Raw genomic sequence first — 144179 nt, forward strand, 5'->3', positions numbered from 1 at the left:
CAGAGTTCGTGGAGTTGCATAAAAATTCTGTGAAATTCCGTGGAGTTACACTCCGTTACTACAGTGGAATGTAATGTGAGGTTACGTCGTTGTTAACGGTCGTTCCTCTAATGGGAGAAACACACTAACACTAGACCACATTTCCTCTGCCGATCACCTGCTCTACTCCATTAAATTTTGAGGACACTATCATGGTTCGACAAGCAGATTGATAACGGCAGGCGTAAATGCCGTACAGGGAACCCATATACAGTTTAACTTCTGTGCTTCCGATATTCACCGCCAGATTTTACTAATACAAAATGGCTGCCCCTTTGATTATTATTATTATTCTGACCGCAGCATGGAGTTCATTGTTCTCATTCTGCAACCAATGATTCGGAGTGCAGTTTTGGTTGTTATGAAACTATAAGCTGATTTGCCATTTTCAGGTAAAAATGCTTACAATAAAGTTTGTATTATGCAGTAACAGCGATTACAAATAAGAACTGTTGCAGAGGAACTTGTTGGAAGGGACATTAGCGAAATTGTGAAAGTAGAGAAGCCAGGTCTAAGATCACTAGACTTAAAAGGGTGTGGTGAAGGGCTGTGCTCTAGTATACCGAGAGTAGTTGTGAAGGGTAAGTTCGCTCTTTGGTGTGTGAAGTGGAGTTGGGAATGGGGTACAAGTACAGGCACCACTAGTTTCAAAAGGGTGCAGTCAATGTTACCACTCCAGGCAAGGCATCATCTCGGTCCCTTATTGAAGGAAGACAGTAAGCACCTCACTTTATCTTTCACCTATATTCGGATTTGGGGGACGGTCGGTGTTGGGGCTCCAAATGTCAAACGAGGCTTTTGGAACCCAGGACTATAGGGGAGATAGTGCTGGGACTCCCTACTTTCTAGAGAAGATGCTGTGGGGCTCCGGCTAGTTAGAGGGCTGGCCATAGTGACATAGGGTTAGCGGCAGCACTGGTAACCTCTGCTACTCTAGGCGGGAAGCGGAGCTTGTTACCGAACTTCGTGCATCCAAGCTGAGCACAGAGTGGGGAAAACTTTGCAAGCTCCACCAGCGGAGCGGAGTTCACCGCCCACCCCTAATTCTTACATACTGCTGAGATTCAATATTAGGAAGGGATGCCCTAAACACGCCCCTTCCTAATACCAAATCGGTATTTACTTGCAATTCAAAATTGTGATTCAATAACCTGTTAACTAATCACAAATTGGAATTCATACATACCAAAATGCATGATACATATGGCCCTAAGTTGCATGGGCATGCCCAGACATGGGTCCCATGCTCACTGCATCACTAGAATCAAGCTGTACCCAGCTGATGAGGGCATAACTAGAGCAAAACAGGTCCTGGGTTAATTGTGTTCTGGTTTAGGAAGGACCTGGCTTGGCAGTACGGGCTGGACTGTTCCCATGAGGAACAGACTCAAGACTGATTTGCATATGGCTGGTCCAAACGGAGGTGGCATGGTGAGCAAAAGAATGATGGGTCAGAGAGCTACCCCAAACTATTGTCAGTGGTTAGACTTATTGCAAGCACTCTCTCATCACCTTTTGTGTGTTTCATGTGGCTCCCTAAGTGACATGGGTACACCCAAATGTGGGTTCCATGCTCACAGTGTCACTGAAACTAAGCTGTTCCCTGCTGATGAACCCATGATTAGGGCAAAACCAGACCTGGAAAGGTTTTGTTCTGTTGGACAGGCCACACGAAGGGCTTGCTCCCTCCCCGCACGACAGGGCCCAAGCTCCGGCCCGCCAGGCGTGACCCACGAAAAGCACCTGCACCCCGTCTCCCGACGGAACTTCTGCCCTCGGACCTCCATGCATCACGGGCCCCAGCCCCACCGGCTTCCCCGGCCGGGTCAAGCCGCCATCTTAGGCCCTGCACCACGAGGCCGCGTGGCCTCCCCCCGACCCTAACCCTGGGCCTGGCCGGCCCCGACATCCCGGCACCACCATCCACCCAGGAGGTGAGCGGACCACTTGGCAGGTCAATGGGAGAACGAAGCGTCAAGAGCTCTTCCCCCGCCAGGTGCCGATCGCCTCCAGCTCCCCCAGGCGCTGGCTCCACCCCCTGCTGGGTGTCTGGACACCTTCATCCCGGACCCTCCGACCTCCAAGTGCGAGGGCCCGGACATCAAAGGGCGCCTGCCCTATAACTGGAGCAGCTCCGGAGCAGGATGGCAGTTGTATCCTGGAGTCGAGAGACACCGAGAGAACTCAGCCTTGACGGACTACTGGCGTTGCCGTAGCCCTATCTTGCGAACTATCGTCCTGCCTGCTGGCGCTGCCGCGGCCTTCTGCAACATCCATCCTCGTCGGGACCTGCTGGCGCTGCCGCGGCCCGTTGTAACGACCATCCTCACCGGGACCTGCTGGCACTGCCGCGGACCGTACATCGACCATCTTCACTGGGACCTGCTGGCGCTGCCGCGGACCGTGTATCGACCATCTCTACCGGGACCTGCTGGCGCTGCCGCGGCCCGTACCAGCTACACCACCAAGCTCGAGGATTGTGAGCTAACCATCATCTCATCCGAACTACCTGACTGGTAAACAGACTGTCCCGCTACCCCTTCCCTATCCTAAGAGACCTAAATCGAGGGGACCCCTGAGTCCAGACCTCCTTGTACTATTTCATCGTACCTTAAGAAGTGCATATAAAGAACGCTAAATCTTATCCTTGTGTGGTGTCTGTCTGTGGGGGGGAAGTTACTTGTCTGTACGATCGCTGGAGACGGCTCTCCCCGGAGACCTCTCCCCCTGACCTCGGCCGACCCTCCCGGTCCGTCTAACATTGGTGGCCAGCGGCGCGATCCGAATCAACGCGTAATCGTACAGAGAGTAGCTCACCCCACGACAAAACCACGATGTCAGCCAAAGATAGCGGTTCCACTGAGAAATTCCAAATGGATAAGTTAGAAGAATACAGCCACCGCGAACTGAAACAATTCTGCATGGAACTAGGCATTGCTACCACCGGCCTGAGTACCAAAGATGATTTGAAGCACGCCCTTGAGTCGTGGACAGAAACTGGGATCGCCGGGCCCTCCGACCGAAACAGTGTCGCACCAGAGGGGAACGCCACGGCTCCCGAGGAGCGGGGAACGGGCCTCTCGGAGGAGGAGATCCAGGAAAGAGAAAGAACCAGATTACACGAGTTGGAAATGGCACGGCTCAAGATGGACGGTGAACTCAAGTTAGCCGAGCAGAAACTAAATCTAGAGCATATGCGGCTCCGAGAAGAACGAGAAGAAAAGCAGAGACAGAGAGAGCTTGAGGAAAAAAGAATAACACTCGAACACGAGCGCAAACTGGCGGAAATAGAACTTCGGAAACAGAATAAAGAACCGGGGGTGCCTGAGCGACCGCACACCCCAGGGGCAACCGAGAGAAAAGTACACATCCCCAAGGATGTTGTCCGCGAGTACGTCCGAGAAGACGACATACAACAGTGGTTCAAAGCCTACGAGATCGCCATGACCTCCCACCGGATCGACCGGAGTGATTGGGGAGCCGGACTATGGGGGAGGTTCGTCAACGAAGGTCGCGATGCCCTGCTACAGCTCCCAGATCACCAAATGTCGTCCTACGACCACATGAAGGCTGCCCTCCTCACCCGCTACGGCCTCACACCCGAGATGTACCGCCAGAGGTTCAGAGATTGCACCCGGATCCCGGGCACAACTTGGGTGGAGTACGTTAACTATTTCAGCCGTGCCTTCGAGGGTTGGATCAAGGGGAGCCATGTCACGACCTACGAGCAACTCTTTAACCTTATGGTATGGGAGCACCTGTCGAACAACTGTTTCGTCGAGCTCAGGCAGCACCTCCTCGACAGCAAGCTGACTGACCCCCGGTAGCTCGCCGCCGAAGCTGACCGATGGGAAAGCACCCGAGTGGGCCGGAGAGGGCCACACGAGCAGAACCGAAGCAACCAAGGCCAGCACCGTCCTCGGGGAGGAGGAGGAGGCCAGGGGCGAGGGAGAGACGCCTTGCCGGCAACACCCGTGGCCAGCACCCCGCCTCCGGCCGGCCGGGGCAACCCCCCGATGCGTCCTGGGTTCCGAGCCAACGTCACGTGCCACCGATGCCAGCGAGTCGGCCACTACGCCAATGACCCGAGCTGCCCGCAGAACCAAACACCCAAGCCCCGCCAGGTAGCTGCCGCCGCCCTGGGGGAAGAGCGATTATCGGAGGAACAGGAAGAGTATGAGCCGGCCCAGCAAGAGTGGGAACCGGCCGCCATGGTCCTGGCGTGCCTAGGGGGAAGAGACATCGTCCCGCGGGCTCCCCTACCCGCTAACACCAGGAAATACGGTCAGTGGGTGACCATTAATGGACATCGGGCCGAGGCCTTGCGTGACACAGGCGCCAGTGTGACGGCCGTCCGCTGTCACCTGGTGAAGCCCGAGCAGATCCTGCCGAATATTCTCTGCCCCGTCCGCTCAGCCGACAATTCTGAAAGTATGTGTCAAATGGCCTGCGTCCCATTCGAATGGGGAGGGGTCTCCGGCCTGTTGAAGGTGACGGTCCGGGACGATGCCCCCGTGGACTGCCTCCTGGGGAATGACCTCGAAAGTTCCCCGTGGGCCACCGTCGAGAGAAGAGAGCACCTGGGGATGCTGGGCCTCCCGGACTGGGCCTGCATAACCACCCGGTCCATGGCCGCCCATGCCGTCCCCCGATCAGAAGAACCGGAATGGCCAGCACCTCCGCCCCCGGTCGCCCCAGTAGAAGGCAACGACGAGGCCAGCCCCCCAGAACCAACGACCGAAGGGGACGCGCAACCCCAGGACTTTCCCGGCCTGGCTCAGTGGCGTCAAGAAGGGGGGCCCACCCAAGAACAGTTCCGCCAGGAACAAAAGACCTGCCCCTCCCTCGAGGGACTCCGCCAACAAGCCAGCGCCCAGAACGCAGGGGACTCCACCGGATCTCACTGGGTCTACTGGGATAACGACCTGCTATACAGCGAACAAAGAATCGCAGAGCTAGGGGCCGGTCGAGTGCTGGTGGTACCTCTCCGCTTCAGAGACTTCCTACTCAACCTGGCCCACGATGTCCCCCTGGCTGGACACCTGGGCCAGGACAAAACTTACAGTCGCCTAGGGACCCACTTTTTCTGGCCGAAAATGAGGAACGACGTCCTGAACCACTGCCGGTCCTGCCCCACATGCCAAGCCAGCGGGAAGAGTGGTCGGAAGCTGAAAGCCCCTCTGCAACCCTTCCCTGTGGTCACCACCCCGTTCGAAAGGGTAGGAATAGACATTGTGGGGCCTCTGGACCCCCGCACGGCACAAGGACACAGGTTCATCCTGGTACTGGTGGACCATGCCACCCGCTACCCCGAGGCGGTGCCCCTACGGACCGTGACAGCTCCGGTGGTTGGCCGGGCCCTAATGGGGATCTTCTCCCGGGTGGGCTTCCCCCGAGAAGTCGTCAGCGACCGAGGCACAAACTTTATCTCCAAATACATGAGGTCCCTCTGGCAACAATGTGGGGTCACCTACAGGTTCACGACCCCCTATCACCCCCAAGGGAACGGACTAGTGGAGCGTTTTAACCGCACTCTCAAGGGGATGATTGGGGGATTGGAAAAGCCCCTCCGTCGCCAGTGGGATGTACTACTCCCGTGCCTCCTCTTCGCCTACCGAGAAGTCCCCCAGAAGTCCCTCGGCTTTAGCCCTTTCGAACTCCTGTACGGGCACCCTGTGCGAGGGCCCCTCAGCCTAGTCAAGGAAGGTTGGGAGATGGCCCCCCTAAAGACCCCTCCAGACGTCTTCAAATACCTCCTGGCCCTACGCAATCAGACCCGGCGCTTCAGAGAGATGGCCAAGGCGAACCTCGAGGCCAGCCAGGAGGACATGAAGAGATGGTATGATCACAATGCCTCCTCCGTTGAGTTCGAGCCTGGTCAACAAGTGTGGGTGATGTCCCCCACCGAACCATGTGCCTTGCAAGATAAGTGGACGGGGCCCTTCAAAGTGGTCGAGCGCAAAAGCCCCGTCACTTACCTCATCGACATGGGGACCTCCCGAAACCCCCTTCGGGTCCTCCACACCAACCGACTCAAACCACACTTTGTGCGCTCAGAACTCAGCCTCCTGATGGCTACGGACAGTGGGGCAGAGGAAGACTCCGAACCCCTCCCGGATCTCCTGAAGACTCAGGAGAATGACGGCTCCGTGGACGGGGTCCGGCTCTCTGACGCCCTCACCTCGGAGCAACGCCAGGGCTGCCGAAACCTCCTGCTGCGGTTCGCTGCACTGTTCTCCCTCACCCCCGGGGTCACCCCTTGGTGTTTGCACGACGTGGACACCGGGGACAGTCCCCCTATTCGACACCGGGCCTACCGCGTACCAGATCGGGTACGGGCCTGCATACAGGAGGAAGTGGCCAAAATGCTCACGATCGGGGTCATCGAGCCCTCGGACAGTCCCTGGGCCAGCCCGGTTGTATTGGTTCCCAAAGCCGCTGCCCCCGGCACCACACCTGAACTGAGATTCTGCGTCGACTACCGGGGCTTGAACGCTGTCACCCGGACCGACGCTCATCCGATCCCCCGAGCGGACGAACTGATCGACCGGCTGGGGGCCGCCCGCTACCTCAGTATCTTCGACCTAACAGCGGGCTACTGGCAGATCGGTCTCACACCCCGGGCTCAGGAACGGTCAGCCTTCTCTACCCCCGATGGCCACTACCAATTCAAGGTCATGCCCTTCGGCATGAAGAATGCCCCCGCCACGTTTCAACGCCTTGTGAACCAGGTCTTGGCGGGGCTCAAAGAGTTCAGCGCTGCCTACCTGGACGATATCGCTGTATACAGCCGCCACTGGTCCGACCACCTCCTCCACCTCCAAGAGGTCCTACAGGCCCTCCAGCGGGCCGGCCTCACAATTAAGGCCGGCAAATGCCAAATTGGCCAAGGGTCCGTGACCTACCTTGGGCACCAAGTGGGAAGCGGGCTGGTGGCCCCGCTGCAACTTAAGATTGCTGCCATCCAGTCCTGGCAGCCCCCCGTCACCCAGACCGAGGTCCGAGCCTTCTTGGGGCTCACCGGCTACTACCGGCGGTTCGTGAAGGACTACGGCAGCATCGTGGGGCCCCTCACGGGTCTCACGTCCAAGAACCAACCAAAGCGGATTAACTGGACCCCCGATTGTCAAGCGGCCTTCGAGAAGCTGAAGGCCGCCCTGTGCACCGCCCCTGTGCTCCAGGCCCCCGATTACAGTCGGGAATTCGTGGTACAGACAGACGCCTCCGACCACGGCATCGGGGCCGTTCTTTCTCAATTAAACCCCGAGGGTCATGACCAGCCGGTGGCCTTCATCAGTCGACGTCTCCTGGCCCGAGAACAGCGCTGGAGCACCATCGAGAGGGAGGCCTTCGCAGTGGTATGGGCCCTCAAAAAGCTCCGGCCCTATCTCTTCGGTACCCACTTCCGGGTACAAACCGACCATCGACCCCTGCAGTGGCTGATGCAGATGCGGGGGGAGAACCCAAAACTATTGCGCTGGTCCATTTCCCTGCAGGGAATGGACTTCACCGTGGAGCACCGACCGGGCCAAGACCACGCCAACGCGGATGGCCTGTCACGATTTTTCCGCCTCGACGAGGAGAGTCCCCAAGAAGATGGGTGACTCTCCCCGCCTTCAGCTGGGGGGGACGCATGTTGGACAGGCCACACGAAGGGCTTGCTCCCTCCCCGCACGACAGGGCCCAAGCTCCGGCCCGCCAGGCGTGACCCACGAAAAGCACCTGCACCCCGTCTCCCGACGGAACTTCTGCCCTCGGACCTCCATGCATCACGGGCCCCAGCCCCACCGGCTTCCCCGGCCGGGTCAAGCCGCCATCTTGGGCCCTGCACCACGAGGCCGCGTGGCCTCCCCCCGACCCTAACCCTGGGCCTGGCCGGCCCCGACATCCCGGCACCACCATCCACCCAGGAGGTGAGCGGACCACTTGGCAGGTCAATGGGAGAACGAAGCGTCAAGAGCTCTTCCCCCGCCAGGTGCCGATCGCCTCCAGCTCCCCCAGGCGCTGGCTCCACCCCCTGCTGGGTGTCTGGACACCTTCATCCCGGACCCTCCGACCTCCAAGTGCGAGGGCCCGGACATCAAAGGGCGCCTGCCCTATAACTGGAGCAGCTCCGGAGCAGGATGGCAGTTGTATCCTGGAGTCGAGAGACACCGAGAGAACTCAGCCTTGACGGACTACTGGCGCTGCCGTAGCCCTATCTTGCGAACTATCGTCCTGCCTGCTGGCGCTGCCGCGGCCTTCTGCAACATCCATCCTCGTCGGGACCTGCTGGCGCTGCCGCGGCCCGTTGTAACGACCATCCTCACCGGGACCTGCTGGCGCTGCCGCGGACCGTACATCGACCATCTTCACTGGGACCTGCTGGCGCTGCCGCGGACCGTGTATCGACCATCTCTACCGGGACCTGCTGGCGCTGCCGCGGCCCGTACCAGCTACACCACCAAGCTCGAGGATTGTGAGCTAACCATCATCTCATCCGAACTACCTGACTGGTAAACAGACTGTCCCGCTACCCCTTCCCTATCCTAAGAGACCTAAATCGAGGGGACCCCTGAGTCCAGACCTCCTTGTACTATTTCATCGTACCTTAAGAAGTGCATATAAAGAACGCTAAATCTTATCCTTGTGTGGTGTCTGTCTGTGGGGGGGAAGTTACTTGTCTGTACGATCGCTGGAGACGGCTCTCCCCGGAGACCTCTCCCCCTGACCTCGGCCGACCCTCCCGGTCCGTCTAACATGTTCCAGTTCCTGGAGGACCTAGTTTGGTAGCTCTGGCTGGACTGTTCCCATGAGGAGCAGGGTCTAGACTGATTTGCAAATGGCTGGATCTAAACTGAGGTGGCATGGTGAGCAAAGGAACGACGGGTTGGAGTGCTACCCCGAGCTATTGCCAATGGTTAGACTTATTGCAATTAGCCTCCTATCACCGCTTGTGTGTTACATTTTTTAGCAAAAGCAGCCTTGTACTTATGTATTGCACATTTTATGTCTGCTACCTTTACAAGGGGAAAACAACATATAAACATATATTTTCCCTAAGCCCATTGGCATTGACTTGTCAATATGGACAACTTCTTCTTCAATTAAAGGATAAGATGACCAGCAGGAACATTGAAGAGCTTTTGTGATTTACCAGCATTCTCACTTTACTACAGGCATATGCTTTATTATACCCTTGCAAATGCTAGAGAGCACTTCAAGGGTATGTGAAATTTATTATGGGCAAAAACAGCAGAATGCGGACAGAAAAATTCCCAACACATAGAATTGTAAGCAAATTTGAAGCGAGTTGCAAATGTTTAGAGTCTACTCAGCAGTGGTGTTGGGCCTGGCCTTCTCTGCAAGGTCATCCTAAACTTTTTGCCGTCACTCCCTTCCTTTACTGCAAGTGTTTTTGTTGACTTTTAGTACTATATGTACTTTACCACTGCTAACCTGTGCTAAGGTGCTTTCTCACAAAATTGGTATAACTGACTTACATTTGGTTGGTTTATATATTTTACTTGTAGGTCCCTAGTAAATGGTACTACCTGTACCCAGGCCTTGTAAATTAAATGTTACTAGAGGGCAGGAACACTCATTGTGCCACTAACTAAAGTAGCCTTTTAAAATATACCTCAGGCCTGCCGTTGCAACTTGTAGTGCAGTTTCAAAATCCATTTTGACCTGGCCAAATAAACCTTTCACCTGGCCTAAACCTTTCTTTATAATACTTATACTTCACCCCTAAGGTAGGCCTTAAAGGATCACAAGACAGGGTGCATTGTATTTAAAAAATAGGTCATGTGTAGTTAAGTCTTCCATTCCCTGGTAGAGAAACACTTCCAAAGTTGTTTTTCGCTACTTTAAGTCCTATATCTCCCATTGTCTAACACTTTGTTACCTTTTTACATTAATAAGTGCTAACTTTGGATTTGGAGCAGACAGAGATATTCTATTTAGACTCAAATAAAATGCAATTTGAAATCCTCTTTAATGATAAAGTTGGATTTTAAGTCACAATAACACTTTTAGAACACTGGCCTTTTCTTTCCCTAACTATTTGTGCCTCTGTCAGTATCCTGGGTCACATGACTGTGAATGGCTCTGCTATTGGGGTTTGTTTATTCCTGCCAGAGAGTGACACAAAAAGGGCTTAGGTGTGGACAGGATGGGCCATCCCACCAGGATGGCTAGGGATGGAGCTGTACCCTGTCCCACTTGCACTTCAAATGGCTTGATTGCATGTTACACAAAGGAAACTGACACTAGCCTTTTGTTAACCCAGACTTCTTGGAGCACTGATAGGGAAAGGGAATAACTTCCCAATACTACATGTGGGGTATGGCAGGATATCTCTCCTCAAACATACGGTGGCACTAGGTAAAAATATTGGGCCTCCTGAGCCACTCTTTAGCACACTCCTGGACCTGTGAACATTACATTAAAAGGACTTACCTGTCACTTGAGGACTGCCTGCTGATACCAGACTACTGCCCTTATGCCTGGGGACTGCTTTCTCTCTGAAATGGAAGACTGGACCTGCTCCTTTCATCCCAGGCTAACCTGAATGACTCCAGGGTTCAGCTGGCTCACCTCCTGTCTGATCGATAGGAACACAGCAAGCTCCAGAGGCCCTTCTTCAATGGCCCAGTTAAACGGCTGCACTTGGCCTGCAACTGGACCTTTCTGAGCCCTGATGGCCACTGATGGGTTGAGTTCCTAATCTCCTAGAACTGACTCATAAGGTCCAGAACCTGTGGATGACATCAGTAGAGCTCCCTTCTGAGAAGAAAGGATAAATCCTGAAGTTTTGGGCTCTTCACTGCCACAAACGGGCCAGCTTGCACTGATACTCTGCCATCCACGATGACCACCAATTTGAAAGTCTGGTAAACCCGACTTTTCAGGCAACAGCAACCGACAGCAATGACAAGCAAAGTGAGATCTGCACTCTGTGCTACAGCGATGACCATCCACGACACAAAGCCTGCTCTTCAAGGTGCAGTGACAACCATCAACTGCACTTTCCCTGCTCCTTGGGGCTTCTCCACCTCAAACAGAACTCTTTGGAGCAGACTTTGAGAAGCTGGACTAACCTGGTCCCTGTTTCCGGCCAACACTCCATCACAGTTGGCCTGAACATGTGACTTTACCCCAGCCTAGTATGACCATATTACCGTGAGTGGTGCTTTTAGGCTCAATAGTTACATAAAACTTTGAGATTGCAAATCTCCAGTTCTACTGAATTGATTGTTGTCATTCTGGTCTAATGATATTTATTAAAATTTACTCTAGTTGTCTACATTGGTCTGGGATTTGTATTGGGTTGTGTTTTCACTTTATTACTGTTTGCGTGCTACATAAATACTTTACTCATTGCCTCTAAGTTAAGCCTGACTGCTTCGTGTCAAGATACCAGAGGGTTAAGCACATGTTAATTAGGTGAGTTTTGTGGTTCAACATTGCAAGAATTAGCCTTCCACCCCCCTCAGCCAATATCCTTAAAAAAGGCTCAAAATGAATGTTTTAGCAGTACAGCTCACCTTCCCTGGTGCATCGTATGTCCAAACACTAACAAGGAGTGTGAAATATGTGTCAGAATCGGACTCCTCATTCAGTTAAAATAGCCTGGGAACACGGTGAGAAGGAATGAGGTAGTTATCATGGAAGATGATGTATCACTGGTTGCAAAGGTGTCATAGGCATGTTTCTGATGAAGGGCAAATTCACAGTGACTTGCACTAAAGTGCTATAAAGTGAGGTCAATTGGGCTTTCCCCATCAAATCCAGTTAGGAATCAGTATGGACCACATCAAACACTGTTAGGCAGGTCACAGTATTGTATAAGGAAGAAGAGTATTATGTGATATTTGAAATCAGGAAAAAGGTTATCATTGGGATAATAAAGTTCCAGGATAGGAATTTTTTCTTTGTTGTAACATGCAAGGAGTCTGAATTTACTGGAATACATGTGGACCCCATAGGTTTCATGTCAGTATAAAAGAGAGTGAGTGGGGGATCTTGTTACCTGCCTGCTTGCTGTGTCCTGTGTCTTTTGGCCGCCTGCAACGCCGCATCTGCTATCTTCCAAACCCCTGGTGGGACGAGGGTCCCAGGGGCTACGCGGCCATTACATCACTGCTTACGTTGCTCCACACACTCTGGGGAGGACCACAACCTCCAGAGTGCACTGCTCCAGCTCGCAGCTGCCGTGAGTGAGGGGGAGGCATGGCCAACACGCCTATAGCGCAGCCTCTCTCCCCGCGGTGTGGGGGATTTTGTTACCTGCCTGCTTGCTGTGTCCTGTGTCTTTTGGCCGCCTGCAACGCCGCATCTGCTATCTTCCAAACCCCTGGTGGGACGAGGGTCCCAGGGGCTACGTGACCATTACAGCGCTGCCTACTTTGCTCCACGCACTCTGGGGAGGACCACAACCTCCAGAGTGCACTGCTCCAGCCCGCAGCTGCCGCGAGTGAGGGGGAGGCGTGGCCAACGCGCTTATAGCGCAGCCTCTCCCACCGCTACATGGGACGCGCGCGGTATGCAGCTTGGACGAAGCCCGTACCAAGGGTGGGCCCGTCTGAGCCCATTTGAGTCTGGAGGAGGCTGGGCTGGCCCACCCCCCTTCGCAGTTTAAGACTTTGAGCCCTGGACTCTGATCGAACTGTAAGGTTATTGTTTGTTTTTATGTTATATTTTTTCTGACTTATCTTCCAGGGCGAGATGGTGGTGTTATGAGGTGGTGTTATATATTGAGCACTGATCATGACCACTAAACGTAAGGCTACAAGTCTGAGGGTGGGGGGGTAGCGGGAACACTGGATGCGTTTCTATCAAGGGCGGAATCTGTTTTAACGCACAAAATACAGATCACAGAAAAAAGGCTCTCTTTAGGGACGTATGCAGGGCAAAAAAGATTATCCCTGGGGGCTATAACTCTGGCCAAATCTCCCGCGGGTGCCCCACAAGCTAAATTTGGATGCACTAGCTGCCAGTCCAGTTGGGAGACCAGTTGATGGCCTTACTTGTAAACCAGGGGCTCTGGAGGTGGACATTTAGGCATTGCGGAACTTATCCAAAGCCCAAGGCTGAGTTTTCCTAGGGACTCACTGGCTACCTCATCTGAGGAGAAATCTGATTTGCCCGCATCCCCTGTCTTATCCCAAGTTTATACTTCAACCACGTCCCGTGTAGCCCAATGCGACCATGCCACCAGACCCAAAAGAGTTGTTAGGGAAAGGGAAAGTGTGGCATGCTCTTCCAAACCCAGGATGGGAGCTAATGGTGAGGGAGGGAACGGAGAACCGCCTGCAAAACGTACAAGGTGTGGCTACGAGGAATACGGCCAAAGCTAAGTTTAAAAATCAACCCCCAGGGACATGTGAGAGTCTCTCCCCGAAATTCAATGGTGGCACGCCTCTTATTCTAAACCCGACCCCCATACTATGGTGGATCACGGAGGCAAACCCGAGCACTGGAAATGCTTGGAGACTTTAATATCTGTTCTCCTAGCGCCTTTTTAAAGTAAATTAAGGGCGATTGAAGAAAAATTGTCATATCTTTTAGAATCAAGCAATCTCCCAGTTAATTCGGAGGCATGTGGGTGTCACTGTGCAACGCGAGGGGGAGTTAAAGCACCCGCGGCCCCGTTGTTGCTGGAGGCCATTGGCCGTGTGGGGGATTTCAACAGGGAAGTGGCCCATGGGGTAGGCAAGGAGCCTACCAGTAATGTGTGCTTTGTTATGTCCCGACCATCATGCTTGACATCTGGTTCGGGGGGGGGAAACATCGCACAGTTGAGTCCGGGAGGCCAGGGGGTAGGTGGCATGGTGAATCCCTCTTGTCCAGCTAAACAGATCCTGCCTAGGCCCGTGGGTCCCTTGGGACCATTATCCATTGATCAGGCTAAGCCCACCACGAAACCCAGTAATCACCATAGAGATGGTCCCATTATGCTGAATGTTGTGACCACTAAGCCCTCTGGGGATGTCTTAGATCTGCTCCCGGCTGAATGTCCCTATGTTTTGGTTCTGGCTGGTGCTCCCCCGCTCAGATCAGACCAAACTGAATCTTGGATCCAACTGCGTAATAAAACCGTAGATTGGTTATCCAGACATAAAGGCTTTAGGGTATCCATGAGCAATAACATCCGTATGGTGCGCAGAGTTGGGTGGGTGGGACGGTCACTAAAGAATATCGAGGGGGATTGTGTGGTGATTAATTTTTTTAATCCTTCGATTTTCCAGATGATTTTAAGGGCACAGGATCCGTGCCCCATGTTTGCCACCTTCATCCAGGCCTTGCCACTGGGATATTTTTACAAGCCCCCACTGAGTACTTTGACGCGGATAGTTCCCTCCATCTCTTTGTCAAATAGGTTCCAGGTACTCTCTGGACTAGATGCCCAAGACTGACTACCCGTTAGCAGTATAGCATCAGCAACATTAGACAATCTGGTGGAAACCCCGGATGATGAAACATACGCTCCCACGGTCAGTCCACCGAATTCAATTACATCTTCTCCTTTGAACCACCAGCCCCCTCCACCTGGTATAGCAAACTCTAGCTCTACCTTGACACTAAGTGATGGAGGCAGTATGACAGTTTTATCATCGAATATCGCGGGTCTAAGGGCTAAAGGGGGTGATGTCAGTTGGGAACTTTTCCTTACTACACATTATATCATAGCCCTTCAGGAAATATGGGAGGCTAACGAAACCTATTATCTGGATGGGTTTTTATCTTTTTGTAAATGTGCTATACCGTCCAGGATGGGTAGAGCAAGGGGGGGCCTACTACTGTTGATCAACCTTAAGTTGTTATACAAAGCAAAGTTGATTGAATCATGTTCTCCCAATATTTTGGCAGTAGAACTGACAGGGAAGAATCTGCAAACTCTTCTAGTGGTAAACTTTTATAACTTGTTCACTAGAAGTGATGAGCTAGAGCAACTGAGAGCTCTTACTGCTTTTTGGACAATTATGCTGACAGCACTGAAACTCACTATAACATATTAGTCCTGGGAGATTTTAATGTTCACGTTTGCCCTACCAATTGTTTAGTAAGGGTGGAAGAGGAGTATGGCCCCCAGGGGTTAACTCATTTTGAACACACCTCTTCTGGCACCTTTTTACAAAGTTTTTTATCAACCCATAACCTGATCTGCCCTGCCCAGTCGGATAGGATGCCTCCTGTACCTACATATGTTGGTCATGGCCGGCAAAGTATAATTGACTATATTTTTGTCTCCTCTACATTGTTGTCGTCACTAGGCACATTAAGTGCAACAAATAATTGTTTTAGTGATCACAACCCGTTGATACTGGACCTTAATATTTGTACTTTAAACAAAGGAAGATCCAGGACCCAACTTGCCAATGCTAATATTGCACCCACAGAACAAGCGTGCAGAATAAGGTGGGAAATGATCACCCCTGACAGCTTTATTGACAATCTAATCACTAATTGTGCACAGGAGTTTGGGATTTGCTCAGATCACGGTTCCCACCCACTAACAGTCCTTGATGCCTTTGACCGCATCACAAAGCAGGTTGCTTTAAACTTAACTGTGTCCCGCAGACCAAGGCCCCCAAAATTTAAAAAATGGTTTGATGAAATCTGTATGAGTACCCATAAGGAACACATGCAGGAACTTAAGCGAAACCCAGGGTAGCCTTACGGGTTAAGAATGCAAGGAGGGCATACAAACTTGCAGTGGGTAGGCGGAAAAGGCAACTAAGGGAGATGGTGTGGGAGGAGCTCAGTCAGGCCAGTGTTCTGGCCAATAGTACTAGATTCTGGTCTGTTGTAAATAGCCCAATGTTTGATGAATCACCAAACTCCAGTAAAGACTGTTTAGTTCCTGCTGAGAAGTGGGAGCTTCCGGTGCATTTACTTTAGTGTGCGGGATGGAACTCCATCTTTTCTTAAATTAGGAGTGGGAGGAGTGAGATAGGGGACGCATCAGATCTGACAGAAGCAAGGCAGACACGCTGTGCTCATCAGAAAGATTGCCCGAGTTGAAGACCACTATGACGTTCATCTGCCAAAGGATGGAGTCGACCTTGGGACGAGAGTCTTATTCCATGGACATTGCTTATTTTTATGATTTAAAGTATTAAAAAAGTATCTGATGAAAGAAACGTGAGCACGTATTAAGGATTTGAACCATGAGAAAGCAGAATGAACAATAAAGTGACTAAAATGTACATGAAGTCACCATGGTGTGACAGTGCCACACCCAAAGCCCACCAATCATTTGCTTAGATTTTAGAAATGTTTCAGTTTATGTGGGACGGACATGTAAGTTTGAGGGTATAACTGGGGTGCCTTTAGGGGTGTGGTTTAGAGAGAGGGAGAGAGACTTTCGGGGTGGAATAGAAGACGGGTCAATGCGTCACTGTTCGTCGGTTTGCATAGAGGCCTTGCTGTGTTTCCTGTCCCTGTCCTACCTTTGGGTCCTGTAATCGTTGTTCCTTGATTCTATTTCAGGGAACCCCCACCATCTCCTTGGCCGAGAGGGGGTGGTTTTCCACAAATCAATATGTTTGTATTCTGTCTCTGATACATACATGCAAATTGTTTGCAAATGTTTTTTATTCCTGTAACTTTTGTCTCTCCACCTGTCCACTCCTTTATAGATACATTGCAAGTATTATTGTAGATGAAACTATTGTCTCTTTATCTATCCCCTCAGTGGGGTGTATTCCGTTTTTGCATATGAATTTGCTGGAACTTCTTTCCCTTAATCTATCCACTCCTTCATGCATAATGTCATTGATTTAAGAGATGAGTTTGTATTTAATTTTATGTTGCTGAAGTGTATCTCTCCCTTTGTGAGTTTCATTATTTACATTTGTGACTGTATGCAAATGAGCAATCTGCATTACATTGAGATACATTTTCATAACTTTACAGAGTGTCTGTGGTTATTAAGTTAATCACAAGGTTAATTTAGATAGGATAATCATTATTATCAACTATTCAACTAATTGGTCCATCAACCAAGTAGATGGAAAAGTTGATTAAGTAAACTAGTAGGCATCTTGAAAACGTTATACATGGTGTACAGAAAAGAAAACATTGAACGTAAACAAATTGACCCCAGCACATCAGGCATCAGGGATTCTGGGTGAATGTGTATGGGCCATTGAAATTGTATGGATTGAGTATCGATCCCTGATCAGGTATTGACCTTGCACTGGATCAGTTTCAACTAGGCAAAGTCTGTGATATATCCGCTGAAACCATGTCCGACAACGCACACTTTAGAATACCCCATGGAATGGAGACAGATCCTGTGAAGTACCTGGGGGTGGGGCTACACAGGGATCCTGAACTAATGATGTGTGAAAACTACGGTAAGGCAATAGTAAAACTAGAGCTAGAGGATCAAGTGATGAGATTGATCAGGATGCCACTATCCTTGGCGGACAGGATGGCAGTCATGAAAATTATCATTTTGCCACGATTCCTCTACTTATTTAGTAATATACCCATAGTGCTACCCAAATCCTTCTCTAAACGTTACGCACACACCTCATAATGCTAACACGGGCAGGCAAGCAACCTCACATTGGGTGGGATATTATAACCTTGCCATATGATCAGGGCGGCTTTGGAGCGCTAGATATACACCTATATTACTTCTGCGCCCAAGCGCAATTCACACAATACTGGTACCATACTCACGCATACACGGCCTACCTGGCAGTTAAGGAGGGGGATGCACACACCACTCCATTACATTCTGCCCCCAACGCACTGATGCACCATGCACAGAAATTAACACGATACACTGTACAATGTCGGCTTGGTTGGCTTTAAGAGTGAGAGCCCACAAACTTACATTGTATGACCCTGTGTTCCCAATTGGTCATCATCCTTCCCTGTCAGTAACTCAAGAGAAGGGGGCAGTCACATTATTTAATCAGGTAGGGCTGAAGACCATGAGTGACATGCACTCACAGGGAAAATTCATAGACCCAACTGATCTGACCTATATCCAAAATATAACACCACTCTTTACATTCATATATTTTTGCCTCAGATCATCCATTAGGGAACTATACCCTTCATTCCTGTACGAACCCCCACACTAAATGCTCTACAAATATTACTTACTAGTTCTACACGCTGACGCCTGGTTACTAGGCTATAGAATGCAGCTCAGAGGATCAGGCCGCCTTTCCTGAGCCAACCGTTCAAACAATGGAGCACAGCACTAAACACACCCTTATTGCGGAAGGAATGGAGTTTTTGCTGCACATTGACAGGGATGCTAATGCAATTGGAACCTACTTATCATTCACTTCAAATACTTACAACAAATGTCTTACACACCTTCTAGACTATTCGGATATGGGTTGAGAGTTGAAACAAACTGTATAAGATTTGAAATGTCAGGTGAAGACTTCCTGCATTTGGCATGGAGTTGCGACCAGGTTCAGAGGTTCTGGACATGGGTGGTTCAGGATGAACCATGAAGTCATATTCGCTAGACTGTACCCCTCCATGCGCGTGCACAGAATTATTAAAAAGCTGAATCCCCAAGGGTGCAAGTTTATAGCAGTAGCCTTATTGTTAGCCAAACACAACATGAAGTGGGCAAAGCCCTCATTACCCAGACATAAACACTGGTTGCAGGACATGATATATTATAAAAACAATCAGGAGATCTATGCAGAGGAATTGCCTGTATCCTCACACCCAAGATACATATGGGCACCCTGAATGGAACAGTTACAAGAGAATCCTGATGTAGACCCTGGCAATGTATCATTGGTAGTTTTGGCTGGGAGAGGTGGAGCATTGAACTTGTGGTAAAGCATATGACATTTTTTGTAATAGGATGGTATTGTGTGTAATGGACATTAGACTGCTGATGGCATGTTGTTTTTGAGCTTTTCTAAATGCTAAAAATCATAAAAGAAATTATTAAAAAAAGAACGGTGGGTTAGAGAGCTACCCCGAGCTATTGCTAGTGGTTAGACTTATTGTAAGCAGCCTCCCATCACCTTTTGTGTGTTTCATGTACTGCCCTAAGAGCAGTATGTATCATTATTGGAAATACTGATTACCTAATTGCGATTGTCTATGTATCGCAATCAGGTAATTGCTAATGCTAACTTATGAAACTCCATGAGTGTCATTTAGCGATTCCTAGTGGGTTGCAAATCGAACTACCACATGAATATTAATGAGTTAGGTTGCAATTTGTGACCCATTAGGATTCGCTAAAATCATGGGGATGGTGGCCTGCTGGGGTCAGCAGACCACGAAGTCCATGATTGCTTTTAAACAAAGCAGTCATTGTTTTTGAATGCAGCCCGTTTTCCTTAAAGGAAGTTGGTGGTAAAATGCAAATGTTTTGCAACCGCATTTCGGTCCCAAAATATTTTTACTAGGGGCAGGCAGAGTTCGTGGAGTTGCATAAAAATTCTGTGAAATTCCGTGGAGTTACACTCCGTTACTACAGTGGAATGTAATGTGAGGTTACGTCGTTGTTAACGGTCGTTCCTCTAATGGGAGAAACACACTAACACTAGACCACATTTCCTCTGCCGATCACCTGCTCTACTCCATTAAATTTTGAGGACACTATCATGGTTCGACAAGCAGATTGATAACGGCAGGCGTAAATGCCGTACAGGGAACCCATATACAGTTTAACTTCTGTGCTTCCGATATTCACCGCCAGATTTTACTAATACAAAATGGCTGCCCCTTTGATTATTATTATTATTCTGACCGCAGCATGGAGTTCATTGTTCTCATTCTGCAACCAATGATTCGGAATGCAGTTTTGGTTGTTATGAAACTATAAGCTGATTTGCCATTTTCAGGTAAAAATGCTTACAATAAAGTTTGTATTATGCAGTAACAGCGATTACAAATAAGAACTGTTGCAGAGGAACTTGTTGGAAGGGACATTAGCGAAATTGTGAAAGTAGAGAAGCCAGGTCTAAGATCACTAGACTTAAAAGGGTGTGGTGAAGGGCTGTGCTCTAGTATACCGAGAGTAGTTGTGAAGGGTAAGTTCGCTCTTTGGTGTGTGAAGTGGAGTTGGGAATGGGGTACAAGTACAGGCACCACTAGTTTCAAAAGGGTGCAGTCAATGTTACCACTCCAGGCAAGGCATCATCTCGGTCCCTTATTGAAGGAAGACAGTAAGCACCTCACTTTATCTTTCACCTATATTCGGATTTGGGGGACGGTCGGTGTTGGGGCTCCAAATGTCAAACGAGGCTTTTGGAACCCAGGACTATAGGGGAGATAGTGCTGGGACTCCCTACTTTCTAGAGAAGATGCTGTGGGGCTCCGGCTAGTTAGAGGGCTGGCCATAGTGACATAGGGTTAGCGGCAGCACTGGTAACCTCTGCTACTCTAGGCGGGAAGCGGAGCTTGTTACCGAACTTCGTGCATCCAAGCTGAGCACAGAGTGGGGAAAACTTTGCAAGCTCCACCAGCGGAGCGGAGTTCACCGCCCACCCCTAATTCTTACATACTGCTGAGATTCAATATTAGGAAGGGATGCCCTAAACACGCCCCTTCCTAATACCAAATCGGTATTTACTTGCAATTCAAAATTGTGATTCAATAACCTGTTAACTAATCACAAATTGGAATTCATACATACCAAAATGCATGATACATATGGCCCTAAGTGGCATGGGCTTGCCCAGACATGGGTCCCATGCTCACTGCATCACTAGAATCAAGCTGTACCCAGCTGATGAGGGCATAACTAGAGCAAAACAGGTCCTGGGTTAATTGTGTTCTGGTTTAGGAAGGACCTGGCTTGGCAGTACGGGCTGGACTGTTCCCATGAGGAACAGACTCAAGACTGATTTGCATATGGCTGGTCCAAACGGAGGTGGCATGGTGAGCAAAAGAATGATGGGTCAGAGAGCTACCCCAAACTATTGTCAGTGGTTAGACTTATTGCAAGCACTCTCTCATCACCTTTTGTGTGTTTCATGTGGCTCCCTAAGTGACATGGGTACACCCAAATGTGGGTTCCATGCTCACAGTGTCACTGAAACTAAGCTGTTCCCTGCTGATGAACCCATGATTAGGGCAAAACCAGACCTGGAAAGGTTTTGTTCTGTTGGACAGGCCACACGAAGGGCTTGCTCCCTCCCCGCACGACAGGGCCCAAGCTCCGGCCCGCCAGGCGTGACCCATGAAAAGCACCTGCACCCCGTCTCCCGACGGAACTTCTGCCCTCGGACCTCCATGCATCACGGGCCCCAGCCCCACCGGCTTCCCCGGCCGGGTCAAGCCGCCATCTTGGGCCCTGCACCACGAGGCCGCGTGGCCTCCCCCCGACCCTAACCCTGGGCCTGGCCGGCCCCGACATCCCGGCACCACCATCCACCCAGGAGGTGAGCGGACCACTTGGCAGGTCAATGGGAGAACGAAGCGTCAAGAGCTCTTCCCCCGCCAGGTGCCGATCGCCTCCAGCTCCCCCAGGCGCTGGCTCCACCCCCTGCTGGGTGTCTGGACACCTTCATCCCGGACCCTCCGACCTCCAAGTGCGAGGGCCCGGACATCAAAGGGCGCCTGCCCTATAACTGGAGCAGCTCCGGAGCAGGATGGCAGTTGTATCCTGGAGTCGAGAGACACCGAGAGAACTCAGCCTTGACGGACTACTGGCGCTGCCGTAGCCCTATCTTGCGAACTATCGTCCTGCCTGCTGGCGCTGCCGCGGCCTTCTGCAACATCCATCCTCGTCGGGACCTGCTGGCGCTGCCGCGGCCCGTTGTAACGACCATCCTCACCGGGACCTGCTGGCGCTGCCGCGGACCGTACATCGACCATCTTCACTGGGACCTGCTGGCGCTGCCGCGGACCGTGTATCGACCATCTCTACCGGGACCTGCTGGCGCTGCCGCGGCCCGTACCAGCTACACCACCAAGCTCGAGGATTGTGAGCTAACCATCATCTCATCCGAACTACCTGACTGGTAAACAGACTGTCCCGCTACCCCTTCCCTATCCTAAGAGACCTAAATCGAGGGGACCCCTGAGTCCAGACCTCCTTGTACTATTTCATCGTACCTTAAGAAGTGCATATAAAGAACGCTAAATCTTATCCTTGTGTGGTGTCTGTCTGTGGGGGGGAAGTTACTTGTCTGTACGATCGCTGGAGACGGCTCTCCCCGGAGACCTCTCCCCCTGACCTCGGCCGACCCTCCCGGTCCGTCTAACATTGGTGGCCAGCGGCGCGATCCGAATCAACGCGTAATCGTACAGAGAGTAGCTCACCCCACGACAAAACCACGATGTCAGCCAAAGATAGCGGTTCCACTGAGAAATTCCAAATGGATAAGTTAGAAGAATACAGCCACCGCGAACTGAAACAATTCTGCATGGAACTAGGCATTGCTACCACCGGCCTGAGTACCAAAGATGATTTGAAGCACGCCCTTGAGTCGTGGACAGAAACTGGGATCGCCGGGCCCTCCGACCGAAACAGTGTCGCACCAGAGGGGAACGCCACGGCTCCCGAGGAGCGGGGAACGGGCCTCTCGCAGGAGGAGATCCAGGAAAGAGAAAGAACCAGATTACACGAGTTGGAAATGGCACGGCTCAAGATGGACGGTGAACTCAAGTTAGCCGAGCAGAAACTAAATCTAGAGCATATGCGGCTCCGAGAAGAACGAGAAGAAAAGCAGAGACAGAGAGAGCTTGAGGAAAAAAGAATAACACTCGAACACGAGCGCAAACTGGCGGAAATAGAACTTCGGAAACAGAATAAAGAACCGGGGGTGCCTGAGCGACCGCACACCCCAGGGGCAACCGAGAGAAAAGTACACATCCCCAAGGATGTTGTCCGCGAGTACGTCCGAGAAGACGACATACAACAGTGGTTCAAAGCCTACGAGATCGCCATGACCTCCCACCGGATCGACCGGAGTGATTGGGGAGCCGGACTATGGGGGAGGTTCGTCAACGAAGGTCGCGATGCCCAGCTACAGCTCCCAGATCACCAAATGTCGTCCTACGACCACATGAAGGCTGCCCTCCTCACCCGCTACGGCCTCACACCCGAGATGTACCGCCAGAGGTTCAGAGATTGCACCCGGATCCCGGGCACAACTTGGGTGGAGTACGTTAACTATTTCAGCCGTGCCTTCGAGGGTTGGATCAAGGGGAGCCATGTCACGACCTACGAGCAACTCTTTAACCTTATGGTATGGGAGCACCTGTCGAACAACTGTTTCGTCGAGCTCAGGCAGCACCTCCTCGACAGCAAGCTGACTGACCCCCGGCAGCTCGCCGCCGAAGCTGACCGATGGGAAAGCACCCGAGTGGGCCGGAGAGGGCCACACGAGCAGAACCGAAGCAACCAAGGCCAGCACCGTCCTCGGGGAGGAGGCCAGGGGCGAGGGAGAGACGCCTTGCCGGCAACACCCGTGGCCAGCACCCCGCCTCCGGCCGGCCGGGGCAACCCCCCGATGCGTCCTGGGTTCCGAGCCAACGTCACGTGCCACCGATGCCAGCGAGTCGGCCACTACGCCAATGACCCGAGCTGCCCGCAGAACCAAACACCCAAGCCCCGCCAGGTAGCTGCCGCCGCCCTGGGGGAAGAGCGATTATCGGACGAACAGGAAGAGTATGAGCCGGCCCAGCAAGAGTGGGAACCGGCCGCCATGGTCCTGGCGTGCCTAGGGGGAAGAGACATGGTCCCGCGGGCTCCCCTACCCGCTAACACCAGGAAATACGGTCAGTGGGTGACCATTAATGGACATCGGGCCGAGGCCTTGCGTGACACAGGCGCCAGTGTGACGGCCGTCCGCTGTCACCTGGTGAAGCCCGAGCAGATCCTGCCGAACATTCTCTGCCCCTTCCGCTCAGCCGACAATTCTGAAAGTATGTGTCAAATGGCCTGCGTCCCATTCGAATGGGGAGGGGTCTCCGGCCTGTTGAAGGTGACGGTCCGGGACGATGCCCCCGTGGACTGCCTCCTGGGGAATGACCTCGAAAGTTCCCCGTGGGCCACCGTCGAGAGAAGAGAGCACCTGGGGATGCTGGGCCTCCCGGACTGGGCCTGCATAACCACCCGGTCCATGGCCGCCCATGCCGTCCCCCGATCAGAAGAACCGGAATGGCCAGCACCTCCGCCCCCGGTCGCCCCAGTAGAAGACAACGACGAGGCCAGCCCCCCAGAACCAACGACCGAAGGGGACGCGCAACCCCAGGACTTTCCCGGCCTGGCTCAGTGGCGTCAAGAAGGGGGGCCCACCCAAGAACAGTTCCGCCAGGAACAAAAGACCTGCCCCTCCCTCGAGGGACTCCGCCAACAAGCCAGCGCCCAGAACGCAGGGGACTCCACCGGATCTCACTGGGTCTACTGGGATAACGACCTGCTATACAGCGAACAAAGAATCGCAGAGCTAGGGGCCGGTCGAGTGCTGGTGGTACCTCTCCGCTTCAGAGACTTCCTACTCAACCTGGCCCACGATGTCCCCCTGGCTGGACACCTGGGCCAGGACAAAACTTACAGTCGCCTAGGGACCCACTTTTTCTGGCCGAAAATGAGGAACGACGTCCTGAACCACTGCCGGTCCTGCCCCACATGCCAAGCCAGCGGGAAGAGTGGTCGGAAGCTGAAAGCCCCTCTGCAACCCTTCCCTGTGGTCACCACCCCGTTCGAAAGGGTAGGAATAGACATTGTGGGGCCTCTGGACCCCCGCACGGCACAAGGACACAGGTTCATCCTGGTACTGGTGGACCATGCCACCCGCTACCCCGAGGCAGTGCCCCTACGGACCGTGACAGCTCCGGTGGTTGGCCGGGCCCTAATGGGGATCTTCTCCCGGGTGGGCTTCCCCCGAGAAGTCGTCAGCGACCGAGGCACGAACTTTATCTCCAAATACATGAGGTCCCTCTGGCAACAATGCGGGGTCACCTACAGGTTCACGACCCCCTATCACCCCCAAGGGAACGGACTAGTGGAGCGTTTTAACCGCACTCTCAAGGGGATGATTGGGGGATTGGAAGAGCCCCTCCGTCGCCAGTGGGATGTACTACTCCCGTGCCTCCTCTTCGCCTACCGAGAAGTCCCCCAGAAGTCCCTCGGCTTTAGCCCTTTCGAACTCCTGTACGGGCACCCTGTGCGAGGGCCCCTCAGCCTAGTCAAGGAAGGTTGGGAGATGGCCCCCCTAAAGACCCCTCCAGACGTCTTCAAATACCTCCTGGCCCTACGCAATCAGACCCGGCGCTTCAGAGAGATGGCCAAGGCGAACCTCGAGGCCAGCCAGGAGGACATTAAGAGATGGTATGATCACAATGCCTCCTCCGTTGAGTTCGAGCCTGGTCAACAAGTGTGGGTGATGTCCCCCACCGAACCATGTGCCTTGCAAGATAAGTGGACGGGGCCCTTCAAAGTGGTGGAGCGCAAAAGCCCCGTCACTTACCTCATCGACATGGGGACCTCCCGAAACCCCCTTCGGGTCCTCCACACCAACTGACTCAAACCACACTTTGTGCGCTCAGAACTCAGCCTCCTGATGGCTACGGACAGTGGGGCAGAGGAAGACTCCGAACCCCTCCCGGATCTCCTGAAGACTCAGGAGAATGACGGCTCCGTGGACGGGGTCCGGCTCTCTGACGCCCTCACCTCGGAGCAACGCCAGGGCTGCCGAAACCTCCTGCTGCGGTTCGCTGCACTGTTCTCCCTCACCCCCGGGGTCACCCCTTGGTGTTTGCACGACGTGGACACCGGGGACAGTCCCCCTATTCGACACCGGGCCTACCGCGTACCAGATCGGGTACGGGCCTGCATACAGGAGGAAGTGGCCAAAATGCTCACAATCGGGGTCATCGAGCCCTCGGACAGTCCCTGGGCCAGCCCGGTTGTATTGGTTCCCAAAGCCGCTGCCCCCGGCACCACACCTGAACTGAGATTCTGCGTCGACTACCGGGGCTTGAACGCTGTCACCCGGACCGACGCTCATCCGATCCCCCGAGCGGACGAACTGATCGACCGGCTGGGGGCCGCCCGCTACCTCAGTATCTTCGACCTAACAGCGGGCTACTGGCAGATCGGTCTCACACCCCGGGCTCAGGAACGGTCAGCCTTCTCTACCCCCGATGGCCACTACCAATTCAAGGTCATGCCCTTCGGCATGAAGAATGCCCCCGCCACGTTTCAACGCCTTGTGAACCAGGTCTTGGCGGGGCTCGAAGAGTTCAGCGCTGCCTACCTGGACGATATCGCTGTATACAGCCGCCACTGGTCCGACCACCTCCTCCACCTCCAAGAGGTCCTACAGGCCCTCCAGCGGGCCGGCCTCACAATTAAGGCCGGCAAATGCCAAATTGGCCAAGGGTCCGTGACCTACCTTGGGCACCAAGTGGGAAGCGGGCTGGTGGCCCCGCTGCAACTTAAGATTGCTGCCATCCAGTCCTGGCAGCCCCCCGTCACCCAGACCGAGGTCCGAGCCTTCTTGGGGCTCACCGGCTACTACCGGCGGTTCGTGAAGGACTACGGCAGCATCGTGGGGCCCCTCACGGGTCTCACGTCCAAGAACCAACCAAAGCGGATTAAGTGGACCCCCGATTGTCAAGCGGCCTTCGAGAAGCTGAAGGCCGCCCTGTGCACCGCCCCTGTGCTCCAGGCCCCCGATTACAGTCGGGAATTCGTGGTACAGACAGACGCCTCCGACCACGGCATCGGGGCCGTTCTTTCTCAATTAAACCCCGAGGGTCATGACCAGCCGGTGGCCTTCATCAGTCGACGTCTCCTGGCCCGAGAACAGCGCTGGAGCACCATCGAGAGGGAGGCCTTCGCAGTGGTATGGGCCCTCAAAAAGCTCCGGCCCTATCTCTTCGGTACCCACTTCCGGGTACAAACCGACCATCGACCCCTGCAGTGGCTGATGCAGATGCGGGGGGAGAACCCAAAACTATTGCGCTGGTCCATTTCCCTGCAGGGAATGGACTTCACCGTGGAGCACCGACCGGGCCAAGACCACGCCAACGCGGATGGCCTGTCACGATTTTTCCGCCTCGACGAGGAGAGTCCCCAAGAAGATGGATGACTCTCCCCGCCTTCAGCTGGGGGGGACGCATGTTGGACAGGCCACACGAAGGGCTTGCTCCCTCCCCGCACGACAGGGCCCAAGCTCCGGCCCGCCAGGCGTGACCCACGAAAAGCACCTGCACCCCGTCTCCCGACGGAACTTCTGCCCTCGGACCTCCATGCATCACGGGCCCCAGCCCCACCGGCTTCCCCGGCCGGGTCAAGCCGCCATCTTGGGCCCTGCACCACGAGGCCGCGTGGCCTCCCCCCGACCCTAACCCTGGGCCTGGCCGGCCCCGACATCCCGGCACCACCATCCACCCAGGAGGTGAGCGGACCACTTGGCAGGTCAATGGGAGAACGAAGCGTCAAGAGCTCTTCCCCCGCCAGGTGCCGATCGCCTCCAGCTCCCCCAGGCGCTGGCTCCACCCCCTGCTGGGTGTCTGGACACCTTCATCCCGGACCCTCCGACCTCCAAGTGCGAGGGCCCGGACATCAAAGGGCGCCTGCCCTATAACTGGAGCAGCTCCGGAGCAGGATGGCAGTTGTATCCTGGAGTCGAGAGACACCGAGAGAACTCAGCCTTGACGGACTACTGGCGCTGCCGTAGCCCTATCTTGCGAACTATCGTCCTGCCTGCTGGCGCTGCCGCGGCCTTCTGCAACATCCATCCTCGTCGGGACCTGCTGGCGCTGCCGCGGCCCGTTGTAACGACCATCCTCACCGGGACCTGCTGGCGCTGCCGCGGAACGTACATCGACCATCTTCACTGGGACCTGCTGGCGCTGCCGCGGACCGTGTATCGACCATCTCTACCGGGACCTGCTGGCGCTGCCGCGGCCCGTACCAGCTACACCACCAAGCTCGAGGATTGTGAGCTAACCATCATCTCATCCGAACTACCTGACTGGTAAACAGACTGTCCCGCTACCCCTTCCCTATCCTAAGAGACCTAAATCGAGGGGACCCCTGAGTCCAGACCTCCTTGTACTATTTCATCGTACCTTAAGAAGTGCATATAAAGAACGCTAAATCTTATCCTTGTGTGGTGTCTGTCTGTGGGGGGGAAGTTACTTGTCTGTACGATCGCTGGAGACGGCTCTCCCCGGAGACCTCTCCCCCTGACCTCGGCCGACCCTCCCGGTCCGTCTAACATGTTCCAGTTCCTGGAGGACCTAGTTTGGTAGCTCTGGCTGGACTGTTCCCATGAGGAGCAGGGTCTAGACTGATTTGCAAATGGCTGGATCTAAACTGAGGTGGCATGGTGAGCAAAGGAACGACGGGTTGGAGTGCTACCCCGAGCTATTGCCAATGGTTAGACTTATTGCAATTAGCCTCCTATCACCGCTTGTGTGTTACATTTTTTAGCAAAAGCAGCCTTGTACTTATGTATTGCACATTTTATGTCTGCTACCTTTACAAGGGGAAAACAACATATAAACATATATTTTCCCTAAGCCCATTGGCATTGACTTGTCAATATGGACAACTTCTTCTTCAATTAAAGGATAAGATGACCAGCAGGAACATTGAAGAGCTTTTGTGATTTACCAGCATTCTCACTTTACTACAGGCATATGCTTTATTATACCCTTGCAAATGCTACAGAGCACTTCAAGGGTATGTGAAATTTATTATGGGCAAAAACAGCAGAATGCGGACAGAAAAATTCCCAACACATAGAATTGTAAGCAAATTTGAAGCGAGTTGCAAATGTTTAGAGTCTACTCAGCAGTGGTGTTGGGCCTGGCCTTCTCTGCAAGGTCATCCTAAACTTTTTGCCGTCACTCCCTTCCTTTACTGCAAGTGTTTTTGTTGACTTTTAGTACTATATGTACTTTACCACTGCTAACCTGTGCTAAGGTGCTTTCTCACAAAATTGGTATAACTGACTTACATTTGGTTGGTTTATATATTTTACTTGTAGGTCCCTAGTAAATGGTACTACCTGTACCCAGGCCTTGTAAATTAAATGTTACTAGAGGGCAGGAACACTCATTGTGCCACTAACTAAAGTAGCCTTTTAAAATATACCTCAGGCCTGCCGTTGCAACTTGTAGTGCAGTTTCAAAATCCATTTTGACCTGGCCAAATAAACCTTTCACCTGGCCTAAACCTTTCTTTATAATACTTATACTTCACCCCTAAGGTAGGCCTTAAAGGATCACAAGACAGGGTGCATTGTATTTAAAAAATAGGTCATGTGTAGTTAAGTCTTCCATTCCCTGGTAGAGAAACACTTCCAAAGTTGTTTTTCGCTACTTTAAGTCCTATATCTCCCATTGTCTAACACTTTGTTACCTTTTTACATTAATAAGTGCTAACTTTGGATTTGGAGCAGACAGAGATATTCTATTTAGACTCAAATAAAATGCAATTTGAAATCCTCTTTAATGATAAAGTTGGATTTTAAGTCACAATAACACTTTTAGAACACTGGCCTTTTCTTTCCCTAACTATTTGTGCCTCTGTCAGTATCCTGGGTCACATGACTGTGAATGGCTCTGCTATTGGGGTTTGTTTATTCCTGCCAGAGAGTGACACAAAAAGGGCTTAGGTGTGGACAGGATGGGCCATCCCACCAGGATGGCTAGGGATGGAGCTGTACCCTGTCCCACTTGCACTTCAAATGGCTTGATTGCATGTTACACAAAGGAAACTGACACTAGCCTTTTGTTAACCCAGACTTCTTGGAGCACTGATAGGGAAAGGGAATAACTTCCCAATACTACATGTGGGGTATGGCAGGATATCTCTCCTCAAACATACGGTGGCACTAGGTAAAAATATTGGGCCTCCTGAGCCACTCTTTAGCACACTCCTGGACCTGTGAACATTACATTAAAAGGACTTACCTGTCACTTGAGGACTGCCTGCTGATACCAGACTACTGCCCTTATGCCTGGGGACTGCTTTCTCTCTGAAATGGAAGACTGGACCTGCTCCTTTCATCCCAGGCTAACCTGAATGACTCCAGGGTTCAGCTGGCTCACCTCCTGTCTGATCGATAGGAACACAGCAAGCTCCAGAGGCCCTTCTTCAATGGCCCAGTTGAACGGCTGCACTTGGCCTGCAACTGGACCTTTCTGAGCCCTGATGGCCACTGATGGGTTGAGTTCCTAATCTCCTAGAACTGACTCATAAGGTCCAGAACCTGTGGATGACATCAGTAGAGCTCCCTTCTGAGAAGAAAGGATAAATCCTGAAGTTTTGGGCTCTTCACTGCCACAAACGGGCCAGCTTGCACTGATACTCTGCCATCCACGATGACCACCAATTTGAAAGTCTGGTAAACCCGACTTTTCAGGCAACAGCAACCGACAGCAATGACAAGCAAAGTGAGATCTGCACTCTGTGCTACAGCGATGACCATCCACGACACAAAGCCTGCTCTTCAAGGTGCAGTGACAACCATCAACTGCACTTTCCCTGCTCCTTGGGGCTTCTCCACCTCAAACAGAACTCTTTGGAGCAGACTTTGAGAAGCTGGACTAACCTGGTCCCTGTTTCCGGCCAACACTCCATCACAGTTGGCCTGAACATGTGACTTTACCCCAGCCTAGTATGACCATATTACCGTGAGTGGTGCTTTTAGGCTCAATAGTTACATAAAACTTTGAGATTGCAAATCTCCAGTTCTACTGAATTGATTGTTGTCATTCTGGTCTAATGATATTTATTAAAATTTACTCTAGTTGTCTACATTGGTTTGGGATTTGTATTGGGTTGTGTTTTCACTTTATTACTGTTTGCGTGCTACATAAATACTTTACTCATTGCCTCTAAGTTAAGCCTGACTGCTTCGTGTCAAGATACCAGAGGGTTAAGCACATGTTAATTAGGTGAGTTTTGTGGTTCAACATTGCAAGAATTAGCCTTCCACCCCCCTCAGCCAATATCCTTAAAAAAGGCTCAAAATGAATGTTTTAGCAGTACAGCTCACCTTCCCTGGTGCATCGTATGTCCAAACACTAACAAGGAGTGTGAAATATGTGTCAGAATCGGACTCCTCATTCAGTTAAAATAGCCTGGGAACACGGTGAGAAGGAATGAGGTAGTTATCATGGAAGATGATGTATCACTGGTTGCAAAGGTGTCATAGGCATGTTTCTGATGAAGGGCAAATTCACAGTGACTTGCACTAAAGTGCTATAAAGTGAGGTCAATTGGGCTTTCCCCATCAAATCCAGTTAGGAATCAGTATGGACCACATCAAACACTGTTAGGCAGGTCACAGTATTGTATAAGGAAGAAGAGTATTATGTGATATTTGAAATCAGGAAAAAGGTTATCATTGGGATAATAAAGTTCCAGGATAGGAATTTTTTCTTTGTTGTAACATGCAAGGAGTCTGAATTTACTGGAATACATGTGGACCCCATAGGTTTCATGTCAGTATAAAAGAGAGTGAGTGGGGGATCTTGTTACCTGCCTGCTTGCTGTGTCCTGTGTCTTTTGGCCGCCTGCAACGCCGCATCTGCTATCTTCCAAACCCCTGGTGGGACGAGGGTCCCAGGGGCTACGCGGCCATTACATCACTGCTTACGTTGCTCCACACACTCTGGGGAGGACCACAACCTCCAGAGTGCACTGCTCCAGCTCGCAGCTGCCGTGAGTGAGGGGGAGGCATGGCCAACACGCCTATAGCGCAGCCTCTCCCCCCGCGGTGTGGGGGATTTTGTTACCTGCCTGCTTGCTGTGTCCTGTGTCTTTTGGCCGCCTGCAACGCCGCATCTGCTATCTTCCAAACCCCTGGTGGGACGAGGGTCCCAGGGGCTACGTGACCATTACAGCACTGCCTACTTTGCTCCACGCACTCTGGGGAGGACCACAACCTCCAGAGTTCACTGCTCCAGCCCGCAGCTGCCGCGAGTGAGGGGGAGGCGTGGCCAACGCCTCTCCCACCGCTACATGGGACGCGCGCGGTATGCAGCTTGGACGAAGCCCGTACCAAGGGCGGGCCCGTCTGAGCCCATTTGAGTCTGGAGGAGGCTGGGCTGGCCCACCCCCCTTCGCAGTTTAAGACTTTGAGCCCTGGACTCTGATCGAACTGTAAGGTTATTGTTTGTTTTTATGTTATATTTTTTCTGACTTATCTTCCAGGGCGAGAAGGTGGTGTTATGAGGTGGTGTTATATATTGAGCACTGATCATGACCACTAAACGTAAGGCTACAAGTCTGAGGGTGGGGGGGTAGCGGGAACACTGGATGCGTTTCTATCAAGGGCGGAATCTGTTTTAACGCACAAAATACAGATCACAGAAAAAAGGCTCTCTTTAGGGACGTATGCAGGGCAAAAAAGATTATCCCTGGGGGCTATAACTCTGGCCAAATCTCCCGCGGGTGCCCCACAAGCTAAATTTGGATGCACTAGCTGCCAGTCCAGTTGGGAGACCAGTTGATGGCCTAACTTGTAAACCAGGGGCTCTGGAGGTGGACATTTAGGCATTGCGGAACTTATCCAAAGCCCAAGGCTGAGTTTTCCTAGGGACTCACTGGCTACCTCATCTGAGGAGAAATCTGATTTGCCCGCATCCCCTGTCTTATCCCAAGTTTATACTTCAACCACGTCCCGTGTAGCCCAATGCGACCATGCCACCAGACCCTAAAGAGTTCTTAGGGAAAGGGAAAGTGTGGCATGCTCTTCCAAACCCAGGATGGGAGCTAATGGTGAGGGAGGGAAAGGAGAACCGCCTGCAAAACGTACAAGGTGTTGCTACGAGGAATACGGCCAAAGCTAAGTTTAAAAATCAACCCCCAGGGACATGTGAGAGTCTCTCCCCGAAATTCAATGGTGGCACGCCTCTTATTCTAAACCCGACCCCCCATACTATGGTGGATCACGGAGGCAAACCCGAGCACTGGAAACGCTTGGAGACTTTAATATCTGTTCTCCTAGCACCTTTTTAAAGTAAATTAAGGGCGATTGAAGAAAAATTGTCATATCTTTTAGGATCAAGCAATCTCCCAGTTAATTCGGAGGCATGTGGGTGTCAACCCCGGATGATGAAACATACGCTCCCACGGTCAGTCCACCGAATTCAATTACATCTTCTCCTTTGAACCACCAGCCCCCTCCACCTGGTATAGCAAACTCTAGCTCTACCTTGACACTAAGTGATGGAGGCAGTATGACAGTTTTATCATCGAATATCGTGGGTCTAAGGGCTAAAGGGGGTGATGTCAGTTGGGAACTTTTCCTTACTACACATTATATCATAGCCCTTCAGGAAATATGGGAGGCTAACGAAACCTATTATCTGGATGGGTTTTTATCTTTTTGTAAATGTGCTATACCGTCCAGGATGGGTAGAGCAAGGGGGGGCCTACTACTGTTGATCAACCTTAAGTTGTTATACAAAGCAAAGTTGATTGAATCATGTTCTCCCAATATTTTGGCAGTAGAACTGACAGGGAAGAATCTGCAAACTCTTCTAGTGGTAAACTTTTATAACTTGTTCACTAGAAGTGATGAGCTAGAGCAACTGAGGGCTCTTACTGCTTTTTGGACAATTATGCTGACAGCACTGAAACTCACTATAACAAATTAGTCCTGGGAGATTTTAATGTTCACGTTTGCCCTACCAATTGTTTAGTAAGGGTGGAAGAGGAGTATGGCCCCCAGGGGTTAACTCATTTTGAACACACCTCTTCCGGCACCTTTTTACAAAGTTTTTTATCAACCCATAACCTGATCTGCCCTGCCCAGTCGGATAGGATGCCTCCTGTACCTACATATGTTGGTCATGGCCGGCAAAGTATAATTGACTATATTTTTGTCTCCTCTTCATTGTTGTCGTCACTAGGCACATTAAGTGCAACAAATAATTGTTTTAGTGATCACAACCCGTTGATACTGGACCTTAATATTTGTGCTGTAAACAAAGGAAGATCCAGGACCCAACTTGCCAATGCTAATATTGCACCCACAGAACAAGCGTGCAGAATAAGGTGGGAAATTATCACCCCTGACAGCTTTATTGACAATCTAATCACTAATTGTGCACAGGAGTTTGGGATTTGCTCAGATCACGGTTCCCACCCACTAACAGTCCTTGATGCCTTTGACCGCATCACAAAGCAGGTTGCTTTAAACTTAACTGTTTCCCGCAGACCAAGGCCCCCAAAATTAAAAAAATGGTTTGATGAAATCTGTATGAGTACCCATAAGGAACACATGCAGGAACTTAAGCAAAACCCAGGGTAGCCTTACGGGTTAAGAATGCAAGGAGGGCATACAAACTTGCAGTGGCAAGGCGGAAAAGGCAACTAAGGGAGATGGTGTGGGAGGAGCTCAGTCAGGCCAGTGTTCTGGCCAATAGTACTAGATTCTGGTCTGTTGTAAATAGCCCAATGTTTGATGAATCACCAAACTCCAGTAAAGACTGTTTAGTTCCTGCTGAGAAGTGGGTGCAACACTTCGGGAAAGTGTATAGTGATGTCATCACCGGAACACCCGCAGGGACAGTAGGTAGTGATTGTGTATCACATCCCTTAGTCTTTACTATGGATGAAGTAACTAAGGCTATTACATCAACTTCAGGGAGGAAAGCCCCAGACCCAGACGGAATACCGGCTGATCTCTATAAAGCAGATCCTAAGTTTTTGGCCAAGATTTTAACCCATGTTTTTAATGCAGCCACCATGTCTGGTTTTCCCCTGTCTTGGGCCAAGGCGGTTATTATCCCGATCTTCAAGAAGGGAGCAAGAGATGATCCGGCCTTTTATAGGCCCATTTCGCTCCTTGACTCCACGGCCAAAATCTTGGGGAAAGTCGTCCTCGCACGCCTAACAGAGTGGCTTGATCAAGTAAGTATAGTTTCCGACCTCCAATATGGCTTTAGGCAAGGGAAAGGTACACTGGGCCAATGCCTCAATCTCCACTTGGTGATAGGGAAGTATGCAGTCGCTAAGCACGAGGATCTCCATCTGGCCTTTATGGACCTAACCTCTGCTTTTGACCTTGTTAACAGATCAAAACTCTGGGCGACCCATAGGGTTAGATGCTGACTTGATCTCCTTTCTGGCGGCCATCCCCGAAAATTCAACAGTGGCAGTGTGCTTTAACGAAGATGGTACCTTAACTGATTCTTGGCCAGTTAAAAGAGGGGTACGGCAGGGGTGCATCTTGGCCCCCTTGCTGTTCACACTCTATATTAATAAGTTAGGGAACTCCCTGATTTCTTACTGTAAAGATATCCCTAGAGTTGGCACCAAAATGATTCCCACACTTTTGTATGCCGACGATGCGGTATTGGTGGCAAGGACTGCAAGGGGGCTGCAAACGCTTTTAAATTGTTTTAGAGATTTTCTGGAGTCATTGGACTTAATCACCAATTTTAAAAAGTCACATGCTATGTCCATAGGTTCAAGGAGGGCAATGGAGGTCAAATTCAATTGCAATGATCCAGAATTAGTAAAAGTCCCCGCTTTTCCATATTTAGGGGTTCTTTTTGATGAACGGCGCACATGGTGCACGCAGCGTACACACAAAAAGAATGTATTAGCCAGAGCTTCGGGGGCTATTTTAGACTTTGCGAAAAGAATTGGATCAAAACCACTCCCCGCGCTTATGAAGATTTACAATGCCAAGTGTCTCCCTATGGCAACATGCGGGAGTGACATCTGGGGATACAAAGATGCCAGAGAAATTCATGGGGCCGAAAACTCTTTTCTGCATAGATTGCTGTCGGTCTTGGCTTCCACGCCAATTTTTAACATACACGAGGAACTAGGAGTAGGTTTTATTTCCGACCAGATTGCGGTTGCCCCTTTATTGTGTTGGCTGAGAATTTGGGCACAACCCACACCAAATCTTAACCAATTGATTATCCAAGATTGCCTCTACTTAGATAAGGTGTTAGATATCCCATGGATTAGATATATTAAGGACCGGATGGAAACCCTTGGCTGCTCTGATTTTTTTTTTAGACCTATAGCACTGGGCAAACCAGCCATAAGGGACCTCAAGCAGCAGTTCTTAGTTAGACGTATTTCACTAAGGGAGGAGAATGAATTGAAAAAACCCATGGTGAGAAGTTTTGTCACACTGAGCCTGGGTAGACAGTTGCAACCATACTTAACCTATATAAACAAACCATACCATCTGTTTGTTCTAATAAGATTTAGGCATAATATGGTGCCATGGCTCCTAGCGTTTCCCAAAGGGTATTTCAAAGAAGGAACATTAAATCCTTGCCCCTGTGATAACTTCTCTGACCAGAACGCCATTTGCAATACTTTTCTGTGCATATTATAATTCACTACGCAGAAAATGTATTATTCCTCTACTTAGAGGCTGTAACTTTGAACAAGTTATGCCGGCGATGGCATACTTGCATATGCTAGCGTCACCTATGGTCTGTTTCGGGGTAGCAAGTTTTCTAACAGGAGCAATCAGGTACAGGAATAGGTTACCATTGAACCACTCTGTGGACTCTGTCTTGAACTATGTTACTTAAAATGTCTTCTTATATGTGACACTGGATAAGAGCAAAATGGGCTAATTTTATCTTATTTATTTAACTCCCAGGCCGAATTTTTTATGTGTTGGTGGGTTGCATTCTTATTCCCCCCGCTGTGGATTTTTGGGGTGTCTTTTTCTTCGCATGAAGTGTCGTGTAACCCTATGAAGTGCATCTTAACCCATTGTGGATAATGACCCTGAGTAGATCAAGACGCTACGAAGAGTAAAAATTGTTTTATTGTTCTTTTTAAAAATGTAATGTCTATCATACTGTCACAAGATGGGGGAATTTAACTGATTTTACATCTATGTATTTTATGTTTGTAGATTCGATCTGGCCTGTTTTGTTATTTGCACTTTGATGGTTTTAATCAACCGAATAAAGTTAACTCTGACTGACTGACTGACTGAGTGCTTTTGCCAAACAGAGTGGAACCGGTGAGTACCTTGGTAGGGCCATCACCTTTACCATATTTGGCCTGAGATTAAGCTGCAATTAAGTTTTGCTAAACCTATTCTCAAGGGCACTTGCTCCTAAAGACGAGACAGATGGGCTTTTAACTTATTTTTTGCAGCATTCTTTTTAAAGAGTTATAAACCATATATTCTGCAATTAGTAGATTTGTTTTCATTATGACATCCTTGTGTTCACATAGGGCCGGTATTGATAACTGCAGAATGGTGTTGACTGTGCTGTAGTTCACAGGTTTAGTCTAGAAATCAGAAATCCTGCATCTGCCACAGTTTCTCAGAATAGAGTGGGGAAATTATTTATAGAGACAGATTGCAATTTATGAGAATAATACTTAATCTGCTCCCCTTTATTCACTTAGTCTGCAAGCTATTGAGTTTGGGCCATGGTCAACTTCAGGCTAAATATGACAACTCCTACAATTTGGGAAGGTTAGGAATTGTCTTCATAAACTCCAGGAGTTACAAAACACCAGACAGCGGTCTTTAATGTGAGGCGAAATGGGACCAGCCCTGTCATGTCTCGTCTCGATGTGAAGTAAAGTACTAGTGCATTATGCATAAATCTATCTCTTGCTAAGGTTATAGTTCTTAAACGAGAACATTCTCTTTCCTCCAAAACAGGAAACTGATGGGTCCTCTAGTACAGTAATTCATTGATCATTTATCTGTCATTGGTGAATGGGGAGTTCCTCTTAGATAACCATTTGCCAGACAAATAAAGATGTGAATATTCATTCTCGAAAAGTATAAGTAATCTCAGAAAACTTCACTGTTTACTTAACCTTTGGTCTGATCTAGTTTCAAGCATCTTACTTTATTTTTCAACGTCTGTGTATTCAGCATTTTCGTGGTTACATCTTAATGAACAAGCATATCATTCACATTCTTATACCCGGGTTTCTGGGAGTAAGACCAGGATTTTGTCTATAAAGCAACTTCTCGTACAGACATTGTCTATTCAGCCCCAGAGCATGATTACGTCATTATGCTAGCAGACAGTGGTGTGCCAGATTGCGTGATGCTCCACAGAAACATAATACCTATTGAACAAGAAGAGGAAAGGAAGGGGTAAGGAACACAGGGGGGAGGGTGCAGGGGTGGCTGGCCTCCGTATTTTGTGCCAGATGGGCGAGTATGACTGTTCGGAGTGTTTTCTGAGCTGTAAACTCTGTACTATTCTGTTTCGTCAGGGGTATGCCCTGAATCCTCCATGCGTGACCGTAGGTAGGTTTGCAGAGGTTCCCATATGTCTCTAGGGCAGGCCTGGGTGGGCTTAAGGTCCCAGTAGGCTGATAGCTGTCTCTGGCAGAACGCCGCATCTCTGAGCCATTCCTTCCTGTGTGGGACCCGGCGTCCACCCCAGTAGCTCGCTATGCATCTTTTTGCAAGCAGCGGGAGCATGGCCGCCAATTTCCTGCCACCCGTTGGCAGGTACTTCACATCCCCAAGAAGGCTGTCAAGGAGGATCATTCTATTCGCAGGTCAAGCATCTCATAGATTGCCTCAAAAATGGTCTCCCAGTATTGTTGAATGCTGGGACATTCCCAGGCGAGGTGGAGGAGGATCACATCAGGAGATCTGCACCACCGGCAGCGTGCCGCATCCAACAGACCTCAGGTCCACTGCTCCGGCATGATTGATATGCCAAGCGAGGCCTCCCATTCGTGCTGAGCTCTCGGGGTACAGAGGGGCACTGTGCGCTGCAAGTCAGTGTATAATTGCATGATCAACTTGTGTGGGGAGGGTTTTTTTTGAAAAACGCTTGAGTGTGTGGAATGTGGGTGGCGCCGCAAGAAAGGAGGTGAGGTAAGCGCGCAGTGGCGCTCGCAGCTGATGATAGGTCATCTGTTCAGTGAATCTCCATGAAGTTCCCCTCCCGAAACGCGTCTCCCACTTTGTTAAGTTGGAATTTTCTCAGACGAACGCAGGACCCTTCTTCCGCTGGGAAGGGCAACGCAGGATTTCGGGGCCTGGGGGACAGAGGGGGATATTACTCTTACAGCTGCTCTCTGCGTGCATCTCACCGCATCCACTCTGGGGTTCAGCCGAGGCAGCACTCAATAGATAGCCATATGTAACGGGTGCGGTGCTACTTGGTCATGTTCAAGCGCAGTGTGCCCCATTAACTGTGTGGGGAACACCCAGTGGAATCCAAACTGCGCCTGAGTGCAGCAATAATATAAATCAAAGTCAGGCGCACCCAGGCCACCCTGCTCAAAGGGGAATGTAAGGACTTCTCAGGAAATTCTGGGCTGTTTCCCAGCCCATGCCAATGTGATCATATTAAAGATTAATCTTTGCCTGAAACTGTTGGTAAGTGGGAGGGGAAGACTGGTGAAAAGGTAAAGGAACTTAGGTAAGATCACCATTTTTTGCAATGGCCAGCCGTCCCGTCATAGATAGCAAAAGTCCCTTCCAACCCTTTAAGCGATTCTCGAGCCAGTCCATCAGTCGACCATAGTCGGAGCACCATAGTTTCTCGATATTCTGACTTAACTAGATACATAGGTACTTCACGGGGCTCTCAGTCCACTGCAGCAGGAACTCTGATTGGAATTTTTTTTTTTTTTTTTTTTTTTAAACCTTTATTCTTTGAAATCAGTGACACAGCTATTCAGCCGACAACCCGGAGGTACGGCAGCTTTAAAAACACAACACATGCTAGCGTCAACATTCCACTGACAGGAGAATCAAAGGTTCTATTTTAAATGAACACAAACCCAAACCTAAACACAAGCAAGACGATAAGTACTGTAAGCACCAGAAGGGGTTCCCATCAGGGGGAGCGAGCCCCATTTCGTCCAACAGACACAGGTCTATAGTAAGGGAAAGGAGGGGAAGTCAGGGACTCAAGAAGACAAACACATACCAGCAAGGAGTTCAAAGCCGGAAAGAAAGCTAAGGGGAGAGCTGCTCCTCAGGCGGGTCCGGGTCTGGGGGCAGGCATATGCCCCCTCTGTACTGGTTCCATCGACCCCATACAGAGTGCCATTTCCGAGGGCGGCCTCGAGCACAATACACTGTCTTCTCCCTAAACATGCTCCAATCCATGTTTTCCATCCATGCTGTCAATGTAGGAGGCCCATTAGAGCCCCACAGACGAGCGATGTCGCGCTTGGCTACCATGTTCCGCAGGGTCACCCACTGAGTCTGTGCCGCGTCGTGGTCAGTAGGACCCCAAACATTCAGGAGACAACACCGCGCCTCAGGCTGCATGACGATGCCCGTCACCTCCCCCATCACCTCGTGGATTCGCCTCCAAAACTCCATAATCGCACCGCATTCCCAAATAATATGTAGGAAGGTGCCCACCATACCACAGCCTCTCTTACATAAGCCCTCCTCAGAAAAACCCATATGGACCAGCCTGGACCACGTCACGTAGACCCTATGGAGTATTTTAAGCTGCACCAACCGCAGGCGCGCGGGGATCGCGACCTCTTTGGGAGAAGAAACTGCGTACTGCCAATCCTCATCATCTAGTTCAAGGCCATCTCTGGTCCATTGATCACGCAACCCTAGAAGAAGATCCGCCCAAACATTAATACGTTTCTTATAAATGAGCGAGATCGTACTCTCTGGCATATGGCCATCCAGGATCCGGTCCTCTAACGGAGAGGACTCAGGCACCTTCTCCCCTTCTACAAGGACTGACCGCAGGGCATGGCACACTTGAGCGTATCGGAAGAACTCCGTGCTCCCCAGCTCATATTCCTTCTGCAGCTCCTCGAATGACTTTATCCTACCCTTAACCAAAAGGTCTCCAACCCTGGATATACCGATCAGGTCCCATTTCTCAAACCCCATTGTATGCCAAAGCTTTCCCAGAATATCGGAGTCAAACAGAGGGGTGGCGAGGGTAAGCTTACCCTTCCAGCCCAGTGAATCCGTCGCAACCTTCCATACATGCACGGCCACCCTGGTGGGCCCCGTAAGGGTTAAGTCCAACGACTTCGAATACAACGCTCTGGGGTAGTTACCCCCACGTAGCAACCATCGGTCCATGGCGAAGCCGGGGCTCAGCGCTGGACCATACACACCATGGTTAATCGCGCTCAACTGGGTGGCCCAGTAATAGCGTCGAATGTCTGGAAGCGCGATACCACCGTCGTACCACGGAAGCGTCAACTTAGCAATCGCGCTATACACGGACGCCCTTCCCACAATAGCGCACGCTGGTGGCTTTCGACCTCACGGAAATAACTGGCCGGGACCCAGTCAAGGGTATTCTGCAGGGCATAGAGGAAACGGGGAAGAGACATCATTTTGAACAGAGCGGCACGGCCAAGGAGGGAAAGCGGCAACCGCCGCCAGCCCGCCACGTCCCGCCGCAGACGTGCCAAGGGAGGGAGCAAGTTCCTCTCGTATCGTAAAATGGGGTCGGTGGAAATATAGATCCCCAAATACAAAAAGCCCTGCTGGGCTATCTGGATCGAGCAGTTGCGCGGGACAGGCGGGACCTCTCCACACAGGACATACAAGTATGACTTCCCCCAATTAATGACAAGACCAGAGTTCCTACCGAAAGAAGTCAAGACGTCACAAACCACTATCAGAGATTTCTTAGGCGAGGTGAGGTATAGCAGGATATCGTCGGCGTAAAGTGAAATACGGTCTTCGTGGTCAGGCGACCAACGAATCCCACGTATATCCGGGTGCCATCGTATCCACGCCGCCAGCGGCTCGAGAGCAAGGGCGAACAACAACGGCGACAGGGGACAACCCTGCCGGGTGCCTTTCCCGAGCTCGAACAGTGCCGACGCCCGCCCGTTCACCATGACGCTAGCAAGAGGCCCCTCATAGAGCAGCCTCACCCAGCCCACAAATCCAGGCCCAAAGCCGAACTTGGCTAGCACAGCCCACAGGTATGCCCACTCCACCGTATCGAAGGCCATCGTGGCATCTAGAGACGCCACAATAGCCGGCTCTCGCATCGTGCCCGTCCTAGCAATCACTCCATGGAGGCGTCTAAGATTCAGTGCAGTGTTACGGTGCGGGATAAAGCCCGACTGATCCGGGTGGATCAAGTCGCCAAGCACCCGGACCAGGCGGTTAGCAAGGATCTTAGCAAGGATTTTCGGCTCGGCGTTGAGAAGTGATATCGGCCGATAGGAGCCACACTTGTCCCGGGGCTTACCGTCTTTATGTATTACCACAATCGTCGCCAGCCGTTGATCGAGCGGAAGAAACCCATTCGCCCGCGCCTCCACGAACATGGCGCGCAGGTGAGGAGCCAACTTATCCGGACGAAGCTTATACAGCGGAATCGGCAAACCATTTGGGCCCGAAGCCTTACCGGAGCGCAACGCGCGGATAGCACACGCCACTTCGTCGACAGTTAAATCTCCATCGAGGTCATCCCTATCAATGGCAGAAAGGCAGGGCAGAGCGATATCACGCAGGAGGTCACACGAGTCCTCAGTCGGCCTATCCGAGACCGAGGTGTATACCGTACGAAAATAGTCCGAGAAACACTGAACTATACCGTCAGGGTCAGTGACAACCTCTCCCCCATCCGTCGACAACTCCGGCACCACTCGATTGACACGCTCTTTTTTATCCAACCACGCCAGCAATTTCCCGGCCTTATCACCAACATCATACAATCGACCCTGCTGCTCCCTATTGAGGGTCTTGGCAGCGTTCGTCACCAGATCCCTATATTCCAATTGCTTCAAGCTCAAATTATGCAGTGTGGGCGGTGCAACATCCTCTTCCAAGGCCACTTCTAAAGCCGCTATCTCGTCCTCTACTTGCGTCACCTCGGCGTCTCTCCGCCGCTTGGCGGCCACTACCAAGGAAAGGGCCTCCCCTCTCAATACAGTCTTAAAAGCTTCCCACAAGGACACCGCAGATTCAACTGAACCCTGATTATCTTGAAAATAGTGGTCAACTGTCTTCAGCAACGCACTGCGCAGCTTGGGGTCACGAAAGTACCAGGGGTTAATGGGAGCCACCCTGCCCCCCACCACCCGGCCAATATCCAGACGGGCCCACACCGGTGAATGATCAGATATGCCCCGTGCCAGATGCCTAGCCTCAGATACCAAAGAGGCGTGCGCAGCCAGAGTGAGCAAGTAATCAATCCGAGAGAGACTCCCGTGGGCCCCGGAATGAAAGGTATATTGTCTCTGAGTGGGGTGCCGTAGCCTCCAACAGTCTACCAGACCAAAAGTATCTATAAAGTCGGGAAGCCACCTCTGAGCACCCCCGGTGTCTCTGGGCGGGTACCTATCGAGCATTCCAGAACCAACCGCATTGAAGTCTCCTCCCACCACCAGCATCCCTTCGGGGAGTTCCAACAAGGCCTTGCCCAGATCAGCAAACGTGGAGGCCTGCAGGGCAGGAGGGATATAAACAGAAACCAACACCAACGTTCTGCCCTCCCACCTCCCCGCCACAACCACAAAGCGCCCCCTGTCATCGGCAATGGTGGAGTCAACCTCAAATGGTAGGGAAGCTCTAACAAGTATACCCGCACCCCTGGAGCCCGAGGAGAACCCCGAGTGAGCAATGAATTTATAACCCTTTCTGTTAAGTGCATAACACATGTTCCCTATAAGGTGGGTCTCCTGCAGGAGGACCACATCTGGCGAGGTCCGTTTCAAGAATTGCAGGACTATCCCCCGTTTGATACGATCCCCTAAGCCATTAACATTCCAGCTAATTATGTTTAAGCCCCTATCCCCCATCCCCGAACACAAAGAGACCTCCACCCCCCCCGGAGAACCACGATCGGACAATACTGACAACCATTGCTACGCCTTGCAAGAGAAAAACCACCCCCAACAACAACCCCAACATCCCGAATCCCCCCCCCTCCCTGCACCCCTGCATCAGCTTACAAAGCCCCCCCAACTTGCAGTGTGCCTGTCGCCCTATCAAAAAACAAATCTACAAAAAGTACCCCAAGGGAGGAAAGAGCTCCTATCTTCCCCCCGCCGCCCTCCCGTTACTGCAGGAAGGTGCGAGTCACTGTCCGGGGCTGAGTCAAAACATGCCGACACCGGAGGTATCACATCTGTCCATCCCGGTCGCCTTCCGCTCCATCCACGCTGTCCCGGCCGGGCTGTCGCCGAGGGAGCGCATCCAACCAGTCCCCTGCCATGTCCGGTGATTTGAAGAAGAAAGTCCGATCCTCATACACCACACGTAGCCTGGCGGGGAAAAGCATGGCATACTTCAGGTCCATATCCCTAAGCCGCCGCTTCACCCCCAGGAAACTTTGCCTCTGTTTCTGCACCATCTGGGTGAAGTCAGGATAAAAGCTCACAGAGGCGTTCTGAAAAGGCACCGGGCCTGTCACCCTCGATGCTTGCAGGATAGCGTCTCGATCCCGAAAATTAAAAATCCGGGCGACAATCGGCCTCGGGGGGGCTCCCACCTTAGGCCGTCCTCCAGGCACTCGGTGAGCCCGCTCCACCACAAAAAACTTGCCGAGGCCCTTAGGCGCAAGATGATTCACCACCAAATCCTCGACGAGTAGATCCACGGAGAGCTCCTCTGAAGTTTCCGGGACCCCAATAAGGCGCACATTGTTGCGCCGGGCCCGACCTTCAAAGTCTTCGAGCCGGCGGGCGGAGAGGTCATTTGCGGTTCGTAACTTACGAACCTCAGCCTGGAGTTCCGAGACATCGTCCGCGAGGCCAGTGGTCTTGAGGTCCAGGGACTTGACCCGCTCATTGGTTTTGCCCAGGTCCGCGCGAATCAGGTTGACATCAATCAAAATCATGTCCACCTTGTGCGCCAGGGTCTCGAACTGTCGCCCAATCGAAGATTGCATCCCATCTATCGCCCCCTTGATATCCTGCAATGATAACTCCGAGGTTGGGGATGGATCGGCCTTCTGTGCTTCCAGCGACTGTCCCGATCCACCAGGCGACCCCTTCTGCTGGGCATAACGATCCATATTGTTGGATTGGGTATAGCCTCCCCGCCTGGTAGTCTTAGACTTCGACCTGTCTGCCTCCGATTTGGTCGACATCCCGAACAGCAGGACGGTCAGTTGCCAAAGGACGTCCCTCACTCAGCTGGAGGAAACAGGGTCAACTAGGACTTCAACAGCTAGTCAGGACCGAGTGGAGGTCTTCCAGACAACAGAGGATCTGCGTGAAGCATTCCCAACCCAGAGCGAACAAAGGGCGAGAAAGTGAAAGTGCAGCGGCATCCGTCCGTCAGTTCACACCTCCCAAGGCCGCTGTTGTTCAATTAGTGGCCGGGCATCCTGCCAACGCAAGCCCCTGGCATCCTTCGGAGGTAGGCCGCAATCTTCCGCCATGCACAACTTCGGTCCCCGGTGGGCGATCTTTGCCCGGACAACGTCAATCGCCCCAGCTGTGACTCATTTGCAGGATTCCGTGCATGAAAATCAGGATTTAGGACAGGATAATTGCAGGAGGGCGCGAGGGTAGCGGGAGCTCAGGGCTCACGCGGCCATCTTGGTCAAGCGCTAGGCTCCTCCTCTCTGATTGGAATTTTGCTGTGACCTCCGCCTGCAGGAAAATGACACACTTTACCCAGTTTATAAGTATTCTCGAAAGCCCGCCAAACCTGAGGAATTCCCTAATCAGGGGATCCAAGTTTCCACCGTGACATCATCCGCGTATAAAGAGACAAGTATCACCCGAGGAGTAAATGCCAGTCCATGGTGTGCGTGGTGCTGTCGTATGCAGGCCATGGATGTGGAAAAAAGTAGGTGCGACAAAGGGCACCCGACGGGTGCCGCGGGAGACAGGAAATGGAGAAGATATCATGCCGTTAACCCTGATCCGCACTGATGGGTGGGAGTACTAGACGTCAAAGAGTTTATTAAATGGAGCGCTGAGTCCTATATGGGCAAGATGTGCAAATTTATTAAACTCTAACAAATCAAATGCTTTGGTAACATTTAGAAAAATCGCCACCACTTTCAGTGTTGGGTCAACCTCCTACATTGTGGCAAAGAGTGTGCGTGAATTATGCATGGTGGCTCTACCTGAAAGTACTCCCTTGATTGACCAGTCTGCCATAAAAAGGTGTGGCCAACTAGAACAGTATGTAGATGGTGGACCAATGGTATGCCCTATTTGAAGTGTATAACACCACCTAAGTGTAGGGAAGGAGGCACGTCCTTCTGTTATTATATTCCCTCACACACCCTAGTGGTGTGATGCTTCATCATCGGGACACCCCGACGCCTAGAAGTCAGGGTGGGCTTGACCGTTATTTCAGGGAGAGCTTACTGAGATGATATTTGGTCAGGGGGTTAAAGATTAAAAATCAATGCCAGACCCCAGTTTCCCTTTATTCTTGGGTCTGGCACTGATAGTAAAAACAAGAACTAGGGTTTTTTAGGAATATTATGGTCCTAGGACCCTATTGCCAACATGTTTCTGTACTTTGCTGCCCCATAAAGGGTGCACAGACTTTCTTCCAGGCGTAGGCCCCCTGGGAAATTAGGATAGTAACCCACGGGAGGGTGTACTCCCTTATAGAGTTCCTCTCGGCCCCTCACCAAACAAGGAATCCTCCCTTGTAAGGTATTTGAATTATTATCTGCTATAAGCTTAGCCAGTATCTTATTGTCCACATTGATCATGGACAGTGGCAGGTAAGAGTCGCACCTCAGAGGGTCTTTATCTGGTTTCAGAATCATGATAATGAGTGCCTCTCGAAGCGAAGGGGGACCTCTCCTTGTTCCATGGATTCTTCATACATATTTATGAGATGTGGGGCTAGTAGCGTTGCATATTCCTTGTAGAATGTGACTGATAGGCCTCAAGGCCTGGGGTTTTGTCACCTGGCAAAGCCTGAATGGTTCTGACCACCTATTTCTCCGTGAACGGCTCATCCAGATATGATCTATGGCCTTACTCCAGTCACAATAGCTGTACTCCTCTAGTTTGGGGGTTGCTGTCCCTTGTTGGGTACTGTATAAGGAGAAATAGAAGGAGACCATCTCAGACTGAATAGCTGCCTGACCTACCGCCAGGTTATTCTCAGAGGTGCGTAGCTCTGAGATGTAGTCACTGGCCCAGGGCTACCTGAGGAGGCCCACCAGTGACTTCCCAGAACAAAATCCATGGTAGGCTTCAGGTGTGGCTGCCTCCTCGAAGTTAACTATTTTATTTCTGGTTTGATGCAGCGAGTCTCCATTTTTAGTGTTAAAAAAAGTCTTGTTCTTTTTCAAGTCACTTAAGGTCCTCCCGGAGTGAACGAAGAACTCCGGTCTGCCTAGTGATGCATTCTCCCCATAAGACGGTTTTGAATGCTTCCCATATAGTCAAGGTGGAGTCGACTGTGCCCTCGTTGAGTGTGAAGTACTCAATTGTTGCCTGTTGTAGGAAGGTAGGATCCTACTGCATGGTTACCACTACTTTTTGCCTGGTACTAACTGTGTTTTTGACTAGTCTGACTGGGATCCTGCTAATCAGGACCCCAGACTATCTGATTTCTCCTTAAACTGTTGTGTTATGTATTTAGGTACACCCAGATTGGATACTGGGGTACCCTTGTCAGTCCCTAGTATATGGTACCCATGTACCCAGGGCATAGGTACCCCAGAGGTCTCCCCTGGCATGCAGCACATATTATGCCACCCATGAGAGACCATTCAAAATGGAACGACAGGCCTGCCATTGCAACCTGTGTAAGTTGGTGAATGCACCACTTACTGAAGGTATAGGTTTACTATATCTCAGGGTCACTGCACTTAAAACCTATAAGTCATCCCTATAGCAGGCCTTTACCATCCTGAGGGAAGGGTGCTTGGTTCTAAGTGAGATTGTCCCCTGCAGTCTACGGAGTCCATTCTCCTAGGTTGTCAGTGAAACAGCCATATACTATATAGAGGGGCAGCGCGGAATCGCTTGATGACCATCTCAAAAATGGCTGCATTAATCCTAGGATGTTTGGTATCAAAAATATTGGAATCATACCCCCACACCCTAAACAGTGTGGGAGGTATGATTCCAAGCACTGGAAGAGACCTCCGTTAGGCTCTCAGTGTTCCCGGGTCCAGTCTTCTAGTCCCGAACAGCACAAAATGATTGCTGCCGACCAGAGACACATTTCTGTCCTCCTGCTGCTGAGCCAAGCTCGAGCAGGGGAAGGCAGAACAATAGGCATCCTGTCACAGGGAGGTGTGACCACCTCCCAGGCAGGATTTAGTGTATTAGGGCTGGGTGGGTGTGCTTGCCAACGCCTGAAAGACTGCATGAGGGGCACATTTGGTGTCCCTGTGCATAGTCCAGTTCAAACCAGTCCTAGGAGCCATTGACTCCTGCTCTGGCGCAAAACTGGAGAAAGGACATGTCCAGACCCTCCCCTGGGAAGGTCCCCTGAATCTTCCCAACCCTTTTCTTAGGGTACTTAAGGGCTTACCTGGGTGTAGGTCCCTAGATTCATCATGGGATAAGATTCAAAACTGATAACACTGCACTTCTACCAAATGGGCACTTTGGACTTTGCTGGACTTCGTTTGGGCTTGACTTCATGTCCCTTCCAGTCTACTGCATCGTCTGTGCCTGTGCATCATACAGGAACCTTCCAAGGACTGTGAAGCATCAAAGACAACCAAAGTAATCACAGGCACCGCAACGAAGATGACTGGTCTACAGATCCCGTGCTCCTCCGGACTCCGTGGGCTCTGCAACACAGATGATGGTTTTCCTCTGCTTCCGAGGCGTGCTCTACCTTCTTACCAAGTTTGAGGCCAGGAGTCCTTGTGGGAGCTGCAATAACCGAACCCCTGTGTACCCCGTTCCTTTGCAGTTGCAAAGGCTTGTTAACATCTTTGCAAGAAAATCTTCATGCTCCAAGTAACCCCAACCTCAAGCATCTCCAGTGACAAGAATCTTCGGCCACACCGCATTGTGTGCATCGTGGCCTCCATCTTTTGGTGAGCTGCTTAAGGTCTTCTTGTGACTCGTGTGCCATTAGCCTGTGGGTCCATTTGAGGGTCTCTTTTGTTTTCCTTGGACTCCCTTGATTGCTCGGGGCCTGCCCTAACTCCCTTGCTTGAGTCTCCTGGACCTTGGTAATCCCAGCCATGCACCTTCTTGACTTCCTGCCTGGGTTGCATTTGCCAAGGTTTGTTGATGCTCCTGCCAGACACCGACCCCTCAGCACTCGACGTCCTTCTGGGGACAGCTCGTATCCGGGTCCTGGTCATCCTCAACATTGCCTGGTCCTCGCAACTGCGGAGGCAAAGTCTCCGTTCTCACCTCACTTCACTCTAGGAGGCTCTCTTATTTATTGCTCTCCAGGTCTGTCGGAAGCGTTTCTTAAATCATGTGGGGATGCTATGGCTGAACGCGCTTTGCGTTTTTCCCGCTATCTGGTTTTGGGAGACGTTAATCTTCATCTCGATCAATCTCACGCATGAGACACGGTTGAGTTTCTTAGCTCCCTGGAGCTGGCACATCTTTCTCAATGGGTTTCCCACCCCACTCATCAGGCGGGCCATATTTTAGATCTCGTGTGCGCTAACTTCCCGATTCCGGTGGCAAAGCCCTCTCCCGTCTCCTGGTCAGACTATTTCTTCATATGCTTTTCTTGGGAAATTACTCAGCCTGTTAGGAAGGCTGTTGACTTTTGCCCATCAACTTTCAGTAAGATAGATCCTACTCAGTTCTCTAGCTCTTTGGCTGCATCTCGGCCCTCTCTTCAGGTAGATCTTGAGGGAAACCTATCTAGGTTCACTGATGGATTTCTGATTCAGTGTCCGCGCTTTCAACACCTCGCCGGCTTAAGTTTGCCAGAGAGTCTCCCTCCAAACCTTGGTTCTCTGACCAATTTTGTGGAGTCATCAGGTCTGTTGCACCCGGCCCAATCAGGGTTTCGTGCCTTGTTTAGCACTGAGTCTGCCCTGCTTGAGGTGACGGAGGCAATCCGTGAGTGTCTGGACGCCGGTGAGAGAGCAGCATTGGTTATGCTGGATCTCTCGGCGGCGTTTGACACGGTGCCACACTCTTTGCTTCTGGATCGCCTCTCTGAGATTGGGATTTCCGGCACAGTTTGGCGATGGATTAAATCTTTCTTGGAAGATCGTTCACAGCAGATCTGGCTCCCCCCTTGTGTCTCGGCATCGCAGCGTGTAGCTACAGGCGTCCCGCAGGGGTCATCTCTTAGCCCCCTTCTTTTTAACATATATGTTACTCCGCTGATTTATTTAGCGGAGTCACTTGGGGCTAAGGTGATGGCCTATGCGGATGACACTCAGCTCCTGTTTTCTAGGGGTAAGGATAATGATTCAGTCTCGATGGCTCAACACTGTCTCTCTTCAGTCTTCAGCTGGCTTGCCCGGGCACAGCTCAAATGTAATGAAGAGAAATCAGAGGTCCTCTTGTATGGTGTCTTTCCAGACAACTTTCGAGAGAGACTTTAGCCCCCTCGCTTTCCCTTGCCCAAAGCAATGGATACTGCTGTAAAAAATCTAGGGGTCTGGTATAATGAGAATCTGTCCTTCTCTACCCAGGTTAAAAAGCTGGTCGGATCTTGCTTTGGCATTTTGAAAGCTTTTAGGAAATTCTTACCCCTCCTTCCAAGTTCGTCTAAAGAAACGGTTGTTCATGCCCTGATTCTGTCTCGGCTGGATTATGCCAATGCTCTTTATGTTGGAATTTCTGGCTACCTCCTTAACAAATGACAGGTCATCCAAAATTCGGCCGTCAGACTCCTGCTGGGTATATCTCGCAGGTGTAGTGTGCGGGCTCATTTGCGCTCTTTGCACTGGCTCCCGGTGGAGTCTCGCATAAGATTCAAAACTTTGGCCATTGCCCATAGGGCCCTGTATGGCCTAGGCCCTCTCTATCTTCGGAAGAGGCTTGCTTTTTATGTTCCCCTGAGATAGCTGCGGTCTTCCTCCCAATTTCTGATGCTGACACCTAGATTTACACGCCAGAGGTTAGGTGGGAGCTCCTTTGTGCGTAAGGCCGCTCTGGCCTGGAATGCTCTTCCCTTGGCGCTTCGTTGCACTCAAGATCCTGTGATTTTAAAAAAAAGTTAAAATCCCTTCTCTTTGAATAATGTTTTAGCCTGTGGCTCCTTTTCTTAGTTCGCGCCAGGACAATCTGTTGAGTATCTGTGCGCGTTTGTCTTAACATAACATAACATAACCGTCAACTTACTTGAAGCACCCGACATTGGAGGGCATCTGTCTTTCAAGTCTCCTGGTCACTTCCGAGTGACATTGGCTCTGTCCCATCTGCTTTCAGGTACTCCTCTTCCAGAATCCACGTTTGGATTCCTCCAGACACTTTCTCCTCTTCCAGCAGCGGCACTTTCCTGAAGTCCTCCATTGGGTTCGACTGAGGTTTCTGACGCCACTTCACACTATGCACCCAACCCCCTGGGATACGGAACTTGGGTACCACGGTATCCATGGGTGGGGTGGCTCTCCAAACTTCTGTCTTCCATGGGGTTTCTTCAGGGTCCACTGGGAAGGGTCCTTAATCTTTAAAATTTCAACTGCAACTTGCACATAGACTTGTACGGAACATGAGGTCATGTTCACACACTGCACACGTTCTCCGTGGGATCCCTATCTACTTACCTTGGGTAGTTCTGTGGGTTCCCAGCAATTCTACGTCCTCTCGACGTTGTCGTGACTCGAGTCGTGGTTCTTATACCACTTTCTAAGTATATGGTTTGGTCCACCCCTGGGACCCACTGTGTATTAGTGCTATTTACTGTGAGTTCTTTGCTTAAGTATTGTGTGCTTTGTGTCTACCTCCATGTAGGAGATACTGTAACGTACTAGATAGTGTTATATAATAAATACATATTTTTATAAATACTTTATGTGGTTTTCTTTCATTTAATCTATACTATAAGATTACATTCTCGTAAAACAAGCTGCTTTACACTCCTTCAAGACTAAGACTGAAGGCTGCTCTCCATAGCTACCACTTAGATAGCTTTCTAAGGTTGTCTGAGACCTCTTAAATCACCATAAGGATTGTCCAGACTGGTGCAGGGTGGCCACTTACATTAGTGGACATCATGTACCAGTCCATCCTCTCACACCTGTCTAATGGTTTCCCGAAACAGTTGGTCGTGCCTTCAACTCAGTGCCCTGGCTCAGGTATGTCCAGTGTGATCAGCACTGGAGAGTGATCAGAAAGTGTCCAGGGCAGGTGTGCTACCACAGCGACCCAGTCCATTGCATCGCAGGAAGCCAATCAATAGTCAATCCTTGACCAGGAAGGCCTGGCAGAAGACACACACGTGCCGTGCACTATTGGGATTTTTGCTCCTCCAAATGTCTACCAGAAAGCCGCCCGCTATTATGGATGGAATTGCGCTGCAGCTCTAGGATGGGGACAGCGGGAGTCACCTGATAAATCTTTTCTAGGGTCGAGCACTACATTGTAATCTACTCCCCACAGTATTGCGCCCGAACCTAGAGAGTCAGAAAGTTTCTAAATCTCTTCAAAGAGATCAGGTTCATCAATATTGAAACCATATATTGAGATCAGCCTGATAGGCTGCCCCCCATGAGCCCGCTATCATCACATATCTTCTTTGTTTGTGGCATATGACGCCAGTGTAATCCTTTCCTAATGAGTATGGCCAGCCCATGAACATAGTTCGAGTAGCATGCTACATGCCTATCACCTATCCACCCTGCTTGTAAGCACTTGTGTGTGTGCTCTGTGAGGGGAAGCTCTTGCAGGAAGCAGATGTCTGCCCCATGGAGATCTAGATGTGAGCCAACTATTCTCACTTTAATCTTGTAATTCAGGCTATGTACATTCCATGTAATGCACTTCAATCTAGTCATCTCATTCTATCTTGCATCTGGCCATTCAGCGTCAAGTGCTTCCATGCTGTCGGAAGTGCCCCCTGCAACGCAGTGAATAGGGCAGGGCCGGTCAGGGAAGAGGAAAGGGAAGGAATGGAGGGACTACACATTTAGAATGCAACAGTAAAAGCATCCCCCATGAAACCCGCCCTTCACCCACTCCAGCCCCCCAAACAGGCTGAATATTGTCCCCCCAATATGCTGCAATACCAACTAAAGTCTTTGATCAAACAGAGAACGAGAATCATCCCTGGGGGAGAGCCGCTAGGTGCCTGGCGCTTCCCATCTGGTAGTATCTGGGTGGTTGGACAGATCTTGTAGAGTGAGGCAGGTCACCTCAGTGCTTTCCAAGCAGCATCAGCCAGCATAAACTATTGTTCAAATGGGAAATAAAGGGGGAATAGTTACTGTCCTGCAGATCGCCTCTTGTTGTCATGGAGAGGCTGGCATCTGCTACAACTGCACTGTTACGGTTCCTCTAGCAGCTCTGACTTCTCTCAATAGGCATGCGATAATCAATCTAGCGTGCGTGCCTGGTGGTGGACTGGGGCCCATTGATCTGTGCGCTCTTTCTATGATGCACATGGGTGACAGCGAGTTCCCAAAGCGAGCCCACGGCATTTCTTCTATGTAGTCTTCCACTTGCGCCATTGCGGTGGACTCCGGCACCCCCACGATTCGCAGGTTGTTGTGGCGAGACCTGGCTTCCAAATCCTCATTCTTGTTTCTGATCACCTCCAGGACCTTTTCCTTACTGAGTTTTAACTGAGTCGACTCGCACTCGTCCTCCAACGTGGTGGTGCATTGTTCAACTTGCTCAATACGTTCTTCATGGTTCATCGCCTTCTCTTTGAGGTGGTCAAATCTGTCTACGATAGAGTCAATTTTATTATCGATAGCTGTAAGAGACTGTTTGAGGTCCCTGATGTTTCTCGAATGTCCTGTTCAGGGGGCGTATGCTTACCGGTTCTGTCTTGCTGGCTGTCCTCCATGGCCATGGGACCCCTAGGGGGCTTGCATTGCTCAAAGACCAGTTTCGATTGCCTGGTGTCAGCTTTCCCCATTGTACTGGTTTGCTTATATCCGCAGCGGGCCATGTTCCCTGTTTTTCTGAGGCTACCGATCTTCGGGCGAAGCTGGCCGTTAATCACCTGAATGCCCCAATCTGGAGAGCTGCCTGGTGGTCTGGATAGTGTCTTCTCTGGCTCCTAGTGAGTCCCACAGGGCATAGACCACGAGGCCCCTGCACAGCTCGCGGGGGCAGCAGGGACTCACCTACTCTAAAAGATCTCAGTCTCTAAATGTTATCTATCCACTGGGTGTATCCTAATATGCCTGGTTCTCTTCTTGGTTTCATTGTGAAGCAGCCAGAGTGGTTGTCTCACTGTACTGTGTCACCGTCACCGCCACTATAGGTGAGAGCCTGTGTAGTAATCCGTGGGTGTCCCGGTGCCGTTTCTTTCCCAATTACATCCAATTTAGCAAACCCTGCTCTCATCAGTCCTGGTGGGCCAGCCGGTCTCCCTTTGTGATGGCTGTCGCACTCCGCCGTGTTACCCTTGGAGCCCAACCACCACAAGTGCCGGAGGCCCTGTCCGCACGGCCCTCTTGTTGTCTTCATCGGTCAGCCGCACAGTGCGCTAGGCATGCAATCGCTGCAAGTCAGCTGGGCTGCCCAGTGCATATGATTGCAGCCCAGCGGTGGCCCCCCACAGTACTCCTACCCTCTGCCACGGACTGCCGCGGTCGTCTGCGGCTCTTACAGGCCTATCCTGCGGGGCTAACAACCTACCTCCGCTGGCAGCCTCAGGTGCTCCTCCGCTCTACAATGTAGATCTTGGTCGGACCCCAGAACGACAGCCCAGTCACAGCCCTCTGCTCCTCCAGGGTGTGCACTCCAGCTCTCGTCCGCAACGAGCGCAGGCCCTCGCCACCTTTACGTGCGGGTTGTGCCACCGCGTTTCCGATCTTGGTTTGGCCACGTCCCTCTCCGGTGCAGCAAGGCCAGTTTCCGTCCCGGCCCTTTTTTGTTTTTTTAGCACTGCTTCTCCCACAGGTGGCATAATTTGGATCTCCATTGTCATCTGGGTGCCCCCTGCTTAATTACATGTGTCAATGCCAGCTGCAGATGCCTTATAATTGTCAGATTTGCTGTCCTGCCCACAGCCTCACAAAATTGCGGCCATCTTGCTGCCGTGCTAGCTAGCACCCCTTCAAGCATCTTACTTAAATGTACATCATATGAATGCCACCCTTTTTCATTATCATCACTGTCTGTCATGACTGAAGAAGCTTTGCAGTACCAACTAATCAGAGGTGTTATGTCATGATTTAAAGTTGCTCTTCCCCCTAGGGAAAGAGTCTAGATCCTCAGCTATGTCCTACTTGAAAAGAAGAGCTGTACGGCCCTTATTGGAGAGGACTGTTCACTGATCTTGTAGACCAGATGTAGGCCCAGCTGACTGAGACATGAATGGAAGACACTTCCATGTGAAAGGATGTCCAGGGTAGCCACAAGTACCTGCAGCCAAATGGACTATGACCAAATCCGAGGAGTCTCGAAAACATCTGCATCATGAGATCTTTCAGAATGTGCCCCAGATACTGAACGATTGCACCTGCTGGCGAACCTACACAGCCAACTCAACCTGTTGTGTTAACATCAAACTCACTGGCTATTAGTGTGCACCTGTACAATTGACCTAATTGTGCACAGGAGCATAGCCGGAGGAAGGTCAATCAACCTGGTATCGATTTTGAAGAAGCAGTGCCACCCATTCCTGTTTCCAAAAGGAGCTCCAAGAGTTTCCCCATTTCACATTAGATACCTGGGTGTTTACTGTTGGTTGAAGCTGGTCAGGTTGAGCTTGTTACCATTGGAATAATAGCCCTGTGGTTTATGATATCCTAACTATTACTGTTGAAAGCACCATTTGTACTGAGTGCCCGGGCTTAGCCCATTATCCCATGCCACTGTTGCAGGAACCTGGATCACCAGTTTTGATGTTACTTTGAAAACTTCAATTTTTCAAACCATAAGCAGCCTCATTTTATGGTTTGGATTCCAATATCACTTTTTAGGTAGCGCTCCGTTGAGTTAAGGGTAAACATATTTAGCATTGAAGATAAACTGTAGCAGTTTATGAGTGGATTATACTTGATACATATGAGGGTAGTTCTCAGGGGTTACTCGAGGACATAAGAACTGATCTGTTATGTGCAAACAATGCAAATAGTGTTACAGTTGTCACCGTATACTTTTGGCTTTTGTTACTATAATTTTTCCAAGCACTATATTAACATTTGGGGCCATAATATCCCCAAAACATGTTTTAAATCTACTGTCACCTATTTGAGTCACTCATGACAACCCTCTCAATGAAATGTGCATACTTGAATTACTACTGTGTCAAAGGGAGTGAGCATGGCCTGGCCTGCTCAGTGCACTAGCACAATGAGACACAGCTTGTGTCCACCCCTTCCCCTTATTATGGCAGTGCATACCCTAGTGAACTTAAAAGTCAACTCATTGTTTAAATAACAATAGCAAGTGTCTTACAATACTTACCTACATTGCCATGGAAGTCCACATTCTGTTTCAATAAGTTGTAAGAGGCTCCCCAAAACTGATTCACAATTTTCTATGTAAACCCTAATTAACTGTGATTATCTGAACTGGCAGGTGCCTCTTCTGAACTTGGACTTTCTGGACTTAAGGTACTCTAACGCCAAGTACCTCCGGCAGTGGGGCAGCTGCCCTGAACAGGGTTGGTTCGAATCTCTCTGTGGATGACCTTAGGGCACCTATTCTCTACATTTTAGAAATCATTTCTAGATACGAGTAATTCAGGCAAAGGTAGGACTAGTTCTTCCAGTGTAACAGGCAGGGCTGCTTCTAGCTGTTGGGAGTCAAAGTCTTCCTCCTGCTTCCTACGGACTCGTTCTGAAGTGCCATTAGGCCTCTTGGTAGGCTTTTTTTTAAAGAAGGTCCAGTATATAATTGTTAGGTTATCTAAGTACAATCACTAAAAAGTTCTCTTGGTCTAACTTACCACGTTTTTCTACAGTCTGACGTAGTTCCTGCTTTAAGAGCATGTCCGGTGCTACTTAGATTATCCCAGAACTATTTTCAAATTAAAATCCTGAATGGCTTCAGGCCTCCTTGGGCAATTCTTTTGCCATCCAGATTCACCTACTGCTAAACAGTTCAGCTGAGCCTACTTGAAAGGCATTTCAGCTTCTGGTGGCCTTTCCACATAATGCTCCACAGAGCAGTGGAGATAGAGTCTGGAAGGAATGCCTTTGTGAAAGCTGATGGCACAGGTATTCACTAGCACATCTGAGGGCAGCAAGCCTTTTCACCCCTGCCTTTCTTACTGGGCATTGTGAGTGTTCCACATCAAATGCCAGGATTCTAACAGTGTAAGCAGTAAGAGGCATGAACAGATGGGAAGTCATTTGGTCAAACATGTGAATGCCTAGATATCCTGGTAAGCTGGCCCAGTTATACAACATTCAATATCTCATGAGTACCAAAACAACACCAGCTATCTAATGACTTACTACATCTTTTATCTTTTGATCTTTTCAGGCCAATATGAGATTCTAATTCTTTTATTTCTAGCCTTATGAAACAGGAGTACTGCAACACAACTGTTAGAAGTCGAGAAAGCGCTCTAAGATGCATGACATATTTTATGAAGTGTGGAAAAAATATAATGCTCTACAATTTCAAACTTTCCCAAATGGAAAATGTAGGGTGCCCTATTAATTTAATGCTGCCTTACAATAAGCTAGTGATATCTTTCTATTTTCCAGTGGAAGTTTGAGGCCCTAAGAAACAGTCCTATCAATGCTACAATAGCATGGGCTGAATTTCAAGAAAAAGGCATTCAGTTGTTGCACAGAATGTGTGTTTGGCAGTGTTTCAACAGACATCTTTCAACAGGATATGTCTAGAACCCACAAGTCCGAAACAAAGAAATATAGTGAAAAATACACTAAGCAGATCAATTTCTTACACCTCTCTCTCTTTCTCTCTTATTTCTGTTTAACTTACTCCCTCTTTGAGCTTTTCTTTTTATTTTTGCATCTCTTTCCTTACATCTTCTATTTGAATACTGGTACATTCTTACCATTTCTTCCTGTACTGCATGACACTGTTGGTGGAGAAAATAAGGGAGTTACTAAGGCCACAGAAGCCCACCACGTTACATGTTATATTGATCTGTATAGCTCCCTAATCACCCGAGAGGGTATCCAGGCAATTGGCCAGGTGAATAGGTTTGTGATCCCCAAGGTTTTTAAATGAAGAGCCAGGTCCCCCGCTTCTTGAGGAACTCAAGAAGTGAGGAGGAGGCTCTGATGTGTTGAAGGAGATTGCTCCATGTCCATGTCTTGGGTGCAAAGTAGGTGAATGAGCATCCTTCAGTTTATCTCTTGTGTATACAGGAATGTGCTTGAGTGAGAGCGAGACAGAGAGTAGGTGTCGGGTGGGTTGATGATAAGCAGCTGTTCAGGTATTCTGGTCCTGTGTTGAGTATGGGATTTGTATGTGTGCATGAGAAGTTTGAATTGGCTGCACTTATACCATGTCCATGACCTATGGATTTAAGAGAATATTTTGAGCCAGTGATGGGAGAGCGGAAGCTATAAAACTACATTTCTCTCAAATCGAAAGCATTGTCTTCCCAACCGCTTGAACTGAACCCAGGTGTGGATAAAAATCATCAAGGTAGATCTGGTTTTGATGAGTCTTAGTTTTCTGGACTATTGAAAGGGAATTAAGCCCATCTTAAAAAGTAAGCAATATGTTCCACGAGCTGACAATGCAATTCTTTTCTCTAATGCTCTACATCATTTTAGAAAGAATGTTTTTACAAATCAATGATAATGCATTTTTTGCACAAAATGCACTGAAGAGGTGATTATTGAGTCATGCATTTATTTTAAAGTATACATTGCAACTGTATTCATTTTAACAATTTCAAATCTTAATACCAAGATAGATGAGGATTGCACAGTTTTAAGGCTGTTTAATTGAAGAGAGGCATGTTGAATGCCTATGTGGTACAACATGCATTGATAGATGAAGGCTTTTATTTTCTGGATCACTTGTCACGTTCCCTTCCTAGAAATTGCCTGAGTTACTTTCCCTGCTTTTGTCCCTTGTCTTTACCCTGGCACTTTCCATCATATCCCTGTCCTTGGCTCGCTTCATGACCCTGTCCTTCTTTTCCATGTTCTTGACCCTTTCCCTTGTCCTCTGCATGGCCCTTTCCTACTTTGTCTCCATAGCCTTGCGTCTGGTCAGCTTTTCCCCGACCATATCCCTGGTCTTTCCCCTGGTCTTTTCCATGTCCATATCCCTCGTCTTTTCCCTGGTCGTATCCTTCACCTTTTCCCTGACCATGTCCCTGTGCTACTCCTTGGCATGTTCCTTGAACTCCTTCTTGCCCATGTTCCTGGCCATGACGTTGGCCTGCTCCATGGTCTTTTTCTTTGCCAGGACTGATTCCTTGTCCTTCTTGATGATCATGACCCCTGTCTTGTTCTTTGTCTTGTCCTTGGTCTTGCTTTTGTCTGAGGAGGTCTTTTCGAACTCCGCACGTTCCTTCACTTTCTTTTCCCTATTGAGAAAAGAAAGAAAATAAGAGGGAGAGATGGTCAGTTTGTGGTTCACTAAAACTAATCAAATCTGTTTAGTGTAAAGCCCAGTTATTTAACAAATAGAAGCATCCACAATGGACATGCAGAATGCACAATCATCATGTTTATCAGGTGATCAGTGAAGCAATGACATGCACAATACAGAACCTTTAAAGAACAAGCATGTGTCTCATTTGAACCACCCCAATTTCTGCACATTTCGGCAGCTCTAGTGCAAGGATTCTCAGATCTTTAGTGAAAATTATATTCTCCTACTTTGGGGCTCCCTCTCCTGTAGCAAAACTGTAATTTGTGAGATCTCTTGGTATAATTCGGCACCCTCAAATGGCATCTTGTGATGGCACAGTAATGCAACTGCCCCTACTTGTCTTAATGTAGTACTGGCCCTGGATTTGGGAAGGGTAACAGCATGTAAAAGAATACAATTTTCATACATCTAGATGCAGCTTATGAACAGTTAAATGACATGAAAGGTTTTTCTTTTAGTTTTTCATGTTTTTTAATTTCATATTCCCATAAACAGGTTACACCGTTTTGAGCACAGCAACTATTTTCCAAGTTTTGCAACACCAAAAATGTTGGCATTGATGACACAATTTATGCCATTGTCAATGAGATCAGAAATCACATACGGTAACATAGATCTCAGCAGATCATTTATAGAAGCTGTGTCCTCAACGCTGCGCCTATTCTGCTCACAAGGGTGCAGAAGGGAGAAGTCGCTCTGACAACACTTATTAAATATTTGAAAGAGCTGTAAATGGTTGCATCTACTCCTCTGTTACTTACTAATTTTAATTTATCTAGAAGCTAAGTTTCTCCTGTTTATGTATTTCCGCTGGAAGAATATTATGAATGTTACTTAATAGTACTGAAAGTGCAAAGTGTGACAGATATTAAAAACAATTCTTAAAACTCAGTTGAGGATATTATTATTAACATTGGAGTAAACATGTAATTTTTGGTAATTCATTAAGGTTTCCAGGAGTACATGTGTGAGGCTAGACAGGCCGCTAACCAAGCAGAGCTCACAAGCCTTCAGCGTGTGCAGAATGCGGCCGCCCGTATGCTGATTGGTTTGCCTAAGTTTTGCTCGGCTAGGCGTTCTATTTCCGATCTACATTGGTTGCCCGTCAGGCAGAGAATAAAATTCAAAGTGCTGTGCCTGACTTTTAAGATTCTGAAGTTTGCCTCCCCTCCCATTCTAGCCCAGACCATCTCCCCCTACACCCCTGCTAGAGCACTTCGCTCAGCGGGTCAATTTCTAGCTGAGGTTCCTCGCTTTAAAAGAGCCAGAATGGGCGGCCGCTCGTTTGGTGTTCTGGCGGCTGGCCTCTGGAATACACTGCCTGTCAGTATTCGGTCTATGTCAAATCTCCTTCTCTTCAGGAAAGCCGTGAAAACATTTTTGTTTCCCGTGGCTTAGTGGTCATGACTGGTTCGTGTTATCAGTTGTTGTGTTGCTTGTCCTTTACAGCGCCGGGACGCCGCTTGGCTGGGGCATCTGTGCGCTTTATAAATACAAAATAACATAACATAACATAACATAACAAGTATTGGCACAAGATAGTTGTGATTTCTTGTTTACTAATATGAGAAAGTAGTTCTGCATTCATACATATGCATAGTATACAATCGCACACAGGCAACTGTCTTACATGAAAGCATCTTCACTTTCAAAAGGTTTTTGAGCCCATTGTGAACATATTTCTCCTTTGTGAGAAGCCCCTATGCCTACATTCCCAGCCGTTTGTAGAAGTATTCCTCTCTTCCAATACCCATCCAGTGGCGACTTGTAGGTTACGATGGTGGGGGGGTGAGGGCAGGGAGGGTTAGAAAAAAAAGACTTACCTGCTCATCGCCCGTCACCAGCCGCAGCCTCTTCTTCATCCTTGTTGTTCTGCTGGCTCCCGGCAGCCCCTAGGCTCCCCAAATGCAATCATAATGCTGCTGTCACCATGGCAGCAGCCTCGCGACTGGTATGAGCGCTGTGGTTCTGTGCTCAGACAGGGACTGACAGCCTGTGCATGTTCTCCACCCAGGCTGTGCATTACAGCCTGGGGAAGAACATGCGAAGTGCGCATGACTGTTTGGCCAGTCCAAGACGGCCAGGCAAACATTCATGTGTACTTAAGGTGCAGAAACCAGGGGGCGTGACCTGACCAGCGACTGCGATGACCGTTTGGAGCTGAAGCTCCATGGAACCCCTGCATATCGCGCATGAAAAGCGGCATCAAAACCAGGCAAATGCCTGAAAACAGCAGTGGACCGCAAGTTGGAACAATCGGAGCACCACATGATCCCATTTGCACCCCACAGAGTTGCTCCGAAGCCTGCTTGACGACCGAAGCGACCGCAAGCAGTCACTGATGCAGCAGGCTCTTCCCAGGGCGTAACATCGACCGGACTGCCACATTCAGAATCGGGCTGCTGGAGCATGCAGTGATCGGTAAGCATGCAGACCTCCCCCTCTCTGATTCAAGAGCCGCGGTGCACCAGCAGACGAGAGGCCGCCTGCTGCGCACCGAGGTGTAAGAGCTGCGGGGGATAGGAGAGCAACCACATCCTCCGGTGCACTGGGCAAGGGCAACCCCCCAGACACCAACGCCCTGCTGCTGGAGCTAATGTCTGGCTTCAAGGTGGTAGACAATCGATTTGACCCCCTGGACAAATTACTTGATGGTCTGGGTGAGCGCATAGACCGCCACGAGGCCTGGATTAGATGTGGCAGATGGGCGCATATCAGACCTTGAGGACGGCATAGCTCAGGCAACAAAACGGATGGAGCGGCTGGAGAGAGTCATGAAGACAGTTGGCACTAAAAATGAAGATTTGGAAGCCAGAAGTTGCAGAAACAACGTGCACATAATGGGTGTTCCCGAATTCACCAACACGGGAAGGCTCGATCAGTTCACCGAAAGACTGCTGGCAGAGTTGTTCGGAGCCGAGCAATTCCCATCTAGGTTCGTAGTAGAGTGAGCGCATAGAAGACTGGGGCCGAGACCCAATCCTGACGTCAATGGGAAAACAAGGGTGTTCGACAATCCTACGGATGTTCAGAACTTTTGCAAGCAGTATTCCAGGGAAAATGTTTTGAACTGCGGAGCCTTTCCTGGCGTAGCATCACAGGGTGCCCAATCAGGCGCAAGCACAGATCTTTTCTCAGTCAGCTGAGTTCTGATTCAATTGAACTGAGACCCTATTCCAGCGATGAAGCTGTAAGCACTGTACTGTACCAGAGCTGTACATTGATATATTGTTGAAATGTTGGACATTAACGTATAAGCTCGGATGAGGACACCGTTGGGCTGGATTTATAAAGAGAACGGATGCGTGGGGGGACCACGTGGCTTTGCCATCCCCCCAGTGGTTTCACAATGACATTCGGTTGGGGTTGTTCACCGCGTTGGCACAGTATGAATGAACAGTTTAATCTACAAGGTAAAGGGAGTGAACCTGGCACACAGCTAATAGGTTTGGGTGGGGTAAAGTAGGAGTTAGAATGTTGAACGGTATTGTTCTGTTTTGTATGGTCGCAACAGCACATTGCGCTAAAGGCTCGCAGACACAACACTATTTACTAACGCATCATCATTGACACATTGGGTAGACACCCGTCGCTGCATGACAGTAACCCTGTTGACGTGGAACAGAATGGGTCTTAAAAATCAGAAAAAGGGTAGGCAGGTGCTCCAATATGTGCAACAGCACAAAGCTGACATTGTTTACTTGCAGGAAACACACCTCTCACCAGCCCACCTGCCTAGATTTGCAACCTCCTGGGGACCCCACTGCTTTTTCTCGAGTTATAGTTCTTACTCTCGTGGAATGGCAATTGTGATAAATAAAACATTGCCTTTTGTACATACCTCCACAGTTACTGATACAGAGGGACGCTTTATCTGGTAGTGGGAAGACTGGTGGTTAATGAGGCCCTTCTAGCTAAAGCTTACTCCCCGAACACAGATGACCCGGCCTTTTACACACGCTTACAGTCTCAGATAGACTCCATAGATGCCGACTACACCTTCCTGGGAGGAGACCTAAATATCCTACTAGACCCCAAACTTGACAGTACTGCTATGTCCCCAGTTAACAAACCTCGGTCACTCACGCTGCTAAAAGAAATGTGCCATACCTATGCACTGACGGACGTCTGGAGGCATTTGAATCCCTGAGGCACAGATTACACACATTATGCGCAGCAATATAATACGTGGATGAGACTGAACTATTGGCTGCTATCCTATTCAGCTATACCATGGGTCCAATCGGCCACACATTTACCTCGCGCCCTGTCCGTCCACTCTCCAGTGCTCCTAACAATACAAGTCCCGGGAGAGGAAGGCTTTGAAAGACAGTGGCGATTCCCCCCCATGGCGCTGCGAGACACTGTATTCAAGGCTGAACAGCGCACCGCGGTTGTGGATTACTTTGTCTACAACACAGGATCAGTCTCATCACAGGTGGTACTGTGGGACACCTTTAAGGCGTGCATCAGAGGGGTCTGCATTTCTACCCTGTTGGAAATGGCCCTTTTTGCAGGGTCATCCCTAAGCTTTTTGCCTCCCTCCTGGCTTTATGACTGTGGGCACTTTACCACTGCTGATCAGTGCTAAAGTGCATATGCTCTCCCTTTGTAAATATGACTATGTGAATTGGCATATCCCTGATTGGCTTATTCAGTTTACCTGTTAGTCCCTAGTAGCGTGGCCGGTGTGTGCCCAGGGCTGGTAAACCGAATGCTGCTGGTGGGCCTGCAGCACTGGTTTGTGCCACCCACAGAAGCAGCTTGTAAAGTGTGTCTCAGACCTGCCACTGCAGTGTCTGCGTGCAGTCCAGAACTGCCATCTTGGCTGTGAAGTGCACCCACTTCCCAGCCCCTAAACCTTCCCTTGGCATCCTGTAAGCCCCCCTTATGATAGGGCGCATTGTATGTGTAAGGCAGGACATGCCCTGATGTATGTAGCATGTCCTAATAGTGAATTACACCCCATTTCGTTTTTCACTACTGTAAGGCTACCTGTTCTCCATAGGCCAGAATGGGAGGTCTGGGCTATTACATTCTATAGTCCTAACTGACCCACAGAACATGGTAGAAAAACGAATCTAGTATGCCTGAGCTCAGAAAATTAAAATACATCTTTTAGTGAAGGTTATTTTTATATTCTGTGTTTGAAACTACCACTTTTAGAGTATAGGTACTTTCTTGCCTAAGCCTTCCAGTTGCTCTGCTATTATGTGTATTGGCTGTCTGGTTTTGGAGGGACAGGGCAGGCTGAGTCAGACCTGGGTTGAATAGAGCGACCTGCCTAGGTGTGAGGGGAGGGGTAGCTCCTGCACTTGAATAGGACTGTGCCTGGCAAGGTGAATGCTGGCTCCACCTCCCACTGTGCGTCTGAGGCAGACCCCCTCTTTCTGAAAGGAAGGATGCAGCCTGATCAACAAAGTGCTCCAGGGCTGAGCAGAACTGGTTCTGGCTGGGTTCAGAGACTTGGGACCCCTAAGAACAAAGACTTTGGGGGTATAAATATTTGTGCACAAACCCCTGCAATTTGTATTGCTCCTGGATAACAAGAAGAACCTCTGTCCGTGTGGCTACAGGAATCTGCAAGAGAAGGACTGTCCTTGTGCCTTGTGTGCTGTTTCTGGGACTGGCCTGCAGCTGTTACTACTGGACTTCAAGAAGAGGAAAGGAACTTTGATTGGACTTTTATTTCTTTTGCTACAGCAACTACCCAAGGGCTAGGAGAGAGCTAGCCTCCTGCTGGAGTCTCAGGCACATCAGACTCCACCACCAGCCTCCTGTTTCCTCCCAGCGAGGATTACTATCTGCAGGTGAGGCTCCTGGGTGTTCCAGGACCTCTATTTCTACTGCTGAGAAGAGAGCGCTGAAAATCGTCGCTAACCTCCGTTAGCGAGCCGCTGCAGCTGGTGAGCGTGAGAAAAATCGCCGCTCCGCTGTCGCCGAGCGCTCGCTAACCCTGAAGATCGTCGCAGCACCTGTCTGCGGGCCTGAAAACGCCCGCTATCCGAAGATCGTCGCAGCACCTGTCTGCGGGCCTGAAAACGCCCGCTATCTGAAATCATCGCAACAGGATCATCGCAGCGCGGACGCCGAGCGTTCGCCATTTTCCCCGCATCGAATCCGGATCGTCGCTCCCTCGCGGAGCGCCATCTTTGTCAACGCAGCAAGATCGCACACGCAACAGGCTCGGTGCATCATCCTCCCTTCGCGGCAAGGATTTCATCGCATCACCGGCTTAGCGCGAGGAAGTTTGTCGCTTTGTCCTGCCCGCAACCCAGCGCATCCTCCCCCCTCGCGGTAAGGATTCAACGCATCGCTGGTTAGCGTGAGGAAATTTCTCGCTACAACTCCTTAGCGACATTTTTGTTGCTTTGCTCCAGGAACCAGATACTTTGTGAGTAAAAGGGTCGCAGAGACCACTGCCTTGAACTAAACATCATTTTGTGCATCCTGAACTATTTTTCCTTGCAGCATTTCTAAAGTAATTATATTTTTATAGTATTGTGGCTTTTTACTGTTATTGGTCTTGTGATTAAGTCTATATAAAAATACCTATTTTTCATAACTACTTGAGTGGTGTCCATTTGTAGTGTTCCTCATTATATTACTGTGTATGGTCATAAATGCTTCACACACTGCCTCTGAGATAAGCCTAGCTGCTCGTGCTACGTTACCACAGGGTTGAGCAGGGGTTGTCAAAGGGTGTAGGCTGCTTACTCTGACTTAGGAAGAAGGGTCCCTACTTGGACAGTGGCCAGCCATTGCCAACTAGAGACCCCCATTTCTAACATTGGTGGTCAGTGGTGAGGATCTGGACTTGCATTTATGATTGCATACAGTAATTATAGTGTACACTACTAGTGAGTGCAGACCATAACACAACCACGTACGTTTTTGAGATTTTTGATTCTATTTTTGATCGTTATTGCCAGTTATTGCTACAATGGGTCTTGCTGATATGAGACCTACCTTTTACATAGATGACCTGTTGGCATACAGTCTAGAGGAGCTAAGGGGGTTCTGTGAGGAGAGAGGTTTAGCAGTGAGTAGGAAGGAGACTCAGCTATCCTTGCAGACATCCCTGAGGCTTTGGCAACAAGAAAGATGGAGATTCTTGGAGTCCCAGTACACCTACCAAGAGGGTAGCTGGTCTGAGGGTGGCTCTGGAGAATTTGAAGAGGATGGAGAAAGTGTTATGGAATATCTCAGAGATGGGGAGTCCCTTGCTGAGTTTAGTGCCTATGGTGGTGACCGATTCCCTTTATGGTCCCCAGAGGAGTTGGTGGACAGGTGGGAGGGTCCCATAGGTAGAGAGTCCCTTGCTAGGTCTAGTGCCCAGAGTAGTGCCCAATCCCCTTCATGGTCCCCAGAGGAGTTGGACAGACAGAGGGAGAGGGAGAACCAGCAGGAATTAGAGAGGCTCCAAATGGAGGTTGCCCAGCTGGAGGCACACCTAGCGCAGATATCAGTAAAGGAAAAGTTAGCTCTGGAGGGTAGGTTATCCCCTGAGCGCAGTTTTAATTGTCTGGATTCACCAGTGAGGGTGGGGTCCAGTGGTGGCAGCAAAATTGATTTATGTAATGATGACAGTGTAGTACACCCACCCAGAGATGTGGCACCTGACTCGAAGAAGGGGGTTGATCTACACCAGGGGATTCAAGGATATGAGGTAGCTCCATTGGTGTGCAGTGTCCCTGAGGTGGATTGGGGAACTAGCGCAGGGGCCCATAGTCCTAGTGAGGGGAAGGACGCCCTACCGACTCTAGATGTGAGGTGCAGGGAGAGGGGTTCCCCCGTGGTAGAAGTCCTGGTGTATGAGTGTGAGAACCGCCCAGAAGAGTGTGGGTTGAGTGATAGAGACAGTCATGTAATGTCTCGCCCATTTCAGGAGAGTGGTGTGGGGTACGTATGTGAGGCACTGGATTGTGAGGTGAAGGTTAGCACCTGCGTGGAACTGTGTAATCCAATTATGGGAGAGCATATTGTGAGTTCCTATTTTCCCGAGCTAAGCCAACACCTGTTAGAGCGCAAGTTCTCTGGTCATAGGAAGCTTGCACAGGAGGCAGACCTCTGGGTGAGTACCAGAGGCTCTGTAGAGGCATTAGGGAATGACCCTAATAGGAGTGGTTCAGAGGTCTTCCAACCCAGAGTGGTGGGAGAGGTCCGGAGTGATGCAGCTAGGTCCCCTTGTTGTGAGGAGGTTGTAGGGCCTCACATCCTGTCTCGTGGGAGCAGGAGTGAGACTGGGATAGGTCCCGAAGTGCCCCCACCTCAGTCTCCAGTACTGGATGGTTCCATGAGGGAACGCCAGGTGGGGAATCTAGTCTGTCCGGATGGACCGTCAGTTGTGGGGAATATCCCTGTGTTAGGTGAGCTGGGAGTGCCTGTAGTCAGGCCTCCATCAGTTCTTGTGTCTGGCAGTGCCACTCCTAGGGGAGGGTGCAGAAGTCCAGCTTGAGGGGTGAGAGGGGGAAGGAGCCCCCAGTGGGAGAACCAGTGGGTCAGGGGCCAGTCAGAAGGACTGAGCACCAGAGGAGTGACCATGGTGACACCATTTCTGTCCTGGGAGATCTTCGCGCCCTGTCAGGTGGGCAGGGACCAGGAGATCTGCGCCAGGCAGACTGTCACGCAACACCGGAGTTATGTGTTACCCTCGGGGAGGGTGTTAGTACTCCCCAAGAAGTCCTGGTTTGCCGGGCAATTGCTCAACCGCAGGGGATGGTCCCTGGGTTGGAAGGCCAGGTACAGGCGATTCCTGACCTGGAGGGAAGGACATCGATGGGTGGTGTCCTGCCCGTGGGGTTGATGTTGTGTGCACCCCTTGAAGTCCTGGTCGGCCAGGCAGTTGTTCTGCCGCAGGGGTCGGTCCCTGAGTTGGCAAGTCAGGTCCAGGTGTTGTCTGACCTGGAGGGAGGGACAACTGTAAGCAGTGTCCCAACCAATTTTTTTTCTAAAAGCACCACTCCAGGTGGGAGAGTGCAGTATGCTGGAAGGGGGTGCAGAGGGAGGGAGTCCTCGCCTCTGACCCCGGTGCCACCTGAGGGGTTTTCCAGGTTGGTAGATCGGTTGCAGGATCAAGGCCCTGATCTGGTGGAGGGGTATGTTTACCTCAAGGTGGGCCTGTGTGCTCCCCAGGAAGTCCTGGTGTGCCAGGCAGACTGTTGCACAACTCTAGAGGAGTGTGTTTTCCTTGGGGGGAATTGGAATACTCCCCCAGAAGTCCTGGGTTGCCAGGCACAGGCCCAGCCTAAGGGTACAGACCCTGGGTTGGAGGGCCAGGTTCAGGGTGTCCCCCCTGACCTGGAGGAAGGGGCCACTGCTAACAGTGCCCCTCCCGGTTTGTGTTATGGGGGCACCTCTCCAGGTGGGAGGGTGCAGGGCCCCAGTAAGGGGGGCAGGGAGAGGGCAGCCTCCCCCCTGATCTCCGCCCAGTCTAAGGGTACAGACCCTAGGCTGGTATGCCAGTTGCAGGATAGAACCCCTGAACTGGTGGGTGACTTGTGCAGGACACCCGCCACAGGTGCCCTGACAAGTCTGGAAGGGGGTACCGCTCCAGGTGGGAGGGTACCAAGCCCCAAGGAGGAGGACCGGGTGTGGGAAAGCCCACCCCAGTCTCTCACCCAGCTGCTGGATACAGGTCCAGGGCTGGTGGGTTCGAGTCAGGGTGATATGCCTGACCTGACAGGAGGGAGAGTGGACAAAAGGTGCCGGGCACCTGGGGCTACTGTCCCCCGTTCTCTGATGCCACAGAGGTTTGAGAGCCCTGAGAGGTATAGGGCCTGGGTCTTGTCGCTGACTACTGTCCGTGGGAACTGTGGCTTGCAGTATCTCTGTTGGAACACACCTGTGATCAAGCTAGGGTTAGGTGCTGCACAGGTGGTGTCCACAGGTGAGGGGAAGAGTTCCCCATTGGTTGTTTTAGTGGGCCCTGAGAGTGTGGACAGAGGGCTCCACCAGGATTCAGATTGGCGTAGAACTGGAATATGCCCCTGCAGTCGCGGGCCAGTTCCGTGTTCTATCGCCCAAAGCAGGGAATCCCATCAAGGTGGTGATTGGTCTCCCCTGCGTTTTGGCTGGAAGGGGGTTGTGTTGGAAATGGCCCTTTTTGCAGGGTCATCCCTAAGCTTTTTGCCTCCCTCCTGGATTTTTCCTAACCTGTTTTTGTTGGCTTTATGACTCTGGGCACTTTACCACTGCTGATCAGTGCTAAAGTGCATATGCTCTCCCTTTGTAAATATGACTATGTGAATTGGTATATCCCTGATTGGCTTATTCAGTTTACCTGTTAGTCCCTAGTAGCGTGGCCGGTGTGTGCCCAGGGCTGGTAAACCGAATGCTGCTGGTGGGCCTGCAGCACTGGTTTGTGCCACCCACAGAAGCAGCTTGTAAAGTGTGTCTCAGACCTGCCACTGCAGTGTCTGCGTGCAGTCCAGAACTGCCATCTTGGCTGTGAAGTGCACCCACTTCCCAGCCCCTAAACCTTCCCTTGGCATCCTGTAAGCCCCCCTTATAATAGGGCGCATTGTATGTGTAAGGTAGGACATGCCCTGATGTATGTAGCATGTCCTAGTAGTGAATTACACCCCATTTCGTTTTTCACTACTGTAAGGCTACCTGTTCTCCATAGGCCAGAATGGGAGGTCTGGGCTATTACATTCTATAGTCCTAACTGACCCACAGAACATGGTAGAAAAACGAATCTAGTATGCCTGAGCTCAGAAAATTAAAATACATCTTTTAGTGAAGGTTATTTTTATATTCTGTGTTTGAAACTACCACTTTTAGAGTATAGGTACTTTCTTGCCTAAGCCTTCCAGTTGCTCTGCTATTATGTGTATTGGCTGTCTGGTTTTGGAGGGACAGGGCAGGCTGAGTCAGACCTGGGTTGAATAGAGAGACCTGCCTAGGTGTGAGGGGAGGGGTAGCTCCTGCACTTGAATAGGACTGTGCCTGGCAAGGTGAATGCTGGCTCCACCTCCCACTGTGCGTCTGAGGCAGGCCCCCTCTTTCTGAAAGGAAGGATGCAGCCTGATCAACAAAGTGCTCCAGGGCTGGGCAGAACTGGTTCTGGCTGGGTTCAGAGACTTGGGACCCCTAAGAACAAAGTCTTTGGGGGTATAAATATTTGTGCACAAACCCCTGCAATTTGTATTGCTCCTGGATAACAAGAAGAACCTCTGTCCGTGTGGCTACAGGAATCTGCAAGAGAAGGACTGTCCTTGTGCCTTGTGTGCTGTTTCTGGGACTGGCCTGCAGCTGTTACTACTGGACTTCAAGAAGAGGAAAGGAACTTTGATTGGACTTTTATTTCTTTTGCTACAGCAACTACCCAAGGGCTAGGAGAGAGCTAGCCTCCTGCTGGAGTCTCAGGCACATCAGACTCCACCACCAGCCTCCTGTTTCCTCCCAGCGAGGATTACTATCTGCAGGTGAGGCTCCTGGGTGTTCCAGGACCTCTATTTCTACTGCTGAGAAGAGATAGCTGAAAATCGTCGCTAACCTCCGTTAGCGAGCCGCTGCAGCTGGTGAGCGTGAGAAAAATCGCCGCTCCGCTGTCGCCGAGCGCTCGCTAACCCCGAAGATCGTCGCAGCACCTGTCTGCGGGCCTGAAAACGCCCGCTATCCGAAGATCGTCGCAGCACCTGTCTGCGGGCCTGAAAACGCCCGCTATCTGAAATCATCGCAACAGGATCATCGCAGCGCGGACGCCGAGCGTTCGCCATTTTCCCCGCATCGAATCCGGACCGTCGCTCCCTCGCGGAGCGCCATCTTTGTCAACGCAGCAAGATCGCACACGCAACAGGCTCGGTGCATCATCCTCCCTTCGCGGCAAGGATTTCATCGCATCACCGGCTTAGCGTGAGGAAGTTTGTCGCTTTGTCCTGCCCGCAACCCAGCGCATCATCCCCCCTCGCGGTAAGGATTCAACGCATCGCTGGTTAGCGTGAGGAAATTTCTCGCTACAACTCCTTAGCGACATTTTTGTTGCTTTGCTCCAGGAACCAGATACTTTGTGAGTAAAAGGGTCGCAGAGACCACTGCCTTGAACTAAACATCATTTTGTGCATCCTGAACTATTTTTCCTTGCAGCATTTCTAAAGTAATTATATTTTTATAGTATTGTGGCTTTTTACTGTTATTGGTCTTGTGATTAAGTCTATATAAAAATACCTATTTTTCATAACTACTTGAGTGGTGTCCATTTGTAGTGTTCCTCATTATATTACTGTGTATGGTCATAAATGCTTCACACACTGCCTCTGAGATAAGCCTAGCTGCTCGTGCTACGTTACCACAGGGTTGAGCAGGGGTTGTCAAAGGGTGTAGGCTGCTTACTCTGACTTAGGAAGAAGGGTCCCTACTTGGACAGTGGCCAGCCATTGCCAACTAGAGACCCCCATTTCTAACATACCCCCACTGGAGTTTTGAGAGATATACGACACAGTCTTGCAAAATTAGAGGGTGAGCTTACTAAACTAGACAGGGAAAATAAGGCGGGAGGATGGAGACGGCCCTACATATTTGAGCCGCAGAGCGGACCTGCTTGCAGAACATGCTGAAGCTGCAGAGCGGGAAGCCCACTACTTTGCGCGACTACTCTGTCCAGATTGCAGCCAGAGCTGCATCACCAAGTTGCAGAGACAAGATGGCACGGCGGCCACTGGTACTTCAGCCATAGGGCAAGCACTACTGCAATACTACACTGACCTTTACCCACCTCCTGGAGGTATATGCGGAGGTGCTGGATGAGGGAAATCTACCCCCCTCGTTCAGAGAGTCGGTAAATATCCTTATACCGAAACCAGGAAAGGATCCGGAAATATTTGGCTCATACCGCCCGCTCTCATTGCTAAACTTCGATTACAAAATATTAGCCAAGATGCTGGCCACTCGGCTGGTCCTACTTATGGAGGAGATTATAGCACCAGCTCAGATCGGATTTTTAAAACATAAGTCCACAGCTCTAAACTTGAAAACCTTCTTCTGGGTAGTCAACAGAATAGACCCAAGTGTTCTGGCGGCCGCCGCCTTTTTGGATGCTCAAAAAGCATGTGATTCGGTGGAGTGGCCCTTTTTGCACGCAGTACTGGACAAAATGGGCAGGCCGAAGGGCTGCACTGCATTGATAAAACTGCTGTATGTTGCACCTTCAGCCCTTATCTGATTTAACAGCAGGATCACGGAGCCTTTCCCTATATCTCAAGAGAAGGGTTGCCCATTATCCCCATTATTGTTCATAATCGCAATGGACCCTTTGATCCGTTATCTGCAAAAAGACCATATGCATAGAGGTCTTCAGTTTAAGCACGGCCCGCTGCTGGTAACCTTATATCCTGATGATGTGGTGCTGTACGTTAGATTGCCAGCCACTAATCTCCCACCAATACTGGTGGAAATTGAAAGGTTTGGGACTTTGTCTGGGCTCCACATCAATTGGGAAAAGTCAGAGATATTCCCATTGATGGAAGTACATGACAGGGTATGTGGAGAGTTCCCAATCCGGTGGTGGGAGACAGAGAACAAATACTTAGGCATACACCTCCACAGGGAAAAGGAGCAGATACTGAGACTGAATTATGGCCCAGCGATGGACAAACTACAAACACAGGTGGAGCGTTGGATTCAACTGCCACAGTCCATGGCGGGGCACATAGCCATTATCAAGATGGTGGTTCTACCCCGTCTGCTCTAACTTTTCCAAAACATCCCCATTCCACTTACGAATGCATTCTTCATGCAGATATGTACGTTATTAATAAAACTAGTGTGGGGTGGGAAACAACCCAGAGTAAGCTGGAACACATTGATTTTGCCATACGAAAGGGGAGGACTTGGTGGCACAGTGTGCTACTCCTGGCTCTGGTACCACCCTGTCACACGTGTGCCATATGCGAAGCCAGAGAGGGACTTGGCTGTCCCTCTCTGGACATTAAACCCACTGTTGCCAACTGGGTGTCACGGGACTGCCACGACATTAAAACACTGTACACTACGTGCTGTGCATGGACGTGGCTACTTAGAAAAATTGAAGAGACGACGCTGTAATCCCCAGCGCTATCAATAATTGCCAACCCATGGCTCTCCCCTACATTAGACACGCTAACTAGACGTACCCTTTAGCGATTGGGTATATGTACCATTGGTGACTTGTTCCCTGATGGACATGCATTCTCCTGCACAGAAGACCCCCGTTTTTCAACAGCTTCGTTCATGGACCACTTCATCCTGGCCCATATACAGGGAGCGCTTAGAGATGCTATACCCACTTATCCCATCGAACCTAAGAAACTCACACCACCTACACTAGTAATTACAGACAGCAGTGGAGCGCACAACACGTCCCGATTATACAAAGCCTGTTTGGCGCTCATGCCACAGCATGACACCAAAGTAAGGGACGCTTGGGCAATTAATTTGGGGCAACCACTCACTAACAAAATTTGGAAAAGTTGCTGCAAACAAACGAAGCTAGTCTCCTGCAACCATAGAAATAAACTGATTAATTTTAAGATCCTAAGAAGGGCCTACATCACGCCACGGCAGATGGTCCACATAGACAATACTAGATTTGGACACTGTCCCAAATGCATCTTACACGCGGCTTCATTCGCACACATGACATGGACGTGCACCATAATAGCTTCATACTGGCATGACCTATTAAGGGAGGAGCAACAGACGACTGAGCTACTTCTGGCCAGGTCCCCATTAATAGCCTTACTAGGTTATGTAGACGAGATACCCAAGAGTATACACAGATTCATAGCAATGGCAATGCTACTGGCTAAGCGTGAAATAGTCATGCGATGGGGCAGTGACCAGAAACCCACGGTCAAAAGCTGGGTTAAGAGCATGATGCACTGTGACACCACAAGCGAGCTATTCGCAGAACTCCAGCCCCCGACATCTCGCCCAAAAGACATATGGTAACCACTGAGGAAATACCTATGGCAACAGGATGGCCACACCACACAAGCAAGTTAGGAGCAAAAAGTCGCACTACACTGCGCAATAAGGTACATAACCACCACATGTAATATGTGTCATAGTGCTGAACAACGAGGAATATGGTTGGGGTTGAGACATACTACAGAGGGCGGGGAACACAACAGGAATGTCAAAAGTGCAGCATGTGTAAGATATTCACTGATGTCGTTATGTTGTGCACACTTGTTGAGCCAAAAGAGGCAAATGGTTACAAAGGCGATAAATACTGTGCAGTTGTGACTTAAATATTTTGAAAATGACAATAAACACATTTTTTTTAAAGTGCAGTAACCACTCCTCCTTCCTCAACATCACGGGAACCCAGCCCCTCCCTGCTCTAAACTGGCTAAAAAATACTAAAAATAAAATGATAATAATTTCTGTTATGATCATTTTATTTTTCCTTTTGCACGGCTCCGAGAGCAGCGGGGGGGATGCTCCTCCCCCTTAGCGGAGGAGCCGCCACTGTTCCCATCCTGCAATGGATTTACTACTGCTCTTGTAAATCTCTGACCTTTTTCTAGGGTAGAAGTTGGCTGAGGAAATGTTTGTGGATAGCCACAATGAAATACATTTTAGAATGCTCCCAATCTTTGAGGGCCTTCCCACATCTCATTCTCAGTAAAAGATTTACTTGCTTGGAAAAGTTTGCATTCAGTTATTTTGTTCCTGTTTGCGAATCACGAACATGGCTTTACACGTAAAATTACTGCTCAATGTTTAAGATGCACTCTCATATGCAAATAGCAATGGCCGTCGTTTAGAGGTCGCCAAGGGTCACTACTACACCTGGGTTGATCCTTGCAACCCCTGACACTGCCTTTGCGACACCTGGCTTGAGAGACCACAAAGGCAGTGGCAGGAGATTGAAAACTGGGATCATATCAGCCCCTTTTCCTTTTTGATGCTCGTTCAAACCTGGGATGCTTTGATAAATGTATTTGTTTCCTAAGTGTCTATAGAAGGTATTGTTAGGGGGCACCCAAGGGGGCTACAGATAAAACCGGTGGTGCCCCCTACAACACTCAATCACAAGTAGTGCATGCATGTGTATATTATATTTATATTAATTTATAGTTTAATAAAAAAAGATACGAACGATTTCTAAAGAAGGTACTAGATACATATATATATACACACACACCCCTCCCTCCCCCCAAAGATTAAAGATTGGCTATAGTTAGGAAATATTTCTTTATGTTTGGTGTGCAAACACAACTAAAACTACACAGACTTTAGAAAATATACAGTTATAGTTACGTTTTTAATTCATCAGTTAAGCATCACTTTAAAAGTAATATGTCATATGTTTAACGCGCATTTATACTTATGCACCACCTTAAAATTCAGATAACCCGCTCACCTCTGTGCACCGTCTTTTCACCTCAGTCTCCACACTATATTAACTACCGGCACATGTTAAACTTTAAAGTACATGTCCACCTTTTTAAATATACTGCACCCTGTCCACTGTGTTGTTCAGGGCCTACCCTTGGGGTGACTTATATGTAATCAAAATGAAAAGGAAGGTTTGGGGCTGGCAAAAGGTTTATTTAGTTATGTCAAAATGGCAGTTTAAAACAGCACACACAGGCTGCAATGGCAGGTCTGAGACATGTTTAAAAGGTCTACTTAAGTGGGGAGCACTATAAATGCTGTAGGCCCACTAATAACACTTAATGTACAGGCCCAGGGTACATGCAGTGCCACTTTCCTGGGGACGTAGAAGAAGATACATGTGCCAATTGGATGAAAGCCAATTATGCCATGTTTAAAGGAGAAAGCACAAGCGGTTTACCACTAGTTACCAGTGCTAAAGTGTGCAGAGTCCGAATATCCATCCCAAATGGGTTATGAAAACAGGAGGGGAATGCAAAATGTTTCACGGTGACCCTGCAGGAAGGGCTACGTTAACAACGCCATTCTACTGTCTGCTTTTCCACTGTATTCTACTCCACTCTATTTCACTCCGCTCTGCGCCATTCCAATCTACACCACTCCAGTGTACACCACTCCACTGAACCCCACTTCACTCTATGCCAATGCATTATACGCTATTCCTGTGTATGCAACTACACTCTAAGCCACTATTCTTTATGCTAGTCCAATGTACACCACTCCACTTTACCCAACTCTGCATGCTACTGCACTCCATGCTGTTCCAATCTACTACACACCACTCTATACCATTCCACTCTATGCTATTCCACTCTATTCTACGACACTCTACATCACAAAAATGTTCACCACTCCACTGTACACTACAGCAATATATATCACTCAACTGCATGCCAATCCACTCCACTCCACGCTAGTTCACTATATGGTACTCTACTGTACATTACTATGATCTATGCCACACCAGTTTATACCACTCCACTCCATGCTTTTCCGTTCTACTACACTACGCTCTACACCACTTCACTCTACTTTATTCCATTGTATATGACTCCACTCTATGCACTGCACTGTACACCACTCCACTCTATGTTATTCCAATGAATGCCATTCCACTCTACGCCAATCCACTGTTCACTATTTCACGGTATGCCACTCCACTGTACGCTACTACAGTGTCCACCACACCAGTATAGAACATTTCACTCCTACCCACACCACTATTGTATTGTACGCCACTTCAGTCTACACCACTAGACTCTACGCTATTCCACTGCATGCCACTCCGTTTTACACCACTCTAGTGTGTGCCAGTCCACTATAGGCTATTCTATTGTATGCAACTACATTCTCCAACACTCCACTATACGCCTCTCAACTTTACCCGATTTAACTGAATACCACTCCACTCTATGCTACTCCAGTCAACACTATTACACTCCACGCAGCTCCAGTCTACGCTACTCCACTGTGTGTTTTGTTTAAAATTTTCACTTGCACGAACATCTTGATATGGGGTGAGCAATACTAGTTGATTTGGGAAGATCAATACTAGTGATTGGGGAATAAGCAATATAGGCTAATGAGAGATGAGCAATACAGGTTGGAGTACTGGCAATATGCACACATGGTGGGTGAGAAATACTGGCTGATTGGGAATAAACAATATTGGGTGGCATATTGACAATACTGGTGGAAGGTAGTTATGTAATACTGGCTGATGGGGATGAAAAATACGGGCTTAACCATTGGCAATACTTGCAGATGGTGAATGAGCAATACTGGCAGCTAGGATAAACAATGCTGGCTGGAGTATTCGGAATGCTGGTGGATGTTAGATACGTAATACAGGCTCGTGGGGGGGATGAGCAATACTAGCTGGAATATTGCAATTCTGGAGGATGTAGTTTTAGCCACATTGCCTGATGGTGGATGAGCAAGAGTGACTAGCCTTGACTAGTGGATGAATAATGACTGCTGATGGGGAGTGGCAATACTAGCTGATGGAATATAACAAAACTAGATGCTTGAGAATTGAAAATACCTTCTGATGACCAATATTATCTGATGATGTCTGCACAGCACTGTCTATTGAGGGATGAGAATTATTGGGTATGATGGAAAAGCACTAATGGCAGATATTGGCTAAGCAAACCTGGCTGATGGGGTGAACAATACTGGCTGTTGAAGTAGCAGCACTAATGGCTAGTGGAGTAATGGGAATATTGGTAAATTGGGGATGAGCATAAAGGCCATGGAGGATTGGCAACTAGAGGCTGACCAGCATGGGCTGATGTGGCGTTTTGTTAGAAATATGCTTATTTGGGAATCTACTTCATAATGCTGACAGGAAATCTCTCTCCAAATAAACAAACGGTAGGCACTTTATTTTTCACACTCTGGTACACTGGGCATTGAGCTTTAAAGGCTGTGCTGTAGGAAAATGTGTTAACAATACTAAGTGGGCTTTTTAATCAAAATGACAATTTCGGATTGCTTCATCCTAGAGATGCTTCTTTGCCAGCAAGTGTTGGCTCAGTGGGCTCATCCACAGCTCTTAGTATGAGCACTTGTTTTGTAAGCAAGAAGGGTCACTATAATTTAAATTTGTCTTAAATGAAGAGCATTTGCTTTTCTTTTCTCTATTTTCATCCCTGCGTATACAGAGTCAAAGATACAGATGGGATAAACAGAGAATAAGGACAGCTCCTTTATTTATTTATTTATTTATTTATTTTGGCGATTTTTAGAGCGCGCAAATACCCTTGGGTGTCTCGGCGCTGTAGATGCAGAACTCTCATGTGGGGGGGGTAGGAAGGTTTAGGCAGGGAACAACCAGGTTTTTAGTTTCTTTCTGAAATTCAGAAGGGTCGGGGCACACTTGATGTGTAGAGGGAGTGTGTTCCACAAAATGGCTGTGGCCACTGAGAAGCGTTTGTCGCCCCAGTTGGCCCTTCTTGTACGGGGGACCATGAGTAAATGTGCTGAGGATGACCGCAAGGTTCTTGTGTGTTCAAGCGGTCGGAAGGCTCTTCTTAAGAATAGGGGTCCGTGATCATGGATAGCCTTATATGCTATGCATAATGCTTTAAATTTGATCCGGCTCCTCACCGGTAGCCAGTGCAGCTGTCGGATGTAGGGGGAGACCGATGCAAACTTAGGGATAGATAGCAGTATCCTGGCAGCTGCATTCTGCACTTTATCTCATGTTCGTGGTCAATACTTTCCTGCCCTCCAATGCTGTGCAAGCTTGTCACAGGGCTCTTGTCAGGACCCAATGGACTCTCCCATTTGGCTACATCCAGACTACTGAACGCTTTGTTATGCGGTATGGGTAGTAGTGAAAATGAAACCTGTCAGACAGAATCGAAGGAAGAGCTGGACCCAGCCTCACTTACACCTCAATGGGCTGTGTCCTGTCCCCACACAAAGGGCAGCATACTGTTCTATTGTGAATATGGAGCCAGGGCAGGAAGAGAGGCATGGAGGGTATTTGTGCACGTCAAAGGCGTCTCTTTGAAGTCTTCCCCACTTCAAAGGCACCATTGGGAACTGGACCTCAGACACCACAACTTCAGTACACTTCTGGACCTGTGGATATTCTGCCAGGAAGAAAGATAGCTGTGCTGCTGAAAGGACTGTCATTCTGCTGGACTGCTACTCTGAAGAAGCTGCTGCCTTGCTGTGCTGACCTTCTGCCTGCTACCTGCTGCTCTCTTGCCTGTGGAAGAAGAACTGGAACTGGAACCCATCCTGAACCCAGGACCCCAGAGCGACTCAAAGGGATAGTCTGATGGCCTCTTGATCTGTGTCTCAGGGACATAACTGAATCCCCACAGCTCCTGGACTTTTCTTAATGAGACCCTAACCCCCAAGAGGCCCTTCTCAGGTCCTGGGCTCTTGGTGTTCCTCTCTAGCCTTTTAAGTCAGGCTTTTGGGCTCTTTGCAACCACAAACAGATCTGTTCACACCAGAACCACGCCGCTGGTACATAAAATCAGCCTAAAATTTGTTTCCATGCACAGCAAGCATTATGCGCCAGCGTAGTTTGCTACTGCGAGGATCCAGCCTGCTCATCAGTGATACACGGCCGGCTCGTCGCACCCCACCGACTATCACCTCCAACACTCTCTTTGCTCCTGGCAAATTTCTTCCCTGCGAATGGGACTCTTGGCACAAAACTTGAGAAGATAAACCTTCAGCAGGAATAATCTGGGACTGTATCCAACCTGTGCTCCATTGCCGTTGGTCTGAACGTTTGGATTTGACCTGGTCCAGAGTGACCCGATATCGCCGGTTGGTGCTTTATGCTTTTAAGTGCTATTTTCCATTGTATTATTTAAAAATTCATACCTCCGGTTCTAATTACTGGATTTTTGTCATTTTGGTCTTGTATTATATATAAAATTAAGCTTTGTTTTTTTACCTGGCGTGGAATCTTTTTGTGTGGTGTTTTCACTGTTTTACTGTTTGAAGTGTTGCGCAAATACTTTACACATTGCCTCAAAAGTTAAGCCTGACTCCTCTGTTGCATGCTACCACAAGGTGAGTACAGGTTATTTTTTAGGGTGTGTTTGTGCCTTATCCTGACTAGGATTGTGGTTACTGCTTGACCAGGGTTTATACCCCAGTCAACCAGGAACCCAAGTTCTAACAATGGGCATCCCTGACATCTAGCAGTGATACCTAGAATACACTGGGGTCAACAACATTTCATGGACATCACCAGTACATGGTGTTGCTGACTTCTCGTGGGTATTCGTCCCTATCCTACCCTTTGTTGTGGAAACTATGCCTTCTGATGGACAACCATATGAGGTGGACACTGCTGCCTTGCAGTGGGCATCCCTGGCGTAGAGCAGAGGATGCTCAAATATAGTAGGCCCTTCTAGTATCTACACATCATATCTAGTGGGCATTCCTGGTGACATCTTCTGGCAATACCTGACATCAAATGGTCATATGGCTCGCTTCCTTTGTTTATTGAGGGGCATCACTGGCATGAAATGGGCCACCTCAGCATGGAATGGTAACCTATGGGCAGAGGAGGGTGGATGTATCTATTTGAAGCTGTGTTAATTGTGAGTATTTGATGAGAAAAATAAGCTGATATGTTGATATTTCAGACCAAGCTAATGAATGTATATACGTTGAAGAGCTGGTGTTTTTTTGGCAATGTGGATATTGTAAGATAATATCAAGCTTCATATTGGATGAAAAAAATGATGGACGGGGTGATATATATGAGAAATTGTAATTGAGAGCTATATGTTCAAACAATGGTCGCTATAAGATGAAAAAAATGTTTATTTACTAAAAATTGGAAGTTGTTATATGAATATGAAATGCATTACTTCCAGAAAATTGAGATTGTATTTATTTACAAAATGTCTGTATTGTAAGAAAATAAACTGAACAGCTGATAGTTGACAGGAGAATTGGTCTATTTCTAAAACCTCACAAACTGATGTTAAGGGATGAAATGAGTGCATTTGTGCATTTCTAAGATACATGTAATCCTTATATTTAAGAGATTATTCACTTAGAGTTGAGTGCACAAGCGTAGCAACACAACTGAATTTGACTTTGCATGACATTGTGGATAGCTCGGTTTGAGTGAATTCTTGGAAGTCCACTTCTTTATACGGCGGCTGCCAAAGGCCAATTCTCACCAGTCTTTAATGGATGTGTCAGGTAGGTAATTTGTTTTGGGACATAGAGAGCCAACAAAATTAACAAATTAACAATTGTAAAAGAGGGGTCTCTCCACTTGCGTTTAGGTTAGTTTGCAGCAATGCTAAACTGAATATATGAATGTTGTACTTGTTTTATGAACTTTTGTTCAAAATGACGAAAATAATTAGTAATTGGCAAATTTAATCAAAATGAGTTGACCTGTATATATTAAGACATAGCAAATACATTCTTTAGAAAGAATTGATGGATTTGGTTCTGATAGTTTTTACAGCATTGAACATGGCATGCATATTACATCATTATATTTACCTGCATCCACTGCAGCAAACACATTTGCAAACATTTTACAGAAGATTTTTCTGAAGGCTCCACTACTATCAGATGCTAAGAGATTAATGGATATTTATACTGTTACAGATTTAAAGGATGATTTAATAAATCTGGCAAGACTGTTTCCCAAGGAAATTATTTAGGCAAGGCATATTATTTAATTATTAACTATTTAACAAAGAAGAGAGCATCGACCGAGATTATCACCACTACAGATATATGAGGCGTGAACCTGTTGGAAGGGTGTGACCCAGAAGACATATCCCCACTCTGAACCAAATTAAAAAAAAAGCCTAGTAGATGAAAGATTCTCCAATGCTCCTCCCAAATATGGTAATATTCTTTAAACAAAACAAATATGATTTCAGGGGGGAATTGTAAAATCTGTGGTCACTGATCAGTGGAGAAAGGATTGAGGGCCTTATTACCAGTACGGCGGTCCTAGGACCGCTGTATTCAATGTGGCATTCCGACCACTGCAGTCCACCCGCTGTATTACAACTGTGGTGGTCGGACCGCCACCAGCCCGCTATGACACCCCCGGCGCCGCCAGGTTCCTGGATCCCGCTGTGCTGGTGGTGTGCTGGGAAAGAATGGAGGCGGTGCCTATGCCGGCACTGCGGTCCATTTTGTGACTTGCCCTTCCGCAAGCCTTTTTATGGCAGTGATCCTGCTTTGAAAAAGGGCAAGGAGGGAGGCCCCCAACAGGACCCCTGGGCAAAGCTGTCCATGGGAGTGGGTTCAGGGGGCACATGACGTGCTCCCCCCATGAGTGCATGTTCGTGCATGCACTGTGTGGCATGCTAGACATGGTGCATGCCACATCATGCTCAGACGAGCAGTCGGCACTGTCACTGAGGCAATATGCTGTTTAGGCTCTCCTATGAGCCTTACATTCCGCTGCTGAGAGACCGCTGCAGCACAGCCCGCCTGCCCAGGATTATGCTTGTATCCAGCTTGCATTCTCACCACAGCCATGGTGGTTTCCTGGAATAGCGGCAGTGGCGATCCCAGCTGAAGACTGACCAAGCCGTCATAAGGCCTTGAGTCTTTCTTCTGGGTGTGGTGATCTTTCAGTGTCCCACTTATGGTGACCACCCTCCTTCAGGTCATTACAGACACTGATGCCTATTCACAAACTGCATTCTGTAGTATGTGTGGTAGCACTACAGTGATAGTACTCACATTCTACAAAATGCTATTTCTACTGTACGCTTCCTACACTATGAGACCTCCACTTCTGCCTCTATGATCTTTTCTATGAGAAGATCTCCGACAGCGTGGCAGAGATCTCTGAACATGTAAGTGCATGATTTAGTTGTAAATGTGTGAGGGACAAGAAGGAATGGATGGAAAAAGGGGAATATCTGCTCCTTAATGGGAGGGGTTTAGGAAAAAGTAAAGAGCAATTTGGCATATACATGCTAATACAAATACACACCCACAAAAGAGTAAGACCATAGCCACCCACAAACTTCACTTCTAAACTTACTATATCACAAAAGGCCACAAAACAGAATTAAATGTATTCCAGCCCACCCTTGGAGTAAGCATCACAAATGGCTAGTCACTGGTACTGCAACACACCCCCATAGAAACAAATTCGGACTGTGACTTAAAATAACTACCCATGGGAAATTATGTCAAAATAATTACATTATTTCAACTATTCAATTAAAAAAAATATTTAGTGTTAAAAAATATACAAACTGGATACTGGAATATTTTATTATTTACAATTTACCTTATATAAAAGAACTATTTTATTTATTTTTAAACTTGTTTCAAAATTGAAAAATAATTTACATTAGTTAAACATATTTATTATTTAATTTCTAAATATCTATTACAAAGAAAAAAGCTACTTAAGGATAGTATTTTTTTTTATTTTGGAAAAAAATAATATTTATAAAATAAAGAATGTGGGGGCATGTCTATGCCGGCAACCAAGGTGGCTGCAAGGCACTGAAGGTCCAGCCTCCGGCTTCCTCCTGTTGTGGATTTTGTCCCCCATCATGCCATCCGCAGCCATCGTAGGAGTGGCGACCCCCACAAAGACGGTGCTGCACTGCCTGCAATGTAAATTTGCATGATTGGAATGAAGGAAGAGGTGGTGTGCTGCTCTGCGTGGTGGGTAACCCCACCCGAGCCTCAGAGGCCCCGTGGTGACAGGGAACGGGGGTGAGCCTGAGACCTGTGGCTGACACTCGGTCCCATATACCATTGACAGGGGCGGTGGGTGAGATTTTAAAGTGGTGGGGCGCAAACGAATTAGCATACAGCACCGTAGTGAGCGAGCGAAGCGAGCGAGCCCGAACCCCAAAAGGGGGGTTTTGGGGGGATACCCCCCCCCCAAGAAAATTTTGAAAAAAAAGAAGAAAAATCGTGCATTTTCAAGCAAATTTGAGAAAGCAGGAAGGTTAATAAAGCAATTGTGAAAGTGCAGTTATTACATTAATAGATGGCATAACATAGGTAGCTGCTTATTCAGTATTACCAGAGAGCTTCATACATTCTGTCCTATTATGCTCAGGTGCTGAATTCAGACTATAAGACTCGTGGAAATCTCAGCTCTAAGAGTAAAATACGTTTGACACAAGGCCGCCAAATCCCTTAAGATGTCCATGAACCAAGCAACCATTCCCATTGTAAACCGTTGCTTAAGAGGAGTGTGGGCAGTCCCTAGATAAGACACCCCAGGTACCTGAACATTTGAGATATGTTGAGTGACCGAGGTGGCCTCCACTGCTCTCGCTATCTCAGCGCATCACCTTTACACCCAAATGAGCCGTCTCCAACTACACGCACAGTAGATCACATGCATGCGAACTTTGAACTGTCATGGACAAGGGTATTTCTCAGCACTCAGTGCGTCCCAGGCACGGCTGCCCCACCACTCGGAGGCCCATCCAGCTCACTCGCTGCTCTCCATGAAAATTATGATTGTAACCGCTGCTCTGCATCAGGGCTGCCCAACTTAACACGCAGCTGCATAGAACGAACCTCAGTGGACTTGATCAACATGTTCATGGGTTATTCTGAAAAATCACGCTGAAACGTCCCTCCTGAAACCACTTTGGACACCCTTGCCTAGAACTCTAATCTCATCCTACTACTCGGTAGCGGCTTCCTATAAAGAATACATATAAAAAAATAAACAGTACACACCCGTAAGACTACACTCTCTCTCCTGGGCCCAAATGTACTAAGGTTTTGCGTAGGCGTTCTTTGAAGAAAAGCAGTGCAAACGGGCGCTGTCGTCGACTATATGCTTTAAAACCCTGTGGGCGCTCGTGCAAAACTATGCAAATGTGGGCCGTAGTGTTAACTCTTGGAGCTGCTGCAAGCCAACATATGCCAACCTCTTTACCATTCCAGGAATGCAGAAAGTTGCATGCGTATGGGAAGCGCGAGGAACGTTTTCATCTACAGCATTGCCCCTAAAATGTTTTTACCGACTCGTCTTTAACATACATGGAATAATATTGCTATCTATGGAGCACGCACGCTAGTTTTGAAAGACAATTTACTTCTTTAAAAAAAATCCGGAGATTACAGCGTAGAGCGGAGGGAATGTAAGCAGCATTAAGGTGAGTGCTTGAAATGGAAACCTAACAGTTGCGGCTCGTGGGGTGTCGCGGGGGGGGGAGTGTATCGCGGAGGTGGGGGGGGAGTTTTGAAATAAAATTAAAAAATCCTACCTGAGCAGGTCGGTCCGCTGCCTCGGGTGACGGGTCCGTTGGCGCAATGGCGCCTACACTCGGGAACAGCCACGCACACATCACTGACTGCTTGCAAGTGGGCGTGCAAAACCCTCTCAGCCAATCCTGGCGCTGCTGGCAGCGCCAGGATTGGCTGGGGGCACGTTTTACACTCCGCCCGCCTGCCCATTAGGAGACTGAGGTTTGAGCCTTTGCTCAACCCTCGCTCTCCTAATGGGCATGCGCCAGAACTGCAAACACAAGTGCGCATGACTGGGCACGGTGCGAAAATTCGTCCTCCGTCCCCACTCATGCGCACTTGTGCATTGTGCTGCTCCATGCCCCTGGTGATGGTCTGACTGCATGTCAGTCAACATGACGCCGGACCGCCCACGGGTGGTCTGACGTCATGCTGACTGACATATTTGTCAGTTGTTCTCAGCCGCGGGTCCAAGCTCTTGCTGCGCATTCACGACGATTTTTCAGAGCTTCTCACACACTGTACTTATATCCACAAGCATGCGAGAGCCATGCTAACGTTATCACCGGGAACCCAAAGGACTTTTGTAAATTGTGTTTGATAGGTGTGTTTTGCTAGGTTCCTGAGTAAATGAGATGTATTGCACTAAACATGATTGAAAGTCTGCTGTTCTCAGCCGCGGGTCCAAGCAGGGCTGGCTGGTGGGGCTACGCCCCTACACCCCAATGGACGCACCGCGGCTGACTATTGACTGTCCCTTACTTGCTGATGCTGGGCCTGCGCACCTGTACCTTCATTTGGCGCCATCGGCGGCTATATTGGGCCGAGGCCGTGACACCTTGAAGCAGGGCTCGGACTTACCTGTGATGACCCCTTCAGATTGTAGGATTCCCGTGAGCACCGACCATCCTCACTTGTTCGGAGAAGCGGTCTTTTTGGTCTGGCTCCTTCTCGCTGGCGCTGCTCGGGGCCTTGTCGGCTGCCGGCCAGGGTACTGGCCTACATTGCAGCCTATATTGGTGGCTGTCTCTGCCCGCCCCACCAGCTGGGTACGGAGAAGTGGACCTGCCCACCGGCGCCTAAAGCAGCATTCCTGGACCGCCGTAGTCCCAGCCCCAACTGCCCTCTGTCTCCTAGCGGGTGCACGGCCAGTATGCCTTTATCCCACCTCTCAGTTGTTGCCTGTGATCTCGCCTTGTCCACCTGGGATCCTGCTGACCTGTTGCCTGTTGCTGTGTGCTGCCTCTTTCCTCGACTGCGTGGGACCCTTCAGACATTTCTTGCTCGGCAGCAGGTTTTCTTTTGCCTGTGACCTGGTGAGTTGTGCTGCTGTGCCCCTCCATTAACGGCCCCTGCTCGCCTTCGCAGTGCTGTGCCTCTTTGCCCTGACCTAAGACCTGCTGCAAGGTACCTGTGTGGGACTTTCTGACCGCTCTAGAGTCGGGGCCGGGGACGGATGCCGCAGCACACATACATGCTGTAGAGGAGGATACCTATTTCTTACATATTTCCCACAGCCGGATGTGTTCTGGACCATCGACTGGGCCCTGGGGTGGCTCCAGTGCTTGCACTGCCATTGGCATTTCATCCTGGTGGCATGTCGCTCTTTTTTGGGTCTCTACACTCACACTTCTGGGGTCTTTCTCCATGGTGGTACATCACTTGTACCCCCTATCACCCCTATTAACTGATACGACCAGGGCTACTGCGGCCTGGCCTCCCCTCCTTACAGCCCGCCATCTGGAACCTTATCCCTGGTCAGTACATAACATGGAGCGCGGAGACCTGCACCAGAAGAAACTGATGTCTGAGCGGGAGAAAAACTTTGACAAGCAGGAGTCCGCAGAGGACATGACTGACAACGCAAATGGTCTACCCATCCCCAACCAGCTGAGCACCACCAAAGCCCTTCTGGTGGAGATTCGGACCAGGTTCTGAGTCATGGACGGCCACTTCAACGCCCTCACCAGCAGGCATACTATGGGGGTGCACCTAGACCACCACCAGACCCCATCTAGGAGGAGCATCCCTGTACGCTGGAGGACAGTGCGGTGAAAGCGGCAAAGAGACTTGCCAAGCTAGAACGTCTTCTTAAAACCGTTGCCATAAAGAATGAAGACTTTGAAGCCAGACCACAACGACACAGACCACAACTATTTACATATAGCAGGGGTGTTAGCGTACACAGCCATGGGCAGGATCGACCATTTTGTGGAGCACTTCTTGACAGAACTGTTCAGCTGAGACCAATTCACTCGCTCCTAACTTTATGGTGGAACGTGCCCACAGTACACTTGCCCCAATGCTCACCCCCAATCCCCCCCCCCCGGGGTTTGCCATGTCCTATAATTGCCTGTTTACTACATTTCAGGGACTGAGGCACAGTGCTTCGGCTGGCCCTCGAGCAGGGCCAGGTGCATTACCAGGGCTCTAAGTTGTCCTTTTTTCCAGACTTTGTGCTGATGGTGCAGGAGGTTGCCTCACATTCACTGAAGCCAAAACTTCACTCAGGAAGCCGGGCCTGTGATATGGTATGCTTTTCCCTGCCTACTTGTGCATGGATGTTGATGACACAGCGAAAGTCTTTGGTAACCCCGCTGAGGTACTGGCCTTCTGCAAACAATACACCGCCTTACTGCCACGACACCGCTGATCGCTCTCATCCAGATTGACATGCCACGGGCAGCTTGCATTTGTTTCCACCAGACTGACCTGCATCTAGTGCTAGCTTGCCTATCTTTTCTCTGCTCCTATCAGAAACCAGATGCAAGGCAGTAATTGTTTTAGTACCGTTTCGTATGTCCTTGCCTATTGTATCTTATTCCTGCTGCATACAGGGATCAGAGGCCGTAGCGTTGCAAACCCTCAGTGGTGTATCCCAAATTTTCACTTATTCTTGTTCTAGTTGTTATTATGTTGTTTGACCTTATGGGGCATCACTGACCATATTGGGGCCTGGTATGGGTGGGGCTTGGTATGTGGGGTAAATTCTCGTTGTGGAGTATGTCGTTTTGTTTTGCCATGTAGAAGACCTTGCTACATTGGCTGTATGCTGCCTATCCTTTCATTACCACTTTACACAATCATGGCCATAACATTGTCGACCCTAGGGTTAAGAACCCATGTCTCACTTGGAATATCCCCGCATTAACAAACCCATAAGGATAAGCAAGTTCTACAGTATCTTACGCGACATGGAGTGCGGAGAGCATCCCTGCAGGAGACTGTTCTCCCACCCAGCGCTGTGCACACTTATGCTTCGTCCTGGGGCCCACAGAGATATGTTTCCACTCATAGCAGGCATTCCAGTGGGGTTTGCATTTTAATTCATCGCTCTGTCTCCTTTAGTCTTAGGGTCAGTTGAACAGATGAGGCTGGTAGATATGTGGCTGTCACAGGCCTCTTGGCAGGGCAAAGTGTGCTGCTCTTAATCTATGCACAAAACGTGGACTCTCCAGATTTCTTTGTGGGGCTCCAGACCTTGCTGGGGCATGCAGTTGCTGACCATGTTATCTTGGGGGGTGAGGTTAATCTTTTTTGTGTCCCCCTCTAGATTCTTCAGCTATTTCGCCAACAGTGTACTGAACGAAATCTGCCATACACACGCCCTGCCCGACATCTGGCATATTCAGCACACCGGTACCCTGGCATACATGGTCTACTCAGTACCGCATAACACATGGTCCTGCATCAATTATTGGCTGCTTTCGGTGACTGTGGTGCCCTGGTTCCCATGCATGCTCTTGGATCATGCCCCGGTCCGTGTTGTGCTGGCAGTGCCCTATGGCGATGTGGTTGAGCATGCTTGGCAATTCCCCTGCAATAAACTTCACGAAGACATTTTCCACGAGGAACTGCGCCCCACTCACTATAGTTGAATACTTCAAGAACATTGGGTCATTAAGAACGCAGGCCATTCTTTGGGAAGCATTTAAGGCTCATATTAGGCCGATATGTATCTCCAAACATGCCGTCATACTACGTGATATCTGTAATTGACTCCATCGAGTCAAGGCTGAGCTGCGCAATATCAATGACGCAGACACACAGCAGTGAGGCACACCGCAGCTCCTGCAGTTTGTGACACTCTTGGAGGAATTCCGTGATTTGGCAGAGCGCAAAGTGGCCCACATGAGAAATATGCCGAAGTCTGGCCAAATGGCGTGGTCAAGAGACCTAGCTGCACGCTGGTGCAGCTTCTAGGTCCACAAAGAGGTAGTGGCAACATCCCTGAGCTACTGCTCGAGGATGGATCATGCACTGCTGATAACAGCCTGTTTCTTGCAGAGCTAATTCGCTAATACACTAGTCTTTATGCCTCGCAGTACTCTGGAGAGGGTAGAGGTATGGCCAACTACCTGTTGGAGGTTGCAATGGTCAGACTTACCGCCCCGCAGCAGCAGTTCCTCAGTGAGTCAATCACTGCTGACGAGGTCATCAAAGTTATTAATCCCTGGATGGCTCCAAGGCCCCCTGCCTGGATGGGCTGATGGGGTGTTTTATAAAGCATACAAGCACCTCCTCGCACCCCACTTTCAAGCCATGTTTGATGAGTCATTGGAGGTTGGCATCCTACCCCCATCACTACACAAAGCTGTAATTGTCCTCCTCTTCAAGCCTGGCAATGACCCCCTACACGCTCAATCTTACAGGCCTCTTTCACTGTTGAACTTTGATAATAAGATTTTGGCTAAGATACTTGCAACCCTCCTGCGCACTTAGTTTTCGGTCCCTAATAGAGTCTCCCCTCCCGTTCCGGCTGCTATGGCACTTCTTGATGCGGAGGAGGCCTTCGACTCCCCTGAATGGCATTTTTTGCTCGCTACGTTGCGGAAAGTGGGCCTTCCAGATAGATTCACTTCCCTTATCATGCTTCTTTACTCTCACCGTGTGGATCACATTCAGGCCAGTGGTTCAATTGCCACACTATTTCTGATTACAAGGGAGACACAGGGCTCTTCTCTATCATCCCTATTATTCATATTAGCTATGGACCTCTTGGTTGAGCAACTGCAAGAGAGGCTCCTCCACCAAGGCCTATAGTTCACGACTGACCCCTTGCTATTTTCTTTATATGCCAATGACATCTTACTGTTTGTGCGACACCCCACGGAAAATGTGGCCCCTCGTGTCTGCAAGATCATAAGATTTGATTGGTACTCTGGACTCCAAATAAACTGGGGAAAGTCTGAGCTATTTCTACTTATTGCAGCTACAGGAAACAGTTAAATATATTGGCATCCATGTACATCGCAACAAGGAACAGGTACTGCATCTTAACTGCGGTCAGGCAATCGAACGCCTAATGACAGATTGAGGGTTGGATTAGTCTGCCCCTGTCCATGGCGGGCCACTTCGCCATTGTCAAAATGGTGGTCCTCCCTCGTTTTTTGTACCTATTTTTTGAATATCCCTGCCACTCTCACAAACACATTTTTGCAATGCTGAAGAGCTTGTTGTTTAAGTTGATCTGGGCTGGCCACAAGTGGTGTGGGACTATGAGCACAGTGGGTTTGGTGTTTCCCATTTCCAGCTCTACTCCCTGGCGGCCCAGTGTCACTTGGCGTACCACTTGTATACAGAGATACAGGAATCGCCTTTGGCAGACCGAAGCGCAACCAGGCAAGAGAAATCCCGCAGCATGTGCTCCTCCCAAACAGGCTTCCTGTGGACATCCAGACGCTCTCCACTACCTGCTGGGAGTGGAACAAGCTCCTCAGACTGCTAGGGGAGAGCCTCTGGTACTCTCCTGCCCTGCCTCTTACGGATAATCCATGGCTGCTCCCTACATTGGAAGCCCTTGTCAAAAGCACACTAATGCGGCACGCACTATGCACTCTTGGGGATCTGTTCCTGGACGGACATGTTCTCTCACATGATGGTAGCATGCATTTTGCTTAGGCTACCCCTATGGACCACTTTGTTCTGTGGCTCTTACATAGCTCACTGCACACTCAGCTCTCTACTTATCCTCAAGCCCCTGCTGAGTTCGTTCCTCTCACCACATTGATAGAACACACAGATGGCGGATACTTAGTTTCTGCACTCTATTGTGTCAGCTTGACCCTACTCCCTGTAAGAGATGGCCGTCTCAGAGACCTGTGGGACTGTGAGTAACAACGTCCTCTGCCAGATAAAATATGGTAGTTTTGCTGCCTACAAACCAAATTGATTTCCCCCAACCACAGACATAAATTGATTCACTTTAAATTCCTCAGATGCACCTACACCACACCTAGTTTTTTGGCTAATCTGGATCCCTCCAGGTTCTCACACTGTCCTAGGTGCTGCGATATTGATGCCTCACTTTGCCTACATGACCTGGGCGTGTACTCACATAGGTGAGTTTTGAGTTGCTGTCTTTGCCCAACTCTCCCCAATGGTGGAGTTTACTGTGACATCCATTCCACTTCTTCTTGGGCTATGTGCATGATGTTCCTAAGGTGGCCTGTAGGTTTTCCGCGATGGCTCTTCTGCTGGCCAAACGCAAGATTGCTCTACATTGGGGCAGTTGGCGCACACCGATAGTTGATGAATGGCTTTGAAGCCTCACCTTTTGCAACGTTACTGATTTGATTTGGTTATTTAGAGAGCGCAACTTTCAGTCCGAAAGGAGCATCCTGGTGCTATGCGGGAGAGGGAAAAGGAGGACAGGCCCCTCACTTATATGAGAGATGAGCAGAAGGTATCTAAGGATCCAAAGATCCAAGTCTACAAGAACTTTCTGACTGGTTCTAACGCCTAGCTGCCATGGCTCGCACCCCTGACATAGGTGCACAGGCCTTTGTTGTCTGTTGAGCACTCACATTCTCCCACCATGCTTGTGGGGAGCAATACCTCTTTTCTTACCTGTTGTTTTTTCCTTGTGGTATGGGATGCTCAAATGTGCAGTATATGTTGCAATGATGAAAACATTATTGGGCAGGTCTTTTCCCTATTCTCAATTTTTTTTTAGTACATATTTCTTTCTCACTCCGTGGGCTGCTATGTATGTCATAATTGTATTAAAAATGATAAATAAAGCTTAAAAAAAAAACACAAATTATGAGTTAATGTCCTGTAACATTGTATTTTATTTGGTTATAAATAATTGTTTTAATTATTTTATGTTTGTAGTTTCCATAAAATTAAATTTTAGGGGGTGTCAGGGGCTTACTATGCACATATTTATGTTTACCATGTTTTACTTGGTTTCCTCTTATGGGGATACAGAAACGCAAATTATCCTGAGGAATAATGTGTATGTATATGATCTTGACAGCAAAAACCCAATAAAATCCTTTGTGAAGAAATTTTTTTTTAAATCTTTTTTCAATTAAACTTTAATAGTTTTCGCTATTCTTTCCATAGGAATATATCTGCCCAGGTGGCAAATAGCTCCACCTATGTATGGAAAGTTACTAGTAGGAGCTCTAAACTTGTATTAGACGTCTCCACTCCTTGATTTCAGAGGATGCAGACACTCAAGTCTACACTTAAGTGAAAGTCTGCAGTCGGAAGTTATGTCAAAATCTACTCCCCTTTTGAATCATTTTACACACCGTAGAGTGAAGGTAAATGGCACCATTTGAATCTGTTTGAGTTTTCATTTTAGAAAATTAACCTCTGTCACCAAATTTGCACCATCATCGAAAGTAAACTGTACAATTCTTACCTGCTTCTGCTTTTGTGCTGCAAATTAAAAAGACAATGTTGGATTGAATTAATATTTGAATTGATGTTGTGTTTGAACAAAAATTCCATCGGTGCAACATGTTTACATAATGCATGTTTTCTTCTGCTATTGGACAGTGCGACCTCTGCTTGATGACGACACCGAAGTGTTTCGAGTGAACTGTTAATTTTATTTATTGAAGAATGAACATTTTTATCCAAGAAAAGAAATATACTTTGAGAGTAGGCATTCATCAACTTGTGGGAAATGAACATACATAGAGTGTGCTAAAAACAACTGCAGAAAGCTTTTCAGAAGTGGCAGAAAACCCATTCTAATTTTTAAGTGACATCTCCACATGCAAAACTGCGGAAACCTGGCCTTTGTCAATCAGGATTGCATTTTTCCTACAGTTTTCCACTATTACATGAATAAATGTGACTTTTTATTGAAATCGTTTTTGTAATCAGGTCACTCACAATACTCTTTTCCCCTGTTAGAACATTCTTGCTACTTTTGACACTTTCTGAAATACTTAGAAATAAATCCAGACAATAGGAACACCGTCGGAGTTGGTAGGAAAAGGTGGGTAAGTTGAAGGCACAAAAAAGTAGATAATAAATATGGAACATCATCCTACTACATAATGATGCCTCTAGAGTTTGTCTTTTAGAATAGATATTATGCCAGTCTGCATTTTTTAAAAGGACACTCTGCCAAATATAAGCTGCTGGGATCATGGTTTGAAGTATTTCAATAAGTAAGCTCAACCCGTAAGACATTTTCCACCCGTTAAGGTAAGTACACCTTAGCGTCTGTACTCACATTACACAAGGCCTTTTTCCTTTGGCCTTAGACTACTTTTGGTCCTGAAGAAAGCCTGTTCATCACTCTATTAAGGCTGAAACATGTAGACCATCTAGATCAATTTTGTCTTGCAAATATCCGCATTGATTTTTTAACCTTGTCCAAGGACACCAGTATGAAAACATTTCTCTCCAGGCTTGGAGGGGGGTCCTCGAGACAATTTTAACTTTTCTATTTTTCTACTCTTGTCACTGAAATACCCGCTCTGCTGTAATCAGGCGTTGAAGCACACCTTGTATGCACTCGGCACCCTATGTGGAAACCCGATGAGGAAGCATGCCACCAACTAGGTTGGCGGGTGAGGGTTCTTTTAAAAACTAAATTGATTTTCCCTGTACATTTGCCTGTTGATGCAGTTACACTTAATTTTCTTTCAGTGCCCGTCCTCATTGTTGTTTTGTAATTTTCTAAAACTGTACATCAATTTTAAGCACAAATTAAATTGTAGACCATTGCTAATGGAGCACGTGAGTCTGGGAGAACCATTTTTTTTGACAAAGGACATCTAACATAAAGCTTGATCCATGTCAGATTTGTGAGCTGCTACCCACTGACTGTCTCAACAAGCCTATTTATGTTAATTTTATTTTATTTATGTTTCCTTTATGTTTAGTCTGTAATTCTAGCAGGGATGCTAAACACTGCTGGTGTACACCTTTACTTAATTTGGAAATTCAAAAAGATGACTATAAGAGACTCTAGCAGAGTGATGGTTATGCGTTATAAACAGTATTAAATAAATACATCTATGAAACACAGCTGCATTGGGCAATGATGTGCAATGGGAATCCATAAATATTTTATTTCGCTGTATATGCCAAAAGGATATGGCATTAGAGCCAGTTAACCAATGTTTTAGATGTTAACTTGCTACTGTCTCTTTTATGAAGTTTTTTTAAAAACATTTTTATTTTGTAGAAAAAAATGACATTTAAGTTTATGTGTTGAGCGACAAACATCTTGTTCCTCCCTTCACTATGGATTTTAAACACATTGTGGAGTTATTTCTGAATCAAGACGTTTTGAAATGCTCAATTCATGACAATATATTAACAGCTTCACTGCCACCGATATGGTAAAGCACTCTATGAAACTAGTGATTAATAATAGCAAATGTATCTTTCAAGTAAATTGCTAGTTTTTGCACTTTTTGAAAAAGTAAAATGCGAGTAGATGTTTTTCTTAGAGCACAAACTTGGTGAAAGGGGGCGTCTTATTATAGTCTTATAGCCCGCCGTAGCAGGCTATACCGGCTATTAAAGGCCCGCTCCAGCGTTAAAGGCCCGAGCCGAAGGCGAGGGATTTTTAACAAGGGAGCGGGATTTTAATGGCTGGTATACCCCAGCTAAGTAGGGTTATAAGGCTATTAGAACATTCTGCCACTAGAGGGCAGAATGTTCTAACAAATTAAACAAAGGCTTTAGGGAGCGGGAGAGGATTGAAATCCCCACAGGCTCCCTGAAGCCTTTGTTCACAGACATAGTTGTGAACAAAGAAGCATTGGTATGTTGGAGCCCCGGGCTTATACCAGCCATTATAAGCCCGGAGCTACTCCATTGTTTTCAATGGAGCTTCCAACATTCCAATGTTCTAAGAACATATATGTCCTTTCTGTGATGCATTTGTTACTTATGACATATATGCTTCCTGTGGCAGACTGCCTTTGTGTATGGGAAGCTGATGAAGATGGCACTGATTGGGAAAATACTCTCCCGACTGCTTGTTGATGAGAGTGTTGTGACATCACAAAGGATCTACCCTCTGTGTGCTACAATCAGACATTATACAGTCATTAGTCATTTTTAAGAGAGGCACTAGAGAGATACCTGCAATTACTGTATCCTAGCACTAGTGAGTCCCTGGAGAGAATACTCCATAGGCAATTAGAGGAATGGGGATAGGGGGCTGACTCTTTGTCATTGAATCAGATACGCTTTCTGTGGGGCGAGTCAATAATTCATGGTGTATCAGCAATAACCCTATTGGCTAGAAAGGAAAACCCACTCTCCTGCCAATTTGTGGACTATTTGAGCAACTTTGACACTGACATTTGTGATATCAAAATGGGTAAAATTGATTGTATTGAACACCCATTGGCCTTTTGCAGAGTTTGGCTCAAAGATTAATGATCGAGTCTTTGATTGTGCTTCCATTTTGTATAATCCGTCTGTAAACCTGCAATGATTTACAAGTAAACCTAAAGTCCTACCAAGCCGTTTCACAAGAAGAGCAGAAAATCACGCTATTGCACTGAAGTCCTCATTCGCTGAAGGCTCAAAAGCATAAATGATCATTCATGTTGACACTGGGTGAACACACTTCCAACTAACCCTGCATTACTACCCGGTTTCTATGATTGTATTGTAGAATAATTAAATATAGCTAAATTGTTGATGGATTCAGTTCTGTTCATAAACTTTATTCGGCTAAATATCGATACAGCCATACAAGTGCATAAATAAAACACATACAAATGCATAGATACAGGCAATAAAATTCCCCAGCCACATCATCCAAATCTCCAAATTGTTTAGTACACAACACATAGTAGAGTATACAGCCCCTGTCCTATTTCAACGGTATAGCAAATAAAAAGTACAATCTGAAATCTCCTCAAATTCATATATACATTTATTATAAAATATTCTATGCAACAATCATTACATTAGACAAATCTAAAAGGTCAGATAGGTCTAAAAAACAATAAAAATACATAGCGCTCAATTCCCTAGCTGTTGCGATATGCTTTCCTTAGTTTAATGCCATTCAATATAAAAAGGGCAGCATTGTAACACACAAAGAGGTCACCTAATATCACCAGGTATTTCATTGCAGCTTTGTGAGATCTGATATTCTGGGCAACAAACATGGGTTTCAAATAGAGGTACCTGAAATCCTGATACAGTTTGCAGAAGAATAGAAAGGGCAGTGTGCTTTATTTGGTTTGGCCTTCACAGAGGCAGGGAGTCATATTGGAGGGGCAAGACCTTGTGTGAGTGAAGGCAACTAAATGATGCACAATACCACATCGCAGCCTTGCCAGTTCAAAACGGTGCTGCATATTAGTTACTTATAATAGGTCGTTGTTGGCCTCTCTTCCTTGTCCAGGGACTTATAGAAGATTACTGACGATTTTTTCTCATCATCTAGTTCACGTTTATCCAACCTAGTTTGGAAAAATATATCTTCAATCCTATTCTTGGTTAGTGATGTAATCTGGTTAGGGTCAGATCAGATTGACAAATTGAGCAATTTACCAAGAAGAATATAGGATAGCCAAGGCATACTTAAAGCCTTATACAAGGCTAGACAGTCTAGGATAATAGTACGACTGAAGCTAGCTTCTTCCTCTGCCCAGAGTGATACCCATAGTAACAGAGTTCTCACCAAAAGGTGGTCTTCTAAAAACTGCAGGCCAACCTCTTTATGAACAATAGTATTTTGTCCACAAGGTTGCAGACATAAAAGCCATTTTAAAAATGTGTTTTCCTCTATTTGCAGAGCAAAGCCATTACCATGGCTCCAAAGGCCTGCCCCTAAAGGTAGTAGTAGTTACACCCTTGGCTTTATATATAGCTACCATTTTCTTAATGGGTTGGCTACCCAGTTTAGAGGTGAACTTAAATATCCCCTGGGAGACCCTACTCATTTTGGCTCTAGTATTCAATACATGCTATGTCCATGAGCCATTGCCTGCAAATAGAATCCCCAACTAGTAAAAAGAATTTACGGAGACTATTGGGTTGTTGTCAGTAAAGAAGGTTCTGCACAGTTTCCTCATTTGGCCACATGCCATGGTGAATGTTTTAGTTTTGTTGCCCAAATACATTCATCAGTCTCTGCGGGCCCACCGGTGCTCTAGCTAGAAAGTACTGCATCATCTGCGTAAAGCAGCGCTGGTATTGCGTGTCTCCCAGCCTTAGGGACATCGGACTGCAGTGACTGTAAATGGCGGTCCACCTCATTATTGCTGGATTCAGATAATACAATGCTTATTAAATTAGTTTGAGATTCTTTTGAACACTTTGTTATATTTTTAATGTGTCTATTTTGCATTGGTTTATTATGGTGTGTCAATGATTTGTGCTGATTTGATTTATTTAAATTGCCAGTAAACCTTTAACAACTACAAAGAACATAGAGGTTGAGATTGGAATGACAAGCAGAGATTAAGAGTAACAAGCACTTACAGTGGTCCATGGCTTGGGAGGTTGTGGTCTGATGTCACCAAAGAAAAAACAAGGGTCTGTGAAGGAAAAAAACGTACTTTAGAGAAAATAAAATAAGGAACAGGAAACGTAATCTTTGAACTGTGGCGATCTATTAATCAGTAATAACATAACCCTAGATGCAGCACAGGGGCTGTGTGCTTATTTGTAGCCCTAATAACTGACAGGAGCTCTGAACACACACTCTCACTGCCGCAAAGAATTATGCATCTGGTAAGATTTAAATGATGTCAACCTAGTTACATTTGATTATTTTTACAGCAGAAAACAGGATAGTGAAATGTCTCTTTGCTGTTTAATGCTTAGGTAGCATGTAATGCCGAAGTATAATTATTGATTTTTGAATAAATGTGCAGAAGAAATTCAGTTTAGTGGCTAAATTATAGGCTCAGAAATCAGAAAACCTGAATTATATTCCAGCAAATGATCCTAATCGGATCGTGTGAACCTGGACGGTCACTGTATCTCACATCTTGTCTTCCTTTGTCTCGGCACAAGCGCCTAACTACTTTTACTAGGCACCATACAACCGATGTGCGTTGAGGATGTCACTAGGACCCACTCAGAAACCATCTACCCACTACATGGGGTCAAAGGTAAGAAGAGAATGTCCTTACGGGACAAAGGATATGGACACTCTTGAGCATGGAGAAGTTAGCTGATGAGATGGAAAATAGGGAAAGACAATTTTGGAAATTGTGGGGACCAGTACTTTGGTTTTTGTCAAAGGGCTGCAGTGGTAGAGTACGTCGGAGGAGATGACAAGCCCTTATTGATAGAGGACAAGATGCAACAACAGTGGACCGAGCACTCCAGACTCTAGTGACCATGTGTAAATATTAGATTAAAGCAATGACAATATTTTTATAATTAATTACTGTGGCAGCAATCCGACTGCATCTATTTTCAAAAGTACATAATTACAAATATGCCAATACAAATAATAAAAATTTATTAAGGGCCTTAAAGGTTTAATTTCACAGCAGAGTGTTGTGCCAGCAGTTGCATTCTTCTTTTTCCTTCTGTTGCTACGAATTTCTTTTCATAAAACACTTGGAGTTGTCTCGTTCCTCCAGCGACATACATTTTCTTATAGGCTCAAAGTTCTAACTTCAAAAATCAACTTCAAAAATTCGGTTTGCACAGATAAATATATCTAAAACGTGCTAACGAGTGCTATTGACGCCTAAATGATGCATGTACCTATATATGTGCAATTAAATCAAGCCATTGAAACGCGCAGCCTGCTTGAGACACGCCCCCACATCAGAGAGTTTCCACCGACACAAACCACATTCCCAGAGCTCATCTCTTACCTGAATGGATGGTCAGTCAAGGATCTGAAAGCGTTGCAGAGAGTTCGGTATTTATATACAGCGCTGACTGTGGCTGTGCACCCCTTGGGCAAGACCCCGCCCTATCAAAGGCAGTTTGAGTCAATTAATGCAGTCAGGTGTTGCCAGATATAAACGGTTAAATTAATGCAATAGAGAATAATTGTGATTATTTTTAATTACAATAATTATTATCATTTTTCTGGATCTGGGGTTGGACCATGCACAGAGAGCAGATCCTATTGGAGGAGCTCCCTCCACCCATGCAATAAACCAGAGGAAGGCATCACCAGTTGCAGACTTTCAAGGTCGTGACCCTCCTTGTCTGTGTCAGTGCTCCTTTATTGAAAAATGCTGTGTTAATCGTCAGTGCTCTCCACAGTATTATTAAGTCAGAAAATGAATGCCACTCCCTCGGTGGTATTTTTAAGAAAGATCTGAGCAATTGTTAAAAGAGCAGAATGAAGCATCTAATCGCTGTCTCATTCTCTTTCTGTATTTAGTCCTCTACAGATTCCTGTTCATTGACTCCAAATATTGTTTGTGACTGAATGAAACGCCCATTACAGACAATAACACGTATATAGAACTATACAAGACTGGCAGTAGTAAATTACAGCGATTTTTTTAATCGACGGATTTTCGGGATTTTCTCAATGACATGAAATAGACGAGAGCAAAGGTCGAGTTGTCGAAGATGTCACTCAGAACCCCAAGGTAAAAAACATCTTCGTAATCCACTTTTTACCCATCTATAATTTTAGGTTTTGTATGGCCTCCAAACTCATCAGCCCCTGATTTCAACTACTACGTAGGGGCAGATGATTAGTAGGGGAGCTGTACATAACATGGCTGCTCCTCCCTGCCCTAGATTTTTTTTTTAAATACATGGTGGCAGATTTACGTTTCCTGGCGCATCCCTCCAAATCAGCAGGGATGCGCCAGGAAACTTGCGACACGCATCTCAATCCTTGCGCCACCACGGATGCGCTGCATTTACAATGCGGTGCATCATGGCACAGGGAAATGCAGATGCGTGTCACATCTGCTGCCGTAAGGTTGGCGCAGTGCTGGAGTTGTGCCGCGGGCGCGACGCAACTCCAGCACTGTGCCAACCCTGCCTATGTCTAACATGGTGCGTCAAGCCTTACGCCTGCTTGAAGCAGGCGCAAGGTTTTGACGCAGGGGGGTCGGAAAAGTGACTGAGTGAAATCTTGTAGATTTCACTCAGACACTTTTCCGAGGCGTTCCTGCGCCGGAACTCCCCCCCTGCGCCAAAACGCCCACATGAAACCTGACGCAGGTTTCATGTGGCGCAGGGCTTTACAACGTGACGCATCTCCCTAGATGCGTCACGTTGTAAATACCCCGCAGCATGGCGCTGGCTTTACGCCGCCGCTGCGTCACAGAAGTGACGCAACGGCGGCGCAAAAGTGGCGTACGGGGCTTGTAAATCTGCCCCATGGTCTCCAGCCACCCACCCTCAACGCTCTCTCTCACTTTCCATCTATCTTCTCCAGTAGGGGTGCTCCCTGCTTTCTACCGCTGCTCTGATAGGTTCTTGAAGAGTCCAGCCAGAGCAGCCTGGACTTCTGTTATAACGCAGCAACAATGGTTAACAAGTTCTGTTTACCCACCGTTGCTACATTATAGCTGTGAGTTACTGGGTTTAGAATCCATTCATTCCTGCTAATGAATGCATACCAACAAATGTATGCATTTTTTTGCGGTTTGGACTACAATTACTTGATCAAAACATCCTCAACACAAGTAACCTTGGAAGATACCGTTGATGCAGCAAGACGTGAGGTGGTACCCTAAATGCCAGAAACCGGTCCTAGGAAGCTTGTTTCCGGTCCAGGGAAGACATGGCTTGGCAGTTCGGGCTGGACTGTTCCCATGAGGCACGGGGTCAGACTGATTTGCATATGGCCATGTTTGAACTGGGGTGGCAGAGTGGGCTAAAGAACGGTGATGGATCAAACCCAGATCTGTTGACTGGGTGTGAGTGTTTGATTGGTTCTGATGCTCCGTCCATCACCACCCCCTTTTGTACCGCTTGGTACCCCAGGACTAGGCAATGAAAAGCTGCCATGCCTTCACACAATAACAAAGCACCCTCACGTGTGTGCGAGTTCTATGTGATTTAGATTGAAATGAAACTTGATGAAACCAATTCTTACAACAAACTGCTTTCGGCAAATGTTTCACCTTCTATAGCATTCACCAGGTTTACAAAATCAATCTTGTATTTTTCTCCTCAGCTTCTTTCTTTTTTTTCAGCCCATCTTCAATCATCCTCTTGTTTTGTTCCACCTGTTCCCCCACTCCTTGCATTAATCCTTCAGGCTCACGCCAGTCCCCGACCCATCCTCCAATCGGTCTCTCTGCCTGTGATTTTTGTTCTTTTCACAGCGGGTTCCTCTGTGCACCTCAATGAATTCCATTGACGTTTTATGATATAGTATGCTCTCCCTCAACTCCCAGCCGTCTACCCACCCAGCTGTTAACCTACCTTACTACATCTGCAATGCCAGTGTGGCTATGGCTCCTGGTCCACCTGTTTTTTATTCATGCCTATTTGTGCCTGCCAGATTCCTACTACCATGTCCCCTCCCTTTTTTCCTTTTAGTACGTACCCTGTCTCAGTTTTCCCTTTCATCTTCTATTTGGAAAAAAAGAAGCATTTATTCTTACAATTTCTAATACTTTAGGAACTGCAAGTTTTTTTGTTTTTTTTATACACGGGTCCTTTGATTTTAACTGAGGTTCAGTATAAAGTTTCCACAAAAATGATTAGGCTAGTGTGGAAATGCTATTTTGTCTTCATGATAACTCACTTTAACAGCTTTTTCAGTAGTCTGGCTTTGTCAGGTTGCTGCTTTCCACTTGGGAGATTAATCATAATGAGGTAGCGCTGTCAGTCGCAGAGGACAAAGCATTCATAAGAGTCCAAGCCTCCATCTTGAAAAACTAAATACAAACATTACTTCATAAGTGTGCATAATTTTGATTAATATTATCTGAATGAACTCTAAGCAAGCACACAACCAAAGAAATGCTTTGTATTGAAGTCACTGGGACTTTTTTGAAGAGTTTTTATAGAAATTTTAACTAACTTATAATAAAAAGCAGGGAAACAAAATTCAAATGCTTCAAAGATGTATCAGTAAGTGGATCTGCAGCTAGGAAATAGAAGGTTGCTAAAGTTGTACACTATCACAATTAATTACCCACATCAGTCCAAAGCATATGATTGCACTAATCAGTGATGATTACCTGAGGAGTACCTGAACCACCACTTTTCATTCCACGTACCCACCAGACAACTCCGCTTTGCCGAACTGGCCCTCACCACCGTTCCACAATACCAGGATCAGGGGAAGATCCTTCTCATATCTTGCTGCCAAAACCTGCAACACCTTGCCTCTCCACCTCAGACTATCCCCGTCGTGAACCCAATTTAGGAAGGATCTCAAGACATGGCTCTTCGACTGAACCTCAGCGCCCACCAGGACCTGCAGCCCATCCCGCCTGCCCAGCGACTTGAGACCCTAGCGGATGAGTATTTGCGCTTAACAAATACTGATTGATGACCATATATACTATGCAAGAAAAAGAAAAACAGGAGCAAACCCGTTATCCCAGTTGAGACCGGGTATATGTGATAACGAAAACAATATCTCAACAGGGGAATTATGTAAAAGGACCATTAAACACAAGATTTAATCAAAACGACCAAAGAGGGACAAGGGAGACCAAAAGGAAATGAAAATTGTTATTTGTAATTAAATACACAGCAGGTATGTACAATTTACAGTAACCATAACAATCATATGTGCACTGATAGTGAAGTGAAAAAGTGAATGGCGCAGTGACGTAAGTGTTAAAACAACAACGTAGTGCGGCAAAGAACTATTCAGATCATAAGGGTCAAACGAAAATATTCGTACACATTTAACAATTACAGGAAAATTTATTTAAATCAAAAATGGCCCTTCAAAGAGCCGCGATTGACGTTGTCAGGTCGACGACGTTTCAACCTCCTTACGTTGAGGTCATCATCAGGACTATGGTTACGAGGGTTTTAAAAATACCTCTGTGTAAAGAAAAAGACGGAAAGGAGTTTATTGTGAAGCCCAAGAATACCAACTACAAGTAAAGGAAAGGATTGGAGTAGGACATGAAAAGGAGAAATACCTGTAAAGAAGGTTGCTTAAATCACAGTGTCGTAGCTGGATACAAATTGGTATTAGGTCCTATGAAATTGAAAAAAGGGGGGAAAGGAGCAATTAAAGGAATAAAGGCGGTTGGTGACTCCTAGATTAGATCAAAATAAAACGAGCTTACCAACGGTAGGGATGAAAAAATGATGTATAAAGCATCAAGGCATCCAGGAGTATTAAGGATTGTTAAGAGTGACAATTTCTAAAAAGGAAGAAAGAGAACCGAGTAAGGATAGTGTAGGGGCTAATTGCTAATTAAGTAAGCCACCAGTAATGAGAGCAACGCTTACCGGCGGTATGGGCAAGGTCTTTAGGTCAAGGTTAGTCAAGCAGTCGGCAGTAATAACGTGGAGCAGGGTTTTTTTCACGCAATCTATAAAGGCATTAAGGAATGATATTGAGTAGGGCAATTACAAAAAGGATAAGTAAATTACGCACAGAAGGCAAGTACACATGTAAATTATGAAACAAGTGACTTACTCAGGATGCAGTGCGTCTAATTCACAACGGGATCAGTCCGGGAGAAACTATGCATCATAAAAACAGAGAAAAAGTGCATTGTGGTCAGTGTTACAAAAAAGGAGCGAAAGGGGCGGAATAATTCAGTGTGTCTGTAGACAGTCCAAATAGATTAAAGGACAAAAGCCCTCACCCACCCTGAGGTGTCATGCTTCATTATAGGTGTTTAAATAATTGAGTGGCATCAGAGGAAAGAGATTGGTAAAAAATACCTCCTGGTGGACCTACTGTATTGTATTTTTGTCCTCAATGGGTAGTGGTTAAAAAAATGTTGTATAGTTCAATCCAATATAAACCATCAAGATGGTTCCGCCTATAGAAAACCCTTGCCACAAGTGTAGAGGCATTCATTAGGACCAGAGATTCCATTCTGCAAGAAAACAGATTAAGGAAAAAAAGAATAATATGGATACTTACAACGAATGGCGCCTCATTCACTGGCAGCTGGACCTGTAGCAATAAGGAAATAAAAGGCACACACAAAAGGACAAAAACTAACTGGTGCACAAACAAAAGTGGCGAATATCTGAGTATGGTGGTTGCATTCACACAGTGCCATGCAGCACATGTGAATAGTGGACCTGCATTCAAACATGGCACCATCCTTGTAACTGGCAGCAAACAAAGACAATGGGGGATACTCCCATTTCACATTGGGTCTGAGCCTCAACTCAGCTCTTATAGTCAGGCCATGACAACAACAGTAGTTATTAAGAATTTAAAGTGAACAAAAACTTTACCCTTTAGTAGAACAAAACTGCTGCGTATCCTTGGAATAGGTCCCAGGTCTACAAGGATTTGATTCCTAACCCACGGGGGCAGGGATTTACTTTAATGTGCCATCACTGAGTAAGGAATTCTAGGTTACTGTAGCCCCAAACAACACATTGAACATTACTGCAGGCACAGTGTCAGTGCTTTGTGGGTTACTAACAGTCCCTCAAGTGGTTCAGGGAAGCAGTAGTAATTCAGACCCAATTTCGTTATTAGAATAGCACATTCAGGCATTGCACTATGAAAACATACTATGAGCCTGATTCACAAAGGCAAACTTAGATGTTTGGTCTAAACTTAGACCAAACATCTAAATTAATGCTTTGGAAGTTCATAAAGGGCGTTTACAGGTGCTATCTTTATATCCGCACTCGGGCCACAGATCCACCTCGAGTGCAGACGTAAAGATACTACTTGTAAATCCCCTTTGTGAGCTTCTAAAGTCACAAACATAGACATTTGGTCTAAGTTTACCTTTATGAATTGGCTCCATTATATTTAAAGTATTTATTTTAATTGTTTCTTGCTGTTCCTTAGTACATGAATATTAACCACACACAGTATAATTAAAACAGCATTTATGCATGCTGCAAGCAGTGAGAATAACATGAACAGTTCTAAAATGCTTAGAATTCTCCTAGCAGCCTACCACCCTGTTATTTCTATGCACTACACTATAAGAGCATGAAATAGCTAGTTTGTCTCTAGAGTTTCTTGGGCCCCAGTGCATTTGCATTCCTATTCCCCCCAGATCAGCTGTGACTATCAGACTTCAGCCGGGAGAGAGTGTTCCCTCTGAAGGAAAACACACAATCAGCTGGGCTCAGCTCCTCTCATCACTGGATCAGCTCCTGGCAGAAAGTGGATTCTCAGCAGTATGGCAAGACCTCCCATGGCACCCTGGTGCGAAGGGCTCTCAAACTTAGTGGTCAATTTATTGAGTTTATATATGATTGACCACTGACCTTTAGCCTCCATTGCAAATTTTAGTGGGACTTTCCAAAGTCCGAGAAGTAACTGGTCTAAACCAGCAAGATGAAGATACTTCAACTCGGACCAAGGGCCCGATTAATAAAAGTAATCTTTTGTGGATCGAGCCGTACATGTTTATCTCATATGTCTACTGTCCAACCTTGAAACGTATGTATTGCTTAGTTCGTGTAAGACTTGTGTCACCTGATGTCATTACAAACTATTGTTAAAATGAAATGACACTTTCACAATTTCTTTGAAAGATAATGACATTCTGAATGTGGACCATAGGCAGACAGGCTAACTTAACATTTTACAAAATGGAGTCTGAATTTAGGAGTTCACGACAAAGTCAAGTAAACGATTATCAGTGTGACCCTTCTCTTGGGATACCAACATTGAATATGTTTCATATGGACTAACAGGACATACAGGTGAAGGGTGCCCATCTAATGGTGTGTAGTGATGTACCTAGGATAAATAATAATTATGGCTAATTTTACGCAATAGCCAAGCAACAGTCAGAAGGTTTAAGGAAGGGAAGGTGATTCCTCTACCCCAGTTTTTTTTTAAAATTAAGTTTTCTTTGAGTTTATTAGCAAACTTCATATACAGGAATTGATCTAACGTCTCATCTGACATTGTGGCAGGTGAAGCATATAACCATTTGCAAACTGAATAACTGTAAATTATCATCTTATAACCCCCTCCCACCCACTCTTGAAGCTTCCATGTAGATATTAATCCACATTTCCTATATATTATACAAACTATGGTTATTTGATAGGCACGCGGGACCACGCATAATGCTTTTGTTATCAGACAGTGGTAATTCTCGTCTGGTCCAGTCCCTCCAGCCCACCCTCTCTTCCCGAGTCCTCAATCCGTACAGGCGTAGGCTTTACATGGTTAGCCGGGTCCAGCATATCCTGCAACATCATTCCCTATGCAGCTAGCTCTCCAGGCAACTTATCATCTTTCCTTGTGTTTCTCATATGTTCCTCTTCTGCACTTTCCCCTTGATCTCTCTCTCACGTTTCCCTAGTTAGGTGGCATGCTATTTATCCAGGGGATCGCTATACATTATTTTTCCACTGTGAGACGCAATATTGTAAAACGTCTGCTCAAGTTTCGCTTCTGGTCTCCAGGCAGCACGCCCAGCAAGCATCTGGTAATCGTTAGAGGGGCATCCTACCCCTCACATGTGTGCTAGTACCTCTCCCCAATACACAGCCAATGATGTGTAAAAAACTGCCTCACATCCTGGACAGCAGGGATCTCGCGTTAGGTAGACAGCGTGCAGTCATGTGAGAGACAGGTAGGTCATGTATATTATGTTATATTGGATGTGTTTAAACCTTGAGCTCATCAATACCCTTCGGGCAGCAGCGTGTATTTTAGACCAATCTCCGGGGGAAAGGGGTTCATCACTGAGGGATTGCCATTTCTCCTCCAACTGCAGTAGTTTGACTCGCCAATCTGTGCGCAGTGCTCGATAAAGGCGAGTTACAAATCTGCGGCCTCCGGGCATAGACAACATAGTGGCAAGTGTTTGGGTGTGTCTGGAGCCTCCGGAAATGTCGGCCATAATTGGCGTGCTGTGGCTGCAATCTTTGCATATTTAAGAAATTATCCCCGACCTAAAGCAAAGGTTTCCATGGTATCTCGCAGCGTTACAAATCTACCCCGGATATGGGTCAGATAGCATCAGGCAGCCTCCCTCCTGCCACCTCTCTGTGGACATTGACTGCGCCATCTGGTCAAAAGGGCTTGTAATCAAAATGTCCAGGTCGGAAGCATAGGGTGCCCTCTTTATTACTCTCTGAACTGTCCCTTCCAAGAGTCTGACTGTCAGCTGGTTCAGATAAGGGAGAGTGTTGGGCAAATGTCTGCCATGCATCAGAAGTGACTTCAGTTGATAGTCAACATGCGTGTCCGCCAACAGGTACCTCTCCCAGTTGGGTTCAGCATCCAGCCAGTGTACTGCGTGTTGGAGCTGGGTTGCCAAATAATATAAATCTTGGTCCTCCAGGCCCCCCTGGTCCCACACTATCCACAACATATCAAAGCTCACACTGCACCTTTTACCATTCCCAAGTAGCTCCAGCAAAAGTAAGTCCAGGTCTCTGAAGACACTCCTGGGCAGTTCATAAAAGGTCCCCTGCATAATATAGAGGCAGTGCAGCCATATCTCCATTTTAATGAGGGTAATGTTGATCATCAATGACAGATGCAGTGGGTTCCAGAACCGAATGGAATGATACAGGCCCTCCAGCACCCTTCCCATGTTATAGTCATAAAACTACCTTTCATCATACGTTATATGTATCCCTAAGTATTGGACCTTGTCTACTGTCCAGGGCAACTCCACCCGCGGGAGCCGTTCTACTGGTAAATCCTTCAATGACAATAACACATCCTCTTGTCCGGTCAGGTCATTTTCCAGTGTGCACCTTTTACTGACCGTAGTAGTCATGACCACCTTCATAGCATCCCATTCCGTGGCCCTTCTGCCAGTCGATTTCCAGTTGAGCTAAAAATATTGCACCAACTCCCTGTGCACAGTATCCAGGAAGATAGGGTCAGTAAGTGCATCTGGGTTGAGCATCCACACTGGTATTTTTGGTGTTGGCCTATGGAGTGTATACATAACTAATATTGGGGAATGATCCGAGAGGTAACTGGGCATATACCGGACATCTTTGATTCTATGGACTGCAGTCATGTGTATAAAGCAATAATCCGGACGGCTGTATGTGTCCGTCGCAGGGGTGGCAGGAGTATGTTTGTTTGGCCGGTGTCTGAAGTATCCTGTGTCAATATCAGGGACTCAGTCAGTGTTCCACCCTTATGATTGATCGAAAATACCAGGGTGAATAGTTAATAGTTCTGTCTTTGTGGACCAACATAAATTCCCCCCTCAATATTACCAGCATCTGAGGAGGGACCCAGAACATATATCCCTACCTCAGGTTCACTCGGGCCATCGCCTTCCCATTGCTTTGAGTTTCCTGAACCAGGCACAGTGGCGTGAAGGGGTTCTGTGTCTCCAAGGGTTCCCCTCCTCTCGCAGCATGCCATCAACACCGACAAGTATACGGCCCCCAGTCTCTAAATCTGGGGCCTATGACCATCACGCTGGCGACCCTCTTTTCCAGGCTGAGTGCTGTCTTCTCTTTTTCCTTTGCTCACGCCGTGCATGGTTATGAACCATCTGCCCGAGACCCTTGGAATCCATCCAGGCATCTGCCTCTTGCGAAGTCTCGTAATAAAACACATTTCCATCATATTGCACTCTGAGTTTTTCCAGAAACATCAGGATATATTTGATATTCTGTTCATGCATCCTGCGTTTGACTCCCACGAAACTGTTGCAAAGATCTTGGACCTTTCTTGTGTAATCAGGGTAGATTTGAATCGGTTTGTCTTCGTACTGGGGAGGGATATGTACATGCACATATTGGAGGATTGCGTCCCTATCACTGTAATTAAACATTTGCGTTATGAGTGCTCGAGGAGGTGCTTACGGCTGGGGGATCGGCCCAAACACTCGGTGGGCCCTTTAAATAGTAAAGAACTTGGAGAGGCCGACAGTGCTAAGCTCAGTGACAATACAGTCCTCCAGAAAAATTTGGTAGAGGGCCTCTCTGCCCATTCAGGGAAACCAAGAAATCGCAGATTATTTCTTCTGGAGCACCCCTCAGCAGCCTCTTTTTGTGCCTCCATTTGCACCTCTTTGGCCTGTAGTATCTCCAGCGTAGTCTGTAGAGTCTGTACATTTTCACGAAGCAAGACAACTTCTCCCTCAGTGCTTGTTACCCTCTCTGTGACTTTCCGAAGGTCCAGTCTTAAATAATGAATGTCTATCGCCATACTGTCCATTTTGGACTCCAGCGCAACCCTTGAGCCTTGTAGAGCCTCAAGGATTTCAGCCGTGCCAGGTGTCAGTTTGCTACATTCCAAGCCCATTCAGTCTCCACACCCTTGTGTCCCAATCCCAGGGCCGGGGACAGTGTATTGCACTATTTTGTTGGTCTGTGCCCCCCTCTGGGGCATGTCTTTGACAATTGTTGTCCTCAATGTGGCTTGCACCAGTATTCCTGGAGTCCACTCATCCAGGGCATATGCATGATCCTGTGCTACAGGGGGGCAGCACACTCGGAACGTCCACAGTATCAGAACCTCCAGTCAACACTTCAGGACTTACAGCAACTGACTACAGCCAGCACTCCTCTGATCATCAAATTACTTTTCGTGTTTCCTGTGGTTACTATTCTCTGTCACCAGGCTGCACCATCTACAGGGGCTTAGACATTGAAGGCCATCCCTGATTACATTATATTCTGCTAACCCTCCCAGGAGCATCTTTCACAAGTTCAGTTTGCGCAGCGTTAACCCTATGTTGTTTTATGATTTTCCTTTGTTTATTTTTTGTTTTTCTTCACTCCACTTTTCTGTTTTTCTGTTTCCCCCTTTCTGTCCTTTATGATTTTGGCTTCAGTCATCAGGGATGTGCCATTCTGCAATGGGCGGGAGTTCTCCTCTCCTGTGCTGATTTGGATTCTACTACAAGCCTCAGTGCCAAGACCCGTGCCGCCCCCTGCCTGCCGGGGACCCCAGCTCTCTCAGAGGGAGCCTCCTCACGCTCATCGGGGCAGGCTCAGGCCCCTCACACAGCCCTGACTCCACTGCCGAGACCTGCAGCACAATCTTGGGCCGCAGCAAACCATGCTGGGTGCCTCCCCCAAGCCGCCTACAATGCCTGCCTGGTCCTCCGAGCCGCCGTGCTCCTCGCCTCACAGGACACCTTCCATTGGTGAGGGGCTTTGACTCGATCTTGGCTGTCACCTCCGTGTCCCCCTCCTGTGCGGCAGGCCTCTGCTGTCTCCGTTGCTCTGAGGGACTCTTTTTTTTATATTTTATTTATTACTTTTCAGTTAACAATGACATAACATTAATACAATTATACATGTTCAAGCTACGGGTACCGATCAAAGCCACGGTAGTTACACACAGCACACAGGAATACAGAAATCATGCCAGCCTTTTGCAGCAGTATTGCCAGAGGGACTCTAGTAGATACCTTCATTGACAATGGAACTAATAAGAAAGTTAATTAGTTTGCAGCTCTTATTCATTCACTAATTGTGATTTAAAATCCGACTTAACCATTAAAGATAAGTTTAAATTACAATTGTTTTGAGATCAAACATGACATTTCTACCTATTCCCAATCAAAAGTTAGCACATATAAAATGTAATAAGCTAACCCAATGTTATCCAATGGGAGGGGTAGGTCTTGCAGTAGCAAAAAACATATTTAGGAATTTTTCACTACCACGACATGTGAACCTTAAAAACACATGTCCCATTTTTTAAATACAATGCACCCTATCCTATGTACGTCCTACCTTATGGGTGAGTTCTATGTCTTAAAACATGAGGTTTAGGCCAGGCAAAATTATTATTTTGGCAGGTCAGCATGAAAGTTTAAAACTACAGAAAGTCCGCAATGGGAGTTCTTAGGCATATTTTAAAGGGCTACTTAAGTGATTACCACTATATTTGCTGCCGGTCCACTAGTAGCATTTAATTTGCAGGCCCTGGGTACAGGTAGTACCACTTTACTAGGGACTTAAAAGTAAAATAAATGTGCCAATTGGGTATAAGCCAATTTTATCATGTTTAAAGGAGAGATCACAAGCACTTCAGCACTGGTTAGCAGTGGTAAAGTGCCAACAAAAACTAAATTTAGAGAACAGGAGGGGAGAAGGGAAAACGGTTGAGGGTGACCCTATAGAGTGAGTCCCAGTCCAACTGTCTATCTATGTTTGAGCTACTAGAGGTAGTGTTTTTCATTTCTTTCGCATGGAAAATAAACAGCTGACTCAAAGCTGGGTTACTGCAGGTAGACAAGCTATCTTGGTGTGATTTTAACTATTTTGGGTGTTACCCTCCACCTCAAGAAGCTACACTGGCTCCCGATCCAGAAGAGATGCCATTTCACGATGTGGACCCACGCATACAAAGCTCTGCACAATGAAGGGCAAGCATTCATCAACAAACGCAGAAGCTTCCAACAACCATCCAAACTACTACGATCCGCCTCCCTCTTCCTCGCAGTCAACCCCTAGGTCTGACAAGGCCACAGCAGAGGATGCTCCTTCTCACACCTGGTGGACAAAGCTTGGATCGACCTTCCTCTGAACCTCAGGACTGCCTCATCACTCCGGCAATTCAGGAAAGGACTCAATACCTGTCTGTTTGATTGAACAGATCACCACAAAGAAGTTATCAACTTCAGCACCTTGAAACACTCATTTGTAATTTGCCGCACTTATAAATCCTTGATTGATTGATGGTGAGCTTGATTTTCCATCCTGTATCCCGGTAGACGGAAAAAGTATTTATTTTGGTTTGTGTATTGCGTTTGCAAGTCTTGGTTTGAAATCGTATTGTGACTGGTTGAATTTGTTTTGTATTTTGAGTTATGTTGAGAATGCAATGGGAGTGCATTTGAATAAATCAGTGATTTCTTCTAATGGGTGAGATTTTCCACCTCTGATTGGTACCTCCGTCCAACAGATGCTGATGGATCACGGAATACATAAATGTCTATTGCTCAAAGAATGGATTAGAATTACAACTCACGATAAATAGCTACAGTTTCCTGTTTTGTACATTTAAAGTGAAAAAGATTAAGAATTTGAGGTGTGCTACATTTGACATGATGTTGCAGCCTAGGACCTGCGCAGTTTGATGCTTTGAATGAATGGGACAATGTGGCTAGTTAGAGCGCACATAAGAAAATGCTACAAGGACAGATTGGTAAGTCTGTCAATGAAGGATGTGAGATTGTGTTTCGAAAGACAGCATTGAGACAGAAAGTGTTAGAAACTGTAGGTGCTTTCCTGACTGTTACTGAACAATGGGACAAGAAGAAAACAAAATATAAGAAAAAAGAGGGCAAGAAAGAGAAAGAGAAGAATGTGAGCGATGGGATGAGTTTCTGGACAGATTGTTTACTGGGCAAGCCCACCTCCATATAATGCGGGCCATTTGCAAGCACAAGTAGTAGGGGCAGGAGAGTGGAGTGTCAGATGAAATGAGGCAGTGCCCATTTCATCAGTCAATCAATCAGGGTTTGTAAAGGGCAACTACTCACCCATGAGGGTCTCAAGATGCTGGGGTGGGAGGGGAGGCAGCCCCGTTGAGTGCTGGGGTCATCCAAAGAGCCAGTTCTTTAGGTCCTTCTTGAACTGGGGCAATGTGGGAGATTGCCAGAGGTGGAGGGGGAGGGTGTTCCAGGCTTTGGTTGCGAGGTAAGAGAAGGACTTTCCTCCCGTTCTGGTCTTGTTGATTCATGGGACGGTGGCCAGAGAGAGCTGGGCTGATCGGAGGTGTCTTTTGGGTGCGTGGAAGGACAGGTGGCTGTTCATGTATGCGGGTCCGGTGTTGTGAAGGGCCTTGTATGTGTGGGTGAGGAGTTTGAAGGTTGTTCTTCTTTTGACTGGAAGCCAGTGGAGATCACAGAGGTGTTGGGTGATGTATACTGCGACGGGGGATGTCGAGGATCATTCTGGCTGCGGCGTTTTGAATAGTCTGGAGTTTGCAAATGAGTTTCTTGTTGATTCCGGCATAGAGAGCGTCGTCCAGTCTGCTGCTTATGAGTGTGTGTGTGACAATTTTTCTGGATTTGGTTGGGATCCATCTGAAAGTCTTTCGAAGCTTGCGGAGTGTGTTGAAGCAGGTCGAGGATATGGCGCTGATCTGGCAGTTCATTGTGAGCGATCGACGAGTCTAGTATGATGCTGAGGTTTCGTGCGTGGTCTGTCAGGGTGGGGATATTTCCGAGGGCGGTGGGCCACCAGGAGCCATTCCATGCAGAGGGGGTGGAGCCAAGGATGAGAACTTCTGTCTTTTTGAGTTTCAAGCAGCTGTTCTTCATCCAGGTGGCGATGGCTTTCATCTCTTTTTGGAAGTTATGTTTGGTAATTTTGGATTCGTTGGTGAGTGAGAGGATCAGCTAGGTGTCGTCGGCATAAGAGACGATGTTGCGCCTGTGGTTCCTGACAATGGTTGCGAGGTGGGCCATTTAGATGTTGAAGAGGGTGGGGCTGAGGGAAGAGCCCTGTGGCTCTCCACAGTTATTCTCTGTTCGTTCTGAGAGGCAGGGAGGGAATGTAACCCTCTGAGTTCTGTCGGTGAGGAAAGAGCATATCCAGTCGAGGGCTTGCCGCGGATTCCAGCGTCATTGAGTCTGGTGGCTAGGGTGCTGTGGGAGACAGTGTCGAATGCAGATGATAGGTCCAGGAGGATGAGGGCTGCGTTTCGCCCTGGTCGAGCAGGGAGCGGATGTCATCGGTGGCGGCGAGTAACACAGTCTCGGTGCTGTGGTTGCTTCGGAATTCAGATTGGGAGATGTCCAGGATGTTGTCAGCTTTGACGATGTTTGATAGCTGGGTGTTGATGGCCTTTTTGATGACCTTGACTGTGAAGGGAAGCAGGGAGATGGGTCTGAAGTTCTTGAGGTCCGTTGGGTCCGCAGAGGGTTTTTTCAGGAGGGGGTTGCCTTCGGCGTGTTTCCAGTCATCGGGGAAGGTGGCGGTCTCGAAGGAGTAGTTGATCATCCGATGTATTTCGGGTGCGATGGCAGAGGCGACTCTTTGGAAAATGTGGTGTGGCAGGGGTCTAAGGGTGCTCCGGAGAGGATGCTTTTCATGGTCCTAAAGGTGTTTTCTGTCATGAGCAGGATCCATATTAGCAGGGTTTGTTGGGTGGCGTCGCATGAGGGGGCAGCTGGAGAGGTGAGGTGGTCTTGTTTGTCGAAGTTGTCATAGATCATCCTAATCTTGTGGTGAAAGAAGTTGCTGAGTCTGTTGCAGAGGTCTTGGGAGGGTGGGATATCTGTTGTTTTGCTGCAGGGTTTGGTGAATTCCTTGATGATGGAGAAGAGCTCATTGTTGTTGTGTGCGTTGGTGAGGATTCTGTATTGGAGGGATTTCTTCCTTGTGGATTTGATGATTTGGTGGTGTGCCATGGTGGCTGCTTCGTAGGCGGCACATGTTTCCGGGATTTTGATGTTCCTCCATGTCTTTTCAAGTCGTCTGCAGGAGCATCTGGATTCTTGGAGTGCAGAGGTAAGTTGTAGGAGAGTAGGATCTGCTTCACATGGGTACCCCCACTTTCTGCTGGTGTTTCACTGGTTTTCGACCTTAGTCTGGCTGTGGCCCTGCTAATCAGGACCACAGCCTAGCTGCTTCCTCTCTAAAATGGTTTGCATGTACATTAGGTACATATCTAATTGGATTCTGGAGTGCCTTATAAGCCCCTAGTATATGGTATACTATGTACCTGGGGCATAGGTACCTCAGAGTCCTACCAGGGGCTGAAGCATGTATTATGCCACCCCTGGGAAGAACTCCAAATTGGCAACACAGGTCTGCTACTGCAGCCTGGGTAAGGGTGTGATTGCACCCCTTACAGTGGTATAGGCTACCTATATCCACATATATATGCAGACACATATAAATCTATAAGCCACTCCTATGGCAGGCCTTGACAATCCTGAAGGCAGAGTGCTTGGTTTTATGTGAGAGGGTGCCCAAGCATGAGCTGAGATCCTCTGCAGGTTTCGTTAATACTTCCTTATGGCTGTTCTGAGATACAATTAAACAACAAAAGAGTATGGGCAAAACTACAAGGAGGGAGTAAAGCCAGTACGCGCAAAAATCAGTCAGATTTGTTAAAAGAGCCCTCACTCACCAACCTGGTTGGTGACATGCTTCATCATTGGGCTCCCACCAGGGTGGTCTAATACCTCCCTGGTGTGCTACTACGCCTGTTTACAGCGGAGCTGGTGATTGAATGTGGTGTGTAAGTGCAAAAAAACATGTGCAAGGTGAGATAAAAAATGACAGGATTTTAAACCAAAATTTTTATTGTGGTAAATCCAGCATTGGTTAAAAAAGGGGATTATAATAACTATTTACCAGATCTGGTTAGTTATCCTTTAAAGTGAAAAATAAGAAATGGTCAATATGTTTCTGCCTTTGTAGCGTGTTCACCAGGCATTCGTAGGGGAAGGGCGAACTGATTCCAAATCATAGGAGCTTGATAGGAGAAAGATTTACCTCCTAACCGAGTTCTCTTAATTCTCGGAATAAGTAGCAGAGATTTAGAGCCTGATCTCAAGTCGCGGCTGGGAGTATATTGATGGAGTCTCGCAGCTAGATATTGGGGGCCGGGACCCCACAGTGCTTTGTGAGTCAGGCAGCAAAGCTTAAACTTAATCCGTTTTCGCACTGGCAACCAATGAAGCTGATCTATATGGGGCATTGGTGACTAGTCGTGCCGCGGTGTTTTGAACCACTTGCAAACGGCTAAGAGCGGCTTCATTCGCGGCAACCAAGAGGGCATTACAGTAATCCAACTTATTCAGTACTAGTGCTTGCACTAGTGTCTTACAGAGCGAGTCCGGGAGATAGGGGAGAGCTTTCCTCAAGAGGCTCAAGGTAAAGAAGCATGCGCCGGCTGTGTAGGATACATGGTCCTTCATAGACAGAGCCTGGTCAAAGGGCACACCCAATTTCTTTGCTGTTAATTTGGGCGGAGGAGCAGGTCCCAATTCCGATGGCCACCAAGCAGGAGACCACAGGATGGGGGCATCACTGAAGAGGATGATCTCCGTTTTATTTGCATTCAATTGGAGGAAGTTGTTACTCATCCACTGCGAGATGGCCAACATACCTGAGGCAAAAGATGAATGGGCTGTCAAAGAGGATTTATTGAATGGAAAAATAAGTTGGGTATCATTCGCATAGGATACGGGGATGAACCCAAGAGATTTAAAAGAGAAGCAAGGGGGCCACATAGATGTTGAATAATGGGGGGCTTAAACAAGAGCCCTGTGGCACACCCTTGGACAGATTTTCGGTGGTAGAGCAGAAAGGGCCTAAATTAAGTGTTTGTGTGCGATTGGAAAGGAAACTGGTAATCCAGTTCAGCGCCATTCCTCCGAGACCAGTCTCCTTTAGCCTTCCAAGCAGGTCGGATGGTCCATCGTATCGAAAGCAGCGGAGAGATCTAAAAGGACCAGGATGGCAGACTGTCCCTGATCAAGAATAAGTCTAATGTAGTCGGTTATGGATACCAACGCAGTATCCGTACTATAGTTTGCGCGGATTCCTGATTGAGACGGGTCCAAGTATCCGGTTGCTTCGATATGGTTGGAGAGATGTCTATTCACATGCTTCTCCAAGACCTTGCTCAGATAGGGCAGAAGAGAGATAGGACGGAGGTTAGAGAGGTCATCCATTGGAAGATTCTTGTTTTTCCGCAATGGAATGACCTGGGCTGCTTTCCAAGTGGAGGGGACGAGACCGCTATCAAGGGAGGAGTTAAGAAGGGGACTAACAGAATTTGCGAGTCCATGTAAAAGGGGCGCCACAGTTTTTGCAGGCATAACATCTAAAGGGGAGCCAGATTTGACATTGCACAGAAGTGTGATGGTTTCATCCCTAGAGAGGGGAGGGAAGGTCGATAATGTTGTAGTGGTGGCATTATGGGGTTTAAAAGAGTCATCAGGCAAGGGTGCGTGACAATTACTAGCGAATTTATCATAGATAGAGTCAATTTTTTATATAAAAGAGGAGCTAATGTTATTGCAGACGGACTGGGATAAGTTGTTATCCAATTCACAGGCTTTAGGACATATTAAATCTTGCAAGATTTGGTGAAGAATTTTGGGAGAATTACCTGCCTGTTTTAGTTGTTGGGCTATATGCGATCTACGGGCTTGTTTAATTTCATTATGGTAAAGGGTAAGTGCGGCTCTGTAGTTTGCTTTATCCGTGTCTTGGTGAGTGTGACGCCACCTTCTTTCCAGTTGTTTGCAGCGGCTTTTTGTCGTGTGTAATTCGTGGGTAAACCAGATAGCTAAAGTGTGCCTAGGGGCTTTGGTACACGTCTGTACAGGGGCGATGGAATTAATGGTTGCTAGGACTGAGTTGTTAAAGAGAGTGAGATTTCCTTCGATATTATTAGTCAGGGGATAGCTAGGGGGTATGAAAACCGATGAGAAGGACTCATGGTTAATTTTATACCATTGTCTGTAGGTAAGTTGTGTGTGTGCTGCCGTTATAATGGCCATCTGGGAGCACTGCACTTGAAAGTTAATAAGTGCATGGTCCGTCCAGCACATAAGGCGGGGGGCACCACAGCTAAGCCGCTCAGTATTGGCGCAGATAATATCAAGGGTGTGGCCTGCTGTGTGTGTCGGGCCATCATTCTTTTTTGTGAGGTGGAGGGTAGAAAGATCAGCAAAGAAAGATGATATTTCGGGAAGCAAAAGATTTTCACTATGTATGTTAAAATCTCCTAATAGTAGGAAATTATTAGAGGCAATGACATGAGAGGCTATTATTTCCATTAGTTGTGTGGAGAAGTTCTTTAAAGGGCCCGGGGGTCGGTACACCAAAGCCCCTCTCCATAGGTCGTGTGGACCGATTACCATCTTGAAGACCAAAATTTCAATTTGGGGGTTGATACGCTGATCAAGCATCGTGATTTGTACATGCTCCTCATGAATAATTGCAACCCCCCCCCCAGTTTTTTGCTGCCGATCAAGATGCAAAATTCAGTACCCTTCAGGAATAGCGATTTTGATATCTGGGCAGCTGGAGGGTTTCAACCAGGTCTCAGTCAGGAAACCCATATCAGGAGAGTCAGTATTTAAAATATCCCAGATCTCGAAAGCGTGTTTTGGAAGCGACCTAATATTACCCAGAAAGCCCTTCAAGGAGTGGCCCTGAGTGGTCTGAGGGATCGGGATATTGCCTGCAGTATTAGTGTCTGGGGGAGCCGAGACTATAATATCACACTGTCCAAAAGCCGGTGGATTAAGGGCAGTTAGAGGGGTTTCAACATCACAGTTGCTTTGAAATTTGCAATGAATACATGAATACACTGTTTACAGCGGAGCTGGTGATTGAATGTGGTGTGTAAGTGCAAAAAAATATGTGCAAGGTGAGGTAAAAAATGACAGGATTTTAAACCAAAATTTTTATTGTGGTAAATCCAGCATTGGTTAAAAAAGGGGATTATAATAACTATTTACCAGATCTGGTTAGTTATCCCTTATAGTGAAAAATAAGAAATGCTCAACATGTTTCTGCCTTTGTAGCGTGTTCACCAGGCATTCGTCAGGACCCCACTACCCCGGTGGTATGCACACGCTAAGGTGCACCCAACCGTTTGTAGTAATACTAAAAAAACTCATGTTTTTTTTTACCGGAAACTTCAGGATTTCTGAAGATAATGTGGTTAGAACTATAGTACGCCTCACATCATAGATCCAGGAGGGGGGTGCGTACTTATAGTCACACTTACATCAAAGCGCTGCACCCGCCGGAACACCTAGAGTTCCTTCAATCTAGGTAAATCCTACCTAGATTGAGAGAACTCTAGGTGTTCCGGCGGGTGCAGCGCTTTGATCACTCAAGAGATTATAGACTGGTAAAATAAGCTGCTTTACATTCCTTCAAGACTTAGCCTGAAGGCTGCTTTCCATAGCTACCACTAGGATAGCTTTCAATAAAGGTTGTCTTTAATCATTCACCACAAGGGGTTGTTTGGACTGATACAAGGTGCCCACTAGAACTAGTGGACAGCATATATCAGGTCACCTTCTCACAGACGTGCTAGTGTAAGGTGGCTTTTTTGCAGGAAAAGCGGATGCAGTGGTAATCTGTCCAGAGGAGTTCCATGGTGTGGCAGTTGGAGACGCTGTTTCCTCCGGTGAAGACGTGGTCGAGTGTGCTTCCTGCTGTGTGCGTGGGGGTGGTGACTAGTTGTTCTATGTTGGCGAGGTTCTCTAGGAGGGTGGCGGCTTTTGAGTCGTCGTGGTTATCCAGGTGGAAGTTTAGGTCTCCGAGTAGGATGTAATCTGTGGGTGCGAGGGTGTGGGGTGTGATGAGGTCGGTGATGGCATTGTTAAAGGATGCACTGTGGCCGGGCGGCCTGTAGATAAGGTTTCCATGGAGAGTCGTTTTGGGGTTGGTCTGGATCTGGAGGTGGAAGTGCTCCCTGAGGGTTGTAGTGTTGTCCGGCAGTGTGATCATGGGGAGGGTGCTTTTGTGAACGACGGCGATGCCTCCTCCTGGACAGAAGGGGCGGTCCTTGCACAAGATCTTTTATCCATAAAGAATGGCGATGTCGAGTGCAGAGTTGGTATTGGTCCAGGTTTCCGTGAGGAAGGCGACGTTGAGCAAGTAGGTGTTGAGGAGGTCCCAGATTTCTATGGTGTGCTTGTGTGGGGAACGTACATTGATCAGGATGCAGTTGAGTGGTTTGCGAGCATTGATGTCCGGTGGGCTGGGAGATGCTGCTGGGGTACAGAGGTGGGTGAAGGTGCGGCGGCAGTGAAGACAGGAGAGAGGTCATGGAGGGTGCTGGAGTTGTAGCGGAGGCTGGTCAGAGGGCCAGGGTCCCTGGTGCTGGTCGCGATCAGGTCATGGATGGGCACAGACGGGCTTGCCTTTGGCGCACCAGCGGCACACCCCCTGAGCTCGCTGTGAGTGGACGCCATTAACTGAGGATCGGTGTGGGCTCCTCTTTTTGATGATTCTTTTTGTTGGCCTTAGGACTCTGAGCACTTTACCACTGCTGACCAGTGCTAAAATGCATGTGCTTCTCCCCTAAACAAGGTATTATTGGTATATACACAAGTGTCATATTTAATTTACTTGTAAGTCTTTTGTAAAGTGGCAAACCCTATATCCAGGGCCTGTAAATTAAATACTACTAGTGGGTCTGCAGCACTGATTGTGCCACCCACTTAAGTAGCTCTTTAAACATGTCTCAGGCCTGCCACTGCAGAACCTGTGCATGCAGTTTAATTGCCACTTCGACTTGGCATTTAAAACCCATTCCCAAGCCTCAAACTCCCCTTTTATTATGCATAAGTAGCCCCTAGGGTAGACCCTAGATAGCCCATCGGGCAGGGTGCTGTGTAAGTAAAAGGTAGGGTATGTACTTTTGGTTTTGCATGTCCTGGTAGTGAAAAACACCCACATTCGTTTTTCACTACTATGAGGCCTACTTCTTTCATAGGCTAACATTGGGAATACCTTTTAAGCAGTAATTCCTGATTATAAAGGAGTAGCTGTATCATATTCTATATCTTTGGAATGGTAATGTTAAATCCTCTTTACTGATAAAGATGGATTTAACATTACTGTTTTAGAAATGCCATTTTTTTAAAGTGGATATTTCTCTGCTCCTACAGCTCTATGTGCCTGCAACTGTCTCTAATACACATCTGGGGTGGGTGACAGCTTCCCTTTGTGCATTCCCTCTAGAGAGCCACAAACACAGGAAGGTTGGGGAATGGCAGGCATGGCCCACACACGCAGATGCTAGCCCCGGCAGGGTCGCCCGATGCTCCACCCACCTCCGCCTCCGGCTTCCGACCTGCTTCGAGTCTCTGATGCCGTCAGACGCTCAGAGATTTCCCATCTGTTACCGACATTGATGGCGTTGATGGCGTTGGTGAAGTAAGATGGCTCCATGCTGCTCGATGTTGCTCAATGCTGCTTGATGGCTCCTGCTGAGTCCCGCTGAGCCTGCTGTGCAGCTACCTTGTTGCGCCGTGGTTAGAGGCAGCTTCATTGTTTCCATCGTTTTCTGCTGCCCCAGCATGCTACGCAGCTTCACTCTGCCTCTACACTGTAAGTGAAGTGTTCAGCCACCACTTTCTGCACAGGAGCTCGAGGTACATTGTGGTGGACAGGTGCGATAGATTCTACCAGCACCGCTGAGCGAGGATTCCTGGGAGCCCTGGCTCTGGCATTAGCTTCACACCGTCTGTTTGTTCTGTTTGTCTGCGTAAGGAAGCACTGCAATTTTGGAAGTTTGGAAGTCAAGGCAGGGGCGAAATTAGTATTAGCAGGTGGCAGAGGTTCCTCTACGGTAGGGGTGCCGTTTCAAGTAAGCAATGTAATTTAAAGTGAAGCCAAGAGTGACTATAAGATCTTTGCCCGGTTCAACCGACAAGAGGAAAAGAGAAAGGAGAAAGGTCTTTTTGGGGGGGAATTGAGTTAAAACAAAAAGAAAAAAAGTTGATGAAGAAAAGGGGATTTTTTTTCTTTGTTATAGTCGCTTGGGACCAGTTTTTGCAGCTATCTTCCCAACTACTTGTGAATATCCGTGACTCTTGTATTTGCCAGAGGCTATACTCTCGACAGTATGGGGCTACTTCTGCCTACTTCTTGGAACCTTCCCTCCTTTTTGGCCTACGTCTTGTGACTCTTCCCTCTTTTCTCCAGGTGTAGTGTATATCTCACAGTGTATCAAAGTATATTAAAAGTATAAATTAAGTTGGAGAAGTAGCCATTACATAGGTGAGGTCGGTGCTCAGCCATTTCCAAGGTGTTTTCTAAGAACTGCATGTTTACCCAGGCTTCTCCTGTTCCAGTTGTATAAAGTACATGTCGACAAATTGATTCCACTGTGCTCTCCTGTCCGCCATAATACCCTGCTCCTCTCCTCTTATAAGAATCAGAAATGTGCACGAAACAATCTAAGACAGGCAAAAAAAAAGAGATGTCAGAAATGTCAGGACAGACAACTACACCCTCTCCGGCTCCAAGAGGGGTGCAAAGAGGTCAGAGAAATGCTCAACAGAGAATGGAGCTGAAGGCAAAGGCACTGGCCGAAAAGGAAAAACAGTCTGAGCAGAGTGTGTTAATGGATCCATCGGATGATGATGAGTGCACGCCAGATTTGAAATTTGACAAGAGTGTAATTAGCCACCCACCAGAGGGTTGTAAGGTGATGCAGAGCTGCATAGACCAAAGCATGGATTGGGAGATTCAGAGCATAACTAATGAAGTTTTGCTTTGCCCTAGACAATACTCTTTTTTTCATAAGTTTCCGCCACAGCAGATTGTGACTAAGTTGAAAGACGTACAAGTCAGCTCTGAGGGGGTATCAGGTCTAGCTCAATCACAATCACAAATACTAGATGTGACGAATTTCTTGCAAACTGGTGGTACTATTGTTCCTCCCATCCAAAGCGAGTAGGGATTAGTGAAGCCCTCACATGGTACAGTTAGTGGTAGTCAAGGAACCACTGAAGGTCTGATAGAGTCAGAGTCAGGGTCAGATCCAGAGTTTTCAGGAGATGGGATGAGAATTTTTTTTAATACCCATCCTAAAAGAGATCAGAGATTATACAGTCTCTCAGTCACTGGAGATTGCATAGCTACATGAAAGGTTGACGACACTGGAAGCGAATATATCCAACATTCCGAAGAGACTAGCGGAGGTCGAATATCGAATCTCTGATCTAGAGGATAACCTCTCGGTCATGCAACAAGATATGCAAGTTCTGAGTAAAAGCAAAAACCAGTTCGAGCTTAAACTCCAGTATTTAGAAAATTATAACAGACGATCAAATCTCCGTTTAGTGGGAATTCCGGAAGGCTCTGAAAGCGTGGAAATGGTTGAATGGGCTGTGTCACTCCTGAGGAAAGTAATGCCAGAGTTGCAAGGAGATCTTACAATTACTTTGGCTCATACGGCCCCAGACAGAAGCAACGAAACGCTAAATTTTCGCATACAATTTTATTGAATTTTTCAGACTACAGAATACAGGAAAAAATACTAAGTACTGCGATAGCTAAAAGATCTTTCTGCACTACAGAGATTCAACATTTCAAAATATTCTAGGATATGTCCACAGCTTCAGCACGGACACATAAAGATTTTGTCAAGATGATTGACTCTTTTAAAGGGAAGGGTGCCCAAGCAACAATTGTCCAGCAATCCAAGCTTAACGTTCTGGCTAAAGGGAAATTCCATATTTTCTCAGTCACCCAAGATGCTCAATCACTCCTGGAAGAGCTCTCTGCTGTGCAAGAGTAATGGCCTGTTTCAGGCATCCAAAAGGCTGAGGTCGTTGCAGGCAAAATGCAGATTAAAGCAGGAATCTGTTTCTTTAAGGGTGGACGTGGGGCGATTTAGAGGGCGCACAGGGATGCAATAAGATTGCATCCAGTATAGAGGGGTGGAAGGGGGAAAAAGTGGGTAATTCCGTCCTTCAAGGGTGGGGGTTGGGGTGAAACCTTCTCAAAAAGAGAGTTCTTTTATGTGTGCTCAAATTTGTTTTTATTTATTTAATTTTTTTTTTCTCGGGGGAGCGAAAGTTTTATAGAGTGCTTGGGTGCTATTTTGAAATGTCTATAATAAGGACTAAGTCAATAAGGAGGGCAATGATACTTATGCCCCGCTTTCCAAAGTATAATGTTTGTTAGAGAAATGTTTTTGAATACTCAGTTTGTTAAACGTATTAGGGCATTTATATGCTTCTGGTCCAGGTTGATGTTTTTGCTACATTCGCACTTTACATTGGTGATCTTTAAGGATCCCATTTGGATGTTTTTTATTATTAAGTATGAGGTGTTTTCTTTAAAGTCTACATGTAGGTCGAAAGTACGTCAGCACTATACATTTGATATCATAAGTACTGTATATATTCAGCTTCTAGGAAATTTAATCAGATGTTATTGTCTTCTGTTTTTACCCTTGCTAACAGATGTTCCTTGGGGATTTTATTTGGATGTCTTTTATGATCAAGTATGATTTTGCACGTGGCACTTTTTACAGATTAGATGTAGTCTTGATATACGGTCACACTAGCCACTTTAATTATCATAAGTACTGTAACATTGTGTAACACCTTAGTTTTCAGCTGCTATGAAATCCATTCAGATATTCGTTTTGCACTTGATAAGCTATGCTACCCTTTCCTTGTACTTTTTAATGTTCTGATTGTGAGTTTTGTTTTAGGTATATGTTATGCTTGTATGACTTATGCCTGTGGTATTTGTCCTAGGTTAGCACTAGTCACTTTATATATCCTAATTACTGTTAAAGTTATCCTCTGTGGGCTGCATCTTCATGATCAGTTCGCATTGCTTCTAGTTCAACCACAAGTATGAAAAACCTCACGATTCTTTCTCTCAATGCTAACGGTCTGAAAAACAAACGCAAGACCCATGCAATTGAATGTTGGTTCACAGGATATAACCCTGATGCTATTTTTCTACAAGAAACCCACTTTTGGAGTGCATCAGATGCAAGCAAAATGTTTAAGAAATGGGCAGACTTTCACTGTTCAGCAAATGCGGGGTGTACACAGAAGGGTGTGGGTATATATGTTGGTAAACATCTACAATTCCAAGTTAGAACCATGCGGACAGACCCAGAGGAGAGATGGGCATTTGTTTTACGGAAAATTAAACCAGTCAAATCTTACTTTGGCTACAATCTATGCACCCATTTTTGATAATCCTCTCCCACTACTACAGCTCAAACAGGCTCTATCCTGCATTCTCGGCCCTATTATATGGGGGGGTGATTTTAACTTTCTTCAGGATCCCTCAGTAGACTCTTCTAAGAAGACTCGAAAACAAAATAAGCCACAGGTGTCTATTGCTTTGTTTAGCTGTAAAAACGATTTAGACATAGCAGATCGTTGGCGCCTTCAAAATGCGGGAAAACAGGACTACTCATGCTCAGCATCCAAAATAGACTCTTTTTTTTATCTCACATGACCTCATTATGGATGGGTATGATCACAATTTTAAACGCTTTCTCTGATCATGTATTAATTAAAATAGAATTAGCTCTAATAGGTTCAGAGGGAAAAGTGCCTAGATAGTGGTACTTTAATAGGCTAAATTTGGAAAATGAGAGTTGGTGTATAGGGATAGCCAATGAGATTAGCTCCTTCTTCTCTACTAACACAGATTCCACACCATTTAATATAGTCTGGGACGTATTTAAGGCTACATTACGAGGCATACTTACATCTAAGGAAATCCCGCAACAAAGAGCTAAAAAAGAGGAAAGACTAAGTATGACTTATCTTCAGACAGTGAATGAAGAGAGTGAATATACAGGGAAATTACTCGCATGGCAGACAAAAGAGACACAGGTTCAAAACAGAATGAAAGTATTTGGGATGAGGTAGCTAAAACACAACTAACCAGCACAGAGGATATTGGAGATGCCTTTTTTAAGCACTATTGGGAAATTTATCACACAGACCATCAAATGCCATCTGATCACATTGCAGGTTTTCTCGATAACTTACCAGTCCCTTCCCTAAATAGTGAACTCAGAGAAGAACTATTGGATGAACTTACAACTGACAAACTTGAATTAGTGATTGGCTCAATGGCAAACTGCAAAGCGACTGGAGAGGATGGACTGCCCGTAGATTTATATAAAAGTTTCGCCTCAATTCTTAATGTGCAAATTTTAAAATTGGCTAACCATTTACTTAAAGGTGGTGAACCTCCTGCCTCTTTTCACACAGTAGTAGTAGTAAGCGTCCTGAAGAATGATAGAAATAGGGAAAATGTCAACTCCTATAGACCTATAAGTCTTCTCAACGTAGACTACAACATTTTTACAAAGCTCCTCACTAACAGACATTAGAATTGTGGGTCCACTTATACACGCAGATCAATGCGGATTTGTGGCTGGGAGACAGCTCTCCATTAACACAACATTTTTAATAGAAGCATTAGATTATTTCAATAAAAATGTGATAGTACTCAGGTGTGGTTTTTAGATGCCGAGAAGGTTTTCGACCTGGTTTCATGGGATTGTCTTTTTTTAATCTTGGAAGAGTTTGGTTTCCCTGGAGGGTTCATACAACTAATAAGAAGCTTATTTAAGGGCTCACAAGCACAAATATTAAGTAATTCTACAAATGTGGGTACCTGTAGAATTATTAGGGGCACAAGGCAGGGCTGTCCCAAATCCCCCGTTTTATTCGCCCTTTTCATAGAACCCTTGGCAATAGCTATCAGACACAAAATGGCACGTACTGCCCCCTACAAGGAATGACCAATATAAAACTTTATGCCGATGATATCATTCTTTTTCTAAATCCCACAGAACACACTCAGGAGGAAATATTAGGGATCTTTTCGGAATTCCATGCGATAGGGGGCGATAAAATAAATAAGGCCAAAACCGAAATATTGCTATGCAATTGTTCCGCTGAGACGCTACTGCCTAACCTCAGGTCAGTATATAATTCCCGCCTGAAGAGATATTTAGGGATTTATGTGATGAAAAGAGTCGAGGACCTATTCCATTTGAACTATATCCCCTTGACACAAACAGTCAGACGTCTTTTAATGCAATGGAATCAACTCCCACTATTAATACTAGGTCGAGTGGCACTTATTCATATGTCTATTTTGCCTTTATTTAACTTTCCATTTGCAGCTGCCCCGTGCATACTACAGTCGTCTATTTTTAAGGAGATAGACAGTCTGTTTTCATCCTTTGTTTGGCCCATATGGCTCCAAGATTAGCACTAAGCACTTTAAATTACCCTATTGAGGAGGGAGGACTGTCCCTTCCAAATTACAGAGAGTATTATCATGCAAATTTTGTACTCAACAATTATAGATTTTATTCCCAGCCAGACTTTCCAGAGATGGCTAATTTTTTTATGGATAAAATTTTAATGGAGTATAAAATCTCAGATCCAGCGAGAATAGTTAAGTATCCTAAGAAAGTGCGGTATAAGGTACTCCAATGGATTTTTAAACAAAAAACCCAGTTGTTAGTATTTTTTGGTATCCTTAGAATAAATGGTTCAACAAGGCTGTCTTGTCTCTACACTGGGGAAGATAAATTATTACAAACTGGTATCTTAAGAAAATGGGAGGAGAATGGATACACGCAAGTGAGAGAGTTTCTTAGCTTAGACTCCTGGAAAAATGGCCCGAGATAGAAATTGAGCTTCTTCATTCAAAGGATGCGCTCAAATGGTCTTTTATTAACATAAAGCACTTTTTGGAAAATATCGATGCTAGAACTCAACAGCAAGTTCAGGTTTAAGTGAAGCTCTCGAAGCCCCTGTGAAACGGTCAGTAAGCGCATGGATGAAAATCTTTAATGATGACAAATCCATTTCCATTTATGAAAAAATAAGAGATCGATGGTGGAAAAAAGAAGGCTTACAGTTCCCAAGAATAACTTGGAACAGAATTAATGAAGTTAACGCTACAGTAATTAGAGGTGCTAATTTTAAATGTATGCAATTCTATACAAACTGGTTAATCTATAGGACTACTTCTTTTCTGCCTAATATTTATATCCTCAAATTGAGGATAGGTGTTTCGTTGTGCTAAGGAAGGAGGAGGCACCTGGTCGCATATTGTCTGGGACTGTCCCAAAATTGGGAACATATGGGAAGAAATTGAAAAATATCTTAGAATTGCCATAGGTCAATCCATCTCTATTGATAAATACATCGCAATCCTGGGATCCTCTCCAAATATAACATTGAATAATATGCAAGAAGAATGCCTATTTATTTCCACCTTAGTTGCAAGCTCTTTAATCCTCCAAAACTGGTGTAGTGACAATATATCTTCTTTTCAAGCATGGAGAGCAACGCTTACTAAAGTTAAAGAATTAGAGAGAAGATATGCATTAAGATCAGGATCGTTTAGAACATTTGAGAAACGCTGGAGCTCCATAGAAATTAGTCTGGGCTATGGGCAAACAGTTTGTTGGTAGAGAAATCGTGCAATATATGTTTTTCGCGAATAGACGTTTTGGGACTCTAAGCACATTATGCACACTCCTTAAAGATTGTTTTACGTGTATTCTTATACTATGATCTTAATCCTATTGTATATTGAGCACCTATGCACTTTATTTTATTCTGCTCTGTGTCTTTTGCTAATTCTGCTCTGTGTCTTTTGCTATCTGAATAATTATGTGATTTACCATCTTTTATGTATAATCTGTGCCACTAGAAATTCTAACTGTTGCACTTTTTAGATTGACCTATTTATATATCCTTGGCATGCTGTCAATCGGAATTCATTTGAGCACTTATGCTTTTTGCACTTTGCACTTTAATTTGTATTTGCATATGGTATTTTGAGCTAAACTCTCAATAAAAAATATATTTAAAAAAAACACAGGAAGGTTAGGCATTTCTGAGTACTCGTCTGCATTCTGACTGCTCCACCTGAATAGACAGAGTCCTGTCCCCACACTAAGGGCTGATTACCCCGTACAGTTAGTCTGGAGCCAGAGTTGGGAAGAAAGGCCAAGACCTTTCTTTGAAGCCACCCCCACTTTACAGACACAACTTGGTATGAGTACTGGGGTTCTGACCCCAACAAATGATACGCTTCTGGAGCTGTAACTGAACTCTTTCAGAAGAACTGCAGTGCTGCATCAAGGACTGACGCTCTGCTGGACTGCTAATCAGGAAGACCTGCTTTTCTGCTGTTCTGCCCTGTTGACTGCTGCTCTCTGACTCTGCTGAGGGACAGCTGGACTCTGTCTTCCAACTATAATGATCTTCAGTGACCGGAACCACCTGCTAAGTCTAATATACTAAAAAAAGAGCATACTGAAGAAAAAAGTTAGTGTGAGTGATTCTGATTGTGAATAATGTTTTGAAAGAGGGTTCCCATTAAGAGAACTGCATGGAGGAGTGTATGTGCATGTGCTCTGTCGAGAAGTGATCTCTACACATTCACAACAAATTATCACTAGCTTAGAGAAGAACAAGAGAAGGGGAACACAGAGGTGGGGAGCATTGTACTTATTTCAAAAACAATTTGGACTGATTTAAACTTATTAGGACGGATTTTATTTGAAATGATTGTTTTAAGAGATTTATGGAATGGGTGTAAGTCAGTCTGCAATTGACAGCAGGAGAACCCCAGAGGGAAGTGCCTCAAAATAAACCATCTCTGGTTGTTAAGCAGAAATGTAAAGAGGTGATTGAGCATTTGAGACCAAAGGTTCACCAGAAGCAAGTGCATTGGTCAAAGATCATAAAATTTGTAATCCAGGTGAATCAGTATCTGTACATTAGGAGATCCTCATGCAGATTTATGGGCAGTATAGTGGAGCTAAATACCCAATGAAAGAGGGTGTTTCTAGATTTGTTTTGGTTTTTATTTTGGGATTGTACCCGAATAGTAGAGAGGTGTGGCTCACTGGTTAGAGGCGGCAGACCCGTAAGCAGAGAATTGGCCAGGGACCAGGGTTCAATTCCCGACGCGGCAGGGTCGTGGACCAGGGTCAAAACGGATTCGATAATTCTCGCCTCGGTACCTACTCTAACCAGGAACACACTCGGCAACTCTGGGCATTAAGCTTGCCTCATCTCTACAACGGCCCCCCACAGACGCTGGGGATGCCTGGTTTCACCTTGGAGATACCCAGAAAGGGACCATCTCACAGGGATAGCCAGGACGGGTTCCCCAGCGGTCTATAGCGCCGGGACACCTCCTCGTGAGGTAGCTGTTCGCGCTCTACAAATATCAGTATTATTATTATTATTATTATTATAGTTTGCATATTCATCAAAGTGTGATGGGTTGGCAGACCAAATATTTGGATGAGATCTTAACCTATGTGATGTATTGTAGTGATTGCAGCAATGCTAAAAAGAAAACAATAAAATAGAAATTGATGGTGGCTCAAACTATGTTTTTCAAAAAAGGTGGTTGTGGTTGTTTATGTTTGTTAAATAAAAAGATTTTTAACTAAAAAAACATTTAAAAAAAATAAATACAACTTTTTTAAAAAAAAAGGTGGTTGTTGTCAAGCTGGTTTTCAGGGATCTGACTTTGAACATGAAGTTTGCTGTGGATCTAGTTTGGCACCTGGTTTTGGTTTTGATGCTGGTGTTGGCGTGCAAAGTGTCAGTGCACAAGGCAATGTTACACAATGTGTGCAAGGTGGAAAGGGATTGTCCTCATGGCATGGGAATGGGTTTTGTTAACAGCATTCTCAATCATAATGTTAACAATATAAATATGAGGAATGGCCCTTGTCACATCTGTGGAAAGACAGACCACTGGAAACATGATTGCAGGTTTAATCCAAAAGGTTTCGGAATGAGTCGCAAATGGTTCCCCAAATGCAACAAAATATGAATCAGATGTCACAAATTAAATGATGCAGTTAGCAGTCCCAGCTCTGCCAGCTTGTATGCAGAACATGCAGGTTCCAAGGCAGTTCAATTAGGAATACTCTCTCAGTTCCATTTATGCAGAATGATATGCAAGGTTTCCAACATAGTTTCAGATTTCATAGTTTTACTGTTTAATGTTGAATTTCCACAGTTTGCAGGAACACTTGGAGTTCCTACAGGACCGAGTTCAGCACAATGACGGTGCCTGAGGAGTGGAGGAGGATTGCATGCTCGGAGCAGTCCTTGCAGTCCTTAAGGTCGAATAGAATGTCCCTTTTGTGGAAGAGATGAGTGAGCATCCAGTATCATCTGCGATTGATACAGGTGCTACCCGCTCCACAGTTAGACTAGTGGAGGATCCCAACCTACACCTATCGGGAAAAGAAGTCCAAGTTGTGGGTATTTCTAATAAACAACGAACTGATAAGTTGTCAGCTAATGTTGCAGTAAACATTGGTCCAGTTTCCAATAATCACAAGTTCATAACCACTGAGACAAGTCCTGTTAAGCTGTCTGTTTGGATGTGATTTGCTCTGCAAGTAATTGCATAATTGACTGTACATCGAATAGTGTCAGCATTCACACAAAGGATGAAGGCTCAGATTTATAAATAAAATTACAATATTCAAGAGTTAAAATGTTCACAGTTTTATTCAGAGGAAGACTTACCTCCTGAATCAAGACATACTGTGAACAAGGACGTTTTGGGATTTTTCAGAAAAAGAAATTGGTTTGATCAAAAGTGCAGAGCCAGTATAGATCACTGTAAAACTATAATGATCACTGAAAAAGAAACGATAGGAAAACACTAACCCCAGGTGGGTAACTACGCTCCGCCAGCGTAGTTTACGTAGTTTTGCCTACTCCATGTTCCGTTGCCAACGCAGAGTTTAGGCAAAACTACAACTCCATGGCAGAGCGTAGTTAGCTGGCCCCTCCCTCCACCCTCCGAAAGTAATTATAAAGTCATTAAAAAGGCACTTACCTGCCGTGGCTGCCTCCTCCTTGCCATGGCTGCTCTCTTCCTCCTCCTCGCCGTCCTTCTTCACTGATAACCCCTACATTGTACGTCTTGCGCATGCACACGTAGGGCGCGTAGCAGAGCGGAACTAAGTTCTCAGTGGAACTTTGTGTAGAGGCACTCCACCTGCTCCACCCTGGCTTAGAAAACACAGGTTGTTCAAAAGATGCAAATGAGATCTGGACATCCACAGACAAAAGATTTGTATTTCCTGATTCAATATTGTTTAAGATGACAAAGTACGTACATGGCCCTACACATGCTGGATATGAAGTGTTAGGGAGCCCTTGAAACTCTCCACTCATGCAAGTAAAGAAAGTTAGCGGAAAATAGAAGCTAGTACGAGACCTGTGGAAAATTAATGACATAGTTATTTCTTATTGTCTCGTGGTACCAAATCCTGCTGCAATATTGCTCCATATTCCTGCAGATGCCCAGTGGTTTACAGTTATCATTTTGTGTCGAGTATTTTTCTCTGTTCCTCTTCATGAGAATAGTCAATATCTCTTTGTGTTCAGATTCCACAATAGAGCTTTGGTTTGGTGAGGGATCCCACAGAGATATATAAATAGTCCTTCAATCACCTCCCAAATTCTAAAGAATGATCTGGATTTGCTAGTTACAGCTAAAATGAGAGAGTGCTGTAGACTCAACACAGTTTCCCTGCTAAACCACCTCGCTGAAAATATAGACAAAGTGCCTACGGCTAATTTACTGTGCTGTCAAGAAGACGTGGTGTATTTGGGATACCACATTGAGAAGGGAGTAAGAAAGGTGTTCAAAGAACGCATTTCTGCAATTCTGAAATTGAAGCCACTAACAACATGGAGAGAAGTGAGGATGTTTTTAGGGTTGATTGCCCACTTTCCTCACTGGATTCCAAACGTTTGCCTGATTGCAAAGCCTGTACAGAGGTTGACTGACAGTGATGTAAAGGACCTGGTGCCTTGGGAAAATGACTGTTTACATGCCTTCCTGGAACTTAAACACAGCCTGTGTAAGGCGCCTTCTCTCGGAATGACAAATTATGAGACCAACTTTCATTTATTCTGTCATGAAAGAGAAGAGTACATACTTTCACTTCTCACTCAGAAGCACAGGGAGGAAAAATGGCAGATAATGAGTTTTTCTGCTGTATTAGATACAAAGCCTGCCACGCTTGCTTCGTGGGTGCCTGAAAAGCGCTGCAGCTGTTTCACTGGCAATTGTGCAGAGGGAAATGATTGGGATGAAAAACACACTTATTCAAGACCTTGATGACTCTTTACAAACAGTTGCTTCATTAAATATCAGCAGATACAAATGGCAACAGGAACCATTTTAATCAAATGCTGCAATACCTTGAATCTTGCAACAATAATGCTATTGCCTGAGGAGAAAGCTGACAATGACATTGATGAAAGTGATCATGATTGCACTGATGTTACAGATTAATGCACCAAACCAAGACCAGATACTGAAGATGTGCCACTAGCATTGGCCGATTTTATTTTATTTGTTGATGGTTCCTAAACACAAGTCAATTTCTAATGCCCTGGTGGAGCTTCATTGGCTTCCTGTAAAAAAAGAGTTGCTTTCAAGGCACATTGCTTGGCACATAAAGCCTTGTACGGTGCGGGAGCTGACTACCTTACAAGGAAATGTAGGTGGTATCAACCAAAAAGAATACTGAGATCTGCTGCCCTATACTCAGTCTCCATTCTCAGGATAAAGAAAGTCTCTTTTGGTAGTGATAGCTTTATGTATTCAGCAGACAATAACTTCACAATCAAAGTTGCAAAATGTTGTGCTCTTTCATCTGGTATATTGAGAATCAATGAAACATCAGAATGTGATTTAGCTATTTTTTTAGCTATGCCAACTTGAGGAGCTGAAGGAACTGCAGAATGAGGTGCCAGAAAATGAAAAGATATAATGGGAACAAGCAGATTGTTCAAAAGAGGCAATGAGATGTGGACATCCAATGACAATTAATTTGCTTTGCCTGTAATGAAGTCAAGGCCCATTTACAAAATTTGTCCAAAGGGAACAGATTTTTCCAGAAGAGTAAGCGGTGAAAGGAAAAATCACTGGTTATCATCCCAATACAGTGCAACCAAATGGGGCTACACATTAATCCACTCAACTCCTTTGATCTGAGATTAGTAGGTTTTAGGTATAAGTTTAGAAACAAATTGATGTGGATCAATCTCAGCATAATCGTATAAAAATACAAAAAGATCAGAATAAGTCCAAATCTCCTTAAGAGATATACCCCATATAGTACAAAGCAAATGACTAACTCTAAGATGATGACGCAGACGATCAGGAAAAAGAAGTGAAGGTTAAATTGCATCAGGTGATTCTCTTTAATGACCATGAGCAAACTAACTTCCCCTACGCTACCTTAACTCAGAAACCCTAATTAAATCTATGGGTAAGGGAATATTCAGGAAGGAAAGAAAAAAAGGTGTCAGACATCAGAGTCTTCAGTAGAAAACACTCTGACGATGGGTCAACTAACATAAAGCCAAGCAAACAGAAGCATATGTCTGCTCTCTGAGAAAACCTAAGATGGACTCTCTCCCTCACTAAACACAGCACATTATATGTCGAATTGACACTCCCACGTGACTTCTTCTTGGGAACTTTCCATAGCTCTGGCACAACTGGATACTTTAAGCACCTTTCCTACCTAGATAACACACAATCTTTTCTCGTCCTTGATCATTCCTCTGATCTCCTATGAGAACTCCTCTCCTTGCTCATTACCGCAATTTCCTCGGCCGACTCCTTCTTCTCATGCTTTGATAGCTACTAAGACAACAGTCCTTTATTCTAACTAATGAGGCTTCTCCACACCTGCAGAAGAAACAGAATAATACAAAACATTCCACAGTGAAGGCTGAACATAGACAAAACATGAGCTTGCACTGAAGCAAAGAATGTTAGGCCAAGATGAAATAATATATGAAGTTAAGCTAACATACACATCAGGCCGCAATTCATGTGTCGACTTTGACTAATACACTGGATTAAAAATAGGTGCCCAATTCTACAAAATAAATGCAGCTTCTTATAATAATGAATATAATGCAACATAATGCAACAACGTCAAAAGTGTCATTATAATTATACCTGCACATGATTATTTCGGGTTATACGTATGAACCTATCAAATACTAGTTGCACAAATCATAGTTAAATATCTCACAATAAGATATTTCATGTTAATTTCTTCTGTCACATTAATATATAAATTGTCATATCCTTATTAATCACATCCTACACATATATATTTCAAATAAAGTACTTTCAGTACGCAATGCTCCACTCTTTTTAGTGCATTAGTTACAACAGAATATATTTGAGTGCTGGCTATGTGTGAGTATGATGCACTCCTACATTATTTAAGATGGGATATAGATTACACTTCTTCACCTGATTCAATGTTGTTACAGACAAAAAGGTATGTACATGGACCTATGCAAGCTAGACATGATGCAACATATTAAAACATTTTGGTTCAATCTTCATTTTTGAGTCACTTCAGAAAATGTACACCAAAGTTGTATAACTTGCCAACATTTAAATGCCTGCAGGGGAACTAATTTGACTATGAATCAAATAGGTTATCAGAAGGTCCTGATTACAAATAGATTTCATTGAAATGCCACCATTTTATAATTTGAAATGTATTTTGTTGGTTGAATGTCTTTTCAGTTGGTGAATTTAAGCCTACATAATGAGAAGGTGCAAAACACTCACTGTAGCCATGTTTTTTTTAAAGGGAGTTAATCCCTAGTTTCAGTTTGCCTAACTTTAGAATCAAAAAAGGAAACTCATTTTAAAAATTAGATTGTGAGGGTCCTTTGAATGGCACTGAAAGGTTGAACATAAATTTCATTGTGCAAATCACCCATAAGCACCAGGAGGTATAGAGAGAGCAAATGGTACCCTGAAAGCAAAGCTGACAAACGTTCTGTTAATCAATGACATTGAAATGGCCAGACTCCCTTTCCTTGGTGCTGTTAAGTATGAGGTGCACACCCAACAATACTACGGGGTTGTCTCCCCATGAGATTATGATTGGAAGAGCTATGAGAAATCCTGGAATCCCTTCAGCTCCACTTGTAAATATAGCTGATGATTTAGTTATGGATTACTGCAAGATGATTTAGTTAGGGATTACTGCAAGAGTGTGACTGGTACGTTTGATCTCTCAATAGGTGAATTTGGCTGTACCTTAAGCAACTGAAGAACCCTGCCATGATTTAGAACCTGGAGAATGAATTGTAGTGAAAAACACATGAGGAAATCATGCTTAGGAGCTAGATGGAGAGGACACAATCAGGTAATACTTGTCACAAACACTGATGTTAAGTGTGGTGGTTTGCCACAGTGGATCCATGTATCTCATACAAAGAGAGTGAAGACGGCAGATGAAGAAGTGGTTATACAAGCCACTCATTCAGAGAGTCAAGCTTGAGTTCACTGCGGGGACCCAGAGGGGGAGAATGGAGAGTAAAAGAAGTTCAAGAACTGCAAGAAGAACAAAACTAACAAGAATTTCAAACTCCAAGTGCAGTTTAAGGTGCTCTAGTTGCCAGTTGTTCAAATCATGAGGTGGAAGAAGATGAAAACTAAATAAATCTGACTGAAAATGAAGGCTTGATTTGAACTGATTGGTCTGAAGGGATGAGAGAAGAAAGAAGAGTGTTGCAAACAGTAACAGATCTGATTGAATAAGGATTCTGAGAAGCCTGAGATCAGAAGATCAACAAGAGTAAGAGCACCAAACAAGAGGTACACTGCACCTGAGTGAGCATTTTTAACAAAGAGTGAACCAGAAAAAAGAGACATTGATCTGAGAGACTACTGATTTCTGTTGGAAGAACTCAATAAAATGTATTGGAATGAAATTAGTGGTGATCTATATGGAATAATTTCCTGACGGAATAATAAAACTAAATTTTTGAATCTCTGAGAAGAACAATTTTGATTTTTCATGGCATTTATGCAATACTTGCTTAGACTACAATTGAGTTCGAAGATGTTTCTGAACAGTTTTTGGTCAGTGCTGACAGCTTGGCGACATAGAGAAGGCATACGCAGAGAGGCAGATACGCAGGGGAGGAGCCACACAAAGCTGTCAATCCTGAGCCTGCGACACAGGATCCTGCTTTCCGACCCACTCTTTGATTCCTGGCCAGAAATTTGATTTCCCTTTTTCTGACCACACATGTATGTTAGGTGTTGTGATTGTGCGACTTCAGCGAATTGTTTGGTTCATTATTTCGTAGAGTTCATGTGCAATATCTTTGTCTCAAGGGGAGGGGGGGGCGGTGTAGGGCTCCGGGGGGGGGGAGTTCCTGGGGGTGGTGGCTGGGGGTGTTGTTGCCCTATTGGGGCTCCAGCCTGCATGATCAGTTGCTCCAGGGCATCTGTTGTTCTTCATGTGTGGCTATGGGCTGTGCTCCCTTGTCTCGTGCCGGTTGTCGTCCGACTTTATACCAGGTAAGAGCAGGTGTTAAAATCCTGCTGCTAACGCGCCTCATCACATGTTTTGTGATCTTATCGCCGATCTGGCTGGTCGTGGAAAATGTTGTGGAGTGGTGTTGTCGCGGCTTTTTGCATGGAAAAGCCTAATCTGCATATTATTAGCGTTAGTTGCTGGGGTCATCAGTGGCGATATGTTTTTGCGACTGCTATCGCAGGTGAACTGGTGATATGGGCTGTTAGCACCAGCTTGTGAATGGGGCGAGAAATTTATCGCAACTTTGGCTGCGATAAAGTGCTGTTATCTCGGCGATAGATCCTTGAGAATATGCCCCGAAACCTCTTATGGCTAGTCCATCATATTCCCTCATTGAAAGATCTCACATCGGATGATTTAGCTTGGGTAAAGTTCGTACCCACGCCTGTAAGCGGAAAGACAGAAGCCGCTGTAACAACCTGGAAAAGGGAAGACCAAAAGAGAATATTCGAAAACTGGGAATTGAGCTCCTAAAGCCACAACCACCGAAATACCCCCACGTGCTATTACCTCGCATGCAATTCAGAAAAAATGGGAGCAGTGGTAACCATAACAGGACCCGAAGAGTGTCCAAGAATGTAACCACCTTAATAGTATCATGCTTGCAAAACCAAAGGAAGGTGAACTGCACCAGAATCACAATGAGCACAATGATTGGAAGTGGTCGGAACTCTCTGTGTCTGGGGGTCCATAGCACTACATTAGCCCAGTGGCACCGATCTTCGAAGACAAACACTGTCCCACATCACAATAACATGTTGAAACGTGGCTAGCCACAAGACCAGCAGGACAAGTACGCAAGCACTAGCCTATCTGGATAAAAGTGACCTTCTCTGTCTGCAGGAGACTTGGTCTCTTACACCATCAATGATACAAGGATTCTATGAGATTTTCAAGCCAGTCTCACACCCCAGCCTCTTTGGCCGTCCTTCAGGGGGCTTATCTTTCGTTGTCAAACACACCTGCAAGTTAGAGGCCACCATCAAATTTAACTCCCCAGTTCTTCAAACAGTCTTAATCACAGGAACAAAAATTACGCATAAAATAACACCTTTGCTGCTCCTAAACTGCTATCGCAAGGCACCAAAAAACATTAATGCGTCCATAGTGGAAGACCCTTATGACATCTTGAAAGATCTTGTCACGAATTTCCCAGCCCACAATATCCTGCTGGTGGGCGACATTAACATCTGTGGGTTAGGGAACTTAATGAACTTCCGGACATTCTCAAAAGAACGAGAAAGGATGAAGAACCCTTTGACAAATCATAAACTGACCTCGATACAACAAAAGTTTGAGTCACAAGCTCCCCATTGTCAGTTTCCTCCCACCTTCAAGGTCAGGTCAGAGCCCTTAGTGAGCTGGTTTGCCAATTTTGAGATTTTCAACAGACCAGAAAGCAATCACAGCCGTTTGAGTCTTACCCTGGAGCTATCATCACCTCAGGCAGACAGAGGGAATAGCGTGGGCTCCTTAACAAGGGTAGAATGAGCGAAACTTGCAAGGAGAATCAGCGGGAGGCTCGAAGACAAGGCAAGCAGATTACCGAGGATGGAAACCAATAACTGCCAAACGAGTATACTCCAAGCATGGGTCTCCCTCATAGGAGACCTGGGAGCCTCCCTGTTACCATGACAACACGCAGGCCCGACAAAGGAACGACTGAAAGGGGAGGTCACAACTTCAACACAGCAAAATAATTGTTTCCACACGAAGATGCCTACGGAGGACCCTGCGTGCTTACAACTCCAACCCTACAGCAAAGACATGCACGTTGAATAATAAACCACATGGGAGCAAAAGAACAACATGGAGCAAAAGGAATGGGTAATGATCTTTCAAATGCTGAAGGAAAAAAAACAAGCTCTCCTCTGGGAATACAGTAATATATATTAGCAAGCATTTACAATGCAATGGTCTCGGCAATATTATAGGTAGAGCTATTGGTATTGCTCATTATTTTTTTATCATTATTGTATCCCTAAATAAATGGCATTGTCATTTCTATTGGCATTAGCTTTTCTTTTGCATATGTGATACCTATTGCATTAGCAGAGAGAGAGTGAGGTAGTGAGATAGAGAGAGAGAGTGAGGTATTGAAATAGAGAGTGAGGTAGTGAGAGAGAGTGAGGTAGATAGAGAGTGAGGTAGTGAGATAGAGAGAGGGAGGTAGTAAAAGAGTGAGGTAGTGAGGGAGAGGGATGTTGTGAGGTAGTGATATATAAGCATAGAGTGATGTTGTGATGTAGTGAGATAGAGAGAGAGGTAGTGAAAGTGAGTTAGTGAGATAGAAAGAGTGAGGTAGTGAGATAGAGAGTGATTGAGGTAGTGAGTGAGAGAGAGTGAAGTTGTGAGGTTGTGAGCTAGAGAGTGAGGTAGTGATGTTTTGAGAGAGAGAAGTTGTGAGATAGTGAGGTAGTGAGATAGAGTGGAGTAGTGAGGTAGAGAGAGTTATGTAGTGAGAGAGAGTGAGGTAGTGAAACAGTGATGTAGTGAGGGAGAGGGATGTTGTGAGGTAGTGAGATGTAAGCAGAGTGGTGTTGTGATGTAGTGAGATAGAGAGAGGTAGTGAAAGAGACAGTGAAAGTGAGTTAGTGAGATAGAAAGAGTGAGGTAGAGAGATAGAGAGTGAGCGATGTAGTGAGTTAGAGAGAGAGTGAAGTTGTGATATAGAGAGTGAGGTAGTGAGAGAGTGAGGTAGTGATCTTTTTAGAGAGAGAAGTAGTGAGATAGTGAGGTAGTGATATAGAGGGGAGTAGTGATGTATAGAGAGTTATGTAGTGAGAGAGAGTGAGGTAGATAGAGAGTGAGGTAGTGAAAGAGTGAGTTAGTGAGTGAGAGGTATTTTCTGACGTAGTGAGATAGAAACAGTGAGTGATGTGAGATAGAGAAAGATTGAGGTAGTGAAAGAGAGAGTGAGGTAGTGAGGGATGTTGTGAGGTATTAAGATAGAAACAGAGAGTGATGTAGTGAAGTAGTGAGATAGAGTGAGGTAGTGAAAGGGTGAGTGTAAGTGACTTAGAGTATTTGAGAGAGAGAGAAAGTGAGGTAGTGAGATAGAGAGAGTGAATTAGTGAGTTAGAAAGAGAGAGTGAAGTTGTGAGGTAGGACACAAAGGGGCATATTTACAAGCCCCTTGTGCCACTTTTGCATCACTTTTAACATGGAAAAAGTGACGCCCAAGTGGCGCAAGGGGCTTGTAAATCTGCCCCATAAAGTCTGAACTACCCATGATCACGGACCAGGCAGCGCAAGGAGAGGTTTGATGTGGATAATGACATGGTGATGTATGTAGGTCACACAACACAGCTGAAGTATCAATTAAATATGAGGTCAGACACTACCGGCAAAGGGCGAAGCCTGGCCCTGCTAATACACACAGGTGGGACATAATTGCAAGCAGACGTCATCCTACAGCGAGGAAACATCTAGAAGGAATGCCACCGGGAAGAAACCATTATGAAGATAAGTAGTTATCATGAGTTTTATTTTTGGGTTAGTTCTTAGAAAGCGAAATCTAATACTGGGGGTTATTCAGAAAATTCAGCATGGCTCCGCCACTTCTGGAACTACGCTGAGTACCACTGATTAATATATGGACCATACGAGGCATTAGCCAGGGGGCGGGGCATCCAGCGGCAGAACCATAGAGACTGGGTGGCGCGCCGGAAGATTGGCAGGAGAGAAACCCAATCCCGGTCTTACAAAACTTGGCTGCAGAGGGTACCAACAGCTGCACTGTGGAAGCTCCGATACTGTACTTGAACACTCGCCAAGGTTTTCAGAGCCAGCGAGGAGTAACGGCAGCGACAAGCCTGGGCATCACTACTTGCTTGGTAGAAATATTTGGAAGGACTCATACGGGGTTGTCCAAATCGTGACATTTTGCGCCAGGAAGTGAGGTTTCGGCTTCCTTCTTTCAAACACAATGAAAGATTACAATAAGTGGTGTTGTTATCCCTCTATCCACACAGTAGGTATGTGCCCAGATTTTGGCAATCAGTGCGAAGCTGAAGTCAATGCACTCACGTTCTATTAAGAAGGGTTAAATGGGTGCCTACTCGCCTACCTGGCGCCGAACCCAGGGCATTGCGTACAGGCGCGAAGAGTGCCAAGTGATGCCTGGTGGTTCAGATCGCAGTTTTGCCCAAGGGATCGGAGTAGGAGTCACATGACAGAGGGTTATTCAATGCTGCACCTTGTACGAGATGCATGCGGGGGGGAGGGGGTCTTTGGTGAGCTTGTGTTGGTATTGACTCGCACAAGGTGGACAGTATGCGCATACCGGGACCTGTAGTGTTCCTTGTTTCGATTATAAACCAAACGTGACCCCGCCAGTCCCTGTTCAGACTGTTATCGGCTCTATACGAGGTGCTTAGCTGAAGGCGAGTTAGCCTGTAAAAGAAAGCCCGCACGGAGAATTCTGGGACCTTGAGTTTTGCCTGTTCCCATAAAATGTATGAATCAGCCACTACCTGTGTGCAGAACTTTGGTGGCTGTAAAACACGCATGTTTCAATGTAAACCCATGCGTATCACAGTGGGGGAATTCGCCCACTCCATGGACTGGAGTCAGATGGCGTCCCGCGGGTATGGAGCCATGAGGAATAGGTGTGAAGAGACCCGATGGCTCCATATCAGCAGAACCGTCTCCAGTGCAGTGTTCTCATCCAACAACAAACTGCGCCATGGAAATTGTAGTCCTCGCTCACTTCCAATGGACTGACTTTCTAGACTGTCTTCTAGGTAGCGTCGCTCGATAACAGATGACGGAAGATTAACAATTCCCAAATGGGAATATTTTAAGAAATAGATCCCGTCTCTCGAAGGAGCAGCAGGGTAGGGCGGCCTACGGTGCGTAGTAAGGACACTTGGAGGGCTTTGTGTTCAGGCGGAGCTGCTCGTGCCAGGCGCGTGCCACCTTAAACGCCGTTCCATTTTAACTGCTCCTGGTTTGTAAGAATAATTAACCAGCTTGCATGCAAAACAAGCACACCACCGCCTTTCTCCGAGGCGAAGCAGAAATGCCTCGGAAAACGCAGCGGTGGTTTCAGATTCGGGGGCGTGTTTCTTTTTCTCTCCTCTTGCCATTGGCTGGAGGAGAGAAAAACACGCCTAAAAAAGGGCGTGGCTAAAAAGTGGAAAGAAGAGCACGGAACACGCCCCCGAATCTGAAAAAGACGGAGCCTATTTGGAGGGACGGCTCTCTCCTCCAATGGCTGGCCTCCGTTTAGGAAGCCAGCCAATGGAGGAGAGCGAAAAAGAGAGGCGGGCTAAAGAGCCACTCTCAGAAACATAAGATCTCCGGACTTCCGGTTCTGCCTTCGGCAGACCGGATGGTCCCTCGACCTAAAAATCACCAAATGCTCGGAGGGAGCCTGGATAAGCTATGTGGAGGAGCTATTCACAGACCAGTCCTCACTTCCTGGCCATGCAGTCACATTGGGGGCCAAAGGCACAAACCAAGGCTTCTCCCCGGAACTAACCTCCGCTGCCTTGTCTGTAGAATGATCGGACTAATGAAAAAAGATGGAGCGCCTGGCCATAACAGTCAGCATATTTAAATATGCCCCAGAAGTATGGTCAAGACTGCTAACTCCTCTTTTTAATCCTGCCGTCCTAGCAGGCCAAGTCCCAGATGCATGGAGCGGGTCTATCTTGTGTCCCATATTCATGAAAGGGGATCAGACAAAACTATCAAATTATCACCTTATAGTCTCTTAGATCTAACGGCAAAAGCCTTTGCTCAAGCCCTACTCAAACAACTGGAGGCCCGGGCAGCTGAAAAAAAGTCCTGTCTTTTTTCCAGACAGGGTTCTGGGCTCTTCTACAGTCGACAACTTCACAGCACTTGCATTTTTGAGCTACCGAGAAGCACTGAAAATCCAGCTAACACTTTTCTGCTGCTTTCTAGACTATATTGCAGCATCCAACAGTGTTGACTGGCCTACATTATGAAGAAAACTGGAAGCGTGGGGCATGCCTTCAAAATTACCAGGGACAAGATTCTCACTATACACAGGGACTTGGATCCGAGTGAAAACAGGACCTAACACCATCACCCAAAAAATCTACACCTATTGTGGCCTAAAGCAGGGATGTGTTGTTGCTCCTCTTCTATTCAACCTTTATGCAGCCGACTTGGGAAAAGCCATGGGGAGTGGCAGTCTAGTTCCTCTAAAACTGGGCCAAGCTAAACTACCTGTCGTCCAATACGCTGATGATATCGTGGTAATAGATCACATTAAGCAGGCATCCAATGGGCCGTGAACATCTTTGGGTAAATCAGGACAAGACTATTGTTCTCCTCTTTGGGAGATACAGAAATAAGAAATAAGAAACATCTTACCTGCCACATAGGTAGTAAGACCATCAACACAGCCAGAAAATACAATTATCTGGGAATTTGGTTTTCAAAAAACTCTAAACACATCGCACACTTAAACTCCTTGAAGAAGAA

The 144179-nt window shown here is 47.2% G+C and overlaps 1 protein-coding gene across 1 annotated transcript; it reads right to left on the bottom strand.

Annotated features, from left to right (window-relative positions):
* Positions 1 to 58706: 58706 nt before the first annotated feature.
* Positions 58707 to 99709, bottom strand: LOC146799328 (uncharacterized). The gene is made up of 4 exons (XM_085626892.1): positions 99637 to 99709; positions 98282 to 98337; positions 93225 to 93241; positions 58707 to 59408 (listed from the first exon to the last, which is right to left on the bottom strand). Exons 2-4 carry the CDS (start codon positions 98289 to 98291, stop codon positions 58926 to 58928), a joined length of 510 nt encoding a protein of 169 aa, XP_085483018.1. The 5' UTR covers positions 98292 to 98337; positions 99637 to 99709; the 3' UTR covers positions 58707 to 58925.
* Between the last annotated feature and the right edge of the window lie 44470 nt (positions 99710 to 144179).

This window comes from Triturus cristatus, chromosome 9 (genome assembly GCF_964204655.1).
Source record: "Triturus cristatus chromosome 9, aTriCri1.1, whole genome shotgun sequence".
Classification (NCBI taxonomy): domain Eukaryota; kingdom Metazoa; phylum Chordata; class Amphibia; order Caudata; family Salamandridae; genus Triturus; species Triturus cristatus.